At 36.0% G+C, this 122,926-nt stretch overlaps 5 protein-coding genes and 1 long non-coding RNA gene across 10 annotated transcripts in view; 3 read left to right on the top strand and 3 right to left on the bottom strand.

The window, feature by feature from the left end:
• Nucleotides 1–2,011: 2,011 nt before the first annotated feature.
• Nucleotides 2,012–25,819, bottom strand: LOC109098917 (LIM domain kinase 2-like). The gene is made up of 16 exons (XM_042723657.1): nt 25,563–25,819; nt 24,831–24,927; nt 16,376–16,511; nt 12,857–12,966; nt 11,488–11,679; nt 10,996–11,101; nt 9,760–9,974; nt 9,432–9,618; nt 8,967–9,053; nt 8,518–8,649; nt 7,910–7,966; nt 7,534–7,599; nt 6,751–6,928; nt 4,490–4,545; nt 4,176–4,333; nt 2,012–3,741 (listed from the first exon to the last, which is right to left on the bottom strand). The coding sequence occupies exons 1-16, from the start codon at nt 25,576–25,578 to the stop codon at nt 3,588–3,590; spliced, it is 1,947 nt and encodes a 648-aa protein (XP_042579591.1). The 5' UTR covers nt 25,579–25,819; the 3' UTR covers nt 2,012–3,587.
• Nucleotides 3,631–20,149, top strand: LOC109098918. The gene is made up of 3 exons (XR_002019380.2): nt 3,631–3,767; nt 19,691–19,774; nt 19,908–20,149. It is a non-coding gene; the product is annotated as an uncharacterized LOC109098918 (long non-coding RNA).
• si:ch211-225b11.1 (uncharacterized protein LOC561694 homolog) lies at nt 22,319–51,302 on the top strand. Of its 2 annotated transcripts, none has more exons than XM_042723659.1 (13): nt 22,319–22,554; nt 37,226–37,360; nt 42,374–42,584; nt 42,886–43,018; nt 43,306–43,440; nt 44,229–44,332; nt 44,563–44,687; nt 46,205–46,317; nt 47,279–47,419; nt 48,580–48,679; nt 48,786–48,886; nt 49,689–49,859; nt 49,953–51,302. In XM_042723659.1, the coding sequence occupies exons 1-13, from the start codon at nt 22,482–22,484 to the stop codon at nt 50,043–50,045; spliced, it is 1,635 nt and encodes a 544-aa protein (XP_042579593.1). In that variant the 5' UTR covers nt 22,319–22,481; the 3' UTR covers nt 50,046–51,302. The 2 variants fall into 2 exon arrangements, with proteins under 2 accessions (XP_042579593.1, XP_042579592.1); XM_042723658.1 differs by lacking the exon at nt 22,319–22,554 and adding an exon at nt 35,010–35,654.
• A 10,753-nt stretch (nt 51,303–62,055) lies between these two features.
• On the top strand, nt 62,056–118,056 carry wscd2 (WSC domain containing 2). 3 transcript variants are annotated; one of them, XM_042723656.1, is made up of 12 exons: nt 62,056–62,070; nt 62,422–62,946; nt 72,342–72,428; nt 83,448–83,562; nt 85,098–85,947; nt 92,585–92,699; nt 100,864–101,048; nt 108,417–108,538; nt 108,619–108,793; nt 113,107–113,271; nt 113,370–113,570; nt 116,800–118,056. In XM_042723656.1, exons 5-12 carry the CDS (start codon nt 85,521–85,523, stop codon nt 117,150–117,152), a joined length of 1,743 nt encoding a protein of 580 aa, XP_042579590.1. In that variant the 5' UTR covers nt 62,056–62,070; nt 62,422–62,946; nt 72,342–72,428; nt 83,448–83,562; nt 85,098–85,520; the 3' UTR covers nt 117,153–118,056. The 3 variants fall into 3 exon arrangements, with proteins under 3 accessions (XP_042579590.1, XP_042579588.1, XP_042579589.1); XM_042723654.1 differs by lacking the exon at nt 62,056–62,070 and having other exon boundaries at nt 62,118–62,946; XM_042723655.1 differs by lacking the exons at nt 62,056–62,070; nt 72,342–72,428 and having other exon boundaries at nt 62,118–62,946.
• Nucleotides 118,057–119,929: 1,873 nt separating this feature from the next.
• Nucleotides 119,930–121,582, bottom strand: LOC109085018 (chemokine-like receptor 1). The gene has a single exon (XM_019099660.2). The coding sequence runs from the start codon at nt 121,416–121,418 to the stop codon at nt 120,297–120,299; it is 1,122 nt and encodes a 373-aa protein (XP_018955205.2). The 5' UTR covers nt 121,419–121,582; the 3' UTR covers nt 119,930–120,296.
• A 701-nt stretch (nt 121,583–122,283) lies between these two features.
• Nucleotides 122,284–122,926, bottom strand: part of LOC109085017 (chemokine-like receptor 1) — a 1,772-nt gene continuing 1,129 nt past the window's right edge. For both annotated transcript variants that reach the window (XM_019099658.2, XM_019099659.2), the window contains exon 2: nt 122,284–122,926. This exon is cut by the window's right edge and continues 402 nt beyond it. In XM_019099658.2, coding sequence (XP_018955203.2) covers nt 122,284–122,926 — 643 coding nt within the window.

The following is a 122,926-nucleotide window of genomic DNA, read 5'->3' as shown; positions in this document are numbered from 1 at the left end:
TGTCTCTTCAGCAGCCATGACTCCAGTCTTGATCCTTAAATAATTGTAATATGCTTATCTAGTAGGCTACTTTATAAACCACATATTATATATATATATATATATATATATATATATATATATATATATATATATATATATATATAATGAGACTTGATATGCTTTGCAATGCTTTATTTAAAAAAAAAAGATTCGTTAAACTTTTAAACTTAAGTCCCAAAAGTAATTTTTGACAAATTTTTTGTATTAGTATTTATTTAGTTTTTATTAAATATCTAGTATTTATTATTATTTTTAGTATTTATTATTTATTAGTAATAAATAAATAAATATTCTAAGTTGTATTTAAACTGGTTCACTGAGCCTTCGCTGGGAGTTTGATTGACAGGCGAGCTGACCTATCATAACCAATCCGCCACTCTGGCCAATAAACAAACCAGACGGGAGAAGAGTAACGACGGTTTCTGTGTTTGAAACAAAATGTATTCATTCGTGTTTATTTCGTGCTATAACTAGTAAACATTAAGAGATGATCAGTTCACAGCCGCTTCAGCGATCTGTCCCGACACACTGAAGACCAACAAAACGGTAACATTGTTTACATTTCGTAAAAATTACAACATTTGAATTTTGAAAGACTTGTTTCATACCAAAAGTAACTAACCTGTCCGTCTTGTCTGTCAGTGTCCTTGCTTCGCGCCACTCAGGGTCACGTGATCATTAACGACAAAATTACGTCTGAAATCGTAGATGTTCCAGCCTTTATTAACAGCTTCGTAAAATGACCCTTCCAGAAGATATTCGGTTGCCCATTTTGGTTTGAAACGAGCTTTTAAGGTGTCTAAAATGCCATCTGAAGTACTATTTTGGAGTCTAGCATGCAGTGCTTTGGATACTCCAGCAGCAGGTTTGGAAAATATTACGCTATGAACTCGTTATTTGCATGTTTCGACTTAACAAGTGGGCTCTGTTATATTTAAGTTATTAATCTAGTGAAATGTCGCGCATAAAACATCCTGGCCATTGTCAAACTGGAAGTGCAGTGTTGCCAACTAATTTCCGGGGGAAGTTGCTAAAGGCAGATTGATTTGTTGCTAAAAGTTGCTAAATGACGTTGTACCATCATTGTGTGATGACGTCATTGCATAAGCATGACACAAAACAGTGTTTTTACATAAAATACACAACTAGATTACTCAAATCTCAGCAATTCTTTTTTAATGTTATTTGTTTGTAAAAACAAGTATTGAACAGTTACACATTTTATGCATTTTCTTATTAACAGTGTACTGGAAGTTAGTTAGTGTGCTACACAGAATTCTGTAAAAATAGGACACAGTGCACTTTTAATATGAAGGAACAATCCATGTTTATTTTTCACAGGTGTTTTAAATAAAATGCAATGTGGAGTGTTTTAAGGTTCAGGGTTATAACTTGACTAGTACCTTTTCAGTTTTTCCACATATTTTTTTTTGTTCTTACAGCATACCTAACTGAACAACAATTATATATACAAGCTAATAACATGCTGTATCATAAATGTGCATTTATAATTGACCAATTGGAACTAGCAGCTTAATGCACAGTTGATGTTTGTACGGTTAGGTATCTTTCTCCAGCTCTCTCCAGGTTGATGTGCTGCTTGGCTGGCTAGCTGTTCAGTGGCTGTTCCTCTTTTTGTGTAATTTAGATGAAAATATGTGCCTTTTTTATTATTTGAGTCACTTTACAAAAGTTGCCAAAAACTTTTTTAAAATAGCTAAATATGTTGCTAGGTGGTTTTTGAAAAAAAAGTTGCTAGGGTAGTCTGAAAAGTTGCTAAATCTAGCAAGAAGTGACAAGTCAAGCACACTGCATTGTGGGATACAGCTTTGGAATATTTCAGCAAATCTATTAGGTTTTAGACTTACTGTATTGTGCATCTTATTCTTTACACAACAGCGCCTCCGTGTGGCTGATTAAACACTTACAAAAAATGTGAGTGAAATCGAGATAAAATGAAGATAGTCAATACAATACGTACTACTCTTTATTCATGAAACATTAGTGTAAGAAGAATAGGTGTCCTGTGGCGTACAAGTAGTGGTTATAATTTTGTACACGTCAGTACCTTTAACAGAAAAAAAAAATTGCTCTTTTACAGCTTTTCACATTCTACAAACTTACAAAAACTACACATCAACATTATCCCAACATATGGCACCAAATCTATACAAACATGAACAATACATCCAGTTAATTTAAACATTAGTGATCAAAGTAAGTATGACATTCATTTTCAAACGTCTTCACAAAACGTCACTCGTGAAATTCTGCGTTGCAGACATTTTGATAACAGCCCGTTTCAGTACTGAGCTAAAAACTCTTAGAAACGGCCGGTCCAGATCCAGCATTATGATCTCACTTATCATTTCACTCGGAGAATACAACTCCAGAGCTGTTTAGATACAGAGAAAAATGATCCTTGCCCTGTCATGGTGTATTTACAAGGTGAGTCCATGACAGCGGAATAAACTACTCCAGTTTTCAAATAGCTGATGTACCAGGAATGAACTACAATTTAAAACGCATTTCCAAGAAACCACACATAGGAAACCAAATCTGAACTCAGAAACGTATTGTTTTCTCTCTGTGTGTCTTTGTATTATAGAGTTACAGAGGTCAGGACTCGAGTGCTAGTGCTACAGAAACAGTCAAGGGACTGAGTGCACTTAAGCACAACGGCCTGCAGGGGGCAGTGTGCTTCAACAATGTTTGTTTCGCATTCCTAGAGTTCAGGTTGTTTCAATTTCGTGACTCAATAGAACCTTCCATATTTTTATAATTTGAAATAAAGAGGTTATTCACCTGAAAACATGTCCTGGTCACATTAAACCCAAATTAAAAAAAATACATTTCACTTTTACATTTCTAGGACAATTAAGCACATTTTTTTCCCTTTTTTTTAATTTCGCAATTCCCAATATTCTCAATGATGTTTTTATTATTTAAGTTGGCATAAACAATACAACTTTAAATAATATCATTGCTCAGAATGTGGGAGGGGGATGTGCATAATTGTCTTAAAATCTAATCCTAATGGTCTCAAATGCATCACTACTTTTTTTTTTAGTGTGGGGTAAAATATGATCCAGACATGTTCTTGAAAGGTTTAATGACAAACGCACTTTTATAATTGTTGTGACTGAAAATTGATCAACTTAATGAATGCTTCACTATTTAAAAAATCTGACATTTGAAACTTCATTAGAGAGGTCTATAACTCAACTAGTGGTAAGCACTCTTAAAGGTTTGGTTAAATCATAACTAAACCATCCACATTAGACAGAAGGGGGAAAAATGTCAGAAAGAAGCTCAAGGTCACTGAAATGTACCTGTTCCTTTAACAGAACTCTGCCAAGAACCCTTTGCAGTTCTAGAATGCCCTCAAAGTTCTGAGCGTCATGACAGACCTCTCCGAAGAACACCAGCATCAGCATGTTCCCAGTATGCAAACCCAAGGTAAATGCTCCGATTCAGTTCTGTAAACTCATCAACATAAAAAAAAAAAAAATCCAGCCCATATCTCAGCCTGTGCTGCTGTTGGATTAGTCTATGTTGTTTTCAGAGGCAGTTTCACTGGGTCCATAAGTCCTTAAAAACTTCTGCTGAAGATCGTCCAGTTCAGCAGGCAGAGGGATATTCAACTCCTGATTCAGAGCCAATGCCTCAAAACAGTCCTCCAACTTCTGAAAAGCAGGCCTGAAGAAGACAGGAAGAGGAAAGAGGTAAGAACACAAAGTATTTCAGTCTATTATAGGGTAACGTTTATGCTCACAAAGGCAGCATTTAATTGATCAAAAATTAAAAGTTCTAATATTATGAAGTACCATTACAATTCAAAATAACTGTTCATTTTAAAATGTTATTTATTCCTGCAATACATTCACACTTTTAATTAATTGAATGCATCCTTGCTAAATAAAAGTATTCTTCGTGAAAAACTGAAAATCCCAGTTCAGGGTTTAAACCTGCAACTTTCACAAGCGCGGATCATTAATCATAACGCCACACCCCCCAAAGGAAATGATCATTTCACATCTGTCTTACTGGGGAATAACCTATTGTTTCTATTTTAACCTTCAATATTACTGCTGAAAATAGAAGGACATTCACGACTTAACAGTGGCACTTACCGGTTGTCAGGGGTGAGATCACAACAAGCCACAGCCAATGCAAAGAAAGCTGGAGGACAGTGTTCAGGAAGAAATTTCTCAATGAATTTTCTCACATTGAGCCCAAAGTCCAGCGTTCTCGGGAGACACTCGGGATCTGCATAAACCTGACCGATAATCTACACCAAAAGAAAAGTTCAAAATGAACATGGACAAATGAAAGTGAAATAAACATTAAGTGTCCTCTTACACAACTGAGACTAAAATGTAGCAGTTTTGACTCAAACCAGTCAAGCTCAAGCACCTGATGTCCTCATAAAGTCTGAGACTCTTACCTCACAAAGCACAATGCCAAAGGAGAAATTATCCACCTTCTCATCGTAGCGTTTACCTGTTTACACACAGATGAAAGAGATCCATAAACGAAAACAAGCCTACAGAACAGCTCAAAAACACCTGTTTCTAGCAGACTGTGCCAATTACCTGGAGGAACATACACACACAAAAACAACTTGAGCACAATATTCTCAGAAAGCAGTCAAGGTGATTTATTTAAATACAATTAAACTGTTAGATCAAATGAACACAGAGGAAGTACACCATTCTAATTAAGGCCTTTCGACATTTTTAAATAATTCAGACGCAGTATGTTAATGTTTCTGTGATTAGCAGATTGCCATTAATATTTAAAGAAGCAAGCATTAAGTTATTTGCTTTTAACCAACTTAATGCATGACATTTCATGACTGCATAGGTATTATTTATCTTTGGCACCACAAAAGTGGCACTTCTAACCCAATTTTAAAAGTAAGCATTTGTGTAACCCAGGGTTAAACCTAGGCCTGGGACGGTTACCGCATTACCGCAATACCGCGGTCACGTGACGCCTACCGCGGGTCTAAACCTGTAACCGTCATCACCGCACAAAAAAAAAAAAAAAAAACACTGGCCTGCACATCTGAATGCCTTCGGCAGAAGTCAAATGAGCCATTTTAATCTAGATTAATTCCAAGATTACAGTGAGATTAATCTAGATTAAAAAATGTATCTATGCACCTCTAATAGGCTAATAGCATTCCATTTGTATTGACTATTAGGCCTAGAGTACCAGTGTAATGTCTTGTAGCCTATATATTGAATTTCATTTCATTTTACTAAAGCATAAAAATACAGGCGGATGACTCATGAGAAAGCCAAAAAAGCAGGACCTCAGTTTTTAATCGCACGTGCTTATTCTGCTTAACACAATTCTCTCACGTGGTTGCGCAGCCGACAATTGCGCATTTAAACTGCTATTCCATCGAAACATGGCATTTATATGTATAATATATAAATATGTAGACATATAGGCTAAATTAATATAAATATTTAAAAATCTATAATATATATAAATATTATTTATATTATATATTTTTACGTATTTGTATTAACTTAGCCTATATCTCGTGTGCGCTTTGGTCTCAGTGTGGTTCAAGGCTATAATTTAACGAATGCTATTTAATTTAACAAAGTGTCGCTGCTCACAATACCGTCATTGTTTTTTTTTAACTTATAAATATTATTTATATTTATCTTATTTATAAATATTATTTATATTTATCTTATTTATAAGTAAAAAACAACCACAATATTGTGAGCAGCGAAACTTTGTTAAATTAAATAGCATTCGTTAAATTATAGCCTTGAACCACACGGAGACCAAAGCGCACACGAGATATAGGCTAAATAAATATAAATATGTAAAAATATATAATATAAATAATATTTATATATATTATAGATTTTTAAATATTTATATTAATTTAGCCTATATGTCTACATATTAATATTACTCTATATGCCTTCGTTAAATAGCCTTCATTAACCACTGAGACAAAAAAGCGCACACGTAATATCTATATAAATATTAATATAGCTAAACATGTACAAATATGTAATATAAAATATAAATCATATTAAATATAATTCATATATTATATAAGTAATAAAAAAAAAAACCGAATCTGGCTGACTTACTTGGGGGAAAAAAAAAGAAAAAACATCTACTCCGACCCCCAAGAGAATTCGTGTAGACACAGAGATCAGAAGGTATTTGCAGGAGGAAGCCCTGGATTTCCACGCAGACCCTCTTGTCTGGTGGCGGGACAATAGTGTCCGATTCCCTCTGCTTTACAAAGTAGCCCGAAAATATATGACCATTTGCGCTACAAGCATTCCCTCAGAACGTGTGTTCAGTGCTGCAGGTAACGTCGTTACGTCTTTCAGGGCCTCCCTTAAACCTGACAAAGTGAACATGCTAGTTTTTCTAGCAAAAAATATGAAGGCTGGGATGTTTACCGCAATACCGCGGGAATTTATTGCTTTTCAACCGCGGTAAGAAAAATTCAATACCGTCCCAGGCCTAGTTAAACCTGAGCTTGGAATCTGGATTTAACAAAAAGAACAAAAAAGATGTTGGACTCGAGTGTAACATGAAAATAATGTTTAACAGACCACCACTGGCATTATTCACAAACTTCATTACGTGAGCATGGTGGCAAAATCTGAACTTAAGTCTCAGTAAAGCACTATCTTCGGTGTAATGCGCTCTTCTCACCATTAAGCATTTCGGGGGCCATCCAGTATGGGTTCCCCACCACCGTGTAGCGTTTCTTGCGGTCAATCTGTCTAAACAGTCTTTTCTTATTGTTTGGTTTTTCGGGGGGTGGCTGCTTGACCTTATCCTCCATGACTAGACGAGATAGACCGAAATCTGCCACCACGACGGTGTTGTCCTGCAGGTGTAGAGTGAAAAAGAACAGATGTGCAGAAATGTTAAGCATGACAGTGCTAGTTCTATGATACAAATTTATGAGTACAAAGGAACCCTAAAAATACATAAAATAAAAAGAAAGAAATGCAAAGAAAAACATAAAAATTTAAGTAGGGTGTAAAATAAATATCTTAACATCAGAAGTCAATCCTAGCTTTGTCTAAATGTTTAACTAAGCCCCAAAAGCATGCCGTTTGTTCTCCTAAAAAGGTTCTATAAATAGCTTGTCATAAGTGATTCACTGAGGTCAGTCAGGGTCAGACAGCATTTCCTGTCTTATCTTCTTTCTACTAACTAAACAAGTGAGCAACCATTAACTAAACAATCCTCGAGTGTGAACAGATCTTCACCCTTTACTTAAGTTTCTCTCTCCTGCTCAAGTGTTCTTACATAACTTGTTTTTGGGTGTTTGTCTGCTTTAGCCGTTTTGTTTGTGCTGACACAAGTCTGTCAGCTATTCTTGAATATGAAAACCTGGTTCTAAGCCCTGGGCTCCCCAAGCAAGGCCAAATAAGTGTAGACTTTGATCGGAGTTAATATCTAGAATGGGTGAAACTCCTCCAGTACCAGTTTGACCAGGCAGTTGTGAGAGTTGAGATCTCGATGTATGATGCTCATTGAATGCAGATATGCCTGAAAGAATAAGAGAATAAAATCAATCAGATGAGACGGAAAAAGAGCTTGTGTCTGAGCAGAATGAGGAAAGACACAACAACCTCTTGATCACCACCACAACAAGAAGTACTAAGACAAAAAAATAAAGTGATGCATCAGCAGCACTAGGCAACAAGACACAACAAAACCTCCTGCTAAACAGGAAGTAGCATGTCTGTCTTCTCAACTACTCAGACAATTCTCATCCAAATGTGCCTCAGATGTTGTACAACAATAGCTTATGTTGTTTTGCAAAGCTATAAGTGTTCGGACCCAGAAGCCCACTCACCATTCCAGATGCGATGCTTTTTGCAAAGCTAACTCTCTGTTCCCATGGGAATGAGTCCTGTAGGGACAGAGAGAGAGTGAGAGAGAGATGAATTGCTGGCCTAGTTTATAACCACACTATAATACAGCCTAGTGTGACTGCACGCTATGCTGTCCGTGAATAAGAGGAGAATTCGTTACATAACGGCAGCCGCTTATTAGACAAATTACACACACAGACACACTTTTATAGAAAACATTATAGCGCATTAGAGAGACACAGTGACAGACTGAACAAGAGAGCTATATCATCTGTTATCCTTATTTTTGGTTTGAAGCAAACCCAGTGGGTGATCTGGAAACAAATTCTCACTAGAATCCCTCACCTGGAAACACTTCATACCTACTTTATCTCTCATCCACTGCAACCACACAACTGCATTTTCTTCCTCTCATTTCATCAACTGTTTATATTTTCCAGTCCCTATTCTCTGTCCCTCTCCCTTCCTCCTTACAAAGTTCATCTCAGGTGAACGGAGACAGTGACAGACTAAAACACTAACAGATGATATACAGCCCTTGCTAGAAGCGAGAGAAAAGGAAAAAAGGGATTTTGAAATCAGGACGCACCGTGTCTCGGATAAAATCCTTTAGAGTGCCTCCCTCAATGAACTCTGTTATCAGATTAAGCCGCTTGTCCTTGTACAAAACTCCAATGAACTTTAAAACGTGTGGGTGATCAAGACTTCTCATCACTTTTACCTGGAAAAGAGAGAGAGAGAGTGAGGGAAAAATACTAATTGCTAAGATTCTTCAAATGATTCATAATAAATACAGTCTGGATAAATCTAAGACTCTTTTCCTTTGAAGAAAATCACAAATGCGAGAGCAACACTGTATCCCGGCGCCACATGGATCTGTTTTATCTGCGGTTTAAATCAAACCCTGATACTGACCCTGAGCAGACAACAAAGGGATGGAAGGAATAAAAGTGGATATGGAGACGAGGGAAAAAAATTACGTGGTAATCAGATGGATGAATGGGAGGTACTTGTGGGGAAAGAAAGGGATCTTCATACCTCCTTTAGGAACGTTTTCTGTGTCTCTTCATCACAGCGAATCAGCTCCTTCATGACCATCACCTCACCTGTGGCTTTATGGGTCACCTACAAAAGAAAAGAAAAAAAAATATCACACAGTATTAGGGTTGGAACTGAAATTATTTCCAGTTCTTCAAAAATTTTGAAACCAAATAGTTTTAATAAACTTCATCCGCATTGTTCTGCCAACTGTGAATGGAACTACTATGACACTACTGAACGTATTCCAAGTAAAGAAAAATGCTTTAGCCAAGGTGCTCGATAATAGACTCATTAAGGAACCACAATTCATAACTGTGGAATAAGAAATTCCTTATGATTCCATTACCAAAGGAAATACAGACCTGTCTTCCAACTATGAACTAAGCTTCAATGCAGAGAAACAGCTCTTCTAGACACTACGATACACACAAAATGAGGATAGGTTGTTAATCATATGCACACCTTGATGGCCTGTCCAAAGAAGCCTTTTCCGAGGATTTCTCCATGGATGAGGTCACAGGGACGGAAAATACGGTGGGAGCGGCTGGAAGGAGAACGGAGGGATTCAGAGCGCCCGATATCTCGAGTTAGAATCGGAGGGTCCTTAGGAGATGGAGAAACTGGAGACTTGCAAGTGCTGTTGCTACGTCTACAACACACAAGACAAAAGTATTAATTCTGTACAAACCCAAATAGCAATTTGAAAAGGATAAACAAGTGTGTAATGTATTTATCCACTTGGAATCAAAAATGTAAATGAACTGTGCTCCAATTAGATGACATAAGTTACCTGAGGGACCTCCTTTTTAACGTTCCATTGTCCACTGAGTCACTTCGTTCGATCTCAGCATTTGCTGAGGAGGACATACGCATGCGGGAGGCCGCGGGGACACCCAGCTGATTGCGGGAAGAGCCCAGACGGAGTCGGTCCAGGCGCTGTCTGACTGGATCATATTCCATCAACAGCTGCAGTGTCTGACTGGTCCGATGGATCAGGTCCTCCACCTGGAACGACCAATCCAAATTCAGAAGGTCATATGCACTCTGGTTGTTTTGATAAGGGTCACAAAGAACAATTTAAAGCTAGAGGACAGCATTACGTCATAAAAGTTTAGTATTGTGCATTAGTGCTGTTCACATAGATAACATTGATTTTCCTCCCAGTCAAAGCTGGTGCCACACAAAAGGTCTTTCTAAAGGTGCAAAAGATAAGCCCTCAAAATCAACACTGAATTTAGGATTATGCAATACACAGGAACGGTGGAATACGCTGGATATTCAATATTTTCAGCAATGAAGATTGCTTTCTGTAATTGTTATTAGGAATTGTCCAGGAATTTTTAATTTTTAGGATTACTGAACTTCAGGCTGCTCAATAGACTGCCAAACAAAGTCAGTCCAAAAACCTCCTTGTACGTGATTAAATTAGGGCACAAATCCATGACAACAGAATTGAAGCAGTGGAATTCAGACATTAAGGAGAAATGGTGGGAAAATGAAATCACATTTACAAATGCACGATAAGAATGCAAAGCATTTACATAGGAGTTGACAAGTCACTGTAGTACAAGAGTCTACATACAGACCTCCCAACATAGGTATGCATTACAAAGTTAAACTCATGCATGACTACTTACATTTTATTCTTAAGAAAACTAAGTACTGCTTCTGCAACCTCAACAAACATATCCAGTGCTTAGACAAAATAGATGGATGTCAATTTAGAATGAGGCTCCAGGTGTCATATGGATTATGATTAAAAAAACACATCAAAGCCATATAACAAACAGCCTGTTTCTAGGGAGTAATGTGAATTCAGTTCATGAACAGGTTAAAGTAATTACCATGGTATGAAAGGAGTGTCACTGTATGTGCTGGGACAAGCTATAGTTTGAGTTTGTGTTCCAAATGCTTACCATGCCGTTCCTCTGTATTTTCACATTGCTTCAACAAGTTAACGTTGGCAGGATTTCACCTCACCTCAAAGCTAATAGCAGGCATGGTAGTGGTAAAAAATGGAAAGTACCTCCTCCTCCATCAGAGCTGACACTGGGAGTCCATTGATCTCCAGGATTCGGTCCCCAACATGGATGGCGTTCCGAACCTCTGGACTAATATGCATCCCTCTGACCCTGTATGGATGAGATTTTGGGAGATTTTCATCATGAAAAGACAGGTTAAGAATGACAAGAGAAATTTCACAGCTTTCTGTTATGGCATCACATCCAAAGAAAACAAAAAGAAAGTGGCAGTTTGTGCCCTTAGTCCAACATAAGCAGTCATATCACCACAGTTATGCAAAACATTCCATGTGTCTCTGGCATTGGGTGTGGTGGCATTGTGGTGAATCTTCGAGGTGATAAATAACTTAAGCAAGTCTCTATTATTTCAAATGTTTCTCAGCATATTCAGCTTTATCTGGCTGCTTGCTTAACCAGGACTCAAATGAAGATCTCAAGCAAAATAATTGGGGGGATGCATTAAATGTATTAGATGGTAATTCCACTTCTCTACTTACTCTTTGACCTGGACACTGGCCATTGCACTTGTGCAGTCTCTAATCACGCTGACAGAGAAACCTCTTTTACCATTGGTGGCAGAGGGCATGGACACCAGAGTCACTGTGTGAGGGAGCAGGTCCGTTGGAGAGTCGGCCAAACCACGCTTCTCCAACATCGGCGTCAAGACCACCTGCTTGTAGCATTTACCACTGCGTGAGAGAGAGAAGTTGAAGAGCCTCACTTTAGGACCTGAACTTTCAGGACAAGACCTGACAAGAGCAAGTCACCTCGAGACATATTATGAAACCCTTTGATCTGTGTCAACCTGCCTGTGCTTTACTGAAAACAACAAATGAAGATAAACAACAGACAAAATAGACAATCAAATCATATAAAAGAAAGTTAAGATGATTTTTTTTGTAAAGAATTAGGAAATTATGATATTGTATTAAATATAGCTGCTTACCTGTACTCAATGTAATACAAATTTAAGTTCCCAACATTTGAACTTAACATTTAAAGGCTACTCATGGTTTGCAATGCAAGTGTTTCCTCAGTAAACTTTGTAACTAATCGGCCTTATTCATGAAACAAGAATAGAATAAACTTTTTTTGTAAATTGGTACTTTAAAATAAATGAATTTATTAAAGAATGAAAAAAGTGAATAAAAAAAATCCAGATGTGCATATGATTTGCATTTCCTTGCAAAAAACAACCCTTTTTTTTTTTAAATGTGTTGCACAAGAAACTATTAGATTTTGTTCAGTTAAGCTTTCAAAAACAGCTTTGCAGTTCTGCAGTGGCATCTTATTGAACAACACAAATGATACTACAGATCATATCTACAAGGATACTGAAGATTGTTAAAGGAATACTCCACCCCAAAATGAACATTTTGTCATTAATCACTTACCCCCATGTCGTTCCAAACCCGTAAAAGCTTTGTTTGTCTTCAATCTCCTCAATTCAGACAAATTGTTGAATAAAGTAATTATTTTTGTTTTATTTGTGTACAAAAAGTATTGTCATCGCTTCATAACATTAAGGTTGAACCACTGATGGAAGATGGACTATTCTGACGATGCTTTTCATACGAAATGGGGGTAAGTGATTAATGACAAAATTTTAATTTTGGGATGGAGTATCCCTTCAATTAAAATAAAAAGTCTAAAACTGGGACATATATAATTATTTTTGTGAATTGTCGGGACACCAGACACCCCTCATAAAACTGGGACATCTGGTCACCCTAGCTAAGACATGTAAAGTCAACACAGAGGAATCATCACTACAGTTTAAAGCTAACGTGTGTAAAGTTTCTGCAGCAGTACAGTCTACAATAAATACATGTACAGTTTAGAGGTGAAATGTGTGAAGTTGCTCACCAGTAGAGTTTGGTTCGTTCCACTAAGGCATAGGTATCCCGATCCTCAATCACCACTCTGCAGCATAAACACACGAAGCATTCGGGGTGATATTTATAGTCTCCTGCCACCTGAAACACACCAATGCCCAGTGCACATCAGAAAACCACCATAATGACTCGCGATTTCACTCTAAAAGTCCACAATAGGTATCCCAAAAGGTAATCCTCAGTGCCAGCAAAACCAGCCCTGGCAGTGGTCCAGAAACACTAATTCTGGGATACTCCTGTGTGCTGCGTGGATGCAGATTGCTCTTTGCCAAGCCCAGGTGTGGTGAATCATGCCTTCATTGTGCTTCATCTGCTTTGTGTCGGTGTACAGTCTTCGCTCAGTCTGCGTTCTTTAACAGTGACGAGAGTGTGTGCGCGGTCTTTATCTGTAACACCTGCAAGTGTCTGGGCCTGTCTGTTATCAGAAGTGACATAAGACAGCCAGCCCCTTCCCCATAACTGTGATCCCATGCCCTTGACAACACATCATGTGTGTCAATCTCTGTTTAACACCTCCTACCTCTATCTAATGTAGGCTCTCACTTTGAGCTCCCTCCCATAAATCTTACAAGAAAAGTTTGGGGTAAAACTTTTTATTGTTTGGCACTTTTTACTTTTATTCTCTGATGTTTCACCCTGAAACATGTATAACCCCCCCGGAAAGACTATCAAATATGCAACCACACACATTAATCTGAGAATTTACTGGAAATACATAAACCATAAATATCCATTCACTAGTCATTTGCAAATACAGTTCCACAGAAATCAATTTCATAAATCAAACACCCACACATCTTTTAAACCAGTAAACAATTAAATACACTAGATCCCTTTCTTTTATAGGAGCACTAAATACCAAATTGCTTTCATCCTCACTCCTTAGAAATATATTACACACACAGTTTGCCCACTCTAACTTACTCATATCAATTAATAACTTTCAATCAACAAAGGTTATGGAATAGAAAAACTTTTGAATGGAAAATTATTTAACCAGCAACCCTCTGGCAATTCCTTTCATTCTGGCTGAATGGAGAAAGTGTGAGGTCACGCTGAGGTTTCATTTAATGTGAACCACAAAAGACAGATTAGCAGTTATGTTTACTGAGCTGTGAATCAATGGTCCCAGGGTTTGACTAACCAAATTCTTCAGTAATTTCTCGGCTGGGGAAGCCACGCCTCCTCAAGCAGACTAAACCATTTAGCAATCAGAGTTCAGAACATGTAGACAGGCAATTAGAGGATTTCATGCCTACATGGTTTTGGTCTTGGTAATTCTAGCATAAAATAATGCAAGTTAATACCATAACAATCAAAAATGATGAAAAAGTATATAATAATAATATTTTTATTTTTTTTTATAATGCATTGTACTGCATATAAGATAGCAACTGACCATATGGTAATCAGCAAAGCTGACAGGGCATGGGAATGATGTAGTATTTAATGTCTACATTTACAGTAAACCAAGTGTACATGTACAGTGCTTTGCTCTAGGGCAGTTAGTTGAACAGCTTGACCCTTGGTTCAACCTGTGAGTAAGCATGACGTTTCAAATATTTTTTGAGCATACAATTTAGAAACCTCATAACTGTCTGTATGTTACAGCAAAGTGTGAATGTGAGAAAGGCTGTTTCCCAGCAGTACTTTTTAAAAGAGCCACCCCTCCCTTAGGGATCATATCACCACAGTTAACTGAACACAGAACGGATAAAAAAAAATGTAAAAAAAAACCTACGTGAAAGTTTCTCCCTTAAGAATGTGACGTGCTAAAAAATGTCACAGCAGAACCATTACAGCAGCTTTAGACATAGAAATGTAACTCCAAGATGAAGAAAAAAAGGGGGAAAATAGGGTAGAAACTCAACTGGACTGAACAGCGAGTAACTTCAATCCAGCCGAAGAAAAGAGTTTATTACCATGGACGGTCTATGAACAAATTCTCAAACAAGCCCTTCAGCTGTGAGGATGTGATTTCTCCCTGCCTGTCTTTCAGAGGTTTTGACACCCTGATGCTTGTTCTCCTGAGCCCACAACTGGCAACGCATCCTGACCAGAAATACTTGGCATCAGTCAATTCGTGCCCAAACAGAAAAGGCCCATTATGAGTTTTGCTAGCTGGCAAATTCTCTGCCTTCTCCCACTTTTCTCTCTTAACCCATTTAAAAATGACCTGTTTTTTTGAGCAGTGATTTGTTTACATTAGAGATAGATTTGTAAGTCTTTCTCACACATCGATACGGCTTCCATTAGCGTCATAATTACAGAGCTCCTCATTGAAACCCATGCAAAAGCATTCCAGACGCATGATGAAACAGCACACAACACTGAGGCCATTCCAACCTTCAGATCAGTCACCCTGCTCACAGGAATGAGATCATTTATAATAGTCAGCAGTAACAGCTATAGTCTGAAATCAAGACAGCTATGATTCTTTAGTTTTATAAGTTTTACTTGACACATGAAAACTAATGAGTTTAATATCCTAGAAGGAAAAGTAAGAAACACAAAGAGAATATTTGAATACTACAGCTGTCCATATTAGTCAGACCCAATGTTTTTAAGCTCTGAAAGGACATAAGGCTAGAAATGAATCTATACAAATGAATTGAAATATTCATGGCACAATCATGTTGTATGAGGAACAGATCGAAATTGAAACCTTTATTCACTCACGAATCAAAACACTGATCAGCACACACAATAACTAAATCAAACATGGTGACACTCAAACATGTGAGAACCAATGATGTTTGAAGTTTAAGGTTTTTGTTGTAGTCTGGATATTTTTTTGTATGGACTTCTTTCAAACTACATTTATGTCCTTTTTGGAGCTTGTATTAGGTTCAATTGATTTTGATATGGATAAAATCAACAGAACCATCTTTCGTGTTTTGCAAAACAACATGATGGTCAAGCTGGGGTGAATCATCCCATCAAGTCTGCAAAACAATCAATCATACATCAATTCAGCATGAGCTCAGCTGAATCTGATGACAGTTTGGATAATCATAACTTACACCTTTGATACCATTCTGTGGTAGTGATGATGGAACAAATATAGCAGGGCTTTGGTCATTTGTGAGACAGCTGTAGGGAGATTTTTGACTCATAAGTTCGTAATGCTGATGTAAGGACTTCATAAGGAGAGATTTAAGCTTTGTGCATTTCATATGCTTTCCTCCCATAAGCATCACTCAAATGTGATTCATTTGCTCACATTAGGAGTGGAAAAGTGGAAAAGAAAGTTTAAACCACGCTTTACCTTATCAGTGACCTCTGCACATATTGACTTTTGTTTGCCTTCATTAGACCAGTGCATTTAGCCATGTAAATATTTACTGAATGAGACAATGGCATGTTATCTGAGCGGTTCTTGCGCAGGTTAGCATTTGTCTTGTGACTTCTTCTTTTTAAGACCTTTCTATTAATAGTCAGTTTCTTTGCAGTTTCTCTCAGTGAATTTTTTTCACATAGCTTTTCTTACCATAGCAGGTCCAGTCATAAGCAGCGAACAGCCATGGCACAACTCCCCAAACTTCTCGCAGTAGTGTTTGTGACAGTACAGCTTCCCCTCTTTCTCAAAGTACCAGTTTGTCAGGAGATCAAAGCACACGGAACACCTGGAGGAACAAGAGTGGAAAAGTCTGTAAGTGAAACATTCTGTTTGTAGACATTCCGTTCAGCAGCTCATCTGAAATCGGATCTCCATGAAAGAGGAGGAACTTGAGTGACTGAGATGTTTAGCAAGTGAGGATTATGGCTTTGTTGGGCCATAAACAGTCCCAAAGCATGTGACTGCTTTAGGTATTTGACATGTTCACCGCATCCCAGGAATTTCATGTTTGAAGTTTTAAAAAAATATTTTGCATAACAATCAGTTACTCTCTCAGTCATCTTTGGAACACAAAAAAAGGATGAAATATTGAAGAATATCTTAGCCACTATTCTGTTCCTCTTGGAGTAAAAACAACAACAGCAACTATCAGATGGCTTCTCAAGGCTTTGATTATAGTGCACGGATCATACAAACTGTACATTCTTTAATATCTCTCCTGTTGTGTTTCACAGCCGAAACAATGTCATACAGGTTTGGAATGACATAAGAATGAGTAAAAACTTTTCTCTTAACATTAACAAAACATTTGGGTTCAACAGATGGTCTACCAAAACAAAGTAAAAAAAGAAGTGATTAAATGTTTGCAACAGTGGCTAAAGTGTTTCAGTCATACATCTGAAAATAACAAAGTACTTTTTACTTTAAGACATATATTCTTGGAATCTGAGGTAATGTTATACAGCAGTGGTCACTGATGTCAAAGACAACACAAAAATATCTATTTACTTGTGACCGACACAAAGTCCAACTGGGCAACACACAAACACTATAGTTAAGGAATTTGGGACACAAGCCAAAACTAGTCATGAAACTCTCTCATACACACTCTCTCCTGTCAGCCACCCTACCTACAATTGGAACCTGATGCTGGGACACAAGCTATGCCACTTTAAACTATTATCTCTTCCCCATGTGGAAAAAATTAGCCTAATTAAATACTTCGAACTGCAAAGCACTTGCACCTTAAGGCTTTTTTAAAACAATAAAGGATTGTTTGTCCAGGGGAGACAGGGAAGGATGCATGAAAAGCAAAAAGTTCCTCTTTACATGCCACAGCTTGTTTTCCCAGACTAGTTAGAGGTGAGGAGGGGGCAACTGGGACCTGCATCAAATGTGAAACATCTAATGGGTACACAACTTTAGCAGAAAAAGTACAGCCTTCGAGGCAAATGGCAGTACCATGATGAATGCCCAAAATGCTTCCTCTAAATATACATCCGACATGCTCATATAGTCACTGTATGTGTGCTGCTTCATTGATGATCCCAAAACAACTCTGCATTAATATAAGGACATAAATAACTACATATAAATAATCATATTTATGTTATAACATAAGATTATTTTACTATATTTACCATATTGTAATATAATATAATTGTATTGTGCCAAAAAGCACATTTTAAATGAATCTTAAAGTTCTGCAAATGTTGGAAATTAGAAATAATAAATAATCAGTTTGTATTAGATTGTTCTGGGTTACTATGCTGCAGCACCTGTGCTACAGATATGAATGACAGGAAAAAACAGGAAAATTCATGCCCTGGCTCACAACACTGTAGCATCATGGAGGCAATCTCTACACAGGCAAACCCCACTCTAAAAATTTTGTTTGGGGCTTTTTTCATTAGTTTCTGAATAGTTGCACTGTTCTGTTTTAGGTAATTTATAAATCAGCTGCTAACATATACTGAATCATTATAGCTGTGTACTCTGTAGTTATTATTCAAGATATTTTTCAAGGGAGCATGCTGTTACTGGATCGTTATTCACCACAGTATAGGCTTAAGTCTATTTTTACAGAAATGAGGCAGCCACTCGTACCAGTCAGAAAACCTCCAAGCTTTAAAAAAAAATAAAAAAATTATAAATTCTGAGGAGCAAATCTGGTCAAACTTTCCACTGTAAGTGAAGCAACAATTCGGCACAGAATTTTAGATCTTAAAGGGTTAGTTCAGCCAAAAATGAAAATGATGTCATTAATGACTCACCCTCATGTCGTTCCAAACCAGTAAGACCTCCGTTCATCTTCAGAACACAGTTTAAGACATTTTAGATTAAGTCAGAGAGCTTTCTGACCCTCCATTGAAAATGTATGTGCGGTATACTGTCTATGTCCAGAAAGGTAATAAAAACATCATCAAAGTAGTCCATGTGACATCAGAGGGTTCGTTGGAATTTATTGAAGCATCGAAAATACATTTTGCTCCAAAAATAACACAAATTACGACTTTTTCTTCTCTTCCGGGTCTGTTGTGAGCGCGTTCACAACACAGCAGTGACGCCGCTGACGAATGACGCTGCTCACATGTTTTCTTTGTTATTGGGCGCACCAGAGAACACGTCAGCAGTGTTGTACGTCAACAGTCACAGCAGTCACGTTCACAACAGACCCGGAAGAGAAGACAATCCTGAATAAAGTCGTAATTTTTGTTATTTTTGGAGCAAAATGTATTTTCGATGCTTCAATAAATTCTAACGGACCCTCTGATGTCACATGGACTACTTTAATGATGTTTTTATTACCTTTCTGGACATGGACAGTATACCGTACATACATTTTCAATGGAGGGACAGAAAGCTCTCGGACTAAATCTAAAATATCTTAAACTGTGTTCCGAAGATGAACGGAGGTCTTACGGGTTTGGAACGACATGAGGGTGTCATTAATGACATAATTTTCATTTTTGGCTGAACTAACGCTTTAATTGCGGCAAAAGTAAAAATTTAAAGTAACACCTGGAGGGAAGAAAGGAAAACATTTTTGCCTGTTGCTGCTGGGGCAAAATAGCAAAATTAAAGTCCCTGTAAAGTCAAATTTAAGTATGTGTTCTGAGTTTGTCATACCACAGAAAAATGTGTTATTAGCCACCTAGCAAAATTTGAATGATAAAAAAGGCGGTAAGTATATAAAATAAGCTATCAAAATCTCGAAAAAATGAGCAGTAGTCTCAGCTCTCAAATGCTGGGTGCGTGTCCGCTGGCTGCGCTGAAACCACGCCCACTCGCGGGAAAGCTGCAGTCGCCACACTCAACTGTCACCGCTACAGCTGGAATGGATGGTCCTAACAGCTTCATTGGTTGTACAAAACCATATATGTTTGAGCCTCCAGAGTAATTAACAGTATGACAGTAACTCGCGGTTGAGCGGCGAACTGATGCGAATGTGCTCTGTATTGTTAGGGGCAGGCCAGGAGCTCAGGGGGACGCAGTGCGTCATCAATCCCCCGTTTTAGCCCCGCCCAAAAAATCCGGATCACAGCAATGGTGAGAAACTGTTTAACTATCTAACTCCACAATTCAGTGTTTTACAGTTCACAGTCTTTGTAATATGTTTTAGCAATACATTTCTAACATGTATAATGTGTTTAGACATTTTTTTTTAAAATTGCCTTTACAGGGACTTTAAACTCTCAGACAATGGTAAAATCACTCATGTTGTTTCAAGTCAGGAAAGGAGGTAGACAGCCACCAACTCTGAACCAAAGCTAAGTCCAAGCATCCCAGCAGGAAATCGTCTTCAGGCCATATTACAGAAGTACAATGATCTTTATTTCCACAATGAGGAAACACGAATACTCTCCAGTGCTGAAGGGATTAACAATTAATCTTTTTAAATACCCATATTAAAATTGATTTGGCACACAGCATGAATGGCTCAGTGTGCGGTATGAACGGAAATTTCTAAAGGTTTACTAACTTAAATAAAAGCAAGTTGTAGTAGTTTTTATTTCCACAATTTTAGAACTCTGCCGTTCACATTTATTGTAGAGTTTTTTTGGCATCTAATTCAAGGCCTGCAAACTGAAGGCCAACCATCACTTGAAAACCAACAAGACAAAGTGCCAAAGGGAAGCATCTGGCATGCAATGTTCTGCTAAAGGCTATGCTCTCTGGTACACCATGTATCAGAAAAAGGGAAATAAAGGGAAAGAAATGGGGAAAACTGAAAAAAAAAAATCCACTCAATGGAATGAACGTGGGGAGGATGTGGAAAAGCAACATAGTGCTGAGACGTTCTGATAATGATCACATTAGTGTGAGAAGGGAAGGCCACCAAACCCTCAAGCCTGTAGACAGAACGGCTAGATTTTGGTCATGTGCCCAGTTGTTGCCTTTGTTTGGAGGAATGTTGACAAGCTCTGTTTCTAGAGGGAGACACAATAACCCAGTCACCCACGTAGAGTGGGCAGAACCTCGTCATCCAATCTAGGGACACCATTTGTGTGCCTGTGGGGTAAAACCTGCTCACAAGTTGGGCAACCTGTGTTCCGACAGTGACATCATAGCAGATGAAAAGGTTTGTGAATCATTCTTTAGCTAACATCTGTATGGGCATTGCAAAGGCTGAGCAGGTGTGCACACATGACATAAACTTTCACCTGTGCACCAGATGCAACTGGAACATTTTGGTGGCTAATTTATTTAAAACAAGTCTGATGTGTTCTAAATGGAGAATACCTATGCATGGCACTTGGATAATTTAAACATTTTCATGTTGTAATCTAAATGCTGTAAGGGGATCGCAACATTGTAATATGTAAACTAGATGACAGCAAACACAATCTGATGTAAAAAAAAAAAGGAAAAAAAGAAAAGATATCAGCATATTTGAATGATTTCTAATGGATCATGTGACATTTCAAAATATATTAAAATATAAAATTATTAAAATTGTAATAATATTTCACAATATTGCTGTTTTTGTTGTTTGTTTTTTTCAGCTTTGGTGAGCATAAGAGACTTCAAAAACCTTTTACCAACTCTACCCCTGGTTTCGTAGACAAGGCTTAAGCCTAGTCCCAGACTAAAATACATGTCTGAGCTGTTTTAACGGAAAGAAACTTGCACTGACTGATCTTAAAATATGTTAGATATATTGTTTTGTCTCAAGATGCACACCAGTACAGTTTTTAATCTGAGCCATATTTGTAAAAGCTACTTACTGTATATGCCTTAATTGAACTGTAGCCTAAACCTAAGCCCTGTCTGTGAATCCGGGCCCTAAACTTTCAAATGGAAATATATATATTCAACAATACTAATTAAACAACTGATACCTATGGAAGCCTGTTTCTGCCACTGAATAAAAATTAAAAAGGTAATTGCAACTTTTTTCTTGGAATTGCGAGTTTACATTTCGCAATTCTGACTTTTTCTCAGAATTGTGGGATGTAAACTTGCAATCGCAAGTTATAAAGTCAGTATTGCATGATATAAACTCAAAACTGTGAGAAAAAAACTCAGAATTGTGAGATTTAAACTCGCAATTCTGAGAAAGAAAGAAAGAAAGATAAATTTTTTTTTAAATAAAGTCAGAATTGTGAGAAATACGCTTGCAACTGAGAACATATTTTTTTTCCCCCATCAGAATGGGACTTTATAACTGGCAATTGCTAGTTTATATCATGCAACAAAAGCAATACTGATCTCATACGTCATCCGCCCAGAACTGCTTCCGTTTTGAGCGCAAGCTAGATTAAAGTGAATATTACGTTTTGTATCTGGATATTTTTCTTACAAAAACGTATCGATTTGCTACAGGAGGCCTTTGTTCAACCCCAGAGCCGTGTGAGACACTTTTTTTATGGATGGCCGCTTTTTATTTAACTTCTTTTGGACTGATGCATGCTTCACCTGCTGAGTGCCATTAAACAGCTGGAAAAAGCAAAGAAAATTTTAAATCCAACTCTGACTGGATTCATCTGAAAGAAGAAAGTCATATACACCTAGGATGACTTGAGGGTGAGTAATTTGTGGGCTAATTTTCATTTTTGGGTGAACTAACCCTTTAAATTATTGCTGTAGAGAAAGAAACCTCTGAAAGACATATGACAGATGATAACAACTAATGTATACTGGGACATTTAAATAATTATCACAGTGACTAAGAGTACTGCCATTGTAAACAACTCTCGCGCTGAACCTCCGTAACGCCTATGACCAGGTATCTCAAGAACTCGGTCTTTCAATTATGCACGGAGGAGTCAACACCTGCTCTCTTTTCTGTTCCAGCTTACACCCAGAGGAAAAACAACAGACTTCAGGTAAAATAAAAGAAATTATTCAAACCTTGACATGCACTCCAAGACAAACAGTACAGATAGAGAACAAACATTCCTTTACTTCCTTCATTCCATTAGCATTCACATTAACAAAGAAACATTCTGGTGCTTACAACCCTGCAGTTACCCCATCTGTTAACTCACAGAACTAAATGATAAGGATCAAAAGAAATAAAGCGAGCAAACATACAAAGTCATATCCAAATAATCAACTTAAATTCCTCAAATCCTAAAAAAAAAATACCCCATGCTTGTAAAATAAGTTGAAAAAAATCCTTGTGTTTAAGGATGGCAGCTGTGATTATGGTCAAAACAGCTATGCTTGGACTCGTAAGGTTAACAAGCTCAATCAATACCATAATAATAAAAAAAAAAACATTACTATCTTAAAGTATTTTCATGTAAACACAATTAAACTAAGGAAGCTGATAAATAACAACAACAAAAGTGGTGTTCTAAAGATGTTTTTTTTTTTTTTTTTTTTTACTTTGGCTATAATGCTATAAATTTTCAAATTTCGCATTTTAATTGTAAATAAATGTAAGTTAATTTGAAAATTCAGATCTAGGATGCATTAAGACGACATTTCAGCCCCTCCTATAGTTATAGTTAGAACAGTCATTGAAGCATAAGAGTTCAGTCTGTCCTTCCAAATCACAAAAGCGGCATTAGTTGGACATTTGACAAAAACAGCTCAACAGAAAAGGGGGAAAAAATATAGTTTTGTATTTGTCTGGAGGAGCTATGAGCCAATGTCTGGGAATGTGACAGCTAACCAGAGAGGAGATCCTACCTTCACTGCAACCAAACACTTACAGGAAAACAGGGAATGCCTGCCATAACAAAAGAGGAATTCCACAGAGGAACAAAGAGTCAATCAATTAAACTAATAATAAAAAGCAGAAAGAAGATAATTACTAAATGTATTGCTTATGAGTAATCAAGCACCAGGCTATGGCAGTTAACCTTGTGATGGTTTCAAGCCAGAGACAACAAGCTTATATATGAAAAAGCTGTATTAATGTTCCAGATTGCATAAAATGTTGTGGGCTCTGGAGTCATTTCTGCTCTCATTAAGGAACACAGCATCTGAGGACCCTAAGTTTCCAGAACATGACTGATTTGATCAAGATGACCAAACTGTTCCATAAATTTGGGCTATGGACTTTTGGAATTGGGTTTTCATCCATGAATGTCATTTTAAAAAAACAGTCTTGCAAATGAGTTTCTATAAGTCCAAAGATCTGACCGAGTAAAAGTCAATCCTCCAAAAGCTATACTTCAATTCACTGAAAAGCTTAATAAGGCGGCGTTTAAAACGCTAAGAATAGTCCTTATACAAAAAGCTTTCTGGGGTCAGTTATGTTAACTGATGTCCTTTATTAAAAAATGGTCACCGATTTAAATAAATAAATAATTGCAATTTGTTGCTGCATTTAGAAACATTGACAGTAATGACTCTAGTAAGCAGTTTTTAAACTAGGGATGCAACTATTCTGATGACACATTAATCTAGCCAAGAACTGCCAACATAGACCTTCTAAGAGTTTTTAAATCATTAGCTTTTTCTTAAAATAGGACCTTTATACTGGCTGCCACTTGCCGTTTTTGATAGTTAACCACTGATAAGCAGCCTTAAGACAGCTGAAAAAAGGGCCTTTTCATGGTGCCATTACCACTTTTCATTCACAGTATGTTTTTCTTCTTACACAAACAAACATTTCTCTCATGTATTTACAAAAACTGAACACCCAAGCCCCTAGATGAAGCTTCTAGGAATTCCTAGTAGCTGACAAACACTGAACTAAGCAGTCCGTAATACCTACATGTAGGTGTGAGAGAAAACAATGCTTTTATTTGAATGCAACAGCCTGCATTTCTTCTCTCAAAAGGAAAGAAAAAGCATTCATCTTTGTCTCGGCTGCTGGTAAACTTCACCACCCTTCTTTCTCACTAATTCAATATAGTTGTGTACAAAGCTTGGTAAATAAAACAATTCTCTGTTTAAAGCTTAGCTAGTTTATGCTGGTGTTCAGCTGGACATCCATCCTTAAACCCCTCTAACCAGCCAATGGACAAGACTGGGAGACCAATTAAGATCAGCGAACCATGTTAAACAGGTTGAAGGTGCATTTTTAGCAAGGTGAAGGTTTAAAAAGAAGGCAATTCCAAGAAACCAATCAAACACGTTTTTGTTTATTTCGCCCCATTCCTGGCCAGTCTGGCTCAGTTTAAAGAGAAATCAAATTAGGACCCACTGAAAGCAAGAGTTGTGCCAGGCGTCTTGAAGAACCTTCACATGGAAAGCGTCCCGAATCCTCCCGCCACAGCCCGTGCACGCGCGCTCCGTCACATCTGTCAATCAAAAACCAGAGGAACGCTCAGAACTGTTTGTTTACATGGGAAGCCACAGACATTTAACTTTCAATTCGACTATTTTGTTTTTAAACTTGCGAGCACAAGCTGAAATGGCACGTTACGTAATCTCGCGCTGCTGTGCCTTTACATTTAGTCAATTGGGGCATTTAAACCATTAAAACCTCATCTAAATGCAATGGATTTTTATCTAACTAACTCTGCTTTAAAAATCTGTCTCCAGAACTTTCTGCACTGAAAAACAGGTTACATCTGCGGTCCATTTTAGCTGGTTATTAACTTATTGTGAGATTAAAAGCCTGTACAAAACACTTCTAAACGATTATTAAAGAAAACCTTCGATTAATTAGAAATAAACGAAACATATTCAAATTCAGATGAATTATATAACATTGTCGTTTATCGGGGAAACGTCAAATTCACATAGAAAAACAAAAAAACGAGCGATCCTACTTGTTCGTTTCTGTAGCATCTGATCTGAAAACATTTGAGTAACTTAAATAACTAGTGTCTATGAACTGTGACAGACTTAACATAAAGAACTGGTAAGTTTTAAAGGACCTCAAGTAAGAATTTACTGGACGAAGCGTAAAAATCGTTCGCGCAATCCTCACCTTCTCGTTCGTCCATGTCCTCAGCGATCTGATTTAATTACATGTGTTCAAGCTCACATGCTGGTCCAGAGAAGTCTGAAGTTCACACGCTGTAGTACATGTGTAGAGTAAATCCAGCTGAAAACTGAGGGGGAAACAATGTTTCATCCAGTTTCCTAGCAAGTTCAAAGTTTCTCGGTCTCCCGTCCGACCAGATGACGTCATAACACAGAAATGTACGGAGACCGGAAGGGACCAAAAAACAACATCACCTGAAACAGGAGCGTTTAGCGCAGACCGGCCGACAAGACGGGACCGCGGCACCGCAGCGACATCTGTCGCTGATGAAACGATTTTCTCTGTTCCACTGTTCTTTGCTATATGTCTAGTACTTAGTACAGAAATTCTATACTTAAACTTTATTATTTAATTTTATGAATGCTAGATTATAGTCCTACTCATGGTCTTTTTCAAAAGACATTTAGCCACTTTTTGGTGAATTAAAAGCAAGCAGTATGTTTAAAGAAAATAAAGTAAAATTAAATAAACAGTTAACTCAAGCAAAAACATTCCACGGTGTCAGTGTTGCCAGTTAAGATGTTCTAAAAAGGCTATTTCAAAATAATACATGGGCTTATACACAGTCGTTAGCTTGTGATTTTTATTGATATTTTTTCTGTTCCTCTTCTTTGCTTCGCTTTCTGCCTTGTGCCCCTGATAATTTTCTTTTTTTACTCATTTTTTAGAAATGGTACTTTAAGAGCACATAAATGTTAAATCTATTTTAACTGCGTGTGCCTTGCATAATTAATGCATTATGATGATGTATTATAATTACATCATGACGCAGAAAGTGTTTAAATTAGTCCAACATGAGATATTATCAAATCTTATGATTTTTCGTTGATGTCAATTTTATTTTATTCTAACATTATTTTAATCAGTTTGATGATTGATCAGTACTCTCAGTATGATCAGTATTATGTTAACTGTCAGAAATTATTTTGCTTAATATATGGGTGTAGGAGTGCACAATGGTCACAACTTCCGGAAAAAAAAGGAAAAAAAAAAAAAACCTTTCCTGCGGCACCCACATAGACTGTAAAAAAATTTCCAAACCTGAGTGACTTTTTTCTGTGGAACACACAATAAATACCACATCTGTTCCCATTGATTTTCACTGTATGGACAAAAAAATCAAAGGAAGTCAATGGTCAGAGGAAGTCAAGAGTCAAAGCCAAAAGTGTTTGCTATCAACATTCTTCAAAATATCATTTTAATATAGACTATATTATATATTGCTTAAAAGGACAATGTATATATATATATATATATATATATATATATATATATATATATATATATATATATATATATATATATATATATATATATATATATATATTAAATACATTGTCCTTTTAAGCAAAGTAACCAAAGTCCTTATAGAAAAGCTTTACTGGAACTGATGGTGTGGATTTGTGCAGGCCCTGTGCAATTTTTTCCACTCCATGTTATTGTATGGTGTATTATTAAGATTTATTTTCACAGGAATTACTGTAATACCCAAACCTGCTAGTTAGAAAGGGGTGTCAACATATGTTTTCCATATTGTGTATAAAAACTCCTATAGCACCATTTGTGGTTTCTCAGATTGCAACAATCAGGGAAACCTTTGGAGTATATTTTCTCGGTCAAAAAGAAAAGGCTGGATTTGAGGCACTTAAAGATACATATAATGGTCCATATTAAGTACACAATAGAATAGGAAAGGGTTCGGCCAGTGTGGCAGTCTGAGAATCATCCAATGATGCCTTTTCATTGTTAAAGTGTAGAGACTATTCAAATTCTCAAACCACTGGTTATAAATGTTCAAAGTTATGCAAATTCATATTTACATTTATCCTTTTGACTGTGCTCTACTTCCATCTTAAACATCCATTTCTTAAAACCACCCAACAGTCTTCAAACATGATGTTTTAATTTCTTCTCTGATGAAACTAAAAGTTCTTGCATTCCAACTTAGTCAGTCTGTAGTAATTTACATATAGTGACAGAATCAAAAAAATTTCATAAATGTAAGATCTGCTTACATTATATACAATATCTGAAACAGTCTTTTCTCATATAACTCATTTAAGTTGTATTTCTAGACAGTTGGGAAGTAGAGGGAGCTCATGTAATGATCAAGAACCGGAAAATTTCACTTTTTCTGTTCTCTTATTATCCTTAAAATAGCTTTAACTATTTTGAACAAAGACTGAAACCTTTTATAACGGGCACTTCTCGTGTTTATTGCCATCTTAATATCGCTTGCCTTGTTGTGTTCCTCAATTGTGAGTCCCTTTGGAGAAAAGGGTCTTCTAAATGAATAAATGTAAATTGATAGAGGTTGAATTATGACAAACTTTTTTCAGTTTTCTCAAGTCGTTGGGTGGGCCCTGACAATGTCCTCTACTGTACCCATCTAAGAATCTGTGCTTATTTTACTCATCTCTTGGAGCACACTGAACCCCTCCCAGTGTATTTGACTAAATGTAAAAACAGCAAACCCAAACAATGTGTCAGAAAGGTCAAAAGGCTTTCCTGGTTTGGCACCCTTGTTCTCAAATTGAATGTCAGAATGTGAAATTATGATGATGAGGATGTACATTTTCCATAGATTGTCCATTGCCCATAGATGAAAGAGTGTGTAAACAGGTAAACAGGATGCTTTCTCGGAGGATCAGGATAGGACAGATTGTTTTTGTTTAAGACCATCACAAAGGAACTGACAAATGTATCGTTCATGTCACAAGACAAAAATGTATGTACAAAAACAACCCCCAAGTTGTACATGCTGAGGCCTGCTGCGCATGTGTGTGGGCAGAGCGGGGCTGCATAGCAAAAGCACACCACAATGCATAGGTCCAATAGTGTTTCAGAACTGACCCCAATCTTTGCCATGATCTGAACCCTTAACATGGTTGACTTATAATGGCTGTTATTAAAGGAAACACTCAAAGCAATAACCTAGAAATTTCTAATTTGCAGTATAAAAAGCTTAAACATGCTTTAAATAGCCTGAATCCATCAATTTAGGAGGACTATTATTAATTAAAAAAAAAATAAAGCAATTTTAACAGTTGAAACATTGGTTAGCTTTATTTTGGAAGCAGTTAAGATTGCTTCAAAGCCTCGACTTGATTATATACTACTACTTTTTACTAGCTTACTCTTTTTACTAGTACTTATTTATGAAGAATCATGGAAATGTTGATGTTGACCCACAGAAAAATGTTGTGTGTACATTTTTGGTTGACACAATGTTTAGGGGGTGTAGTGTATGCAGTGTATAGGGGGCGCCATTTCACTGAAACCCTGAAATTCTGTGAAAATCTTTAAAGGGGTCATATGATGCAATTTCAATGTTTCTTTTCTCTTTGGAGTGTTACAAGCTCTTGGTGCATAAAGAAGATCTGTAAAGTTACTAAAGTCTCAAATCCAAAGAGATATTCTTTATAAAAGATAAGAGATAACCACGCCTACCTAAAACGGCTCATTCTTACACACCCCCACGTCTACATCACTGTGTGGGAATATTTGCATAATGCCGCCCAAATGTTCACGCAAAGAAAGAAGGCGTAACTTTTATTCTCGTTGTAGTATTGCTGTTGCCGCGCCGCCATATCGTATAGACGCTGTGTTTTTCACTGTGAAAGCAAAACTACTTTGTTTGGCCTTCCAAAAGAGGACACGACTAGAAATCAGTGGTTAAGTTGTATTTGAAACACTGTTCCAGAACAGTTCAAGCCAAATATTCAGATGTGTGCAGCTCATTTTATGGAGGGCTGTTTCCTGATCCTGCGATAGTAGTCTACAATGCCGGCTGTTCTGACTCACAGACTGTAAGTACGTTTTTTATATTTAAATAATTTGCCACTGATGATTCAAACAAGTTTTGAGCAGTGTAGAGTAGCACTTGTTGTTTGTCGTTTCTCCAATCACAAATTCAGACATGGTTTTATGTTTACACAGCGTGATGCAACGCAACTCGTAAAAAGACAGTATAAGTCATTATAATCAGTAATTACGTCCCCACTGGATGCAACAAATGCCTCGTTTTTAATGCGTTTTAATGTTTTTGTGAGGGGCGTGACATTTCCATCACACACTTGAGGCAGCAATCACACACTTCACCTGCAATCAACACGTCTCAGAAAGGCATGGCATAGAGGAGAAACAATAATGTACAGTATGTGGAATTTTTTTTTCTTTTTAGCAACATAATATGACCCCTTTAATAAGACGTTGCAAATAATCAAGCCTATTTGTTAAAAACAATTAAACATTTTATGTAACTTTTGTTTAGGATTTTAAATTAGTTAAAAAATGTATTTCGTTTTAAAGTGAGTATACCTTTGGTCACATGGCTAAAATGAGGTAGATGTTCTGGGATGCAGAACAGAAAAAGACAAAGGGAAAATGAAAAACAATGCATTAAAATGAGGACAGTAGTGTCCAAGTGAACAAAGTTGGTTTTTAAATAAAGTGAGCCATACACTTTTTTTTTCTAAAAATCTATAGTTTGAGTTTAAAAGTTTGAGATTTATTTCTTATTTTTGTAGGAACTTTTTGAGTTTTCTCAACTTTTTGTTGTAAAAACTGAATAAATCTGCTGAAGCTGGTTGCCTCAAACTTTTAAGTTTTCTCAACTTTTGATTTTTTACAGTGTAGCTAATATCGAAAATTGGGCCGGGGGTCATATCTTTGTCACTTTTTTTGCCCCTGATGAGTCTGAATCCCTTCAAGCAAAAAACAATGTGTGGAAACTGCCATGTAACATTGTACTTCTACTTCCCTAAATTGCACTGGTATCTGTCACAGCCAGCAGAGGCATATTTTGGGGTAGCATGGGTTTGTGTTTGAGTGGACAAGATAAGGAAATATGGAAATACATATTGCAAGATAATGCCCCTTGGGGTAAAATGCCCTGCTATACCGTTATATTCTGTTTAATTTTAAGATAAAACTGTCTGTACGCTGATTTTACTGTATTTTATAAAGCAAATAGCTTTTTAAGCCCTCTTGGTACAAATTTAAGTTTTGTCAAAAAATCCAATAGCCTAACATGAACATTCTTTAGCCTTCTTGGTTTATAATTTATATGTCAATGTCACTATGATAACTATTCTATGTAATTTTTTCACAGAAAAAAATACAGTCTTTAAGGGGATCACTATGACCTTATTTTAATGACAAATGTGTAGAGCGCATTATTGTAGCGCGAAAGTACATTTATATAATGCGCGAGCGCGGATTTCATCTGCTCTCGCGTAAAACCGGACGCGCGTGCTCTGAGAGTGCGCGCACTTAAAACCTGTCTCTCCTCTCGCTCAAACTGTGTCCTGTGCACTAATCTCACAAATCTCTCTATGTTCATGCACAAGATATTAATTCATTTCGCACCTGAATTAAACATTGTCAAAAGTTATTATGCACTTTTAAAAATTAGTCTCAAAACAGATTTGTTCAGGGCCTTTCCTTGATTTAATTATTTTTATTATTATTATTGTTGTTGTTGTATTTAATCTATATATAAACTGGTTATTGTACATTGTTTTACTAGGCCCACTTTATCTCTTTTATGTTTGTTTTTTGTTATTTTCTGTGAATGCACATATGCATCTCTCTGTAAAGTACTTTGTAAACAAGGCTTTGTTAAAAGGCTATATAAACAACGCTTTAACCAATCAGACCTCCACGACTGACAGATGAAAGTGTGTGAAATCTAATGGGAGGGAAGTGAACCTGGAATTCATTTGACAATCAAAGATGGATCTTTAATTTATTTCCAGTTTGATAATATTTAGCAATGGTAAGAGATCAAGAGGCATTTATTTATAATTTGCATTGTTAACACTGGGGAAAACTGGGCACTGAAATGCTTGTGACGAGGCTCAGACATACAGCGACAGTCACAGGACCATGCATAAAAAATCGAATAGAAAATTTAACATATACAGTTTTAGACGTACATGGATGGCACTGAGATATTGAGTGACTTAAGTGACCGTAGGCAGAACAATAAACGCAGACAGAGTAGTAAATACAAATAAGTGGCAGTAACAGATAAAATAAGGGTAGATGGTGAGTTTTAAGTAGTCCTGAGGTACTGATATAGAATATTGGGGTAGAGCAGTGTCCAAAATGTCTTTGTAGAATGTCACAGAGCTACAAGAAAGAAAAATAAAAGTGGCAGTGCAAATACAATAAATAATAAACTTAAGATCAGTACGTATTCTGATTTAGTATTCCGGGTAGAGCAGTGTCCAAAATGTCTTTGTAGAATGTCGCAGAGCTACATGAAAAAAAATATTAAAAGTGGCAGTGCAAGTACAATAAATAATAAACTTAAAGCAGCATCTACACCCTTTTTATATGAAATAAAACTGGCTGTTAAGCAGTCTGATGGCTTGAAGATAAAAGCTGTTCTTCAGTCTGGTTGTCCGTGATCAGATGGATCATCAGCATCTGCCAGATGGCAGTGTGGCAAACAGGTGATGAGCAGGTCCTTGATGATGCTGCGAACCTTTCTCAAGCAGCGAGTTTGATAGATGTCCTGTAAGGCTGGGAGTTTACGTCCAATGATGAGCTCTGCTGTTCTCACCACTCTCTGAAGAGCTTTGTGGTCGAAAGAACAGCAGTTGCCATACCATAAAGTGATGAAGTCGGTCAGAATGCTCTCTATAGTGCATGATGTTAGAGGAGATGCCAAACCTTGTAAGCCTCCACAGGAAGTAGAGGCTGTTCTCACTGTGGTCTCTGAGTGTAGGCTTCAGGGAAAATCCTCAGAGATGTGAAGAGCCAAGGAACTTGAAGCTCTTAACTATCTCTACTTTCTCTCCATTGATGTGAATGGGAACGTGACCCTCTCTCTGTGACTTCCTGTAGTCTACGATCATCTCCTTGGTCTTGCTGACATTTAAAGAGAGATTGTTATCAGCACACCATGCTGTCTCATCACCATAAGTGATGAGTCCTAGGATAGTTGTATCATCAGCAAATTTGAGGATGATGTTGGAGCTATGCTTAGCAAAGCAGTTGTAAGTGACAGGGAGTACAAGAGAGGACTGAGTACACATCCCTGTGGGGCACCGGTGCTGAGTGTGAGTGAGGAGGATGTGTGGTTGCCAATTCTAACCACCTGGGGTCTTCCGGTCAGGATGTCCAGGACCCAGTTACATAAGTGACTGTTAAGACCCAGATCTTTCAGTTTGTCTATGAGTTTGGTAGGGATGATGGTGTTAAATGCAGAGCTGTAATCAACACATAGGTGTCTCTTCCCTCCAAGTGTTCCAGGGCAGTGTATGGCCATTGCGATGGCGTCATCAGTGGATCTGTTTGACCGGCAAGCAAATTGGAATGGGTCCAGGGTGTCAGGAAGAGAGGAGCAGATGTGGGATTTGACTAGACTTTCGAAGCACTTCATGATGACTGATTTCAGTGCTACGGGGCGGCAGTCATTCAGACAGGAGACAGTCGTTTTTTTGGGAACAGGGATGATGGCAGTTTGCTTGAAGCATGTGGGGATCACTTTTAGTCTCAAGGAGAGGTTGAAGATGTTGGTGAAGACATCTGCTAACTGGACACCGCAGGCCCTCAGGACATGTCCGTGGATGCCATCTGGACCTAGAGCTTTCCGGCCGTTGACTCTCTTGAAGGCCTTACTCACTTTGAGTGTGGTTAGAACCAATGGGCAGGTGTCAAGGTCAGCATGTATTTTCCCAGCAGGGAATGTGTTGCCTGTCTCAAAGCGAGCGTAGAATGTATTGAGCTCATCCGGTAAGGAGGCAGACGAAGACACAATACTGCTTTTCCTTCCTTTGTAGTCAGTGATATAGCGCAAACTGCTCCACATGCAGTGGGGGTCAGAGCCATGATATTCTGACTCCACTCTGTCCCTAAAGTCTCTTTTTGCTGATCTGATAGCTTTCTGAAGGTCATACCTGGTCCTCTTGTAAGCAGTTAGATCCCCAGAGTTGAAGACAGCAGTTTGTGCTTTTAACCTGGCACGCACCTCACAGTTGACCCATGGTTTCTGGTTTGGAAATGATTTAACATTAATGGATGGGACAACATCCTCTGTGCATTTGTTGATGTAGCATATCACAGAGCCTGTGTATTCATGTATGTTGTCTCCTGTTGCATCTTGAAACATCTGCCAGCCTGTGGATTCAAAGCAGTCCTGCAGTCTGGAGATGGCATCTTCACTTCATTTATGAACTGTTCTAGAAACTGTTTTTTCCTGTTTGAGACATTGTCTGTAGGCTGGTAACAGCAGTATGCTAATGTGGTCACCTTTGCCAAATGCTGGTCAGGGGAGGGGTCCTTTAGTGTTGAATAGCAGTGATCTAATGTTTGATCACATTGTGTGGGGAAATTTATGTGCTGGTAGAATTAAGGAAGAACTTTCCTCATATTCACCCTCGTGGTAATGAAATGTAGCCTGTATTAGAAATGGTTAGGAATTGGGTGCTTGGATGATTTGTACATATAACCTCTGTCCTGGTTGGTCTCTGAGCAATTTATCTAAAAACAACACATTATCGTCTATGGCTCTTAAGATGTCATATAAAATATCAATGTTATGTCACAATATGTCAGATACCTCAACTGAGTTTAAAAGCATTGCAATAAATTCTCAGTTGGTATAATGGCAATAATAACAGTTCCTATGGAATCAACATCAACTGCAAAAATAGATGTGAATGATGCATGGTTTGTTCACAATAAATGTTCTGTTAGCGTCGCTGTTGTAAAGAAATTACAGATCCATCTTTGAAATCTGATTGGTTTGATAACTTTTGACAACGTTTAATTCAGGTGCGAAAATAATTAATATCTAGCGCATATGCATAGAGAGATTTATGAGTGCACAGGACACAGTTTGAGCGAGAGGAGAGACAAGTTTAAAGTGCGCATATCTGAGCGCGCGCGCAGAGCAAAGGAAATCCGCGCGCGAGCGGAGAGATTCGCGCTCATGCATTATATTAATATGCTTTTGCGGTACAATAATGCGCTCTCGACATTTGTCATTAAAATAACGCCATACCACTATACCTATATAGCCTAAAATGTTAAACGCATGGCCTATTTAGTGAAAGAATGAATGAACGGATGAAGTTGTGGGTGGGTTTACTTGTTTTAAATCCCGCCTTTCCCCCTTTTATTTGCCCAATGGCACCGGCCTTCCTTCCTTTCATTTCTGCAAACTCATGATGAATCGGCAATACAATCCTGTAAGTGCATTTACTCGATACATGAAAGAAGAGGATGTTAGGTGTAAACTTAAACCTCTAACTAGCTGAATTTGTATTAAATTACATAAACCCAGGCTACTGGTCTACAATATGGTCAATCTAAATCCTCAAATTGGGAGTCCAGTAGTCAAACATCCCGTTTAATATCACGATTAAAACCTTTATCATTATCAGTAATGTTTCAATTCGGTGATACAGACTACATAAATTCTGCATGAAACGCACCAGCCTCTACACGTGCACGCGCGCTATTTGACTCGATTTTAAATTCGCTCGTGAGCATTGCATAGCCTACAGACAGAACGGCGAGCTTTCACATTGGACTTGCGTCACTAAAAGCAGCTACGTAACAGAAAACTATAGTTAGGGGGCTGGTCTTAATTTTGTAACTGAGCTATATAAGATGCAACGACTTGTGCCTGTTATGTATTTGGAACATTTAAAGACAAAGCGGTATCCCGTTGTCTTTATATTCTAAAAAATTATTGCATGTGTTTTATTCGATTATAGAGCTCTTTTATTGTTGAGACATCCTTCGCTTTATTCAGCTGTAAACGTATGATGGGAGTCGGAAGTGATAATAAAACCGAGAGCACATCTAGTAAGTTGACATTGCAGCAGCTTGAGGAAAAAGAGGAGGTAGAGCTCGGCAACGCTGAAGCCATGAGGCTGGCAAAGGATGATCAGCAGTCAGCGGAGCCAAGAGAAACGTGGGGTCGGCGTCTGGAGTTCGTGCTCGCCTCCATCGGTTATGCTGTGGGTTTGGGAAACGTGTGGCGCTTCCCGTACCTGTGCTACAGGAGCGGAGGAGGTAAGCGACGAGACTCCTGCCGCTCCTCTCTTCTGATCACCGCAGAGCCGCTCTGGTGCCATGCTTATATTCTTATTAGGCCTGTGTGTCTTATTACTAGCCTTTACAAAAACTGACATGGTAGTTTTCATCAGTATATTAATCATAGCTAAGTGCATTTTGAGTCTCCGAAAATTATATTACAGAGATTAAAATACCTAAAAGAAAATGTTTATATAGTAGGCCTATCTATTTTTTTTCTGGCAAATAAGTCAGTGTGGCAAACTAACATCAACATGCAAAAAGCCATTTTGTTGTCATGTGACATACAAACCATAACAGAGAGGACCCCTTTGTTGTCATTAAAAAAAAGTGTCACATAGCACTCACTTTCTTGATGGGCATGAGCCACAAATGATGTATGAATATTTTTTTGAATATTTTTTGACAAAATGATTATGTACATGTGTGAAACGTTTTTCATTTTTTTTTGTACTTAAGGGTTTACCACCTTTTTAAAGTGTAAAAATGTAAATATTTGTACAAAATTGTACAAGTTGTTTTCATGAACTTCATTTTCAAAATGTGCAACCATTATTTTGTGTTTATTTCTGAGTTTGTGCCATTGGATATGTCTCTTGGTTTCACTTTCTTTTCACTTTCTTTCATCGTTTGGTTTTGCCTATTTATATGTTACTCTTTTGACCGTTTTTCCATGGTTAATAATTGACTTAAAAGATATGAGTTAGAGCATAAGGGGTTGTTGTTTCCATGGCATGAATAATTATCAACCGTAAAATTTCCTTACTGGGTTGGCAAATTCCATATACAGAATTTATTATGCAAAAAAATCTTGAAAAGATATACCAGATGTGTGGCAAAATGATTTAAATTGTTTACAATGTTTGAAGAGATGCGATATATATATATATATATATATATATATATATATATATATATATATATATATATATATATATATATATATATATATATATATATATATATATATATACTGTTCCGAGAGTAATAATCAATAAAACTGTAAGCAGTGATCTGTGATATTTAGGGTAAACTTGTTTTATAGGACAGTGGACACAAAGTTCACAGCAGATAAACCTGCCTCCCATTGCTTCATGTTTGTATCACTCCATATAGTTTTGGTTTGTTCAGTGCATATACATATTGTCCAAATGAATGTGTTTTTTTTTTTTTTTTTTTTTTTTTTTTTAAAGTTTAGAAATCATGAGGGAAGACATTTGTGGACTTTTTATTTATATAGAGCATGTGAATAAGTCATCTTGCTCTCCTGAAAGACACTTCCTCTTTTTATGGTAAATTTGCATTAATATGAGCTGCAAGAAAATAGTTTTAACCTCACAGAATGACTCTGCAAAAAAGACAAATTGCGTGGTAGAAAATGGAGTTTTAAGACTATTTGACAATCACTAATATTCTGTTGCTGTATCCCTGTCAATTGTATGAAGACAAAAATACATTTGTGACCGCTGAAGCAAAACAATATTTTTATTAAAAACAAAGTCGGTTTTATTTAAAGAATAAAATATTGTTATCGCTTTCACATGTTCCAGGTGCTTTCTTGATTCCCTACTTGATCATGTTGTTTCTCTGTGGTATCCCACTGCTGTTCATGGAGTTCACTGTTGGGCAGTACACCCGTCTGGGGCCGGTCCACTCTCTGGCTAAAATATGTCCCCTCTTCAAAGGTGAGTGGTCCTTGTGCCCTAATCCCTCACATCTCCTGTATTCAGTTCTTCCATCCAAACATAGTCCAAGCAAATGGCCGATCTTTTTATTTTATATGTTGTATGGGACATTCCAGTATTTCAATCACATGAATAGCCTCCTGCTCAACTCTTACCGCTGTTCAAATCTGTTCAATGACATCAAATGATATATTTTATATAAATTCTTGTGAAATCTCTGGATGGTGCACCTTGTTTTTTGTTTCCCAGTGATTGTTTACAACCTTTTTTCTGTTGGTTATTGTGTCAAGAAAGGTGAATGCTCATCATATATCACTGAAGCCATTCAGAGTGTTACAGTAACATACTTATTTTATGCAATTGCTAAAAGGTATTTATTTAAAGCATTGCAACTCTTATCATTTTGCTGGACTATGTTTAGTGGATGATCTTGATGTGGCAGTTCAAGCATGGATACTGACCGCAAAGCTTATCTTTTCCCCCTTTATGTTGGATTTTCCCTATTAAATGTGTGGACCTGCAATTATATGATGCTTGATCTCTGATGATCTAGTGATGGCTGATATCTGCTGTGTTTCCTTTATTTTTACTCAGTTTTCTGTATCTGAATCAACCTCTTCATATTTGAATTCCTATGTTTATGAAATTATGCATTGTTAATGTGCAAACAACAATATTTCTTCTAGAATCCTCATCACTTTTAAGTGAAAAATCTTTATTACTTATAATAAACTGGAAGAACTATTTTTAAATCATTGAGTCAGTTTAAACCTGAACCTCAAGACAATTTCATTTGGAATATGTTAAATAAAATATTAAAAGCAATAATACTATTATCTACATAATAATATGTTACCAAAAAAAATAAATGTTTTGAAATAATGCCATTTTATGTAAATTGAAGGCAACTTATTTGTGATCAAAGTGAGTGTCAACATTAAGATGTTCAGCCATCACTGTTTGTCATTTGGGTTTATTTCCCTTTTTTTTTAAATTTGACATTTTCACATGCTAACTAAGGACTTCTTTCCTCAAAGACAGAGATAGTCTACCCGGTCAAATCTTTTGGGTCGGTCCCTTGATATAGCGCTCATTTCAGCCGATTATGGCTCCTTGCTAGCAGAGGGACTGAAGCAGGTAGTTCTTTCTGTATATTCTTTTGACTGAAGTGTACCCTTATGTCACGTTCTTTGTGATGTTCTGAACTTCCACCAAAAAAAGTGAGCAAAGGGCTATTCATTGGCTCTCCTTTGTAATAAAGCTCCTCCTTCTTCCGCATTATCTATCTTGGTATGCTCAGTAACGTAAAAACACACCTAAGTAACCTTTCTGTCTCTAGGGTAATCATTTCCTCATGGGTTAGTCTTTCACCAGGTGTTGACATCAGGGTTGTGTGACTTAACAAGCTCAGTATAAGATGGAATAAGACATTAGAGTGACTTATTTGTGCACGTAACAGGAAAGCGAGAGAGAGTGTGCATGCAATTATGTTTAGTCATTCAACACTAATGTGATTCTCAGAATGTTGCATATGGTACATCAGAGAAGATGAATTCTGTGGGTTCTGAAAAAATATTTCATCTGTTCTCAGAAAAATACTTTTTTCTAACTGTACTGGGCTGCATTTCCCAAAAACATCGTAAGCCTAAGTACATCATAGACCCATTGCGATCAACTTAGGCTTATGATGCTTTTGGGAAACGCAGCCCCGATAGACTTGGGTGGCTGCTTGCCAAAATGCCTTTCTTTTTATAGTATTTGTCACGGAAACAAAATTTTTTAATTAATGCATCTAAATATCTCTCAATGCAGAATGGTTTATTTTTATTTATTTATTTTATTTTATTTTTTTTTCTGTTCACGCATACATACATTTGCTGATGGCTGATGTGAAGCCAACATCTGTAGACCCAATTAAATGTTTGGGGCCCAGGTTTCTCCATAAAAAAATAATTATAATACAGATTTTGGGGTTGATTTACTGATTTGAAATTTAATATTTACAAGCCAAATAATGTTTCCTCTTTTCATGATATGTGAGGCAATTTTCTTAATTAGAAATGCATACAAACATTTTAATTACAGATCTGTTTATGAAATAAAATTCAGAGCAACACAAAGTTTACAATAATGTTACGTGCAGTGGATAGAAGCCATGGTCATGCAAAAACAAAACAGTTTAGATTTACTGTTAATTCTGGATTTCCAGTAGAGCATCCAATGATCCCATAATGCCTCTGGTCTATAGTTTGCTGAAGCAGTGAACTCATTTAGGCTTAAGTTCAGGAGACCAAAGGCACTGAGGGAATCTGGGTGACTTTAGAGGGCAGCACGGAACGTGCCAACAACAACAACATTCCTGTTTTTGGAGCTTTCTACTATTCAGGCCTGAAACAACTAGTGAACATTCCATTTATATGGTGGGAAAAGAATACAAAATAATGCCAAGATCCACAGAGAGTGATAATAGCTAATCCATGGATTTAAAGCGAGTATCACAGAAAATCAAATCAGTTATCTTTGCATTGTCATCCTTCTACAATGCTGATCTGGGTTACAAGGTAACTTGGTTACACTGAATATCTAGGATTCAGAACTGTTTGATTTGGCAAGTAAATCATAAATAAATCACTAAGAATAGCTAATATAACACATATTTTTTTTTGGATTTCTTTCTCCAAATCTTATTTTAAGGACCCTGATGACTGGTTAGGTCATTTAGAAATGTTTTTTTTTCTTCTTCTTACTATGCGACTGTTAATTTTTAAACATCTTTCGGATGTTTGTATTTAGATTCTTCTGAGAGATTTCAACCCTGATTACTATATGGCAGTAATTAATCAAAAACCCTGGAAGCAAATGCTGTCGTGATTATATCAGGATGTCAATGATGTGCCAGCACAGAAGAAATGTATTAAGTTTAACCCTGACCATTGAATCCCTTTGTGATATCCTGTGGTTTGCGAAGAGTCCTGTTTCTTATTTTTCAAGATGTAATTAATACTTGAAATCACAGAGAAACAGAACTACTATTGTGTAAACAAGTGGTTCTCAGCATTTGTTGTTGACGTAAAAGCGCATACAGTGATATTTTGTTGTATCAGTCACTTTGTGAAAGCTAGCCAACAACAAATATCAATATGTTGCATGATATCCTCTCATACAACTTGGCAACAGATTTGTGCAATAATTCTGTTTGCCAACAGCATGAAACCATTAAAATTCATTTGACTTGTAGAAACCATGAAGCTAGACAGCAGTGTTGTTGGTTGTTTCCAAAGACTATAGAAATACAAAGATGGTTCACTCCAATAATTATGAATGGAAGAAACTGCAACACGAATATGGAGGAATAGTCCCACCTTCTAAATGAAAGAGCTGATTAAAGTCATTGCGCCACTGCAGCGGCCGTTTCAAGCTCAGGTTCCCAAAGAAACCTACTGCTAGACCAGCCAATGAGTAGTCACAAAAATAAGCTTTTTAAATGCTATTTGAGCATAAGAAACAGCATTCAAGGGGCAGTTCATTTCAGATTTTGTTGCTGGTTTAAAATATGTAATTTAATTGCGAGTTCAGTGAAATTTTTTTTGAGATTTCAGGATTCATTTAGATTGGAATTGGTCTTGGATGGGCTGCCCAGAGGCTTTGCAAATATGGCCACCAAGTGAACAGACTTTCCTTGAAAGGGACTTTGGTTGTTTCTCTTTGACCTAATTTTAATGTAGAGCCAAAAACTCATCAACAAACACCAATGACTTATACATACACTAAATGGACAAAAGTATTGGGACACCACCTTCTTTAGAACAGAAAAAGGCACTTCCAAAACTGTGGCAACAAAGATGGAAACATAATCCATGTATTTAAAAATTATATTTCCATCTCTGTTGCAACAGTTTTGGAAGTGTCTAAAATGACTGTACCTATATGTACTAGTCATTTGTGTTTGGTGATGAGTTTTTGGTTCAAGGTCTGCATTTAAAGTCACACCAGAGGTGTTCAGCTGGGATTAGGACTCTGCTTTATGCAGACCAGTCAAGTCCTTCCACACTGACTGAATCAATCCTGTCCCAACTGTTGCTTTAAAATTAAAAGCACACAATTGTCTAGAATATCGTTATATGCTTAAAAATTAAGGTTTGTCCTCATGGAAATTACTAAAGTATTCAGTCCTGTTCATTAGAAGAGGGTGTCCCAATACTTTTGTCCATATAGCAAATATATCTGTTTTTCCATTTTATACATTTTAGGATTTTTTTTTTTTTTGACCTGTTTGGTAAACTTTTAGGTCACCAATTATATCCACTGTAAATTTTGAAGCAACACCAGTTAAGATACAAATAAGTGGTACAAAGCAAGTTTTTAAAATGTCAAGATTATGAGATTACATGTTCCAACAACACGTTTAGTACTCCACATCAATCCAGTCATAATCACGAGTAAATAGGGTAAACCAATTTTTTAGCACTTTAACATTGTGTGTGCCTAAGATCTTTTGAAATTAAGTGTTGTGCAACTTTAAAATTTGAAATCTAAAATTTAGCGTAACATTGAACCGCCTTAATGGATTCATTCATGCAATCCTCAATAAAAAAAGGCTTTCTGATTCAAATCTGCTAGAACATCTTGCATTAGCCTCAGTTGTTTTGGCCAGCCACCAAAAATATTTAATAAAAAAGGATAACAAGAATCATGAGCAACTGCTGAAAAGTTTTTCTTTCTTAGCATATGTTTAGAAATGTTTTCAGATAAAGCCCTCTTCATATAACTTGACCTAAAACATCTGTCTTGAAGATTTGCTTTGTTCTTTTGGAACTTGTATATAAACCTAAAAATGTACTTCTGGAGGTCAACGCTTTTATTCTTTTTCTTCTAAAACGAAACATTTCAGAGCCTCTGAAGAGCCCTAGGCGCTGTTCCAATGTGAGTCTTTTCAGCAGTGAAAGGCTTGGACAAGGTGACAGGAAACGTGGCGTCTCCTTGGTGTCTCATGCTTTCTCTGTCTGTCTTCAGGTGTGGGGCTTGCCACGGTGGTGATTTCATACGTGCTCTGCACCTACTACAATGTGCTCATGACCTGGGCTCTCTACTACCTGCTTCACTCTTTCAGCCCCTCATTGCCATGGCAGTCCTGCAACAACACATGGAATGCAGTTGGCAACTGTTCCACTGGCTTTCCTGGCAATGCCACACATCTGAAATCAGCCAGTCAACAGTTCTTTGAGTGAGTAACACATTTTAATTTGTTTACTGTCTTTATTGTTTATGCCATATTTGGTGGGGATGCTTGACTTTTGTCATGGATTATAGTTCTGTATCACTCTGTATTGCTGAATTTCCTGTAATCAATGTGCTGTCTCATTGTGTGTAGTAATAAGGAATGTCCTATGAAATGACATTTAACAATATATTTTAAGGTTTATTCTATTTATCGAGTCAATGTTATGTCAGACTCTTGACACTGATATAGATTTGCTCTGTTGTGTGATTGTGCTTTGTAAATGTTTTTTTTTTTATTCCCCCAGTCATAAGGTTTTAGAAATGACCACAGGGATTGAGCATGCTGGAGGGATTCGTTGGGAACTCTTTGGCCTTCTAGTCCTGGCCTGGGCCATTGTTTATTTCTGTATCTTTAAAGGAGTCAAATCCACCGGAAAGGTCCGAGTTCAAAGCTCACATAATTTATAAATTAAACCTTGAATATGGGACACAATAGCATGTTTAAACTAGGATTGTTAAATATTTGTCTTTATAAAAAAAAATATAAACAATATGTTGGTATGTATAGTATACAAGGTTGGTGTGTATACATAGGCTTAGTATGTCAACAGTAAAAGTAACCATGTTTCACATATTTCATATTTTAGGTGAATAAAAGAAAATTACGGAAATAAAATAATTAATAGAAAATAATATAATCATGTAAAATAATTTTCTGTCTATAGGTTGTGTACTTTACTGCCACGTTCCCTTATTTCATACTGTTTGCATTGCTGATCAATAATGTCCAGTTGCCTGGAGCAAAAGATGGCATTCTCTTCTTTCTCATGCCAAACTGGAGTAAACTCTTGGAAGTCCAGGTGAGATCACATGTGAAAACCATTCAAGTCACATAGTGTTAAAAAACAAACTAGAAGCTGTTTACATGCTGCCGCATCATTACTTTAGTACCACTGATAAACAACAGCATTACTGTGGGAATTGCAGTGGTTTACCATATGACATGTAATTACTAATGAGCACTTGGTGAAGATAATCAACAGGTCTGGGGTAGGTTTAAAATAATAACTTTAACACTGGGAAATCTTTGAAAACACCCATGCTTTATGGAAAAACTGGGGCATTGATTGAATGTCAGGTTTTATTTTTCATGACACATATCAAGTCAAGTCTGCTTTGTCAATTCTTCCACATGTACAGTACATACATACAGATAATTGAAATTGCGTTACTCTAAGACCCATGGTGCATACAGATAACACTAACAGTAGAGCCTAAAAATACAGATAGATACAGCTCAAATCTGAGATATAAAATAAAATACACTATACAAATATTTTCCCTGTTTCTATTTGTGTTGCTTCTGTAAATGTTTATACAATTAGCCAAACCCAAAAATTGCACGTTACTTTGTTTTCATTTCATATAAAGTTTAACTGCCGTAAAAAAGTTGTGATTTAACTGCTAATAAATATTTAGATCAATTAAGAGTCCTAGTAATTCTGTATAGTAAAGCAAACGTGAAATATGATTCCTGTTAACGTTTTATTAAAACATAACATTTCATATACAGTATGTTAACAATACATGGACGAAGGACAAAAATAAAACCCTGTGCTTGTATGTGTTTGTTAAACTTATGTTTTAGGTGTGGGTCAATGCTGCTGCCCAGATCTTTAACTCCATCGGCATCTCCTTCGGTTCTATGATATCTATGGCCAGTTACAACAAGTTCAACAACAACATCCTCAGGTTTAGTAATAGCAAGTTAACATTTTACATTTTAAAAGCTTTTTTAATTAAATGTATCTTAAGTAAATATAAAACTGAATAAAAAAAATGTACTTGTGTAGCTTTCAAATTGTAACCTTCCTTTTTATTTGCCTGTAAGTTTATTACACTGATCAGAGATAAAAGGGCCTGTTATCTTCCAGGAAAACACGATTCATTGTCTTCGTCGATCTTCATCTTTTATTTTACAGGGACACCTATATCGTCTCTCTGGCTAATTCAGCCACTAGTATTGTGGCCGGGTTTGTTATTTTCTCTGCCATTGGGTACATGGCCCACATTCACAACCTACCTGTAGATGACATTGCCACTGATGGTAAGTTTGTTTTCCTTTTCTCTGTAATATCAGTCTCTGCAGCTGTGAATCTAGTCCTCCTCTGTCCTTGTGCATTTCAAGGTTTGTTCACAAGCAGCTGAATTGCTTTGTCTGGTTGAACCACTTTTACTGTCTGGTTTTATTGCTGTGTCTCTGTACGGCCAAGAATCACAATTTAGTTTGAAGGACCAGAGGATCATGAAGGATCTCTGTTATCTTTTTTATGTGCTCTTTGATGTTGTGCTTTATGGGAAATCTAATGAGTAGGGCAATCGCATTTACTTCCAAATCCTAATTAATCTACACAGCAGTTTTTACATTGCCAGTGTCTTGTTCTGTGACCTATGCATATGGGCACTGATATAAATAATCAATACTTACATGCACAAAACAGGCCTAAGGAAGTCAATGTCAATGCCATGCAAGCTAATGAAATTAGATAATTCCAGCTTTTTTTCAGAAAAGATGTTTGTTCCGTTCTGCCAGAGAGAGGATAAGTGTGAGAGGAGGTGAAGGGTGGATAGGATTAGGCCAGAGAAAAAGAATAAAGGGACTATTCATGGAAGAAATGTACCAATGTAGGCTGAGTAGAACAATGTGAAAACAAAAAACAATGATAAAAGCATGTCCTTCAGTTGAGCTGCCCTCAAGAGAACTTCACAGCAGTTTATCATATCATAATATTTTTTTTGTGTTTATATTACAGCACAGTTTAGTAAAACATGTTATCATTTGAGTCCATCAGTTTCCACCAGTTTAACCCATTAAGACCTCACGGAGAACACAGAGATGCTGGACTGCTGTTGGAAAATGTTATGCTTAAAAAAAATGATGAGTTCGCACACCGTTCAATATCATATTTTGTATGTTTTTTTTATGAAATTTTTTTTGGGGATGCATGCACTTCCTGCCTCAATTATTTTCTCCTTATACACCTTAGAATTCACCCAGTCATCCTTTATCTCTCAGAAAAGCAGACAGATGTTTTCTTCTGAAAAATGCAATTACAGTTGTGTTGTTCAGTGGCTTTGCTGAGTATTTCTCATCATAACAAATAATGTCTTTGTCCCTTTTGTTCCTTTACTCTATTTTCGCTCTCCTTAAGAGAGCTCATTGAAAATTAAAAATATTTTTTTTTTTACTAAAACAGTGCTGTAATATAAACACAAAAAAATAATTAAAAATAATTTTCTCCAGCTTCTTTTCCCAGCCTTTTTAGTCTCCTTCTCCTGTGTTATTTTTATTTTATTTTTTAGTTTCTTTTTTTTTCTGCACTGATTTTGGTGAGAAAGTGCAGAATTTTAATTGAATTAAACATGATAAAATTTGTCAAGCAGAGCTGAGAGTATTAATGTTTGACTGGAATCTGAAAACAATAATTCGATTCTCCAAAACAGTGAAAGATCTGGTTCTCCTTGTTGGCCACGATCTTAGTAATTAGTTCATGCTGGAATAACTACTGGTGTCATCTTTCTCTGTGTTAGTGAGAGTGATGTTGTGGGTGTGTTTTCTTGCAGGGCCGGGTCTGGTGTTTGTGGTGTATCCTGAAGTGTTTTCCACTATGCCAGTCTCTCAGCTCTGGGCTCCTCTGTTTTTCATCATGTTACTCTGCCTTGGATTGGACAGTCAGGTAGAATCAGCCTCAAAACACAATTTCAATCCCTAGTAAGCTTCCTTTCTGTCTAATACCCACGTAAAACAGGTAGCTACCATCTAAGAAGCCATTCACATAGGACACGCTCTTGTTTTCTCTCTCAAAACTAAACTCATGTCTTTAACCTTTATAATCAAAAGTTCTTTGCATTCTGTACACCTTATCGGATCAGTTTTGTCACAGTGCATTCTGCAATTGTCTTCTGTGCAAAGCATAAACATAATGCCACAGATGGCAGATTTGTTCATTTTATTTTCTTTCATCGGCCTCGTTCATTTCTGCGGGTCAACAAAATGAGAGATAAGAGTGCAGCTGGAAAATCCATGATGGAGCAGTATAATATGTGACCATGGACCACAAAACACCACAAAAAATAAGGGTAATTTTTTTTTTTTATTGAGATTTATATATCTTATATTATATATCTTTATATATCTTAAATAAGATTTCCATTGATGTATGGTTTGTTAGATAGGACAATATTTGGCTGAGATAAACCTATTTGAAAATCTGGAATCTGAGGGTGCAAAAAAATCTAAATATTGAGAAAATCACCTTTAAAGTTGTCCAAATGAAGTTCTTGGCAATGCATATTGCTAATCAAAAATTAAGTTTTAATATATTTACAGTAGGAAATGTACAAAATATCTTCATGGAACATGATCTTTAATTAATATCCTAATGTTTTTTGCATTAAAAAAAAAAAAAATCTATAATTTTGACCCATACAATGTATTTTTGGCTATTGCTACAAATATACCCCAGTGACTTAAAACTGATTTTGTGGTCCAGGGTCACATATGTGAAAATGCCTCGTTCTTGTGTGTGGAAAGGTGATCAGAATAAGGGAAATGCCCAACTCACCAGGTTTTTCAACAGAGTTACAAACGTGTTTGTGCAGTTTGACCTATTATATGTTTACATGTACACTGTGCAGTTTGCCATGGTGGAAGTGGCTGTAACTTTCATCGTGGACGGTTTTGGCAAGAAAGTTCTGGGGGTTTTTAAGAGGAAGGAGCTGATTGTTCTGGCGGTGTGCAGTGTTGGATTTCTGCTGGGGATCCCTCACATTACCAGTGTAAATATGATCTAGTTTCACTTCATAAACAAGTAATGTGTTCTTATAGCTGAGAATTTGTTATTCTTGGATCAGTTGGATTTTATAAGACTGTTCCTGGAACTGTTAACACTTGGAACATAATTTTAGTTTGAGAAAACAAATGAAGGATATTATATCCTAGTATTTCTCAGTTTTTCTTTTAACTATATTCAGCATATTTTTGAAATTAAACAATTTTAGAGCTTATAAATAAATTGATTCAACAAATAAAAACCCAAGAAAAACTAATATATTTAAAATACATTTATTTCATACTAAGTATAGTTCAAATCTATTAAATTATTTACTGACATATCGCTCGAGACTTACTGATATAAAAATTATAATTAAACTGTATTCAGAGTATTACTTGTGCACAATGCACATTTCTTAATACTAAGCCTAAAATGTGTTTTAATGTCACTGTTGATAAGGATTGTTTGATCTTTGAATAATATCAGTCTTTAAATGCAAGATAGTTAAAGTGTACCTGGAGTATAATTGAAATATTTCCACGTTAGCAGAATCAAATATACTTCAGTATATCTTTAGTTTGACTTCAGTTCTGCTACCACTTAATTAAAGTGCATTAAGTACAAAATTAGTTGTTCCTATTTAGCAGACCTTAAGTATAGCAGTGTAGTATACCAGAAATACAATTGCAAGGTATTTCTATTAAGTACACAAATATATAAATGCATTTGTAGTATACTTAGCATGAAATAAATGTATTTCAAATACTTTTTAGTGTATTATTTTTCTCTAGGGAATTGATTCAGTAGAGGCACAATATCTAAATATTTTAACTAATTTTAATGTGTGAAAAATTAACTTCAATGAGCATATAATGAAATGGATTCACTGAAATGGACAGTTTGAACTGATTCACTGAAATGAATCAAACTTACCAACTAAAGTTTTTGCTCCTGAAGTTTAGACACCATTAAAGACACCATAAAAAACATATTTCTTCCATAGATAAAAAAAAATATCTAGTATTATTTTTTTGGAAAACTTAAAGGCCAACTAAAAAAATTACATGTTTTTTTTCCATTGCATATATATCTGCTGTATTGTCATTGTTTTGATTATGACACAGAACTGATGGTAGTGAAATAATATTGTGTGCGTGTGTGCAGGGTGGGATATATGTGTTTCAGCTGATGGATCACTACACAGCTGTGGTGTCTCTTATGTTTCTGGCCTTCTTCGAGGTGCTCGCCGTCACACTCATATTTGGTGAATTTCACTTCCTTCAGTCTGCACTTCATGATCACAGCCATTGAAGAACGACTCCTATTGAGATATGAAGGTTTCATCTCACCTCGTTCTTGCTCTCTCGCAGGAGTGAGACGGCTCAGTGTAATGCTGGAGAAAATGCTGGGGAAGAAACCAAACCTCTTCTTCCGTGTCTGCTGGCAGTTCCTGTCACCCATGCTTGTGCTGGTGAGGAAAACAAAACCGGACATTTTGGGATCCTCTTTATTTCATAACGCTGACAACTATTGGTCTGTTCCAGAATAAATGGCTTCAAAGCTCAGATGGCTTTAAAACAGTCACTATTTTCCAACAAGACACGTTTTCTCTTTTTTCCATTAAGTAGCAGTGAACTGAAAACAAAATCAATGACAGAACTCACTTTTTGTCAGATTGTGTTGTGCACAAATCCTTATACATGGGATCCATGCATCCCACCTTAAAGGGATAGTTCACCCCAAAATGAAAATTCTGTCCTTGATTACTCACCCTCATGTTGTTCTACATGTGATGTGGAACTCTTGTGAACGTGCATCAAATTCTGAAATGTTTTTTTTTTTTTGCACACAAAAAGTATTCTCGTAGCATCATATAATTAAGGATGAACCACTGATATCGCATGGACTATTTTAACAATGTCCTTACTACCTTTCTGTGCATTGAATGTGTTAATTGCATTGCTGTCTATGTAGGGTTAGAAAGCTCTCGGAATTTGTGTTCCAAAGATAAACAAAGGTCTTACGGGTGGGTTTGGAATGACTCAAGGGTGAGTAATTAATGACCGAATTTTTATTTTTGGGTGAACTATCCCTTTAAATTCACTTTTCTCAATTTAAGGACATTAAAATCATTTGATTTAAAACACATTTACTGTTTAGTAATAGATGTTTATAAAGTAGAGTCTGGTGTGTGTGCTTGGGATGGGATATAATGGGATATAACACTTTGCTCTGAATGAATAATAATGACCTGTTCCTGTCTCTCTCTGCAGGTTATTCTGATCTCCAGTATTGTTCAGTATACTCCAGCTCGATACGGGAAGTCCTACACATACCCGCTGTGGGCAGAGGTGGTGGGCTGGTTCATCTCTCTCGTCTCCATCATCTGGATTCCACTGGGAGCTCTACATGAGCTTTGGACCACAGAAGGGTCTCTGCTGCAGGTATGTACGGTGCGCAAACACTCTCTATATCAATATTTGTTTTGATTCTCCCTGTCGAAATGAACCCAGTGCCTCTCTTTATCTCTGTCACAGAGGTTGAAAAAGTCCATAACCCCAACTGTTGATCTGGAGTTTGTTTCGGAGAAACCATCTGGCGAGTCCATTGCACTTTTTGCTGCTGCTTAGACACCTGCATGAGGGTTCTTGGTATGTTTACTCATTAGAAGTACAAAGTAGCTTTCCTTAAACTGTAAAAAAAGTATCATTTTATGTTTTTATTAGTATTTATATTCCGTTTTTTGTCATTTGAGATTAATGCCAAAAAGTGCAAACTTCAAAAATATCCAGATTATGGCAATAATGTTGATGAAAATCTTTTTTTTTTTTTTGAATTACTTTTTTTCCATGTATTTTTTGATTATGTGACCAAAAACCAAAACTTAATGTCAGAAATTAGAGATTTTATTTATATTTTCTCCGTTATTTCATTAATTAATAATTAAGCATTGAGCTCAAACTTTGATTGAATATATCTTTTGATACACTGTCCTGAAGGACTGATCAAACATTTAAATACTTAGAATTTTAGAAACCGCATTCTTGATTTTACAAAAATAAAATAATTCAGAATTCAGAAACTGATGGCGCTGCACTGATGCACAAATGCCTTTCCATGAAACTCTTCCACAAAGTTTTCAAATGTCAGCATCAATTTGTTATGGGTACAACACCATTCACTCTCACAGGCTTTAGCACAGTCAGATTCTACAGATCACAGAAAAAGAAAGAAACAGGTGCCTTTGTGTTCACAGAGGAGCAAGCTTACATGTATTGAAGTCTACAGATACAGCTGCTTATGACTCATGCATGTTTTGCCCTCTACTTTGTAAACTTGAACTGTGGCACATATTTTAAAACACTTTGCCCAAGTGTACGGGAAAGATGAGGAAAAGGCTAAAGGTTGTAAGTAAAAATGTGTCTTTATTAGTAAGCACTTGCTGACGTCACAGGTAAGGCCTATTCATTGACAGAGATTGTACAAAAACTCATGTTTACTATTTTTTTGTTATTCGTTTAAATTTTCAATTTAGAGTAAAAAGAAAAAAAAATGGCCTTCATATCAAAATGCATATTAAGAAATAAAATAAATTACTATGCACACTATTGCAACAAATAACAGCTAAATCATAAATAGTAGGATCCACTGAAGGACTGATTATATTGTGTAAATATTTTTTAAAATATGCATATCGTTGTCATATAGTATGCCATCTTTTTTTTTCAATACTACTGAAGGAAACTCATGCAAAAAGTTGTTTGTCATTATAGACTGTCTATGGAGATTAAACGTTTTTATATATTCAAAATGAAGTTTTTTGTCATGACTGACCGATTTAAGTGCAAGTGTCTTACCAAAATAAAAGACTTTGTCTTTGTCAGTTTCACATTAGTTTTTCTTGTGTATTGTGCATGTAGTTTTGCTGTTTCACCACTAGATGTCATCGCAGCACAATTAACTACTGATGTCAAAGCCATCCATTTGTCACAAACATGCAGTAACTTTGTATAAATTCTAGTTTTATAATATTTTAATTAATTAACATCAAATTATAATGTATCGGAACCAGTATTTACCAGTAGTATTCATGTATTTTACCAGCAGCCTTAGAAATAAAGATAAATGTAACAGATTTAAATGTGCATATATGTTGTCACATTGCAAAGCTTGATAGGTGTTGTGTCAGTTAAATATGACTTCTAGTGATTTCTTCCTCTAGATCAATTGCACTTCCTGTCTCTGTGCACTGTTTGACTGAAAAGAGGAAGCACTAATAGAAAGTCAGTTGAGACTGCAGTTTGGATGTCAGATCAATACCTTCGCTCAGTGCAAAAGGAGGCTGGATGCCACCGCAGCGGTTCATTTATAGCCAGCAGCAGATCAATACACGGCAGCCTGTGACAGAGCAGTGCCTCAGTGGGAGAGATGTGCTACACTGCTGTTAGCGCCACTGAAATAGCACGGTGTGCGCAAGCAGAGGACAGGGACGTTTGTGTGTGTGTGAGAGAGTCTACAACAGAGGATGTTAGAATTTAAGTGACTGGAAAGGAGTATGTGGTGCTTTGGATCTGTGTGGCGTTGGGTATTGATATCTTTGTGACCTGACAGGGCCGAATGCAATGAGAGAGGAGCTGTGGGAGAAGCACGGGTCTTTGGAGAAATACCCAAGGGCTTGGCCGACCTTTCGGTCACCTCTGGCTGACCCCAGCTGACCTGTGGGATACCTTTGCAAATGAAGCCCAGCCAGATCGGCGTTCTCTTTCTCTTGCCTAGTGTGTAGTAGATCACACTCACTGCTCGCTGCAGGGGAGGTTCACATCCAGTCAAAGAGGAAATCGGGCGTAAAGGGAAATGAAGACACACGTCCCTCTTTTTCCCCTCCACACACACACACACACATATGCTGTTCAGAAGGGGGGAAAAAAAGCTTTTGCATGTAATTGTAAATATCGGCTTCCAGTGAAATAGCAACTCTAACTACTTTCACAGTTGTCCAGTTTTAGCTCAAGAGCTGATCTTCTATGATACTGTTTCTCTTTTGCGGTCACATTAGAAGAATTTCAGATGGTCAATGCAGCAAATTCATCTGACCAACTGAACCTGGTGTGAAATCAGCATCTTTACTCGAACTTTAGTTTTCAACGCGGAAGTAAGCTGTTGTCTGTGAATGTGCGAGATTTCCTGTTCATTAGCCACTGTAGGGAAATAATGAGAAGAATAACAGTGCCATAAACAGTGAAACTGTGTGCACTACAAACCAGTGTGTTCATAATAGAGATTGTACATTAAATTAATATGGTAAGACAGCATTTTGTAATATCAAGCAGCAAAACGAGCTGTTTTGTACAGCTAAAATTAGCTGGAAGCGAATGACACTGGCTAGCTAGATCGTAGATATACATAATGTATCTATGGACTAGTCACATTAACTTTACAAAAATGGTCGCGGCCGCACTTACGGGAACAAATGAGGTGGACTGAGTTTTGCGAAGCCTGCAAAAATTCAATGAGCAACAGTAAATATGAACACACATTTAGACAGTAGTTGTCTGCCATGTAAAATAATGATTTTTCTTCTATTAGTTGGACAAATTTCACAAATTCACAGATTCATAAGGTGTTTTAACAACAGAAAACCTACAGTCTCTTCCTCTATATGTGCCACGATACTCATTTCAAGAAATAGTTTACACTTCTCATCAAATTCCTACTACACAGTGAAACTATCATGGTACAAAAAAAAAAAGATACAGAAAAAAGACATGATTAAATAACAGGTTGTGGATGCCAGAAATTCACAGTAAAAATTCAGTGACAGTATTTTTTATGTACAATGTAGGCCTTGTGGTGCCAGTACATTTCAACTGATAAACTAATATTTCATCAAGTGATAAGATATTAATATACCAATGATATCTACTTGTACTGTCATCTCATTTTTAAACTTTATATGCTGATAATCACCATAATAAAGATGGTAAAACGGAAAACCACATGATGAATTTATTTTAAGTTCATTTTGAGTAGCCTGTCTATTGATCAAAATTTGATCAAAAAAAGGTCATACAAAGATGAAACACCATCAAAATCACAAACAAGATGACATGAAAATAATGCAGTGAGCATGAACTAAATAGCATGAAATTTAACACAAAACATTCTATTGTTCATTACTGATGACAAAAATAAGCAGAAACAAAACAAATTCAAGAAAACAGTATGTAATGTGTCATGCAAGAACTTAAATTTTATGGATATTTATAGTTTTCATTCGCAAATAACATAAATCTGAAGGTATTTTACAGTAATATTGCATTTAGCAGCATTTTCCTGTATTCTATAGCTCAGCAATTCTCTCATTTGTAGAGTGTGTATTTGAATTTTTGGATTTCTAAAAATGAGAAAGCTCATATATTCAAATGAAACATTAGGTCTCTTGAGTTATGAAACAGAAGCCTCTGAGCAATAAATATTTCCTCTGTGATGCTAATCAAGAAAGACAGCAGAAGCTAAGACCAGTTATATAAAACTACAAGTAAAGGATAAAATGAATGAATGAGTGTTTAAACAAACGAGACTCTCGCTTTACTGTGTATTCCCATCAGGCAGCGAAGGGGCAGCTGTGTTAGCGTTGACAGCTGAGTATACGCAGTCTGCCAATCTGTCTGTTTGTGCCTGTCTTAGAGTTCGCTGAAGGGGGAGTCCTGGATATTTGTGTAGTGAAGCTGTCTGAAAATGATGAGAAGGAAGAAGGTCACAGACAGAGAAATAAAGCATGGCAGAAAATACACACTCACTCAGTCACCTTTAGTCTTACTTTACTGTCTGCACCAGAGCATTTGTGCATCTGTGTCCTTCTCAGATCCATCACTGGAGGAGATCTTCTCTTCTCTTTCTTCAATCTCTCTGACAGACTGCTGACGCAAGCTTTTCTCACTAGTTTCCTTAATGTGTCTGTTAATAATATGCAACAATCTATATAAATGCAACCTCATTGACTGGAGTGTCTGTCTGTCTGACTGTAGTGTGTATGAATTGTGTTTGGTGTCATTCTGCTGCAAAAATGATATTTTAACATCTTTGGAATATGATGGTTGACTCCTTTGCTAGGCCTAATTGTATAGCGGTTATATACACACAATCAATACTTAATATTAGTATAATTTGACAAAATTACAGGTTGATGTTATGTTCACGAATGAAATACCTTCTTTGTCTTCACGTCTTATATTTTATATCAATAATAATAAAAAAATGTTACTTAAATGTTAATTGAGTTGAGATAAAATATTTATTTACATATATATTATGAAAAAAAATATTTCAGTTAACATTTATTATGATTTTTTTAACTTAATATAATATGTACTATACTAAATCTAAAACTATAAAAACATTTTAGTTACTTACATGCTATTTAAGGTAAAATAAAATATTTTTAAAAACTTTTTTTTTTTTGGTTTACATTTATTATGAAAAAATATTTATTTCAGTTAACATTTATTATGATTTTTTTTTAGTTAAAATAATATTTCCTATACTAAAACTAAAACCATTTATTTATTTAAATTTAATAAAATACAAACACAAAACTCAATTATTAAAAAATGAAATGAAATTTAAAAAATTGATAGTATATCATAACATATATAATGATGGTATAGTGATGCATAATTGTATAATGATGGTAGAAGATTTCAAGTCATAATGTGACACTTATATATCAAAAATGAAAAAGTTTGAAAAAAAAAAAAAAACAGTCCCTTCATGATACTATATGTGATTGGATTACAGGTCAAGGGCTTAATTTGGTACCGAACCCATCGCTGTGTGGCTGGACTAAATAAGATCTCAGAACCATCATCCTACTATAAGTGAATTTAGTGTATTTATTTAGCTTAATGTTGCCTTTTTTTCCCCACATCTGCTGCATTGCACAACCCAGTGCACAAGTGCATTTGGGGGAAAAAAGATTTACATTCATTGGAAGTTGTGATGTTGGTGAGCGGCTGAGCAGTAAGCATGCAGATGTGACCTTTTGATGAAAAAGTGAATAGAAGTACTTGGTGTTTTGCATTTATTCAAAAGACTATAAAAGTCTTTTTCCTCTTGGCTGCTGCTTCTCTCCATGGGCATCCCAAATAGTGTGCTGAATGAGATTTAAGCCTTTATTTCCTGTCTGCAGTGCAGAGAGTGGACTGACCATTGTGAGCTTCTTCTAGATGCTACACATCTCGAAAATAATTGTTGCTCACCATAATGGAAAAAGACTCTAAAATTCACAAGTTTATATAAATAAAATCTCCAAAACTAAAAAAAGGTTTGGCAGGGGCCCATATATGACATGTATGTCTTCTGTTTGGAGGCATTAAATTAACATGCACCTATGAACTTTAAATATAAAAGATTACAGAATTAGATCTTTAATTTGACTTTTAAAGGGATACTCCACCCCCAAATTTTTGTCATTATTGTGTTTCTGTGGCTCAGTGAGAGCATTGCAAAGCGTTAGCAGTGCAAAGGTTGTGGGTTCGATTCCCAGGGGAACACATGTTAGGTAAAAAAAAACAAAATGTTAGCCTGAATGCACTGTAAGTTGTTTTGGAAAAAGCGTCTGCTAAATGCATAAATGTAAATGTAATGTAAATATTCACTTACCCCCATGTCGTTCAAAACCCATAAAAGCTTTGTTCATCTTCAGAACACAATTTAAGATATTTTGGATTAATACTTTTCTGGACCTTGACAGTGTATTTTACTTGGCAGTCTATGGGACAGTCACAGGCCTCCCGCTTTTCATCCAAAATATCTTAAATTGTGTTCCAAAGACGAACAAAGCTTTTACGGGTTTGGAACGACATGGGGGTAAGTGATTAATGACAAAAAAAATTTATTTTGGGGCGGAGTATCCCTTTAACATTTGAAAGTTAGATTTGAATTTCTCTAAAGAAATCTTTTACATACCTGACGGAAACCCATTTTGCAAGGCTGTTGGTGGGTGATTGCCGGGGCGGATGAATTTTAGAGTTGCTATTTGGTTGCTATGATGCTTTTTAAAGAAATTAACTGTGAATAATACATTTAAAGAAACAAGTGTTTATCTGGGTTTTCAAATTGGGTTCCCTGTTGATTGCAGAGGTGTATATCACAACCATGACCATACTAAATGTATGATTTGGAAGCTGCTTTGGAAAGAAGCATATTGTAAAGAAATGAATGTAAAGAGTGCATGGTTCATTTCTCCCATTTCCAAAACACATACACACACACAAATGTGTCTTGATGTCTGCCAAAAAGGTCCCTAGAAAGGCTTATGTCAACATAGTTTAGTCTGTTAAAATATGAGAGAGAATATATTAAGTGAATAAATTGGTTAACCATAGTCATGCATGATGCAACTATATTTTACAGCACTGTACTGTCTGCAAGTCTGAATATAATGATAAATCATTTCTATCACTATACTGGAGTATGTTTTAAATTTTAACAGAAGTATTTAACTTCATAACCATTTTCAGCTTTAATATTTGGACTATTTAAAGCTATTACAGTATGTTGCATAATGGTGCTTCATTTTCTCTTTTTTTTAACCTTGCTACATGTACTGCGTTTGGCTAACTCAGACTTGTTATAGCACTTGCATATCATTGCTCTTTCACTGATTTTGATTGCTTCCATTGTCCTCATTTGTAAGTCGCTTTGGATAAAAGCACCTGCTAAATGACTAAATGTAAATGTAAATGTAAATACTTGTGCGATATCTCTCATATTTCCATGTGTAATATAAAGCTCCAGGAGTTCCTCTGATTGGACTCAACTATTTATATACATTATATGTAAACTGTTATAAGAAAATGCTGCAGACTTTAATTTGTGGTCGAATTCTAAGCTACGTGGTTCATCGTATTCTCTTCAGCTGAAGGTCAGGTGATGTTTTGAAGAGACAGAGAAAGTTTGAGTCTTCACAGGGAATTTCTAATGCTATGCTCATGAAGGTTTTACTCAGAACAGTGTTAAACAACAAATGAGACGTTAGTGAGTCAAAGGCTGCGCTAACATGAAAATGTCAGACCCATTTCATGCATGACGGCATGTTTACAAATCAGTGCATCGATTAGCATTTGACAGCCTTGATTTAAATGTGAGATGTACTGTTGGGTCAATTCATCATGTTTTTATATTTCTGAGAATGAGCTGTGATATGGAGCGTATGTGCATTAAATATATGAGCTGTCACTGGACCACATCAATGTTCCCATGATTCCCTGCAGTAAATTCAGAAAGACTTCAGCTCTCGTACTGTAATTGAGCCTGAAACATTTACCTGAAACATCTCATTGTTAGACAATATAAAATCTAGAAGGAACAGTTCACAAAACCATCATATTCACTTGCACCGTCGTGTCATCCAAATATTGTAGTTTTTTTTCCATTAAGAAAATGAAAGGAGAATTTATATTTTATTTTGTAATAATTGTGAAATGTTAATAGAATTTAAAATACAACAAAATACCCTTCAGAAATCATTTTATTTATTTATTTAGTCATTTAGCAGATGCTTTTATTCAAAGCAAAGCGACTTACAAATAAGGACAACAGAAGCAATCAAAATCAACAAAAGAGCAATGACATGCAAGTGCTCAGTTAGCCTAACACAGTACATGTAGCAAGGTTGTTTTTAATTATATAATAAATAAAAAGAAAACAGACAGAATAGAAAAATAATAGAGCAAGCAAGTGTTAGAGGCCTTTTTTTGTTAACTGTAAAATAAATAAAAAGAAAATAGAATACAAAAAGAATAAAGAAGCTAGTGTTCTTTTTTTAAGTTAGTAAATGAATAGAGTGCAAGTCGAAAAGGGGCAAGTTTTTTTTTATATGCTGAATAATATAGTATATTATGTATTATAATATGCTGATATATATTTTAATATGCTGATTTGGAGCTAAAGTAATGTTTCTTATTTTTCAGGATTCTTTGATTAATAGAAAGTTCAAAAGAACAGAATTTATTTGAAATAATAATCTTTTATAACATTGAATTCATCTTTACTGTTACTTGATCAGTTGATCAATTTAATGTTTCATTACAAATGTTACCTGGGGCAAATTGATTGAAAACATTTACACATATGATCTCTCTCTCTCTCTCTCTCTGTGAATGCTATTGGTAATTCACAAATAAAGGGACTAATATCAGTTTAGTGGCGTAGGATGTCTTTTATAAATATAATCCTCTTTGGGTTCTTGAGCCAATCGAATGGCGTTTGTTCTTCTGTAATAGCCCTCATTTTAAATGACTGGTGCCCTTGAGGGTCATGGCCTGAAATTACTGCAGTTATTAAGTCACTCCTAATACCTCGTAGTCAGTCAATAATAATTGCAGGGACCATTTTTATAAATGATGTGCACAGCGGCAACTTGAACTTGAAGCATGACAAGTAAAGACACTCATGCTGAAAAGTGTGGCAGACTGTCAATGGACCTTATTCATGCAGAACAAATTCCTGAGCAAGATGTTTGCAAACCAAATATTATGGAAATTGTTGCACTAAACTGAATGTAGCGCATTGTTAGAATGGTTTTACGTATAATTTATACAGAAATTCATTCTGCTCATGTGCGTGAACAACGCTTAGTGTGTTTCTGAATCTAGAAGAAATAGAAATGTTGTCTGGCATGTGAACAAATTTAAGGTGTGGTTGTATCACCCTCACTTTTCTAAACCATTTAGGTCACTGCCATATTTACTGAGGTCTTTAATCCCAGTGGAGTTTTTGTGGTGTCTAAAAAGTGGAAATAGGAAAGTGCTGACGGGAAACTTGACACTCTGGGTTTCAGTCCTTCATGTAATAAATCCGTGGCCACTGAATCACTGAATGATTTGCCTAATAAAAGCTGATCCCATTTATGAGCTTACCAATAATTAGATCTACATTCCAGAACTCCTCAGTGCTCCTGCCTGATAGAAATCACCTACTGGATATTTCTCTTTCTGTTGAGGGCTTTGTGGATTAAAGGCGAAAGTTTAAAATAATCTCATTATTTATTCATCTGACTGCTAATTAATTCTGCATGTGCCTTCAATAATTCACAGACTATTTTTTTCCTTCGTTTTCTGCGAGTGCCAAGATGAATAATTTATCCCCACTGACTTTTCTGACTGTAATCAATGTTGGTTACTATGACTAAAATGTCCACAATGTTTTCCTTGTTTTCCCTTTAATTTGATAAGTATCTGTGGACCTGCTGAAACTCTATGATACTGAAACATAATTTTTAATCAGCATAATAGGGCTTTTATTCTATTTTAGGTCTGTTCATGTGATGTCTGCATGACTTCCATACTTTAATTAACTAGAGCCTGTACCTTTGGTTTATTAATGTTTTTAGAATACTTAATATTTGGCTAAGATGGAGTTTGTTTAATAAAAAAAAGTTGACCTTAAATCATTCAATGAATCAATGCAAAAAATATCAACTGTTTAATTTTTCATATTTGTGAGTTTGTTGTGCAGTTTATCCTCATCAAATGACTTTCACTAAAATGCCTGTTTAAAATTATATACTCATATTGAGACCTTTTATGAACAATGTTAAAAAATGTTTCCCAAGTAATTCAGAACATGTTTGATCAGCAAGTCAGTGACTCCACAGTAAGACTGTATGGTTTGAGGGAGCAAAATGTCTCTGTCTGTCCAGCAGTAGAGAGGACCCATCTCTGACCTCCAGGTTGAGTTCACTTTTTTTCTAACAAGTTAAAGTGGAAGAGACTGATTAGACTTGACAGTAACTTGGGGCCCAACAGCCACAAGAAACCAATACCCTTCCTCCCTCTCAAACAGTAGAATGTGCTTTGCTTTATCAGTGGAACAATTTATGCTCCAAAATAGCCCTGTATCCTATACTGCACTTTACTGGCCTGAAGCAGTGCAGAGGGTCAGCTGGCAGTAAGATGCTTTTAGCAAAAATGCCTGATCAGCATGAATCATCACATTAGAACAAGAAATAGCTGCTCAGCAGTCATTGGGTGATACATCGTAAAACAGAACTGGTACAGAAGAAAAGTGTTATTATTAGTTCAGTTCTTTGCTTTTCAGGACGTTTTACATGTAATTTCGTGGTTGTTGTCATATGAAATGCATTACTGTCAGAACTGGTTTCCAGAAGAAAAACAAGACATACAGTTCAACATGCAAATGGATCAACCAGACAGAAGCTTTATTCAATGCAGGGCATGAATATAGAGCTTAGATGAAGTGTTGCATGAACTCTCTGTATTCCCTCTTGAGTCGGGGCTCTGTGGGCGAGAAATGTCTTCAGAAGGATGAGATCAGCCTCGGATCAGAAAGGATAAAGTTTCATTCATTCCAATGAGCTGGCGGGGGACAGTTTTCATAGAGCTAAAGCGTCCTCAAGCAGGTGATGATATATAGTAGACTGAATGGTTAGATTAACGGAGGGTGAACAGACGAAATCTAAATAATTTTTATTATCTCACAACCTTTTGGTTTCATGCCAACCTAAACTCCTTAATATAAAACCGCTTGACAGAATATGAGAATCAAATAAACATACTACCAAAGTTTTTTTTGTTTTGTTTTTTTTGTAACATTTATTAAATCAATATGCTTTGAAATAGACTGTCTTATATTGAAATACAGTCTTATATATATAAATGGTTGTGGAAAGAGGTCTACAAAAAGTTAATTTATTAATTTCTGGATTCACTTCCTTCACTTAACATCATGTTAATAAGTTCAATGGTTCGGTGAGTTGTTAACCCCAGATCACTGTGAGTGGCCTCATTTTATAGATTACGTAGTAGATTATTCATCTGCTAAACAATCAAACACAAATGAGATGTGGTTTAGCGTGACCGAAGAACCGATCTCAGCTTTTTTTGCGAATAAAGTCATTATTTTAGTTTTCTTTGCATACAAAAAGTATTCTGGTAACTTCGTAAAATTATGGTGGAACCACAGATGTCACATGGATTACTTTACCAATGTCCTTGCTATGTTTCTGGATCTTGATTGTGGTAGTACCCTTGCTGTCTATGGAGGGTCAGAGAGCTCTCAAATTCCATCAAAAATATCTTAATTTGTGTTCCGAAGATGAACGGTGTTCTTACAGGTTTGGAAAAAAATGAGGATGAGTAATTAATGACAGAATTTTCATTTTGGGGTGAACTATCCCTTAAATAGGTAGCCAGTGCGAAGACTGTAAGATTGGGGTAATATGATCATATTTTCTTGACCTGGTAAGGACTCTAGCCGCTGCATTTTGGACTACCTGTGGCTTGTTTATTGTGAATGCAGGACAAGCACCAAGCAGTGCATTACAATAGTCCAGTCTAGAGGTCATGAACTAGCTTTTCTGCATCAGAAACAGGTAACATGTTCTGTAGCTTGGCAGTGTTTAGATGGAAGAATGCTGTTTTTGTAATATGGGAAAGATTATTTTTTAAAAGACAAGTTGCTGTCACACCCAAATTTTTTGACTGTTGAGGAAATAACAGTACATCCGTCTAGATCAGGGTTGTCAAACTCAATTCCTGGAGGGCCTGAGCTCTGCAGAGTTTAGATTCAACACTAATGAAACACACCTGATCCAACTAATCAAGTCCTTCAGGCCTGTTTGAAAACTACATGGTAGGCTATGTGTGTTGGAGCAGGGTTGAAACAAAGCAGGGCTCCGGCCCTCCAGGAACTGAATTTGACACCCCTGATCTAGATGTACTGAAATGCAGCACTGCGCCATCATTTTGTCTAAAAATATTATTAAATAAATTAATGTGATGGATTTTTTATATCAGACCAAAAACAGATTAACTTCCTGGCTCCTCATCCTAGGCCACTGAATTGTGGCAAAAAAAGTATTTTTAATTTCGTGCCACAGTGTTCTTACAAAAGAGAGCAGAATGTACTGTTCGAGCAGTCGCGTTTATTCATATCATCTCGGTTTATTTATTTAATAATTTGTGTCGTGCTGTGTCTGTGCAGAACTCTAGGCAGTGCTGTTGGGCTGTGCGGAGCGCGATCTGACGCGCGGCTGCTGCTGTTGCTGTGAACCGCAGGGATGTGAGACACGCGCCGGATACGCGAGGAGAGAAGAGACAGACAGCTCTCTTGACAACGTTATAAAAAAACAGGACGCCTCCTCTCTGACCTGATTCACGAGTAGCAGGTACTATGCGGCCGCGCTGTGCTTGCGCGCTTGCGGCTCTGAGCGCGCGACGATGTAAAAGGCAGCGCGTGCGGATTCTGCGGCAGCTGTGATCGGGAATAACTGGGATAGGGACACTCAGCGAGGCATGGAAAAGCACGTAGATCACTGAGCAAACAATCATCCAGACAATCATTCGCAGACGTGTTCATTGTGTGCGCCCCCAGGCGCTCCGCTCTTCGATCGATTACCACAGAAGAGACACACAGAGCATTTGAATGCGAACGGGTGCGTGCGGTGCAAGTGATTCCGTAGTTTCTGCCCTGCTCCGTTCAACGCTGCTGAGAAGACCTTACAGCCAGGTAAGCCGTCAATATACAAGTTTATCATGCCACCAGACGCTTAGGAGCAAAGTGAATTGGAGTCAGCCTCCGGAGGAGTTATTGTTGCACTGTTAACTTATGCGTCTGTTTTTTTTTTCTTTTTTTTTTTTTTTTTGATTTGCAGAGAAAATCGCAGTTCAGCATAAAACAAAACAAAAAATTGTCACAGTATTTATTCATCTTTGTTAATGTTAGTTATTAAAAATACAACTGTGCATTGTTTGTTCATGTCAGCTTGGGTCCGTTAAATAGTATTAACAGATACGTTTGGTTTTAATAATGTGTTAGTAAATGTTGAAATGAACAAACTAAGAATACAAAATCTGCTTTAGAAGTATTTTACTTGTTAGTTCATGTTAACTATACTGTAGTTAACTAATGTAAGCATATTGGCCCTTATTGCTAAATATTGAATCCATTTTTGTAGATCTAATTCCAAATAACTGGTATATAATGGCATTTTCAAAGAATTTGCATATACTGCAATCACTTAACAGCCCCAGTATTGCATGTGTTACAGTGTTTGCATCTGTAACATTTGACATCATCTTATTAAGGGGGATAATGGCGTCAGACAAACTCACAAGCTTGGTGAATCAACTGATTCTTTTTTTAAAAAAGTATTTTGAAGAGGTTTTTTTATGTTAAAATGTTGTTCCAAACAGGGTCCCCAATCTAGATCTAGCATATTGGATTATTTAATTTTAAAATATGGAATACAGGCTGGGTTAACTATGACTGTTCACCAACTATCAGCATATATCAGAGCTTAGAGAGATTTTACTGTTGTTTGTGTATATAAACTTATGTTTCAAAGGAAAACTACATATCCTTTGTTCTGTGACCTTTGAACTGCCTGAAACTCTACCCATAACTCAAATGCAAAAAAAATGTGGTTATATAAATGCGTTGATTCATAATAACATAATATAAGTCTTTGTTGCTGTAACAGGACCAGTGTGTTGACATCAGTTCTGCCTTGCATGATCTCCCCTGCTCATGTTGAAGAAATTCCTTTATCATCAGGGTCTCTAAAGGAGGAGTTTGACTCTTTGTGTCTCATGACCCTAATATTAGTATTAAATATTCTCAAGAGACAGTTTTGCACATCAAACAGAACTTCCAAATGGAGAGAGTTCTCAACTAGAAAAGCAAGTGGGTCCTTTCACATTTACGAGCGTCTGAATGTCTTGCGTGTGTTTCTAACTAATTTGAGAGCATTTGTGTGGAGCTTGACTTGTAACAAGGTTTAATAACTTGCTACTGTCTCTGCAAATTGGCAGCACAGTGAGCGTTTCATGATTCTCTTCATTCTGTCGCTGAGATGCAGTTGCTATAGTGAGTGGCCTTCTTCATAGCCTCCAACCATCCACATATTCCCAGATTCTGTGAGAACATTGATTTATCATTTATTTTTTCTGAAATGTAAGATGGTTCAACCTCTCTGGCTACTTCTTCTTCCACTTGTTCCTAGTGCCTTTTAAGTGCTAAAACACATCTGTAATTTAATCAAACTCCATCTGCTAATGTGTCATTTCTGGAATGCATTTTCTATTCAGACTATTTTTTTTAAAGAGATCTTTTCCATGCTTTGAAGGACAGCCAAACCAAACCAGCAAAGATGAAACGTAGAGAAGTAATGAAGCCGACATGAGCCTTCAAACAGCTGGGGGTGATTTTAGTTTGCATAAGAGGACAAACACGTCATTTCAATATTTTTCTGGAATATTAGAATTTCCATAATAGATTAGTAGATTACAATTTAGTATTTATTTTTTATTTTTTTTACATAACTGACCAGCTGCAAGGCTGTGTCGTGTTAATCTGTTGTGTTCGTCATAGATTCAGTGCTCCGGGCTGTTATTTTTGATTTGATCAGTGGGGTGTGAGATTAATTAGTTTGTGTATCTGGGAGGAATGAAACTCCTCAGATCAGAGGCTGTGTTCCACGTGACTTGTTATCGGACACAAAGCACCAGAGTCTTTAGGACATGTTTGATGTTTGCACATGTCATTTCAATGACTAGATCAGTGATGTACTCTAGGACTTTCTGTCATAAACATAGGTGCTCTATTTTCAAATGGGAACACTTCATTTTTATCTAAGATTGATTACATTTAAAACCTGCATATTAACAAGAATGTACACCATAGGAATACTACACATTTTATATGAATTTTATTAGTTTTTTTCTTTTTTCCATATTTTTTTTGTGTGTGTTTTTGACCATGATGGTACCAAGTGTTACTGTACTTTTTTTTTTTTTTTTTTAACTCTTTAACATGTACAGACCAGGTCCATGTTTTATGTATTTATTTATTTTTGCGTGTTCACATAGCTAATACACTGAAAAAAAATGATACAATGAAATTTATTTCAATGTAGCTAAAATAAATTGATTAAAATAAAAATATAAAATAAATATATTTATATATATAATATTATTTTTTTTTTCATTTTTTTTTTTTTTTTTTTTTTTTAGTCAGATGTGACCAAAGAGACCGAGAGTGTTAAATATGACACTGCAGCATTTTACTTTCATTTGTGATTAACTGCTGTTGCACTTTTTGGAGATTTTTGCCTGTTCAGCACTGAATCACTATTCAGAAAATGAATTATTCAGTTCTACTCAGAAATCAACTGGTAAATCTGGCCTGAAAGTGTCAAATCTCTGCTGTTGCACAGTTAAGTAAGGAACTAAACCAGAGTTCGACAATCCGGTAGAGGAAATCAATCTACTTTTTCCTGGGGGTTGTAACTGCTGAGTGCACATCAGATGTCATATTGAACTTTATCCATGTTTGTCTGTAGGTTTCTTTGCAAGATCTGGGACAAACAGAATTCAAGGCCCATTTTTCTCTTTTATTGTATTAAATTGGGTTGTTATTTACCCTAATTTCATATTGTTTACAATACCAGTTGGACAGATTATAAATAATGGTATTCTTTGTGTAGACATGTCACATCAGAGTTTTCAATGCGTTTTGTCTAAAACACTGAAATTTCAAGTTGCCATCCAAGAAATTGAAGTAATTAAGCTATAGGACTGACAAAACAAGTTTTGGAGTCTGTTTACACCTGTATTTAGCACTGGCCACTTGTAATTGTGTTGCCCGGTACTGTATAGTATAAACAGGGCTCCACTCCTATTCAGTTCCTAATAGAGTTTGCTTTCCAACAGAAAGTCTCTGGACAAAACTGGATAATAAAAGAGAATAAATCTGTTTTTTTTTTTTAACAATTGGTCCCCTGAGCTCTGTGGCGCTTCACATGTTTTTCCTTGATTTGTCTTTTATTGCACTGTGTTCATCACTTTACTCTTAATTTCCTGTTGTCAGTGTGCAGAGTGTACTGTATGAGTTGAAGACTTACTGTCTGTTCCTGAACTCTCTTCTTGACCTTGGCAGAATTGAAGTTGATTGCATTGCTTCAGATTTGTGTCTTGGCCTGCATACAAATGTGCATGTCCTGAAGATGTTTCATGAGATTTTCTTGCTTGTGATAGTGAAACATATGGTCTATTCCAAAACTTCCCTCTCAGCCTTTTTGCTATTGAATTATATAGTTTTGTTATTTATTAAATATATTTACTATTTCATTAAGCTTGTTACAATGCATTTTAAAATAGCCTTTATCCATGAAAGACACTGCTTTGGGATTTGGCCAAAAATTAGGTCTCTTAGGCATCATAAATAAGTAGTGCATATGATGCTTTTGGAACCAAGCTTGAATTGTTGGCTGCATGTTTGGCTACATAGATATTAACTTTAGGGAAGGGCAGTGCAAGCTTTTAAATCTTTTTTTTTCTTTTTTTCTGTTTTATGAAAGCTTTCTGCATAATATCTTCCTTTGATCATCCCCGTCCTCTGCTTGACCAGTCGCTGACTCTCAGCATCAGTGTGAGATGAAATCATTTTAAAGAAAATCACACTAAGCCCTTCGAGTTGCAGTAAGTAGTGTTTGCATTTAAGATGCCTGGTCTGTCGGAGGATGTGCAGTCATGCCAGCATAAGCATAAATCTGTTACTAATGCTTGGCTTAGAAAATGGGTTTTAGCTAAAAAATTCAGCAACTTTACCCTTCGCTCAATGAAAGGCTGGAACTTACTGACTGAGTTACCTGGGTATTCAGAACCTCCAGACAGTCTGTTATTTTTTCCAATGTAAAATACTATGTCCTAATATGCAGAGACAAATATAAGCAAGCTATTTGTAGGTTTAATGCCTCAAGAAGCATAAACATTGTGGTACAATCAAAACATTGTTTTATTTGTTTGCACATCCCGACCAGCCCTGCATAGCAACATCGGCTCAACCAATGGTGTGGAGCAGTTTGCTTGACCAATGGTAGGACGGGGAAGTGTTTGGGAAACCTGTTTGAAAATAATCACTGTTTCGCAATTGATCCTAGTAATTTAAAAACTACATTCTTCACCGTAATTATAGATGTTCACCGCACTAAACATGCTGCACTCAGTCATTCTATAGCCTTATATGTCAACAAACATAAGACTTTATGATCATATTTCCTCTGTATCTCTCTTCATCCGTGGAGAAAGGATAATCTGTTGAGCTTTTTTTTGATCTGTTACAAGGAAAGCCTGAAGAATGGGTTGACTGCAGAGCAGCCGTATACATCTCAGCTAGATTTTCAGCTTAGTCCCGGATTATCAGCAACACTGGGCTTTTTCAGTAAATAATACTCAAGTAATCGCTGTTTGGACAGGTGGTGGGATATGAGAGTACAAAGCAATATTTCTTTCTTTTTCTTTCTTTTTGTGTGTTGGTAGCCTCAAAAAAGATTGATTTTGGTTTCCTAAATGTATGCAGATTGTTTAACATTATAAAACTTCATTGAATTATTAGATAATTGACAGTTGTCCCTGCCTACCAATTTCTTTGATAACTGTGCTTGTTTCATGTCTCTCATAGTACACATTGGTCTCTTGTCACATATTAAAAATAATTTCAGTTGAAATTAACATTTAAAGTGCATTGGGTAAGTGCATAAGGTCCTGATCGAAAATAGGTTTATTTTTTGTTCTAACGATGGGCTTTGACTGTTATGATTTACGTAATTTAATTTTTTTTAATAAAATTTATGTTTTTATGAATCAATCACATGGCAATTTGGCCAGTTATTCTAATGATTTGCATCTTAATTAGCATCTGTTTCAAAATACAACATTAAAAAAGCCTGGCCAGATGTTTTCAAATCCCAAGTGACTGATACGCAAGGACTTCTGTGTGCCCACTGGAATTAACTACAGGGTGCAGTCTGTAGAGGTTTGTGTGTGTGTTCTTGTGAAGGTGTGAACAGGGAGTGTTTGGAAAAGCTGGCCTTCAGATGCTTCTTAGTCTAAAGGCTATACTTCAATATATACTTCAAACGAAATCGAAGAACGAACTGATATGACGTCAGGCCGAAACGAAGTTCGTTTTGAGTTTGTTTCAGCAGTTTGAAACAGCTGACCAAAGCGAACTTTCTGGGGGAGTTTGTTTCCTAAACACCTTTTGAGCTTCCATTGGTACGTGTCGAATAGCTGAGCTGGCACAAATATATCTGCACCTGTACGATCGCTCTCGGCCAGACTTTAAAGTTTCAGAGAAAGCATTAATTCCTAGAAAGAAATTGCAACGAAGCTTGGTGTCAACGATCCAGAGTTATGCAAAAAGTGATGCAGAGAAACATCCGAGACAAGTTTTCCAAAGCCATGAAAGGAAAGAGTAAAGATAGAAGGGAGCAAGTACCAAATACATGTTTCAAATAAATGTTACACCATACTGCTGCTGTTGTTCTTTCAATAAGCAAATTTAAAGGGTATACAATAAAAAAAACCAAAAAAAAACACAAAAAAAAAAACCTTTTTTTATAAAAAAAAAAAAATAAAACACCACAAAAAATAAAAAAATGTGAAAAAATTAACCAGTTTAAAAATAATAAATGAACACTAATGAAATAAAGTAACAAACTGTCTCCAATATTTTTTTTCACATCATGCTAAAGTTTTACAGACTGAGACATTTACACTTCCCATAAAGGACTGATTATGGTTCTTTTGTATTACAAACATGATACTTGACTTTAAACTGCTGCTAATTATTATTCTTTTGTCTATAATAATCTAAACATTGGTGCCCGTCTCACACCTAGATTGCCTACACTTCATCATTGTTGTGTTTAGGAGATATGCATGTTTACATTAATCTACACCCCGCCTCCAGCAGCGCGGGGGTGTCGGAATGTTTGAAAACAGTATACCGTCGCTCAGCCTTTTCTAACTTCTTTTTGCCCCCAAACGAAGAACGAAAACGAACTTCGTTTATAGTATACCAGGGCATTAAGTTTTGTCAACTTCTCACAGCTCTAAGCCATGACTAATTTTATTTTACAGCATGGATGATTAACTGTAGGTCAGATGATTAATGACCACTCTGTGGGGGTACTGAGGATCTGGCCTTTTAAGATCATAATGGAGGATGGATTGTCACAGTGGAGGTGAAGTAAAACTGAGTAAAAGGCCACATAACGATCTAGGAGTGGCCAGTATAACCAAATTTTTTTTGTAATTTTTTATGAAACTAATGGGTTAACCCACGGGTTAGGTTATCTCAAAAACTTGAGATATTCTCTATTCATTATCCTATTGGTGAAACCGATCTGGCAAACTATCCAGTACATATTTGTGTTTGCACTCTGGAGAGCATCAAAAGGTTTCTATTTACATTGTGTTTGTGTTTTGTCAAGCTTCTGTTTTTCTTCTACATATACACTACAAAGTTTTGGGAATGACACCCACATATTAATAGGGGAATCACACTCGAAAGAGCAATGGAATGGACAAAAGTACTGTATATGTGCATTGAGTCTAGAGAACACTATAAAGCACCCTCAGTATTTAATTCTGGAACCGGCATCTAATAAAAAAAAACTGTGTTTGAGCAATTTTCATTATCAGAAGCTCATATGTAGGAGATTGTATGGATTTTATGTGGCAGTAGAGTATGCTTCAAAGTCGAAAAAATATGAGCAGGATATTTGTTAATTTCCTCTGTGATGTTAGAGTAAACATTAATGCAGAGAGGCTTCATTGAATACTCCTTTCATCTGATGATTTCATATTATGTGTTGATGGCAAATCTCTGGTTTCATCAGCTCTGCTAAGTAATAAACAATGTGATATGCTGCCAGCCAATGTTAACTGTATTTTAATCAAAATACAAAACACTATTTACCCAGTTTGCATCTGTGAGGTGTCTGTTACACATTTTCATTGTGTGAAAAGGTCAGTTTTTTTGACTGTTGAATGTTGACTACTTGGTTATGTGTTTTGCAGTCAGTGTGTTTCTGTTCATGATCTTAATTCTTCATATAATCCAAAATAAAATAAATGAGGCCCTGTAAAGATCTAGGTGTGGGCAGTGTGATCAAAACATCGTTTTCAGTAATTTTATTTGTATGCAATGGTATATATTACTTTTTAGTTAATATAGTGAATTACAGAAGACAAAACAAGCTACACTGTACCCTATGTATCATGGTTCATAAAGTTTAAAGTGGAATTAATGGGACCTTGGCTAGGCTAATTATAGACTTTTTGACTTTATCGCACATAACCAAGATAAAGAGGCTGGCTGCTGACAGTTAGAGATTTATAATGGTGCACTAATGGTGCTGTGACCATTATTCAAGGTCTTTCTTTTGGTTTGCTCTTCATGATGGAGACCTGACTAATACAGACAGCTTCCACAGTCTTCTTACGTCTCAAGGGGCCTTGAACACTTCGTAATGATCTGCAATGGTCCATCTGGTTTAGCAAATGGAGGAGAAAGTGTCATTTTTCCAGCGAGGGTTTGGAGAACTGTTGAGGAAAGCAGTAGAGCTCTTGTCCAAGAAGACAGCCAGTATGGAGCAACATAAAAAGCTGTAGAAATTCTGGTTTGTGTGAGAAACTAAAGTAACTGATTTTTTTTTTTTCTCTTCGGTTTCAACAAATTTCACTGGATTTCTGCATGCATGACTCTAGAGTCTTTCCTTATCTACCATGAGAGACAGTCATGAGTCTTTGTGAATGAATGAATTAGATTAAATAACATCTGTTGAGTAAAGCAGCTGTCTCACCTTCTTTTTCAGTCTCTTTATTGAAGGGTGGACCATTTACTGAATCTGACCTGGGATAATGAAGAACTGATTGTGTGTGAGAGACTCGGAGGACCCTGAGAAAGATGCCCCTTAAAGGGAGAGAGAAAGCGAATAATAGCGACTTAAAAGTGATCTCTAGATAACATTCAGTACATGTCTGTAGGCTTGCAGCAAGCAATAATTACCCACTGGGAATGGCAGACCTGTGCTTGTTCGATGGTGAACTCTTCCATCAGCCTTAAAGGACGGCCTTTGTGGGTGTGTGTGAATCTGAGAGGGTGGCCGAATGCAGGGCCACCAGACTTTGGGGTCTTGCCAATGTTCACTCCCACCTTCAATCCAATCAGGATGTTGGATGCAGTTACCAGCCACAATGGCAGCAATGAGATATCAGCTTTCACTGATGGAATGGAATAGAACAGAATGAAAATGAATGGAAGTAAATGGCACTCTGTATAATGGAATGAAATAGAATACATTACGTGTAACAATAGAATGCTATGGAGGGAAATAAACGAGACCGGAAGGATGGTAAGATCTGCTTGTTCTGTAATGCACACACAGCTCTCACGATCAGTGGAATTAAACCGTATTATGCTTAATTCCTTCGAATTAATTCCTATTCTGGAGTAATTAATGCACTCTGAGGGAGATGATCGGTGGAACTGAGCAGGAAAGAGAAACAGACTGCTGCTTTTTTTCCGTATGCTGTGTCTGTTTTAGTAATGCACTCACCTGGTAATCACCTGCTAATGGAGCAGGATCAAATCCAAATCATAACAACCAGCAACATTAAAAATAATCAACCCTGTTAACTGAATGTAATTTAGACTGAGGGTAAGAGTGCTATTGGGGGGTCGCTCTTAATGTGGACGGCACAAAACACTTATGAGTGAGTTGGAAAACGTGAACCGTTCAGTGCATTTTTGCTCTGTACTGTAAATGTTACAGTAATTTGCATACATAAGCAAGAATGCAGACCTAACATGAATTCTGCTTCTGTACACTACAGATTGGCTTTTGTTTTGAAATACTGTCAACAATAGGTTGTAAGCTTGTCTTCTATCTCAGCTTCCCTGGAGATCTGTGATTTATGTGATCTCTTTTCATGTTTGCAGAAGGTGGTGGCTGTAGTAAGATATCTGAGATTACTTTGCTGTGAATCCTCACCTTACAAGTCATCCATAAACTTTGAAGTCTGTAACAATGTTCTTTCTTTCTTTCTCTTTAGTCAGTGGTGGAGCCTGAGCCACACATAGCTGTCCCAGACGAGTGCTGCGCATCTGTTGTAGTGAACTCCATAAAATCCATTCAGCAGGTTTGTGTGCCATTTAGAATAGAGAAGACCTTTAAAATTCCTACATTAAGCTACATTTAAGATTAAAAGTAAATACTAAACTCATCCTGCAGTCGGGAATTGTTTCATCCTAAGTCTCCATATACAAATACCAGTCAGTAGCTCTCTGTTTAACAGCATTAACAGTGTTATATAAACAGGGTTCTAGATTTACTCCATTGAGACTACAAAAATGTAAACCTCTGTTATGGCATTGTGTCTGTGGTCTAATGAGTCAGTCTTAGCTTACACTTGTATGAGGTATTTCTCATATCTCTGTAGAATGCATTTACTTTGGAGAAATCATCAAGCACTTTGCTCCTGCCAAAGAGGAGAGCTTAAACAATGCTGTCAGGCACATTAGGAAGGTCAGCAGCTATTCCTGCATGTCAGGTGGGGAATCTGGCTTTTAGCGACGTACCGAAATGGGTACAAACAGTTATTGTCAACAAAGGAATCTTAGCATTTCACCACTGTTTAATAAACCTGCTGAATAAACACAGCTCAGAATAGAGACCACGTAATCAGTCAAAATGGCATCCATTTGCATCATGCAGGTCTGATCTGAGAACTTCAGGTTCAAATTCATGGTTATGATCAAGTTAGATATACTGGTGTACACGATTAACCATCACCAAATGCATGCATTAAGCATTGTGGTTAAAAAACAAGTGATTTTAAGCTGTTGAAATTCAATCAGCGACAGAAGAGAACTAATTTTGATATATGCACACGCTGTCAGAGAGCCTGATTCTGAGCGCTGTCAGAGAGGCGCGCACACATGAAGACGGTGCTCACACGAGTATAGAACAGAATTATTTTTGCTGCTTTATAGGCTTTATATGCAAACTTGTATGTGTTAAAATGGCCTTAAAAGGAATCTTTGCAAGTATCATTGTAAACACAGTAATTTGGCAGCTCTTAAAGTGACAGCAGTCTAATATTTCTGCTGTCTGTCATTCATGTTAATCAAACAACAAAAGAGAAAATATCTCACAGTGCAGTGTTTTTATTCATTTGATTACTTTATACAATGTATGTAGCTTTTCTTATTTATTTGTTCTACTGTAGTTTTTTGTCCTGTTGCTTGTTATTGTAAATATTAGTTTCGTATTCTTATTTAATCGCTGACTGTTTACTTGTCTTCAGCGAGCTTGAGGTTTTTCTTTTTTTAGGCTAGTATTAGTTTGATATTGACACTGCTTTCAAAATGCTTTTTTAAAATGTCTATGGTTTTAAAAAAAATTATATCATAAGGGCCTTGTTTAAAGCAAAAATAACACCTAGTTTTCTGCTCCAGCTTTGTATTATTTTGAAACCCATTTCTGTGTTTCATTTTTAAGTCACTTTGGATAAAATTACCTGCTAAAGGATTCAATGTAAGTGTGAATATTTTCAAATTTTCTAAAAAAATAAAAAAAATTGATTTATTGAATGTTTGATGCTTTGAACACATATTCTAGTGAACAACTAGAGCTGCTGTGTGTCTTTTGAACCATCATGGGAGAAGCATGCTAATAATATTGAAGAAGGGGATGTGTGAACTTCATTAGACATCTGAGATTTGCCTCTCCCACGGCTAATATATTAATAAATTTCTACAGCAGAATTTTTTTTTGTATATGTAGCACCTTAGCAACAAGTCTTTCTGCCACATTTCTCAAAGGAACCCAGAGTCATTTCTTTCTCATGCAGGCACCTTTCTCCATGCTCACCCCCCTCCTGTACAGTGTGTATTCTTCCGTTCTTCTCATAGTTCACTCTACTTCTGCAATTTATCTTCCGCCCACTCTCTCAAGGCTCACCAGCTCTTTGTCTTGTTCTCACCCTCTTTTGCAGTCTCTCTTTCTCTTGTGCTCTCAGCTCATTTTTTATTTATGTTCAGAATGGTTTCTGAAAGGAAGAGCGGAAACTTCAGTGCTGCATGCAGGCGCTCGGCAGCAAGGATGTTTACATCTCATACCTCACTGACGCTGACAGACGCTGGCTTTTTGTGTGCATGTACGCAAACCAGCAAGCCACATGTAGCCTCTAAGCACTGTTTGGTTTTTCCCCCTTTGCCTCTTTCCTAGATGCATTAATGAGATGATTTGCTTAAAACTTAACTCACCCTCATGTCATTTTAAACCTGTGTGTTGGCCTTTCCTCTGTATAACACACACACACAAAGACTGTGCTAGTCACTCTTTTCATGTGGCTGAAATGAATCTACTGCTTTCAAGCTTCTAATTAGGTTTCGAAAGCAAGTTTCATACAAATGCTTCTGAAGTCATTATATAGCTTTGTTTGTAGTGTAAAACAAAATTTACATTGTAGTTGATTGATAATCTTCCCCTTCAGTGAGCTGTAAACTAGGTAATTTGAATGTATTTATTTATTTATTTAAGATTTGTTTTTGTCTTTATTCAGATATAGTGTTATGACAGGAAGCCAAGTGGGAAAGAAAAATGATGGGGGGTGATGAGTGGGGCAGCTGTGGCCTAATGGTTAGAGAGTTGGACTTGTAACCTGAAGGTCGCAGGTTTGAGTCTCGGTGCTGGCAGGAGTTGTAGGTGGGAGGGAGTTAATGAACAGCGCTCTCTTCCACCCTCAATACCGATGGCTGAAGTGCCCTTGAGCGAGGCACTGAGCCCCCAGTTGCTCACTGGGCGCTGGATATTGCTGCCCACTGCTCCGGGTGTGTGTTCACGGTGTGTTCACTGCTGTGTGTGTGTGCACTTGGATGGGTTAAATGCAGAGCACCAATTCCGAGTATGGGTTACCGTACTTGGCAAATGTCACGACTTTATTAAAAAAAAAAGAAAAGGGATTCGAGCTCGGGATGCCCACATATTACTGTGTACTGACATAATAGTTTTTCTGTTAATATTTTAACAATCATGTGTGTTTTCTGTTAGCTGTTTATAAATAATTGTGTCTTATCGTGAATGAATCATGCTTTTGATTTAATTGGGTTTGCAAAAAGTTCTAAAATTATTTTTGTGGGTTTTTTTTTTGTGTTCACTCATGCACTGAATCATTGGCAGCAGTTTCTCACACCATATAATGAGATATTTTATAAGAACAGAAAACAAAAAGAGCTCTGGAGGTGGATATTTACCTAAGGAAACAGATCTTGGAAATTAAATCTATTGTTTGTCAGCAATGAAGCAGCTATTTATTGCATGTTCAGCTGGTGAATGACTCCCTACTGTGTGAAAAGATATTATTCAGCCATATATCCACAACAGTATAAATATATTATCAAAACATGATGATACTCATTTTGATGAGAGGCCTGTGCCTCAGTGCTGATGAGAGGCTCTTTGTTCATTCCTGAACCAGATCAATTGGTTCACTGAAAAAATGACAACAAAAAGAATAAACTGTTCATGACTCTGAGAGCACTGCTTCTCTCAACTGTCAATGAGAGGTAGAGCATTGTCAGCTGATCTTTATTGAACGGTGATGCACAAAGCTCAATCATCATATAGCTTTCATATGGAACTTTTTAGTGATATTTTCATGGTGCTTTTGTGTCATTTTGAAGCTTCATAGCTTTAATTTCTCTTCATTCTAACTGCATGTAAAAGAGACAATTACATTCTTTTCAGAATGTCTCCTTTTTTTGTTGCGTTAAAGAAAAAGACATGCAGGCTTTGAACAACATGAAGATGAGTAAATGGTGATAAAAGTGAACTCTCCCTTTAACATTGAAAGACTTCTTTATTTGTTTCTTGGTTCTGTCTCTCGCTCCTCTCTCAGCTCAGGAAGGATTTGAGCGGCACAGTGCTCTCCTGACACACATCAAGAGCCAAATTTTGTTCTTCCTGCTGTCTCAGTGCTCTAATGAGACTAACCCAACTCCAACTACAACTTGAGCTGCGATAAAAGCGTATGGCACTTAAATACTCAGTCAGCAAGCAGAACAAGATGCTATTCACCCAGGACTCTCTTCTCTTCTCGTCTCGCCTCCTCTCGTCATACATTTAGTTGCATTCTTAAAATGATCACTTCAGCTCTACAGTTTCACAGTTTTGCAGAATTTGATAACAAATGTAAGAACTTGTATAATAACATGCTATCTTCATAAATTGCATGAGGAGGTGATTTTGCTGCTTATCAGGGTTGAGTCTGTTTTTCTCTCAACCTGTTAAAAGGAGTCAGTCTAGATTAAGAAGCTTTAGGAGCAAGAAACAGACAGACAGGATTATAGGGTCTTACGCTTATTTAGGATACAATACCATTCAGAGTTAAATCTATAGGATTTTTTTGACTAATAAACATTAATTTATTATAATTAATTATTATGCTTATTAGTTATTGGAGACTTGGAATATTTCTCTTTCATCAGAATATTTGTTGTTTGTAATAACATATTTTTTTAAAAAAAATGATTAATATGCATTATTATATGCATGTATAATATATACTTTTTAGAAGATTTTTTTTCTGTATTGATAAATTCCCTATGTAGCAGTTATGGGTGAGACATTAAATATATATATATATATATATATATATATATATATATATATATATATATATATATATATAAAATAATAATAATGACAAGACTAAAAACAAAATAAAAGTAAAATAATTTAGGACTTAGAATCGAACTGAATTAAACCTGAGATTTGTTTTTGTTGAGTTGAAGATGTGCAGGATTACACTGGCATTTCGTGTGGATTGATCTGTTTCAAGGCAGAAGGCTCTTGGCTGTGATCTGGGGGTCTGTGTGGGTGGGTGTTTGACTGACATCAGTCAGATAACAAAATCCTTCCTCTGGCCAGGCTCAAAAATAAAAATAATCACTGGCCTGTTGCCCCTCTCCCTCTCTGACTCAGATATGCAGAGGTCAGCGTCAGGCAGATTAAAGTAGATGGGCATGCTTGTGGCTTTGTGTGTGGTGCTTGGATTTTGGAATACTGCTGTGTTCAAAAGGTTTTTGATTTCAGTACAGATTTTGTAATTGCACCAAAGTAAGCGTTTAACAATGAAAAACCGAATACAGAAATTTGTGTTAGTTATAGAAAAAGGGAAGTCACCAGGGTTGGGAAACAGCATCCAGGAAAGGAAGGATCAGTGAAGCGTTTTTCCGGTTTGGCTATAATGTGGAAAAACAGACTGTTCCTCTTAAGTTAATTAATGACGCTGTTGACCAAAGGTGACGCAGGAAACGATGCCATAGCGAACTCTACTGTGAGTGTGTGCGTGACCACAACTGCTTGAGCTGATTTCAGCTTATCTCTTGATATGTTTAGTACATAGATTCAGCTCGCATCAATCTCCATAATAAAAACAATGTTTGTTCAAGGAGCTAAATGCATTTTATGACTGATATGAATAGCAGTAATAAGTCTGATAAAAATAACAGCCCTCAGGGCAGTTGTTATAAAATCTTTAAGGCCAATCCATGCTTACTTGAGGCTTCATTGGATACTGTATATGTGGTTTAATGGGAACAACAGCAAAACATCTAATCAGTTCAATGGCCTGAACCACTGCGCTGCTCATTATCCTGATTGGAGTAGCATGAGAGAGTTTCAGGTCAGTTATTTTTGAGATCCAGCTATTACTTGGGTGCATAGCAATCATGCTATGGGTCAGATATTTCTAGATTTATTCACTAACTTTTCTGTCCACAGTTGTCTAAGATGATGCCTACTTAGAAATATTTGAAAAGATCTTTCTGCTATCAAATATAGATTGCTAGGCCTTTTTGCCAGTTCACCTAGCATGACGCAAAATGTAAATAAGCTATCATTGGTGTAAATAAGGTTTTTAAAATGTTTTTTAAAAATTTACAAATTTTCATTCTCACCAAGGCTGCAGTTATTTGATCAAAATACAACAGAAATAATAAATTATTGCAAATGATAATAACTGTGTATTTTTAAGCCATTTTTCTAGTCACCTTTGTTTTTTATTTTTCAGTAGGTCAATTGTGTCTTGTTTGTAAACATGGCAAAACTCTTTCAGTTATCCTTTAGTGTTCAAGCTATAAATAGGAATGTGAATTCATGAGAAAAGCCAAAAATAAATAAATAAATAAATAATTATAATCACATCCATTTAGCCTCTGAAGAGTTCGGTGAACTTTATGCACATTCTAATGCAAGATGCAGAACTTCAGCACTGAGGGCTAATGAGGGGAATTGAGGACAAGCAAATGCACAGCTACTATGTAAATACAGAATATCATGCAGAAAATCAGGGCTATTGTACAACATGTATGTAAGGGGATTACTGTACTTTTAACCCATTTATTGTTCGCTTCCCCTCTCCCTGTCCCTACCTCCTCCTGTTTCCCCACATGAATAAAAGCATGAGGATTGAGGGTAATGGACTATGTAATATTATAAAGATTACAATGAGGCACTTCTCCCCAATCCCTCGGTTTAAGCTTCACTATAAAAACCCAATGCTCTTATTGTGTTGGCCATAGAAGCAGTGCAGTCACTATTAGCTGATGTTAGCCATTGACTGATTGAAATTAGTGCTCAGTGTCAGCAGCACAATGGAGAAAAGTAACAATTAGACATTCAGTTCAGGAGATATTCTCCTACCTTTGCGGTCTAATACATTTGAAATATATTTGTCACCTTCTGTGTTCCAAATGGTATGTCTCATTTCCTACAAGGTGGCTATTTTTATGAAGATTTTTATAATTAGCTATATCTAATTTCGTGCTGTGCATTTTAATGCCATGCTTTCAGAATGCAGTTTAATGCAACAATGAACAGCATAGAAAATTACAGGTATTTTTTTTAGAGTATTTTTACACTAGATTTTTAAGTCTGACAGCATGCATTTGGTTGTTATGAAACCAGTTTTGTGAACTCAGGTCCACACCAGAAGTCTGTATACTTTAATGGGGAAAAAATGCAATGTTTATCCATTTTATTTGCAGTCATACAAATTTGTCAAGATCTGAAAGAGGTTGTGCTCAGCGCTCTGATAACCCACTTCTCTCACCTTCTACATTCAGGAAAAAGGCCTTAAGTGGCGTGTAAACCCCAGTAGCAGGATCAAATGGAGGAGAGGAAATCCCTGCAGATTCTCACTGAGAAATTGTTATCTGGCTGCCAGACCGTTTGAGCAGGCACACCAGTAATTAATTGCAGTTGGGCAAAGAGCCAGTAAGCAGGCACATGCTAAGAGATCAGACATCCGTCTAATTAAAATAGCTGGCATGAAAACGACAGTGTAATGCAGGCTCTGTGTGTCCTAAACAGGCTATAGCCATAGAGAAGACATCCTGTCAGGAGATATGATATTAAGTACAGTGCATGGGTGTAGACTGGGAAATGGGCGGAAGGATGTGTTCCTAGTAAATAGTCCTTTCCAGTACATTCTGTGACATTGTTTGCAGATGGTGCTTGCACCAAGAAACGCTGAAAAGTGGTAATACTCACAGATAATTATGCATAATTCACTATTTTTACTATAGTAAGTGATATAAAGTCCATTTATTTTTATGCTGTATAAAATAAGCTGTTCAAGAATCTTGATTTATTTTTAAATGATATTTTATTGTTTTGATGTTTATATTCTGCGCACAAAATGTAATCAACAAATGCACAATTATCGTCCTGACAGTTTCACCTGTGGAGGCAAAGACATGGTGCATCTGTGCTACATTAGTGTACTATATACTAAAGTCAAATGACATTTGTAAGTGAAATATGGTCTGATGTGTCGAAATGTGACAGGAAAGCAGAGTTTAAATACACACAAGCCGATGCTAAGTAGATCACTTGGGTATTCATGGCAAATGTAAGTGGTAGTCAGAGTTTGACACATGCTGGTAAATGGCAAGGTGCCTGCGGGGCTGTAGATTCTAATGTAAACATCATTACAGTGTCTGTGGAATTCTGAAGCAAAAGCCATAACCGCTGAACAGAGTGTAGAAACAAAGAAAACATAAGGGCCCCTCTGCTTCTGGGGTCACGACACTTTAATGGGGAAATGCTGATGCTGTCATTTTTAACACACTACATGAGGTCCCATCTGAACTCTTGGCAGGGATTGAGGAATGTCTGCTTTTTACTCAGCTAAAGTCAATTTCATGTGCTGTGAATAATATGAACCTCTACTACAGCAAAAACCTAAAAGCCAAATTACCATTTTCGTCAGGAAGAAGTAGGGCTGGATGATATGGCCAAAAGAATCAACACGATAAAGTTCAAATCTTTATTTCTTTCAGGTTTAAAGGCAGATTTTTGATCCTGAGTGAAGGTTGTAGAAACCAGACCATTCATTTTGGTTTTAAACTACTCTTTATGGTCAGAACATGACAAAAACTTGACGTTTTTGAATTCTGTTTTTTTTTTCTGAATTGTACTGACTTTTGTCTTCATGCACTTGAATTGTTTTGAAACGGGCAAGGCTTAAAAACATATGCAAATGCTAAACTTGTCACAAAGCAGCGGTGGCCTGATCGGGCCAGTGACAATCCATCAACTGTCCCAAGTGTCTTTTGAATCTGGCCTCAGACCATCAGGCAGTTCTTGTTGTCGAGAGCATGTGTTGTCCATTCATGTCAGTGTAATAGCCTATTAAACTTAATATTAAAATAGCTAATTAAAAGAAAATAAAATGCAAACCAAAATAAGGGTACATTTATTAGCTCCGCCCATTTACTGTAACTAGTACAGACCCACATCTCTCGGCATCTTGTTGAAAAACATCGGAATGCTTTGCAGATTCATAATTGTGGCCAAACCAAAATCACATATGGAGAAAATCACTTACATCATTTATGATGGGAAACATTTGCTTTCCTGAAACAGACACATTGTTGTTGCTTTATTATCAAAATTTAGTTTCACTCTTGAAAATGTTTCTTTAATTTACTGTGAATGTTTGTCGTTTTTATTTTGGGGTGACTAATACACAAATTGGACTATAGGTTTGTTTTATTTTTTTTTATATATATATTTCAACAGTTCCGCATGTGAATACAAACCTCAACACAAGTCCTTATCGTGTGAACCGTATGGGTGGAGAGTGTGAAAAGTTGTCCCTAAACTTTCTCCACCTGACCTCAGAGCTTCTATTATTTCTGTTGCTCAATCAGCCAGATGGGGAAACAAGGGAATTCTGACGCTACAGTGCTTGAATCCAAAAAATGAACGAATTTAAACAACTTCCTGGTCTGAAATTGTTCCTTTATGTTTAAAATCAGTGTTTTATCAGAGTAGCTAAGGATAGTGATGACACTAACTTTTTTTCAGTAGTTCAGCGGTTTTCAAAACTATAGTTTGTTCCTGCTTCAGGCTACTAGTTCTGTCATTGCTGTCTTACATCACATTGCTTGCAAATGTATTTTTTTGTTGTTGTTGTTGCATGAAATGAATCGATAATCCAGCATTATACTCCACTTTGAAAATCTCCACTTTGTCTCTTATACCTTGGACATTCCAATTAATTATCATTAGTTAGTTCATTCAGAACTTCCAAACTTAATTCGGATTCTTCACTAAAGAGCTAGTCCACAAGTTTAAGGTCATATTTTTTTTTTGTTAAGTTGTTTAAGGCATACTCTTACCAAGGCTGCATTTATGTGATATGAAATATTATTAAAATTTTAAATAACAATTAAAATTTTTTAACTATTTGAATACATTTTAAAAAGGAATTTATATATGTGATGCCAACTCAGAATTTTCAGTGGCAATTACTCCAGTCTTCAGTGTCACATGATCACTAGAAATCATTCTAAAATGTTGATTTGCTGCTCAAGAAACATTTTTCTGTAAAAAAAAAAAATGATGCTGTGATGCATTTTTAAGGATTCTTTCGTTAATTAATTTCAGAAAAATATTGATTTCAAGTAGATATAAAGGATGAGATCTCCCCTAACACCATCCACATAGATTTACTCTCTCTCTCTCACTCTCTGTATTTACTCTCTCTCTCTCACTCTCTGTTATATATATATATATATATATATATATATATATATATAATAAAAATATATAATAAAAATATATTTTATATATATATATATATATATATATATATATGTTAAAGTTGAAGGTTTACAGTCTGTATGCGACAGTGACAGCATGGGTGGTCCCACAGGAGTGGTGGTATTTATTATTTACAATGGGACATGTGCAGGAAGGGTCTGTGATGAACTGTAGCTCTGTGTATGCTGATGCCTAGTGGCTTGGCTTGTCTCCTCTAGCGGTAATGAAGTGTGTATTTATGGAAAAGCCTGTGGACTGCAACCTGAGGTCATGGCCCTTAACTCAATCAACCAAGATTAATTCTGACATGGCTTGCTCAAGATTCTCTCAGAGTGAACATTTTTAGTCTTATTTGGTGTGAATGTGAAAAATATCCTAATTAAAGTAGAGGTCAAACCACTTTTTTCCATTCTAATGTCCTGCCCCCTTACTGAGAATGTCCTCTAAATTATTTAAGAAGTGTGCAGAGTTCAGTGTTAATATAAAAGATGTTTAATTATTGTTTGACAGGAAATCAAGTGTTTTTACAATATTTTTGCATTATATTTTACAGTAAAACCAAACTTTTTGTGAAGCGTGAAAGGTGTGCTTGACTTTCTTTTAAAATAAAATAAATGGAACTTGTTTTGATACAGTATTTTCTTACCTAATGCATTACATTTTAAATGCGCCTTTTTGGAGCCACAGTACTTTATATCACAGTAATGCTTTTGATTTTAGGTCTAATAGTTTTTCATTGGTGTCTTTATTTAAAATTATCTGCGGTCTTGAATGCTTCTTTACTATTTCACACCAACAGATGCCTATATGTGTCTCCAAGCAGTCTGTGAATTTAACCACAAAAATCACACTTGCACACACATACACATTTGTAAGCCCTTTTAAAGGCCTGGGTCTACAGAGTTAAAAAATATGCGCCTAAGGCAAATAAAAAATGAAGCATAAAGAGCCTACACTAAGTGAAATCCTTGACACTGTGGTGTGCAACATGAATTTAAATTAATTTTCCCTCTCTTTCCCTCCTCTTCTCCCCTCTCTATAGGAACTGAGGTATATCAGCTCTGAATGAAGTCTGTGTGCTGCTGGTTTAGAATGTTGTCACGATAACATCAGCCTGACTCCAATCTGACCGCGGCAGGTGGGAGCCCAGGGGTCAGGTAACGGTGACACTGGGTCGTTGTAAGCCCAAACACACATGCACACACACTCTCACATGCACGCTCACGCTAAGCCTGTAGCGGGATGTTTGCTACGGAAAATTCCGTTACCCTCGGAAGGAGGCTGATTATAACTGCTTGTTTAAACACCATGCCTGAATGTTTTTGCTGACTTCGGACACTGGGGTCTTTGAGAGAATGGGAATTGGCTCCTTCCATCATGCCATCCTTCACTGCAAAAATCTGTTGTAATGAGGATTTTTGTTTTCTGAAACATATGTGACCCTGGACCACAAAACCAGTCATAAGTAAGAATTGTTATTCTGAAAGCTGAATACATAAGCTTTCCATTGGTATATGGTTTATTAAGATTTTTGAATATTTGACTGAGATACAACTATTTAAAAATCTGGAATCAGAGGGTGCAAAAAAATCTAAATATTGAGAAAATCGCCTTTAAAGTTGTCCAAATGAAGTTCTTGGCAATGCATATAACTAATCAAAAATTAAGTTTTCATATATTTACGGTAGGAAATTTACAAAATATATTCATACATAATCATTACTTAATATACTAATGATTTTTGGCATAAAAGAAAAATCAATAATTTTGACCCATAATGTATTTTTGGCATATACCCATGTGACTTATGACTGGTTTTGTGGTCCGGGTATATGATAAAAGAAATCGAATACTATTATTATTATTTATATTTTAAAGCACAAACCTGATTATGTTTTGATTTAAAATAAATTTATGCAAAAAAGTTTTAACTGGATTTGATATGATCTCTTAATGCATGTCTTAATATCAGTTTGTTCCTGAAGTAAGTTTTCAATTTTTAAAACAAGATTCTTTTACTCAAAGATATTTATAAAATTCACAAATTTGCACATTAGGTCTTGTTTTTAAACCTTAATTTCTTGATTTTAGGATAAACCTTCTAAAACATTGTCATTTTCCTTCTCAAACAAATGCATATTGTTTTAAGGATGTTGGGATGATTTTAATTGCGTTTGAAAACATAGACGTCATGGTTTATTCTCTTAAAATGAGTCTAAATGTCTTTGAAGAATGCTTAGATATTTTTACTGGAAAGTTAGATAAAAAATACTAATTAGGAAAAAAACATTTTTGCATCGATCGCACTTTTAACATCTTAAAGATGTTCATTAAGGACATTTTAATTATAAATAGGAGCCTTGTCTTTTGGAGAGATCTGTGAAATGACAAAAGTCCTCAAGCTAAATGACTTTCAGACATGTGACCAGCCTCTGTCTTCTTCAGTGTAGCTGTTGCGTAATTTGTACAAGCCTATATTGGCATATTTCTGCTTTCTGCAGTACTAGTTACTCAAAAGTATCTTGCTTCTGTGTTTGATGGTTTAGGTGTTCATCAATAATCCTTCTGCAGTCTGTTATTGAATTTATAACTCTATACCCTTAATCGCTTTCAGATAATGTGTTTTTCTTTGCACAGAGACCTCATTAGTATTTACCTCTTGTTTCAGTATCTGTCATTTTGTGTTTTTCAGTCTGTGAGTGTGGGCTGAATCAGGAGTGAATCAGCGCTGCTTTTGATTGACGGACAGCTCGGTAGGAAACAAGGCCTCGGGAGAGCGACAGTCTGATAACAGGAGTGAAAGCGTTGCAACGGCAATATCATCTTTCAGTCTTTACTGCCACTCGTCTTTCACAACATGGCCTCTGCGGAAGCACCGTTCTCCTCTGTTGCTGCCTCTCTGGGGACGTAGAAAGACACGGGACACACGGACACATTCTTGCATGCTGCAGCAGAGTAAAGCTGGGGAAGTGTCTTCAGACTTTAAGGTCCTTAATAGATAAACTGTGTTAAACGTCAGTACCGTCACAACTACTGTTTCCTGGTCATAGTACCATGAGCATTTAGGAAGGTGCTTTCTCTGACTTTATATGTTCCTGTGTAACATCGAAGGCCAATGTGTGTGGCTCGAGAGCCCATCATGGCCAGACCGCTGCTTAAGATCCACCGCTATTTCCACCGTAAACCGATACGCTTTTTCTCTTTCATCCTCCTCTACCTCACCGCTGGAAGTCTTGTTTTCCTCCACTCTGGCTTCTCCAGCGATACTTCCACTACTGGAGCTTCTGGAAGCGGCCGTGACCCACTTATATCTGAAGGTGGGGGCGGCACAGGTGCTGGGAGCTCTACCTCTGATGCTCTTGGGCTCCTAGGAAGAGTGTTTAAGGAAACACGAAGAACCCCCCGGAGATTTGGACCACCGTGGATGAAAGAAAATGGGGCACAGGATGCACCGGAGTGGGCTGGAAGAGGAGTCGATCATACCAGCAGCTGGAGCCACGGAGCCAAAGGAAGAACCACCAAAGAGATGGACGATGGGAGAGGTAGGAACAGGTCCATTAATCATGTCACCAAGATTTAACACCTGTTTTAACTTCTGTCATAAACATCATCTTGGCTAGTTATAGTCATAAAAGATACTCTGATGTTAACCCAAAATTGAAGAATGTTTGGCAAGACTATTGGCCAAACCAGTCATGTTGAATGAATTTCCACTGTTCCTGATTAATACTACACTTGTAAAAAACATTTTTTTTCTTAATCATTATTTTTGTCTTGTTTTCAGTAAAAATATCTTAAACAAGATACATTAATTTGAGGAGGTAAATTACATTTCAAGAAATGTACTAAATTTATTAAGGTTTGTGCTGAAAGCAGTAAAACAAATTGACATGTTATTTTTCTAAACATTAACCTCACAAAAATTGTTCGATTTCAAAACATTCGCCACTCATTTTGCTGGAGAAGCTAGTTGATCAGAACAGTTTCTCTGATTAAGCTGATTGACCAATGAGAGAGAGAGAGAGAGAGATTGAGAGAGAGAGAGAGAGAGAGAAGAGGAAGAGAGTGAATCAGTGTGTCAGTGGTCAGTTGGCGCACACAGGCCTCATGTTATGAAGGTTGTGGTTGAAGCTCAGTGGAGTATTACGAAGCACCTGTGTCTTTAAATCTTTAAGGTGGGGGAATGAAGTGCCCTTTTGGTGACTGTTGAAGTAAATAATGAAGTGTGTGTGTGTTTCTAATGGTTGTAGAGTAGCACGTTTGCTGTTGTTAGTTCATAGCATTTGGTTGATGTTTCATGGCTCCAAATATCTCGTTGCTGAGCAGCAGGCACAAATCTTAAACTTAAAATCTTAAAATCAGGTAATGTATGATATTTTCTAATGTATATTTTAATTAACAAAAAAAGTAGTATTGAAAAAATACCTTTGATGCTTTTCACGAAACCTCATTTGAATGATCACAGTGAGAGCATTTATGGGTTAGTTATGGGTAAGTCTTGTGGAGTTGGAAAAATCTGACTTTCTCAAATCCCCAATATTCCTGTACATAAACGTAAAATCAGTTTATTAATCTTTGAAATGAAAGCTTCATCTTTGATGTGATGTCATTAAATATACATGATGTGACCTGCATCATATTTGGTCCTCTGTGAAAGTGTGTTTGAGGGTGTTTGCTGAAGGTCTTGGATGTTAAAAAGCTGAATAATGCAAATTTTTATCATCGCTATAGCTGTGGTTATGTTTTGATTATTATTTGATTACTATTAATCCCCCCCCACCTTTGTTGTTGTTGTTGCTGTTGTGTTTTGTTTGTTAATAAGGTTGTTCTGTATGTATTGGGTTGTTTGTATTCTTTGGTTAGTTTAAAAAATATATATATAAAAAAATCAACATTGTCATACCTAAAGGTCCGTTCACACCAAGTAATTAACAAAAACCACAACGATAACTAATGTTTTTGAAAGAAGTCTCACTGAGGCTGCATTTGTTTGATCAAAAATACTGTAAAAATTGTAATATTGTGATTCTTTTTTTTTTTTTTTTTTAACAGTTGTGCTGTTTAATATTTTGGGAAGACTTGATGCATTTTATTTCAGGATTCTTTGAGAATAGAAATTTCAAAAGAATAGCTTTTATTAAAAATATATATATGTGTGTGTGTGTGTGTGTGTGTGTGTGTGTAAAATATATATATATATATATATATATATAATATATATATATATTATTAGTCACTTTACTGTCAATTTATTGTCCTTACTGAATATAAATATTAATTTTAAAGTATTTAAAATTTTAACCAGTAGTGTATATTAGTGTCCACACCAATGTTCATTTTTTTAATGTGAGCTTAGTTATGTTCTGTGAACAATTACTCTGTGTGCTTTTGAGCAGGAAGGAGTTTGATTGACTATCAATGTTTTTATCATTCATTAACTAGAAGAATCACTCTGAAAGTGATTGCAACAATATTGTTCGTCTGCTGTGGTGTGGATGCAGCAGCTCTCTTTAAATCAGAGAGATTTTTCAATCTTTAGCTAAAGTAGTGTAATGCAGGGTATGCTGGTGCCGGGGCAGTTTGGGGGCCCACCGAGCCCAGGGGAGCTTTTAGTTGAAACGAGGGAATGAATAGAGCCCTGCACTTGTCTGACAGCTTATCAGAATTCTCGCCCCGAGTCCGACTGGATCCCCTGTCTTTTTTCTTTCTCTGTTCCCCATACACAGCTGCTGTTGCAGCCATTAAAATATTTCAGTTTTTAATGGACAAGTGGTCACATTTCTTTTCGTTTCTTTATTAAGTTAATTTAGAAATATGTTTGGAACATTCTATGTTTGTTAAATTCAAGTTTTAGTTTTTTAAAGGAACGACCAAGGCGCCACCGGCAGCATGAGCATATGTTTGATCAATTTTGCCGCCTTCTCAAATCAATGAATTGCCCGAAATAAAATCTATGGATAAAAAAATATATATAATTCATGGTTTTCACCATATTAATTAAAAAATTTAACCTAGATAAATGTGCGCTGTTAGGCGCATATCTGTTCGATTGTGCCGAGAGTGGAAGCTGAAGCGCGCTTTGCTGGACATGGAGGTGCCAGCGTGATCTCTCTCTCTCTTTTATTCTATATATTTTATCATAAAATTGAAAGTAGGCACTTTGTAGTAACAAAGCACAAAGCTGTGATTATTGGGTGGCTTGCGTGCAACAAATAACTTGAAAACGTTAAATATTATTTCCATTATATACCATAACTAAAACGTAACGTTAATTAAATTGAAAAATCAACAATAGGGCCTAGGTTAAGTTGAGGGGGAAAATTTTTTTTTGCATATGGGGCCGGGGCTGACTTGCTACGCCACTGGTTATAGTAATTGTTTTTGGTGTGTACTGGCCTTTATTCATAGACTTTGCATTTGTTCTTTGATTAAAGAACCTGAAACTTTAGTCACTTGGTTTACAGGGTGCATTTTGCAGCAGTGCAAGTTACTTCTATTACAGTGAACTTTAAACCACAAGAAACAGCTTGATAAAATTGCCCATGTGGGCCCCTGCAAAATTAAAGCATTTTTCTCTGTGAAAGATGGACTGCATCTGGAAAAGTCTCACCACAGTGCCCTATGCTAACTCTCTATAGTTCACACAGTAACCCACAAACAGGCAAAAGAAAGCCAATTAGTGGATTGTTCAAGTCTTGGGTCATTACCTTTATCCATAGTGAGGTTTAAACAGATGGTTCTCAAGCGTAACCCTCAGGGCCTATAGTTGAAAAAAACTGCACTCTTTCCTTTTGACAGTCATATGTGGTATGAGTTTAGCAATCAACCTCTGGTAAAGAGGAAGCCACAGAGTAATAATAGTGTAGATTGTATCTTCATGATTGCAAAGACACATTTAATTTTAAAGGAAGTCAAGGACATGAACATGATCTCAGAGCCCCAACATCCTTCTATGTAATCTACAGTATCTGCCATATCAACAGCAGCGGATGGGCTGACTGTGCAGAGGTGGAAATGCACAACTGTCAGAGCGACCGTCATGCATTTCCACCTCTGTACTGTCAGCTCTTATGTTTGTGGTCTTTGTGACACTATCTAAGATCTACATCAAAAACTCATTTTACACAGAAACTCATCGTTAAGCAATAAGAAAAGTGCATAGAAATACATAGACACTTTTCCTCGGCACGAGAAAAAGAAGGGAAACAAAGTATCAGTTTACAAAGTTGTGTCTTTAAAACACGTAAGACATGTGGAAGTACAATCCTTTTTAATTTCGTAATTTATTGTATTTTGGGGTGAAACCGGATATTGAATGAGTGGAAATAATGCAGAACTTGATTTAACAGAACTGATTATGTAATAACTGCAGAGAAATGTATTTGTTTTATATGGATTTGTAATTAGATTATATTCAGATTTTTAAAATATCCTGCACTGTTGAATCATGAAGACCACGGACATGTATTAAAGCACAGGGGGGTCAATTATGAGGTCATGCTGGCTTATACAGTGTTCTTTTTTTCTCTTCCATGTGCTTTCCCTGTCTCCACTCTGCCTCCTTCAGGACACTTTTATAACTTTTACCATGTTCATGTCTGTCATAGTAATACAAATAATAATAAGTTATTATTGTTCTTATTTTAGGGGAGGCTGGGGCTAGAGCTCATAACCATTTTATTCCAGAAAATATTTTGTGACAACTAGCCCTGGTGTTCCCTACACTATTTATCTGTATTATTACTATTATTATTAATATTAATTTTAAATGTATAGAACATTTGATAACACTTTACCTAAAACCTTTATGTATAATGCATTATATATATATATATAAAGTTATGCCTTGTAATGCACCTTATAATGCATTTTTCAATCTGATGAATAATTGTACATTATAACACTTATCAATTCATTGTTACACTATGCATATGTAATTAACTTACAATTATTTACAACAAGATATAATGTATTACAATGCACATTATGACTAATTCTAATGCCATTATACCCATTAATAACCCTTTATGCTGCATTATACATAAAGGCTTTAAGTAAAGTGTTACCAAACACTTTAATAATAGACACTCTAATAAAATGAATAACTATTATTATTACAATGGACAAATATCAGACACAAAAGCAAAGAAAAAAAGACCTATCCTTTTTACATTACAAGAAAATATTAAAGGTTAATATATGCAAAGCTTTAGCCTGCTTGTTAACAAAATAAAATATAAGCCTGATTCAGACGGCAATTGTAAGCGATTTTAAACATTCACAGGGGTTAGTCATGATTTTATAGTCCAGAATCCTGGTGTTTTTCTCTCTGGCCCAGCTTTTCTCATTTTAGCAGACACCAAGGTTGTGTGGTAATTCAATTGTCATCTGAATCCACATCTCTGAGTTTATAAAAAAAAAAAATTGATGCAAAATTCAATGTATAATTCTTTCGACTGCTGTATTATATAGGCCTATAATTACATGCATAAAAACAATTACCATCTGAATAGGCCTAGAAGCAAATTTTATAATGATTTTTTTCTTGATTTTTTTTTTTCAAAATTAATTTTGTGATGTTGAGATTTATTTAAATGTTATGCAAAGCTTTTATAATTCATTCCAGTTCTCGTCTTTATTATATTTCACATATCCAGAGCTAACGGTTCATGCAGAGACCTCATCATGTGAGTACAGCGGAGCATCATTATCTCTGTAGTCGGGCTGCTAGTGAGAGTTTGATCCGTGCATTTAGCTGCTTCACAGAATGGCAATCCAGTGAGTGAATGAGTGATAAAGCAGATTACCGAGCTTGCCCTCTGTGCCTGGAATACGATTAACTCGCAGCTTGTGATCCTGCTCGCTGCTTTTTAGACAATTGCAATTACTGTAATGTTGAACTGGTTAGTGTGTGTATGTGACAGAACCATCCCATCTCAGCTATTAGAAAAAACATGAAATCCTAATGGTGTACGATGAGATTACAGAGGAAGAACGGATGTCAAGCAATAGGGCATTTTGGGTCATTTGTGTATGTACTGTATGTCACAAACGTTGAGATTGATGAAGCAAAAGGTGCATCAGACAGTGAATATTTGTCCCAGAACAATGTGACCGTATCCAACCTGTAGATGTTTTATAATGACTTATGTCACAGGCTGTTTACATATGAAATGGCTTTCTCTGTATGGTAGCTACCAATCACAATATGTGTTGCCAGACTGTTAGCACTTGTTATAATTCAACAGTAAGTTCTGGGTTCTAAACAAATCAAGCTCTTTACAGAAGAAAGTTGATTGATTATCACATTTTATTGCCTCAGTTTTTGAAACCAAGCTAAATATTGTTTGCATAATGCAGTTACAATGGAAATCGATGGTGAAAAGCATTGCACCTGTTTAAATTAAATTTATTTATTGAATAAAAAATTCATTTTATTGATTTATTATATTTGTTTTATAATAATTATATATACGTATATATGTGTGTGTGTACAGTATGTATGTTTATAAATATATATATATATATATATATATATATATATATATATATATATATATATATATATGTGTGTGCTGTCAAACGATTGATCGGAATTAATCACATCCAAAATAAGTTTTTGTTTGCATAATATATGTGTGTGTTTTGTGCATATTTATTATGAATATATAAATACACACACACGCATGTATTTATTTCAGAAAAATATGTTATGTTTATATATTAAATATTTTTATTTATAATATAAATTATATTAATATAAATATAGACATGTAAATACATGTAAATATTTTCAAAATATATACTGTGTGCGTGTGTATTTATATATTGCAGACTTAAGTATTATAATTCTACTTATTCACAATATTTATAATATTTAAGTCTGTATTATGAATGTATCCAGTGTTATTATTATTATATATATTATTATATATATTATTATTGTTATATGTTAATTCTCTCATCCAGTGCCAAGTCCTATAGCTTTGGTTGTAATTTTACAGTTTGGCCACTAGATGGTGCTGTGTTTCAACATTTAAAAATGTGCTTTACAACCTTGCATGTTACTCACCAGGATATAATTGTTACTAGATATCAAATCAGTACTTTCATTTCTTTTTCTCAAATTGTTGTTACTGGAATTAGTAGTGATTTTTTTTAACATCTTTTTCTTTTTAGCAAAGTACATCGGCTGTTATGTTGATGACACACAGAAGCGGGCTCTTAGAGGGGTTTCCTTTTTGGACTACAAAAAAATGACTGTCTTCCGCTGCCAGGACAACTGCGCTGAAAGGTACATCAGTCGAAACTTTTGATCCATGTACAAGACCACACACGTTTTTATCAAGATAAGGACTTTCTTTTGACTTGTATTGTTTATTATGCTCTGCTAATGATGTTTTCTGTGCCTAACCACAAAACACAAGTTCAATTAAAACTTCCTTTAAGGCGATTTACAGATAACTCCCCCCCACAAATCAAAGGTTTTACTATCATTTTAAGATGACATTTTATACCCAAAATGTTTGTATAAACCTGACTTTCACTTCCAAACAAACGCTCATGTCATTATGTTATTGCTCTCTCCCTGGAGATAATAACCCTTAACTGACAAACATGAGTAATTTAACACTCTTTAAACTAATCTAATTCCCTTGACCCTTAACTAACTGAGAGGGGAGGGTTACCAAGATACGCTGTTTGCTCTGATAGTCATCTGATGTTTCATGTCACAAAGATGTGTGCTTTAACATGAACTCTTGTTTTCAGGATGTGTGTTCACAAATGTAAAAAAAAAAAAAAAAAGTTCACATTTTTAAAACTAAAAGGAATAGTTTATCCAAAAATTAAAAACATTAACTCACCCATGTCTTTCCAAATCTGATTTAGTTTCTTTTTCCTTGAAAAACACAAGAGGAGAAACTGAAGACACTGAATGTTCGAACCAGACAGCAAGCACTTTCGGCCCAGATCTGGCCCGCATCTGGCCCGTATGAAATCCATGCGGGCCAGATGTGGGCCGAAAGTGCTTGCTGTTTCTGTGGTGTAACAGTGAATCAGAACTGAGGCTTTCAAAGTTAAAAAAAAAGTATAAACTACATCATCATAAAACTTTCTTAAGGCATTTGAAAGCTGTGTTAGAGAATCATTATAAAAAAATATGCATTTTATAAATCTGAACAAATAAGCCAGTAAAATATGTTTGTTATATAATATATTAATAGATTGATAATAATTGTTTAAATTAATATAATAGTTCATACTTTTGACTCATCCTTTTTCTTAAAAAATGGTTTGAAATGTGAAGTTTCTTTTTGTTTTTGTGAAAACTTGTACCTGAACTGTAAATCAAGCTTTTAAAAGTTATTTTACAGTTTAATATGTGACATTGCCCTACCCTGCTCATATCATATGCTATTAATTTTATTTGTGCATGTCTTAAAGAAGTTCTCAAATTTGAGCTTAAAAACCCTGCAGAAACTCTGGTTTACTTTAATGATCATTTTATTCTGCTTTTACATCCTTGTTGCATCACCACCACTCGGTATTTTTATGAAAGTAACAACCAACTAGTTTTTCCACAGTTAAAAAAAGGCATGCAGGTTTAGGACAACATTAGGGTGGGAAAATTAATTCTTTTATCTGTGAGTGAACTATTGATGTTGCTTTTCACTTTCATTCCTGTTAGCATTCTTGTTTACATCCTCTTTATTCAGTTCCTCATTCCTTCGTGCTTTCTGTCGATTCTTAACATCAATCTGTGTTTTGGAAAAGCTACAGAAAGAGAGAGGGAGGAAAAGAGGTTGTGGGATCAGGACTGCTTTAAATGGAGTAGTTTGTGTTACAGATACAGCGATTTGAGAGAGAGAGAGAGTCAAAATAAACACAGCACATCTGTTTGTTCTCAGTGCTGTACTCCCACTCTCAACGTTCAAGAATCCTGCCGCTCTTATTGAGGAAATTAGGAGCAGATACATCCTGCATGAGCCAGAAACTAAAGAAGGGCTTCCTATTACTGTCCTCCTTTGATTAAAAAATCGTGCATATAAAATTGACCTCATGCATCAAGTTTCAAAGGACAGCTTTATATTAGAAACAGTAGTCCTCTGAAGCATTGAAACCACAGTGTCAGCTTGAGTTCTCACTTTTTTTTTCAAGAGGGGGGTTGAGGACTGGAAACAAAGGCACAATGCAATTCAAATTTGTGCATAACAAAATGCACTGATAGATTTTACAATTATTTGTGAAACCGTGATATGTTAAAAAGGCCAAACCATGGCAAAACCTTTCTTCCAAGAGTGCGTAGAAACTAAATTTTTCACCTAATGCATCAGCTGAATCGAAACAGATTTCTAAGCAAAACAGTAAAGCTTGCATCCAGCTCTGAATTTGAGGGAAGGTACATTGTTGTTCAAGTGTCAGAACATTAACCACATGCTTTCTGTTCTTTATAAGATTGTTATCTACATGCACACCCATGTGCACCACATAAGCCCTTTGTATAAAAAAACCTGTAGTACACTTGGTACACTCGCTATCGAACAGCGGGTTATTAATTTGAAATTGTAATAGCGATTATTAATTACGATTAAATTGATGTTTACACCTTTGTTTGAAGCAACTGCAAGCCATATTTTTATATATAAAAATAAACAAGCTGAAAATGTTATCTGAATTTTTTTTTATTGCTTTTCTATAGTATTAAGCCTCAAATGTCAACTATACATTGGATAAGTTTATTCTTTAAATAAAAAGGTAAAAATATGCATGGTATTATAATGTTATACTAAAACTAAAATTAAAACAGTGGGAAAACCCTTAAGATAACATGTAGAAAGAAAAAAGCATCTTAACCCTCTGAAGTCGATTAACGCGGATACGCGTTTTGAGGCATTTTCTCCTGATAACCCCGAAAAGAACTTAAATTACACTTTCAGTTTTGATCGTACAGATAAGAGCAATACATCAATCCAATATCTATAAAGGGTCTATTTTTATTTGTATCCACACATAATAACAACAAAACTTTGTGCATTTATAAAATAAAGAAAACAAACAAGGTGCGCTGTCTGCAGCCTTGGTCTGCGGTGATCTTCATCCGGAAACGCGTCATTAACCCTCTGAGGTCTAGGGGGTTTTGTGTTTTCTTTAGTTGCTGACTTTTGTCTTTTTTTTTAGTTGCTTATAAATGGATACATGGCTAAAGTCTAATAACACTGTAATCAGTACAAACTGGGCAACAATAATATGTAAATAGCATGTATGTACATGATTGAAAAAACTAAAATTTTGAAGTCACTGAAATAAGGTCATAAAACACCTAGAGAACATTTGTTCACAAACCTGGAGCTTGTAGCCTAGAATTTCTGCTTCAAAATGATGTGAAAATCATCTTGTTTACTCACTCACAGAAAACTATAGATTGATTTAAATTTTCCAAGATACTTTTTGTTTCATAATGGCATATGTGAGTAGGCGTCAACTATCATGAATATTTGTGTGATTCACACCTGAGATAAGACCCGCATAATGAGCTGCATAATGAGCCTTTCAGTCAAGTATGTGACCGAGAGGGAAGAGTTACAAGAAAGAATGTGAGGACAAAAAAAATGGTTCAAAATAGGTTTGTAGTTTATTTAGAATATATTTAATTATCCCACAAAATAACTTGAGATTAACTTGCAGTTAAACAGTTTATTAGGAACAATCAAAACTGACTTTCAAAGCTGAATTTTTAGCATCATTACTCCAGTCACATGATCCTTCAGAAATCATTCTAATATTCTGATTTGTTACTCAAAAAAACATTTATTATTATTATTATTATTAATAATAATAATTTGGAAAAGATGATTTTTTTATTAATCCAAAGAACAGCATAGTTTCTAACATGATTACTGTATTTATCATCACTTGTGTGCTAAATAAGTTTATATATATATATATATATATATATATATATATATATATATATATATATATATATATCTATATATCTATCCGACTCCCAGCTTTTAAATGGTATAGTGTATATTGATACACTTGGAGTAAGACTGGAGTAATGATGCTGAAAATTTTGCTTTGATCACAGGAATAAATTAAATTTTAAAATATATTCAAATAGAAGGCAGTTATTTTAAAAAGTTCAAATATTTCACAATATTACTGCTTTAGCAAATGCAACTTTATGTATTTTGGATCAAATAAATGCAGGCTCATGTCATGTTGAAATATATAAATGAACGTCACATACCTGGCATTTCCAAAATGTATATTGTTTATGTGCTCTGAAGGACATACTTTTTTGAAGAGACATTGAAGAGATGGGAGTGTGTGCCTCGCTTGGTCTTAGCTGTGTTCCAGGTTCCTGAGTGGGCTGCTTATTTGCATTGGCTCGCTTTGCAACAGGTTATTATTTATCTGAAATAAAAAAGTAAGCATGCTGTTTATGCATATAAACTGCATTATTAACATTATTGTGATGGTCACTGATACTACTAGTAATTTATAGGAAAAAAAGAACACCGTTACCACATAGCACATTTATTATCAGTGTTAATTACAGCTTACTTGATAGATTTTTTATTTATTTTTTTTACCTCAGACGCTTGCAAACACCAATGACGGGGTATAACACGTCAAAAATATTTACACCAGAGCAGATATTGATGAACAGAAGCTTTGTTACATTCTTGAAATCACAAGCATGCTTTATATGAAGGCCTATACAATATATATATAGTTCTAACCATATATGGCTATATTCGTGAACAGAGAATAGCCTATCTCAGTAAAGTTTTGTCTAATCATTCTTACTGACATTAAGCTAGCAACATTATAACTCTTATTACTTTTATATCGTATTGCTGTCTATGTTATAGAACATAGAAAAAAATAAAAATAAATAAAAACATCCTGGCATCGTGGAACATTGAGATGATGTAAATGAAACTTCATAATGCTTCACCTGATTATACATTTAGTCAGGAATTATAGTTTGAAAAAGTCTAACTAGTAAAATGTGTACAAGTTATATGAAAACTAGTACAAGCAGATTAATAATAAAAAAGACTTACTCATGTTTATCTCTGCTGGGTCAGCCGCTTCGTTCTTCTTTCTGAGCTAATCCAAATCTTATTCCTCTCAGCGGTCTTTTTGAGTTGAATTATGTCTTATTCCTCTCAGCACGAAGCGAACAGTAACATTTAAAAAACGTGAAGTACAGTCTCGCTGCTTTGTTTGCTCTGATGAGGGCGGTTACCCGCGCAAGCTTCAAGTGGACGCTTATAATAACAATAGTGTGCTCGGCGCGTGGGCGTGGTCACATTAGATATAATGAAGGGAGACGTGAAAGACGGACATCACGTTGTTTTCATATGGATTACTTTATCACAGAATATTTGTTTTTGGTAGACATGTCAGGCTTTCTATAGATATATCGCTCATGTCTCTGTGTTGAGTATTCACTGAGTTACAGTTCATTTTAAGCATGCAGAATAACATAAGTGGACTTTGAACGATTAATTGCTGCTTTGGACGATTATGTAATTGTGGAATCCGTAATTGTAATCACGATTAGAAATTCGATTAATTGTGCAGCCCTAGGTTCTGTCATATAATTACATTTAGGCACTTTCGCACACATACTTCTAGGAATTCAGTTCTAGAAACTAGCCAGAATGGTGGTTCCTAGAGAACCAAGTTCTCCCTCGGGCCATTTTCCTGGTTGCATTCGCACCAGCAGCAGGAACTCTCAAGCGGCCGACAGCGACGTCTTTATGCGAGGCATTTACAAACATCAACAACCGGTGAATGGAGAACGCCTTGATCAGAGCTGTTTTTGTTGAGTGTTGTGGGTTTTGTGATTACAGATAACGGAATGTAACATGCACAAGTTACACAATTAAAAGAGCATGAAAATCTGACTAAATCTCCTATTACAACATGCAGTGTTAAATGCCGTTGTCACAGTTTTCTATGTTCGTGCATTAAATATTTTTTCATGACTTTTTAAAAAAGCAGAGTACCCAGTGTTTTGTATTAATTTGGCCAGTCAACGTACGCTTACCTCACTGGTAGCTTCTGTAGAACTGATTTAGACCCTACTCTGAAGTAAATTAGTTCCACCAAAATGGAGTTCCTAGAACTAAATACGTTTCTAGTTCCTGCAGTCAGAACACACCAAAAAGGGGTACTTCCACATATTTCTCGGAACTATGAAAAAGTTTGGCAAATTGTCAAAACTTAAAGTCCCCGATATACTTCAAACGAAATCGAAGAACGAACTTATATGACATAATTTCAAAAAACACATAGGAGCTTCATCACGGTGTCTGTCACGCGACTCTGTTCCACTTTCCGGCTTGAACTGATGGCAAAACTAAGGACATTATTACCTGTCTTTACATTTATTTTGAAAGATGAAGCTCGTGATTACAGAAAGGGGCGTTACATTTCCGACGAGTGCTTGCGGTGTTCGGCCAATCACAGTGCACTGGGTCAGTTGGCCAGTCAGAGCAGACTGCGCTTGTCTGTATTTGAAAAATAATGTGTTTTTTGAACATTAAAGCATGTCAACATATTCTGTTGCACCAAATACACAAAATAATGATCTTTAAAAAAGCATCATATGACCCCTTTAAAACATCTTTAAAACTTGTGTTTTATCTCTGAATTTCAAATCAATTATCATAGCACAAGTGAAAGGCAACAAGACTCTTCTTTTTCCGTGTACCCCGCACATCCCACACGTAAGTAGTTGTTGACTGTAATGCCAGTAGAAATTGGCATTTTTTCTGACTTCTGGTTGTTGTATGGATCACATCTTTCAAACTGACATACGATAATGCCCCCAAATGCCTGAATTTCACAACAAATGCCCTCACCCTCATTGCTTCTATCCTTCTTTATCCTCAACAACTCAATTTAAAAGGTCTGTTGTAATAGCATGCAGCACCCAATGTTTTTGCGTGGATATTGGATCACGAGTAAAGTACAAAGCCTAGTGTACATAACGAATAACATGATATATATATATATCACCCAGTGCAATGCATGCTTTCAGTTTACATGCTGTTATGAATATATATTTTTTTCTGATTAGGTAATATTAACATAATGAATTTGTTTGTGATCACAATACAAATGACATTCAAAACAGTTAAATAACCACAATTTCAACAGTAAACATTTTATTGTGCAAAAAATGCCGAACTAACTATAGGCTACTGTATATTTTTTACACGAACTAAATGAAGCGTGCAAAAACATCATCAAAATTCAAAATAATTTAAATTTTAATTAGATTAAGTAGGCTAGAACATGTGGGTCTGTTTGTGGTGTTGGATAATAAATACATTACAATAAATTTAAAACAGCCTAATGATTCAATTTCCTGTTTTAATCTTCTGAAATCTGCTTCTCATCGCTCCTTATGTTCCGTTCCATCTTGTGCACAGCCCCCACAGCTTTCAAAGTATACTTGGATATGCGTAGATGGATGAACTCGACACACGCGCCTACACTTCTATCTCAACAGTCACTTATTGTACCCGGACTGTTCATGCAGTCACAAAAATGGGACAGTTCTAATGATCTAGCCCCACCCCGATGTCATCGTCCATCGTGATGTTTCACTGCAGACACAGTCCGATGCCAATTTGCTAGACATCGCCCAACCCTAATAGTTTAGCTCAAAATGTTACAAGGCACAGTGAAAACATTTGGATTCTTGTTGAAAGAGAGAGGCTTGTGAGCCCAATGCCCTTTCAGTTTCACTTTAAATAAAAAAAATTTAGCTTGCCACTTGTATGTTGTTTATAGTGAATGCTGCTATAGCCTAATTTGTCTTTTATAGTTTAATATCCAAGTTATTTTTCATTCGTTCACTCTTTCTCTATGTTGTAAACTCTAGGCTTCTAAACGAGGTGTGTTTTTAGCACATTTATTAACGTACGATCATTCATACGATGGAATACGAAAAGTTTCATAAATCACATGTGAAGTCGTAAGTTGATTTGTACACTCAGATCTGTGCTAGTTTCTATGTTAAATTGTTCAATGAGGTGTAACAACTTCCCATAATTTTTGTACATATTGTACCTTTTTCCAATCAAAAAATACCAGCCTACAAAGCAATAGCTAATAAATTTATGCTATATTATTAACACATATTTCATTTTGCAACTGATTAATTGTAGTTATGCACCTCAGTTTTGAGTGAATATTGCAAGAATTATCCACCTGTTCTGGTTTGTAATGTCCAGAAACACTATTTTGTATTTACTTTTGTAATTTTGTGCATACTCTTCTAGAGAAGAATCAGATAACGAGCAGGGCTTCATATCGCATTTCTTAATAGCTTAGCATGTTGAAACGCTAACTGGCAGTCCACTGCCCTGACATTGCAAATAACTGAATGATTAATGATGTTTTCTCTCTTTGTCCTGTGTTATTAGGGGTTATCTCTATGCGGGTCTGGAGTTTGGAGCTGAGTGCTACTGTGGCCATAAAATCCAGGCACCCAACGTGTCCGAGAGTGAATGTAATATGGAGTGTAAAGGGGAGAAGAGTAACATCTGTGGAGGACCTAATCGACTGTCCATATACAGACTGGAGTTGAGCCAGGAGTCGGCCCGCAGATGTGAGCACCCTGACACACACAAACACTTACACATACATGCTCGCATATATCTGGACGGGTGCACAAATGTGACTCATCACTGATATCAATCTCAAAAGCGGAAAGGAACCCGTGACTTTCATAGATAAGACCAACTAATTTCTTACAGGAAATTGGGTAAGTGTTTACGTAAGTTTTGGTTTGTTAATATTAACTACTTAAACAGCATTTATTAATCTTAATGTTAATTTCAACACTTATCCATTTTAAATTTTAAAAGGTTACATTTGGTTGATGTACTGAGAACTAACATGAACAAAAAATGATCAGTTGTGTTTTCAATATAATTAACAAAGATAAGAAATGCTGTAAAATAAATCAATAAGCCCCAAGAAGCCGTGGTTTACAGTGAATTTCTAACAGCTTAGGGGCTTTGTTAGGCATGACGCAAAGCGGAAAACCCCTAAAACCCCTTTAGCTGTTATAAATTCACTGTAAACCACGGCCTCACAGGGCTTATTGCTTTTATAAAACGGTTATTCCATATATATGTAGCAAGGTTTCACAAAATAAAACAATGCAAATAAAATGTAATATTAATAAAAACATTATTCTTCCACCAAACAATGTAGTTTCCCAGAAACTGTTGTGGTTGCAACAAAGTGGTTGCCGAGCAAACACAGACATAAACAAAGGTGTATGTTTGTAGAGAAATTTACAACAGCTTTGAATGCAGCTCAACCAATCAGAATCAAGGACCGTAACTATCCGTTTTATAAATATATTTTCCTAATGTTAACAAATGAGACCTTAATGTTTATTGTTAACAGAAATTGGCTGTCTTGTTTATTTTTAAGCAAATAATCAAAGCATGATTCCAAGAGTGTAGCACAGGGCCAATGGCTTGCCACCATCGAGTTTTTGGGGGAGTGATTATTATGAATGATTTTGTTTTCTGTTTGTTTTCTAGTGATTGCGGAAAAATTCAGTGGCATTGTTTCAGGGTTCCCACGTGTCCTGGAAAATTTTTATTAAAAAAAATGTGATTGTGTTTTCCTGTAGCCAAGAACAAACAGTTCACCACTGGCCCGAAACGATTAATGTTAGTAGTAGAAAATGTACCATAAACGTGGCATAAATCACAACTGGCCAGTTTTTTCTCCAAACATGTAATCGACAGTCACCTCTTTTGTTTTATTTCAGGCAATCTCTGTTCCAGACTTTTCAAACAAACTGTATTACAACCATTTTCCTAAATGTCATTTGTGAAGAAATATTACAAAGTCTATAAATGGGCCGTTAACAAAGGCAAGAGATGCTGAAGAAACAATGAACAAAATCATTTGTTGTAATTTATAATTTTAAAGAAGTGATTTTATAGGTAAGTCATGGCCATGAAGAGTGTGTTTTAAAGGAATATATTACTCTAGGGCCAGTGTTGCCAACTAATTTTCAGTGGAAGTTGCTAAAGGATGGTCATTTTTTTGCTAAAAGTTGCTAGATGATGTTGTAATGTCATTGCATGATGACATCATTACATAATTATGACGCAAAATTGTCACTACTTCAAATCTCAGCAAAAAATATTTTTATGTATGTTAATTTAGATTTGTTCAAAGGCGAAACACTGCAGGTGAATAGGGTAAAAAAATTAATTAATAGTTATCACCTTACTTACCAAGTTGATTGATTACATTGATAATTGCAAACATTTTTTGTATTACAAGTTTTCTAAAATGTTATATTTAAATATGCAAATGAGGCGTTATTTAATGAAATATGCACTAATTTGCATACATTTCTAGTACAAAAATCTGAACACAGGATGAAGTCAGTTTTAAAATTCTTGTTTAATTTTTTTGACATATTAGAGTCAAATGTTTTTACAGAAGGAATTCTGGGTATCTCTTTTTGTCACTCCATAATTCAGAAAATACTTTGAACAGCTAGAAAACAATATATTTTCACCATTTTTTGGGGAATAAAATGTTGTATATAATAAAGAAAATTATATATGAACAAATCCCTCTGTAAAAACCTTCAGAATATAGACAGGAATAAACATTTAAGGTTTGGGTGTGTGTAAGTGCCACTGAAGTGGAGATTTATGGCTCAGAGTTGGAGAAAAAACTCATTTTGAGAAAACGGCCTTTAAAAATATGTATTGTAATTTAAATCTATTGACACAAATAGATAAAGTGCTATAAAAGAAACACTTAACAGTGTCTTTTGTATGTTTTCTTTCCATAAGTCTGAAAAAACACTTTATGACAAGCCAAAAATACACAAAATACAAAAATAAACATACTGTACAGTAGGCCTATAATTAGGCTTTTCATTATTTTCTTAAAATAATATAAGGTAATATAATATTAAAATATAAACTGTATTTTAAATACAATAATGAATTATTGAACACACATTTTGAACAAGGGCCTACAATTTAAGTTTTTTTTTTTGTTTTTTTGTTTTTTGAGCTAGTAAACTAGTAAAACAACACATTCTGCGCTGCATTTTCCAAAAGCTTTGTAAGCCTAAGCCTAAAAACAATCGTATGACTGATCTTAATATTACGGTCTGTTTCCCAAAAGCATCGTAACTTAAGTAGCACTTGAAAATCATCGTAGATCTACGAGTGCTCTGGAGTAAGAAGACAGATTTATGCAGTCACCTGCAGGACAATCCGCAGATTACACCTTTAACGTTATTCAAATGCAATGTGGTTATATTATAAAGTTTTGATTGTACTTTATTGTACACTTTTACTCGTTTTTGTTTTATTTTTGTTCTTTATATGAATTTATAAATGAAATAATTAAAAAGGGCAAAAAAATAGAAATACACATCTCAATTGAATGACTGAAGAAGAAAAAAATTAATAAAAGTAGTAATGTAGGAAAAATCTGTCAATGACTTACTGACATGCATAAAAACCATTGCATGGACCCGGAAATAACGTCTCTATATAGATATTATATACTATAATATATATTTTTGTATAAAATATATTGTATATTATTATGTAAAGTATAATATTATACATATAAATGAAATATAATATAGTATAATATAATTGTTATTACAGTATATCCAAGTTGTCTGGAATGCAGCCATCGGATGGACTGGGAGTAAAAAACGGCCCTGGATTTTCTCCCAAATAGGCCCACCAAAACTACAAACAGCCTCTACTATCTCCCAATATTAAAGCAATTCTGTCACATTTATGGCAAATAACATCACAAAACCCATGGTGACCCTGCTGACAAAAACAATAGAAACCAACACAGAAATTCTAATGATTTCCACTACAAATACCACTACAAACCATCAGCTTTTAACCATTAAAACTATTGGTATCATGTCGTGTGTTTTTTGGGGCATATTACATTAGGATTTAATGGCTTTAACAAAAACCACCAACAGAAGGCGACCAATTACCACCAGAGACCAATAGGCACCATTACAGTTTCCATTAAAAACAATTCAATTTCATTATAACCAGTAAAACCATTACAAATTATGTGACGGTTTCTATTTTTTATTTTTATTTTAATTTTTTCAGTAGGGGGTGGAAATAAATGTATGATTGTATGAACTAAAATACTTGAAATCTATAGAAAAAGAGCAGAATGCAAAATGTATACTATGACAATAATAAGCATAATCCTACAATCTAGAAACCTGAAAAAACAGATTTCTTCAATTTGAGTATTCACATGTCTCTCTCTCTCTGTGTGTGTGTGTGTGTCATGTTAATCAGATTATTACCGTATAGGTGATTTCATTTACTCTATTTTCTAACTCAATAGGCCTGTAACTCTTTATGAATGAATGGAATATTCATGTCAGACAATGCAAAGTAATAAATAGCAGTGAACATTCAGAATAGGGGTGTCCTGGGATTTTAATATAGTGCTCATAGGCTATATGCTTTATAGCAGGGATGGGCAACTTTGATAGTGACAAGGGCCAGCATTTTTTCTTCTCTATACCAAGGGGCCAGATTACTAATCTACATTCACACACCTTTTACATCGTTTTACTCAATTTCCTTTTTATTGAAGGAAATTAAAGTATAATTAATGTCATTTGTTTTTAAAGATATTAACTATAAAACTTGTGCAGTTAAGCTAATTCAGAAGGAAAACTTTTTTTTGTCAGTTGACAGCAATATCACCCCAACAAATAAACATCTCAATTTCATTGTCTGTTCATTTAAAAGTCCTATTTTTTTTTATTACAGAACATTCTCAAAACAACATAAGAGGACAGTTACAAATATAAAATAACCGGGTAACTGCAGGATTTTTAAGTAAGGAATGATTGACGACGGGCCTTTAAACTATTTTTAAGAAAAGGGAAGAGTCAAATCAATCATCAATTATTATATTAATTTAAACAACTGCTATTATTAGTCAATTATTTTATTAAATTACATAAATATATCTTAGTGTCTTAATTGTTTAGATTATTATAATGCATTAGCTTTTTGTCGATCCACTGGTTCACATTTAAAAATATGTAGCAAAAATAGCAGACAGGCTTATTGCAAAAGCACATTCGTTCTCTGCCAGCAGCAGGTTTCACTTTCAGAGCTAAGAGTTTCCCCAGTAACCGCAGCACAAAGCATCGCGCCTGACACATGAAACATGCAGCGCTCAAGTTTATTCAGTGAAATCATAGCCTTTTAAAGTTTAATCTACATACTAATCTATATTGCAATTCTTGTCTTTCTGTCCCCAAATTTAAGACTTTCAGTATCATATTAGAGTTTACATGGCCTTAAATTTAAACAACTTTTAACTGAAGACTTTTTAAGGACCCATGGAAACCCTAAGAACATAGTTCAGTGCAAACATTTCTGTCATGCATTTGGCAAAAAGCTTTGTTGGCAATGCATTTTACCGTTGAAATTTGAGGCAAGTGCAACTCTGGCGTCCTCGTTGTTTTTGCGTAGTGGTGTGATGACGAGTTAAATAACAGATTTCCAAACACTCCAAACATATAACTATCCCCTTGAACTTGGTAAAAAGATAATGTGTTTACCATCTTGACTGGAAAATGCTGTTTCATGGTCAGTTTTTCATTTATTATTTGCTAATGTTAGTGAATGTTTACAGTATAAGAGTGCACATCCTACTACACTGAAATTAATATGGGGAGCGGCTGGAAACTAGCGACCTCTCCTGGTTGGAGATAGTATTAAACTGAAAGCAATCTTTACGTAGTCTCGCATAGCTAGACCTTCAGACTGTGGCTGAAGGTCTGGAATTCATGGCAGCTTTCTTTGGCCAAGGCCCGCCCATGAGGCTGTTTGACTGACATGTCAAACTACCAATCACAGTTCGTTTCGTTCAGCGTCACGTTTAGGGGCATGGAAATGTCGCCACAATAACAGATCAGTGTGTAAAACTCTCTGACGTATTTGAAAGATTCTGTACCGCGAACTTTAAATATTTCACATACTTTTGAAAATCCAGCGTTTAGTTGATCCCGATAAGCACTCATCATCACAGTTGTAAACGCTACGGCTTTCTTCTTTCGTGAGGGGGTTTTGCACCACGGTATCTTTGTTTCCGGACAAAACGTTAAAGAACGCGACACACATGTCTCCCGGAAATCCTGTAGAATTCAACCAACCCAATAATTACAACAACAATCCTAAATTTTATCCAATTTTTATAATCTTTTAAAGATGTATTAAACAAAATATCATTCGGCGTGACGTCAGAGGCTGAGACAAATCTTTACGTGACTTACATTTCAAATATTTTAAAATTGATCATCCTAGTCTAAAATTATCCAGCGGGCCATACTAAAAGATATTACGGCCCGTATACGGCAGTTTCGGTTTCTTATAAGCAAAAATAGATTGCATTAGCGCCCTCTTTTGTCGGCTGTCAACGTCACTTTATCTAACACTTTTTCTTTGATGATGAACCAGCAGAACTTCTCCAGAATGTCCAGATGGCCAGTCCGCCCCTAAATGCAGCATTAGGTTAACATTTCAATAAACGAGCTTGTACTACAATTACAAGCCATTCTATTAGGTGACATTTCAGCACTTGACAAATGGATAGCGACTCCTAAGTAGCACTTAAAGCACGGCTACGTGCGATTGCGTCAAGTGCATTCTGGGAAATGAACGTGAAACAATAACGAACGATCGTAAAATGACTCATAGAAAACGCTCGTAAGTGCTAAGATCAATCGTTATCGAGAAACACAGCCCTGAACAATTATAGTTTTAAGCAGTGTATCAGCATTTAGTTAGTATGCTACACTCTAAGAAAATATCTGTAAAGATAGGGCACAATCTACTTTGTTAATATGAAGAAATTTCCTGTATTGATTTTTCACGGGGTTTTTTTACCTGGATTTTAAATTACACATTGTATTTTGTGTTTTGGGTTACAGGGTTACAATGGATAATGGATAATGAATGATGGATAATGGATTATGTCCTGTAAAATTGCTAGTACCTTTTCCATTTTTCTAAATATTTTTCTTACAGCGTGCTAACTGATGAACTATCGCAGGTACAAGCTACTCACAAGGTGTATCATAAATTTACAATTATTAAATTATTATAATTAAATTGAGCAATTGCTAATAGCTTAATTCACGTGATATGTGTACTGCTAGGCATCTTTGGTTTCCTCATTTTGTGTAATTTAGATTAAAAGTTGCTAAAAGTTGCCAAATTAATTAAAAAAATTGCTAAATTTGAGCTAAATTAAGAAAAAGTTCCTAGGGTAGTGTGAAAAGTTGCTAAATTTAGCAACAAAATTGCTAAGTTGGCAACACTGTTTAGGGCATCATCCTTGTCTTTTATTCACACCATAATTACATTAAAAATGTCCTTGAAGAGTCCTTGAAGTCTTGGAAAATGTTAATAAAATAAAATTAATAACCATTTCCAGATCTTTATGGCACACCCTTCACCCTTTTCCTTATGCCTCATGTTTCCTTTATTGATCAAAAAATAGCACAGGCAGAAACTTGTGACATTCCACCCTGTGTGTCCTGATTAAGCACTTTTCTCATGTGACAGGATGTCTGTTTGCATATGAGAGATTATGTGATAAACACAGCAAGTGAATACAATAGATGTGCAGGATCAACTTAGCCTTTGATGAAACCATTCTAAGATGAATCGATAAAAGACTATTTCCACTTGTACAAATAGTGATAGATTTACACTTCGTGCAAATAGTGTCAGATACTTTTGAACATCAGTGATTTCCTTTTTTAAATCATTTACAAGACAGTAGCTGGTGAGGTTTTGAAACACAATCAATACTCACATTTTCTTTAAAAAATGGTATATATGTAGTTGTTTTTCTTGGGTTTTACATTGTAAAAATTCATATTTATTTTGCTTTTCAGATGGGAGTGCCATCTTCAAGGGCTGTTTCAAGAGGCCAGACAACGTGACACTGGCGCTTCCTGCTAGTGCCGTCATTAAAAACATGTCAGTGGACAAGTGTGTTGATATGTGCACAGAGAAAGTGAGTACATGTTTTCTCTCATACTACAGTACTGTGTTTATAGTCTGTCCTATATAATCTTTTTTCTTTGTCTGCCATAGGAATTCTCTTTGGCAGCCTTGGCTGGTGAAAAATGTCACTGTGGATTTCCTACTTCACTCTTCACCCTGCATGAGCATGAGGATGAGGAACTGTGTCTTCAGCGCTGTGCAGGAGAAGACTTTGAGAGCTGTGGAAACAATGACTTCTTTGTAGTGTACCAGACCCAAGTGCAAGGTAGCATTCATTTGTTAGGACCAAAACGATATGCTCAGCTGAGCGCACAGGCAGCCCACATGCACAATATTTTCCCAGTTTTAGGACAAGAACATACATGTCAGGCCACTATAGAAGCACAAAATATAGCCCTGTCTGTGCTGCTTCAGCACATTCAGTCTTCACAGTGTTTCAAATGTGTGATGAGCTCTAACTGAGCTTTTGTGGCTGCATATCACTTACCGAGGTCGACCCTCACGTTTGCTAAGTTCACACTTCATCTACGCTTCCTCCGAGTTTGCCGTCAAAGTAAGAAAACCGTGTGACTTCTTTAGTGGTAAGTGGTCAAAGGCGATGGCTTCATCTGTAAATTTGGCACTAAATCAATAGCATATGTCAGCATTTCAGATATCCAAAGATGATTTCAATAAATGCATGCGTGTGACACTTAAATGGTCGCAACTGTCCTGTCGTGCAAGCAGATCCTTTTTCCGAAACGTGCACAAACATGCACTCGGCCACAAAACCACATAGAGTCAATTTGTTAACTTTGAGGGTGGGGGAATTGCCGTTTTTAGGTACTGGTTAGTTCTCACCACAGTTTTTAAATATGCTGCACAAGTGTGTGTAGTGTGCTGAGGAGTAAAGGGGTGGGGATGACACATCAAAGAGTTAAAAGCATCAAAGTTTCCTCTATTCTACACTAGATATTAAATAAAACAATAAAATAATCAAGAATCTTTTACAAAAATACAAAGAAAAGGTTTCCAATGTTTTCACTGGCCAAATTAAATGTATTTTGTAAATATAGAGAGATTTTATATCATTTTTTTTATTTATTTTATTTTGATGGCTGCAACATGCTCCAAAAAAGTTGGGACAGAGGCCCTCTTTAACATTCTGTCACATCATCTGTCCTTTTAATTACGGTGTTAAATTGTATGAGAATTGAAGATACTAATTGTTAAAATTTTGCATGCAAAATCTTTGTCCAGTCTTGCTTGATACAAGACTTCAGCTGCTCATCAGTCTGAAGTATTTATTGTCTGATTCTCCTCCACACATTTTCAATAGGAGACAGATCCACCGGCCACTCAGTCACATCCACATGTGTCTATGAAACCACGCTGTTGTAACAGATGTAGAATGAGACCTGGCATTGTCTTGATCTAATAACCATGGACTTCCCATGACAGACTGCATCTTGATGACAGTGTATGTCTCACTACAGCTCTGTATTAGGGGCTTTTGCACCACATGTTCCAGGAACTAGCTAGAAGGGTGGTTCCTAGATAACAAATTTCCCCCTTTGGCCATTTACGTGGCTGCATTTGCACTGGCAGCAGGAACTCTGAAGCGGCTGACGGCGTCGTCTTTGTTTGTGAATATGTTTACATGGCTTTTTAAAAATGCTGTGTAGACGGTTCTTCAATTGGCCAATAAGCGTACATTTACGTCACTGGTAGCTTCTATAGAACTGTTTTAGACCCTACTCTGAAGTAGGAACTAATTTTGTTTGTCCAAATGGAGTTCCTAGAACTAAATATGTTCTTAATTCCTGCGTTGTGAACACGCCAAAAAGCAGGTACTTCCGCCAGTAGTTCTAGGAACTATGAAAAGGTACCTCCAGTGCGAATATCTTATATCTATACCTTCGCACAGATTCCAGTCACCCATGCTGTTTGCTCTGCTTCACCCCCATAGCATGACAGACATTTGCTTTTGCATCTGTCACTGGTGAAAGTCTGGATGATCCTTTTGGTCTTTGGGACTGAGAACTTGATGTCCGTTTTTACCAAGAACAAGCTGAAACGTGGACTCATCTGACCACAGCACACATTTCCACTGTCTTTCTGACTTTCTGACTTTCTAACCTGGCAGCATCACTGCATAGTATTGATGTACGGTTCTTCTTTGCGTAACCGATTCAATTTTGCATTTCTTTATGCAGCAGAAGACTGTGGTAAATGACAGTGGTTTTCTGTAGTACTCCTGAGAGTGTGGCTGTATTTGACACCACAGCATGATGGTTTGTTATGCAATGCCATCTGAGGGTTCAAAAGTCTGCTCCAAAACTTTGTTTTGCCTCTGTTCCAGCTTTTTTGTAGTGTGTACAAATATTTTCTTTGTACCTTTGTCAATTAAAGAAAAGTTAAGGGGAATTAAATAAATTCACAGATTCTTGATTTGACTTCATTTTACAAAATGTCCCAACTTTTTTGGAATTGGGGTTGTATATTACACGTGGTTTTGTCAGCTCACATTACATTACATAAATTCACACATCCTGTGAAAGCTCTGATTTAATGCACAGATAAATACACATCCATTTGCACATGCACTCTGCATGGAAAATATATAAGAATATTTTGTGCACTGCTGCATCTTAAATAACTTTTGTAGTTTATTTTGTGACATTTATATAAGCTGTTTGATTGCTTACATCAAGAATCTGTAAAGACCGGTTACACTCATGGTGTGGATGAATTGCCTGTCGGAGACAGAAGATAAATTGTAGTTTACGGTTTCAGGACCTATTAAATAAATGTTTTCGGGTTAAGCATTTGGAGCCTAATGATCATTTAAAAAAAATTATTAGTCATTTATTTTGACTAACGTAATCTGTGTAAAGGTATGACCGCTAAGGCATAAGGACAACAAAGATAAGGTTAATTTCAGCTTTAAGGTTAGCAAATTTATCGCACTGTAACTATGTTGACCCACAAGCATCCTTTGGGACAAATGTGGGCAAAATCATTTAGTTTTTTTTTTTTAACAAATAGTTTACTTAATCTGAGCGTACAAGTCTTGACTACTTTTTACTACTTTTCCAAAAAATGGACACGATTCAGCAAAGTTAAGTGGTTGAAAAAAAAAATTCTTAATTTGTCCTTTGTGGACAAAAGTGGGCACCCATAAGAAATTTATGGGAAATACTATAATTATGCATTTATTATTTGCCCCCCCCCCCCCCCAAAAAAATCAATAAATCCAACAAAATTCAGATATACATACATATAAATGAAGGGGTGAGCCTATACAACATTCTCAATATGCAAACACTCACACTTGTTTTTTTCTTTTGTTTTGTTGTTTTGTCGAATAAAAACAGTCACTCACAGCAAAAACAAAGAGTTGAATAAGCAAGTAACTGAGCAAATGTGTCAATCAGCCACTGCGCGCGCGCGCACACACTCGCTCACTCACTTCAAAGTCAGATCAAAGTCCTAATTCAAAACTAGTTGATTTTTCCAAACAAAACATGTGTGAAACATGCTACTTGTTAGGTTTATTGTTTATTCTTACTAGTTTAGTAGCATTTTATGTTTTTGAGTTATTGAAATTTGATGGGTTTTATTTTTTGTTTTGTGTTTTTTTAAATAAATGATTTCTCTGTCTCCTTTGTCTTTTCCTAATAGCATGGTCAGATATGTCTGTAAGCATATCTTGCCATCTTTGTATAGTCTCACCCAAAATTCGACAATTTTAACGTGATAAAATCTAAAACTTAAGAGGTTAAGATTATTACAACAATGGTTTATAAATGTAAGCCTATATGCAGCCATTGAGTAATACAGCCAAATAGTGGCTATTGATATTTTTAAAAAATTGAGATTTTTATGCCATCATATGTCACCAAAGTCACTACATTTTTAGCTTTTGGCTGTCTGAACTTGGATTTTTTTTTTTTTTTTTTTTTTTGGTACTGTAGTAAAATAAATATTAAATATAATAAAAAAAGCATATTTTACATAAAATATAGTACTTTAAGATGTAAATGACTTTTAAAAAAAATGCATAAATTGATCATTTTTATTTTAAGATAGTGATATGACATTTATTTTTAAAAAATTGGGATCACACCTTTTTTTTTGAGGGTTAACATGCTTCGTCTCATTTCCTCTTCATTCTGATAGTCATCCACTCTGTGGTGCAAATTCGGAATGGTCGTCATGTACAACCAAATTTGCAAGCAAGCTATCATTTGAAAAGAATAAAACAGATTGTTCTCACGAGAGTTTCTAAGATCAACTTGTCTCATTTCATCAAAATAGCAGCATATTTTCACGGTGGTTCGCATTCCTCTTGTTTATCACACCGCTCAAACCTGATTGAGACATTTTACCTATTTTTACAGAATGCTAATGTTCTGTGATTTCAAGACTGTTATTTTTGCATTTTTTTAGTCCACGTATGTTACCTTCGAGGTCATAAATATATGTGCTAAATATACTTGCTTGTAATTTTTTCATGGAGACTGAGACTTTTTAAGGATTTTTTTCACTTCAATATCTTACATTTGCCCTGATATGTGTTCTCCTTTATCTCTACAGATAATCGTTGTATGGACCGGCGCTTTTTACCCACTCGTTCCAAACATCTAGTGGCACTAGCTAGTTTCCCAGGCGCAGGGAATACGTGGGCCCGTCACCTTATTGAGCTGGCCACGGGATACTACACCGGGAGCTACTACTTTGATGGCTCACTGTACAATAAAGGTTAACTTAACTTTTTTGTTCTCTTTTTGAGAAGGCCATTCTTTTGACTCTTGCTTGCTGATGGTCTTCCTCTCTCTTTGATCTCTCTGTGTGTGCAGGTTTCAAAGGGGAGAGAGATCACTGGCGCAGTGGTAGAACCATATGTATCAAGACCCATGAGAGCGGCAAGAAGGAGATTGAGGACTTTGATGCCAGTATTCTTATGATCCGGAACCCTTATAAAGCCCTCATGGCAGAATTTAACCGCAAGTATGGTGGGCATATTGGATTTGCCTCTCAAGCTCATTGGAGGGGGAAAGGTGAGAGATGAAAGCTTGTTTTAAAGCCTAGTGATACACAATAAAAAAAAACAGCAGCACTCGCATAAAGTAAATAAAAACCTGTGCAACCCTTACGAAAAAGAAGTTTATTCAAGTGTGCTATTAGTATACTTCTTTTAAACTAAAAATAGGAAAGTATGCTTTTAGTTTACTTTTTATGTACTACTCAGAAATGGGCTTTATGTACTTCTACTTTTTGGTAAGGGTCATTAGCCTGTCCAGAAAAAAATAAATAAAAAAAAAAATATAAATATACTTGAACTATACTTAAGTATACTAAATAAAATAAACTTGAAGTATACTACTTTTGAAAGTGAAAGTGAAAGTGAAAGTGAAAGTGACGTGACATTCAGCCAAGTATGGTGACCCATACTCAGAATTCGTGCTCTGCATTTAACCCATCCGAAGTGCACACACACAGAGCAGTGAACACACACACACACACTGTGAACACACACACGCGGAGCAGTGGGCAGCCATTTATGCTGCGGCGCCCGGGGAGCAGTTGGGGGTTCGGTGCCTTGCTCAAGGGCACCTAAGTCACGGTATTGAAGGTGGAGAGAGAACTGTACATGCACTCCCCCCACCTACAATTCCTTCCGGCTCGAGACTCGAACTCACAACCCTTCGATTGGGAGTCCGACTCTCTAACCATTAGGCCACGACTTCCCCATGGTAAGGGACTTTTGGTAAGGGATGTTAAATGTCTATGTTAGAGAAATAGTTCACCTAAAAATTAAAGTTTGCTGGAAATGTACCCACCCTCAGGCCATCCAAGATGTAGGTGGGTTTGTTTCTTCATTGGAACAGATGTGGAGAAATGTAGTGTTATATCACTTGATCACCAGTGAATCCTAAGCAGTGAATGGGTGCCGTCAGAATGAGAGTCCAAACAGCTGATAAAAGCATCACAGTAATCCACAGGACTCCAGTCCATCAGTTAATGTCTTGTGAACTGAAAAGCTGTGTGTTTGTAAGAAGCAAATCTATAATTAAAGGGATACTCCACCCCAAAATGAAAATTTTGTCATTAATCACTTACCCCCATGTTGTTCCAAACCCGTAAAAGCTTTTTTCGTCTTCGGAACACAATTTAAGATATTTTGGATGAAAACAGGGAGGCTTGTGACTGTCCCATAAACTGCCAAGTAAAATACACTGTCAAGGTCCAGAAAAGTATGAAAGACATCATCAGAATAGTCCATCTGCCATCAGTGATTCAACTGTAATGCTATGAAGCAACGACAATACTTTTTGTACACGAAAAAAACAAAAATAACGACATTATTCAACAATTTGTCTCCGCTGTGTCACTCCACATCAGCGTAGTGCCATTTTGACAAATCTGAGCTGTATGCAAATTGTTGAATTTTAAGAGTTTGGAATGACATGGGGGTAAGTGATTAATGACAAAATTTTCATTTTGGGGTGGAGTATCCCTTTAAGATGTTTTAGATTTAAATCATCGCTTCCGGCCAATATACCAGTCAATCTATGATAATGCATAATAATGATCAGTGCTGGATAGTTACTGATTAACTGGTAATCTGGATTTGTATTCTTATATCCATAATGTACAAGATAATCGTATTTAAATAAATGTGATAAACAAGTTAGGTCAAAAGTATTCAAAAAGATTACTCTGATTACATTACCTTATATGTGTAACATAATGGATTACATTACTAACTACTATTTTTGTCATGTAATTTGGAATCAGTAAACGACTACCATTTGTGTGGATTACTTGTGGATTATTGGGATGAGACAGTGATCTAATGCTAAATTTCTCCAAATCTGTTCTGACGAAGAAACAAACTTATCTACATCTTAAATGGCCTGAGGGGTGAGCACATTTTCAGCAATTTTTTTATTTTTGGGTGAACAGTTCTTATAACTATTCAACTGTTGCTAGAATTGACAAAATTTTGCCCATTACAATTTGTTCATCTTCTCTTGCATATACAGATGTTATATGATACATTTTTTGTCTTCACTGAGCTCATCACAATATCTGCTGGCTTTATCTGTATCTTAGGTCAGTTTATAATCGGGCTAAATTTTTTAAAAGAACTTCTTTTTTGTTCTTGATGTTGTCATTAATCTGAGGGTTAAACTAAGCTGCTATACTGCAGTCGAGAGTGTGCACTTAGCAGACACAAAATGCCATGACTTTCTTTAACATGGTTTTTGTTGAGACTCTTTTTCCCTTTTAACTAAAGTTAAGAAACTTACTCAAGACTTATGCTTATGTTTAGGTATAGAAATCTATTATTGGGCACCAAATACAAGTTTCTGGTATTTAAATTTGAAGTTATAACCATTAAACCAAAACACATTTACTTGCATTACTTGCACATTTATTAATGTAATTTTACTAAAATATTGTTGCATTTAAAAGAAAAAAAAAAAGGGAAAGGAAAGGGATGTGACCTATGTTAGAGGTCAGTTTATTGTGCAAAGTTGTCCTTACCCCAATGAAGTCCATTTTTAAGCAATTTTTCTCTCTTGTTCTGCTTCTTAATATATTTTTCCCACGGAGAAGCAGATATTTGTGACATTTCAGTGAAATGAGCATCTTTCTGTTTTAGTTTAATTTTTTTAACAGTTTTATGAAGTTGCCTGTGTGTGTTTTTAACACATTTTAACATTTAACACTGTGCAGTATGTTCCTCTGTTATTGTTTTACTGCTCTTGTTACCATGCCTGCAAGCTTATTAATTCTTTCTGATGCGTCACACTGACCAAAACGCAGAAGCCTTTTAAAAAAATCAGCATTTTTTGCTTCTTCCTTTTGTATTCCATTCTTTTTACATCCTCTATCATCATGATTATGATAATTTTATTCGGTCTGTGAAAAAGACATCAGCTCTTCATTAGCGATTATATTGTTTTCTTTCTCTCCACTGATGAGACTCTGCAGAAAATTGTATTCTATTACTTAAATACAAACAAGTTCATCAATTCAGAGTATGATTGACTTCTGCTTAATTTATTTTATTTTTCAGAAAAGTGATCTGAACGTTGATTAAAAATATACTTAAGCAGTTCCGCTATTGAATCAAGTTGTGTTTGGTGATGTCCGGTACATTTATGCAGTGCTGTCACACGTCTACAAAGGTTTTCTAATGCACTAAATCTTAGGTGCCATGTTACTGCAAGATGTTATAGTTCAAGAAGATCAAGTCTCTCATTCTCTCTCAATCAGAGTGGCCAGAGTTTGTGAAGAACTACGCTCCATGGTGGGCATCCCACACACTAGACTGGCTGAAATATGGGAAGAAAGTTCAAGTGGTACACTTTGAGGATTTAAAACGGGAGCTTTTCTCTGAGTTAAAAGGCATGGTCATCTTTCTGGACCTAGAAGTCTCAGAGGACCGCCTGCTGTGTGTGGAAGGACAGAAGGATGGGAACTTCAAACGCTCTGGGCTGAGGAAGCTGGAATATGACCCTTATACGCCAGAGATGCGTGCCACTATTGACAGGCTTATTAAGACCGTGGACACGGCACTCAGAAAGAGAAACCTGTCTGGTGTACCCGAGGAGTACAGACCCAGATGATACTCATCTCTTCATTTATGCTTTTTTTCACAACACACTTTTTTCCCAGCTATACCCATTTTTCCCCTAGAATATAAAATTGTTTATCATCATTCTTCTTGATTGCTTTCAGTTTTAAGAATGGTACAGTATGTATTGCACAAATGAACTGCTGAAGAACTGTTTGCCCTTTCATTAAAAGTCTACGACTAAGACATGGGCTTGTGCAACAATTTGAGTTTAATCACTATGGATCCATCTTCCTTAGGCCAATACAAGTGTGTGCTCACTTCAAATTTGAGTCATTACGGGAAATGACTGTTCACACTTCTTATAAAAGAAGTGTCTGTTGCCATAAAGACATCCGGGACAGCTATTTAGATAAACCCATGATATGTATCTTTCATAAAATTGGCTTTTCCTTCAACTACTGGTCTACACTATGATCCCTTAAGCACTTCAGTCTCATTGGGAATATCTGGACAGCGATTTCATTTTTAACATCTGAACCCCAGCTTCCTGTTACCACAAATATCTGGAAATTGCTCTCAGATGTTATGATGCTTCTTAAAACTGATATGGACAACAAAAATCCTCAAGTCCTGCAGGCAAATTGCAGCCCTTATTGAGATGAAAGCAACCGAGTTCTTTTGTTTTGTGTTTAGAGCACTTCTACATAGAGATTGTTCCACTGAGTTAATTGATTTACCTTTTTTTTTCCTTCTAACTGAGGTTTTAAGATGTATTTGCAGTGGGTGATCAAAAAAAATGGGGGCTTCTTTTAAATTGCTTAAAATGACATTGACTGACCCTTTACCCCTTTTATTATTTTAATCTCTTAAAGGGATACTGTAGTTTTCCCCAAAATGAAAATTCATTCAGTTATGTTTTTGACAGACATAGTCACAATAAATACTTGAGAAGAGTTGTGTATCAATACTTGGATTTACATGAAGATGTGTAAATGATGACAGAATTTTCATTTTTGGATAAGCTATCCCTTTATGCAAAAAAAAACTTTCTACACCACTTTATGCCCCAGGTTAGACTGTGAGAGTAGTTGCACAACACACTGTGTGAGGTGCACTGAATAACTTCCCCACAAAATCAAATAATTCCTCCCAAAATATCATTAGATGTCAGGCTTTGGATGCAATTATAAACTTGTTCCAGAAATGTTCAGAATTATTTTTGTTTTTTGTCAGTGTTTTAATTGCAGGTGTTTTTTTGTTTTTTTCAAAACAGCGAATCAGCTTTATTTAATAATCTTGAAGAGGTGAAAGCAAGTATGAAGCAATGTTGTAAAGAGACTAAAAGCACCTCGTAGGTAAATTTCTGCTTCTCAGCTTGAGACCTAACAAATAACATTTAATATATGTAAATATACATATATATTTTTGTAATGCTCACAAGGAGAATGACTTTAAAAGACAAAGCACCACCTATATTTTTGAAAAGGCTTTTAAATTTGAGCATTACATGCTTTTCATTTCAAAAAGGAACTGAAGTGTCTTTCTGAATGTATTTTGTATGGAGTGAATGTAAGGAATTTCTACCAAATAATTATTGAAATCAGAGAGTAATTGCCAGCCATGCAAAGGGAATTAAATGATTGCAACAAGATTTTTATTATAATTGTAAGCTGAGAGAACTGTGTGAATATATGGAAAGGTTTTGCATTTGTTTGGATGGTGCATCAGATCAGATCAATAAATTGTAACACCCCCAAATTCTCAGAGGCCCAACATTTATTTATGTATGTAGTTGCTTGCTTGCTTATTTATTTATTTATTTAAAGATTTGAATATGATTGTAAGTTTTTTTTTTTTGTTTGTTTGTTTGTTTTTAACATTTATTATTTATTTATTTATGTGTGCATTCGGTGAAGATGCTGAAGAAACTAAAAAAAACAACAACATTCATGCAGTTTCGTTCTCTCTTTAAAGCTGTATTGGCACTGCATTTTAAATGCTTGTTGTGTTGCAACTTTCTAGAATAATTTTTATTGTTGTTTTAATGAAATGGCACAAACAAGTTTCCAGGCTATAGCAGTTTTCTAAAGAACATACTTTCTGAAACACTCCATCAAATCATAAATATTCAAAAGTCTTAGGTGAGCCCTGGTTTTACGAATCTCTCATCTACTTGTCTGTTGTTTTGTGCTGGTTTCACAGGGAAGGTGTGAAACGAGCAGCACTTGAGCAGCCAGTGCTCAGAGCTAAATTAAGCATCTTTGTTAATAAGGATACTGCGCTCATAATGACTGAGACTAAGGCTCCCCGCCATACATTTAATATGTGATAGGATTTATTTCCAAACACTAGTCAGTCTGGTTATAAAATGACTCACTGCTGCTGTACACTAAATGGTCAGAGGTGAAGAGCAACTAAATGAATTAAACTGCTTACTCAAAAGCAAATCTAAGGCACCTTTTTGTCTGGTCATTTGTCAAAATGATACAGGAACCACATATGGATGCCAAGGCAACATGGTTTTAAACTATTGACTATTTGTTACATTGCGACCATTTGAGTTAGTCTTCAGCCCTGCATCTTTTTTATGAAAACTGCAAATCAGGTCTATAAATCTTAGAAAATAAAGCATAAACTACGAAATACATGCAAATATATTTCTGCAATGCTTATAAGCAGGAAGTATTGAAAGATAGGAAGTATCACAATGTTTATCATATCAAAAATGAACAATGCTGAAGTGTCTTTCTGTATGTATTGTGTATGGATTTAATTTATAGGCATTTTAAATATTTAAGAGAATTCCCAGCACTTAAGGAAACAGAATGGTTAGAACAAGATTTTTATTATATATTTTTATGTATATGTTAGCACAACAGAGAGAGATGTGGAGCATGACAACATTTATCGATCTTGCCCAAATGATGTTTAATACATACATTCAAAAATCCCAAATTCTTTTAACCCCCCACCCCAGTAACTTAAATGGTAAGATAAAAACTAAATATTTAATAGCTGTCATGGACAAAATACAATGACTTGTAAAGTAGCTTATATTGAACATCTATTTACAGTTTTTTTTAACTTCTACTTTTAAATTTACAAGCTCAAACATGCAACAGCTGCATGACTTGTTAATGCCAAGTCGTTTCTATGGGCCAGCATTCTCTTTAGTCCATGACTTGTTAAAATTTCAGACAGCAGTGGAATGTCTGTTATCCACAGAATTGGTAATTGAAGTTGCTCTGAAAGCACTTCGGGTCTCCTCATCGATGGCGCTCTCAATCTTGGAAAGAAAGAAATAGCATTTCTTCTTTAAGTCCTTGGCCATGAATGCATAGAGGAACGGGTTTAGAAAGCTGTTTGCACAGGCGAGACTGCCGGATACTTGTTGGGCTGTGTGAAAGGCAAAGCTCCGCTCGGTTCGGTCCAACTCTAAAATGGAAACTACTTGAAATGGCAACCAACAGATGAAAAAAGTTGTGATCAGTAACGTCATGATCTTGTAGGGCTTGGTGGATTTGGACATTTGGTTTGCTCTAAGTTTACGGATCAGGATGGAGTAACATGTGAAGATGATCAGGAATGGAATCAAAAACCCAAAAGTAAAGCGCATGAACACAACAGTTTTGTGGTGATTCTCATAATTGCTATAGCATGTGTCTTTTGATCCCATATTTATGATCTCTCTGAATTTGGCAGGTGGAATGCTAAGCAAAGAAGACATGAACCAAACTAACATAACAACTACAGAAGCTTTCTGTACGGTGCGCTGATTCTGGGCCCAGACAGGAAACTTGACGGTGATGCAGCGATCCACACTAATGATGACCAGGATGAAAATGCTGCTGTACATATTGAGGGTCATAACAAAAGCGTTGAACTTGCACATGAAGAGCCCAAAGATCCAGTTGTTCTTCAAGATGTAGTCAATGGTGAAAGGGAGAGTAGCGCAGAAAATGAAGTCAGACAGAGCCAGACTCAGGTACCAGGTGGTGTTCACTGACTTCTTCATCTTAAAACCAGTAATCCAGATCACCGCACCATTTCCAATGATGCCAAGAAGGAATATGATCACATTAAAGATCACTGTAATTATACATGCTGCTTCCCTGCAGTATCCAAGATGTTCCTCTACTTTCACATTGCTGTCTTCAGATAAATCATCTAAATCATATTCATAATCTGTAACTGGAGTTGAATTCATTGCGTCTTCTATTAGAACTGAATAGGAAGGAGAGTTCTGTAACAAAAACAATATGCAATTTATCCTAATGCATTTAAACTGTAACCGGGCTGTAACCACCATAGACATTGGGGGGACTTAGAATAATTAGAAATGGCCAATCTGCTCCCCTCCCCTCATATTTGAAATTCTTGCACTGATCTGCTGCACTACATTAAGCAGTGCTCTGTTTTTTAGGATGACAAAACGGTTTAAAAGTTATGTTTTCATGGTTTATTTTGTTCTAAAGGGACCATGTACAATTTTAAACTTAAATATTTATATTTGATGCTATGTACCAGAGTTAACCAAAAGTTAGCTTTTCACTATTAAAAAACATTCCTCTCAGTAGTAAAAAAACAAATTCTGCATGATGCATACAATATATAATTTCCAATCTGTCTTTCTCTGACAAGCAGAGCTGTCAAAAAGGCAAATAAAAAGCACAAAAAAGCACAGTGCTAGCAGAATAGCTTCCCTTATTTTTTTCCATAAACTGGTTGTAGTTTTCTGATAATCCTTTTGAGCTTAAATTCTCTTTGATGGGTTACACGCATCTTGTTTGTATGAAGGGAATTGCCTAATTTGCTACTTAAAAAGCTATTTTAGTGTTTAAACCACACAGAACACATGTGGCATGCTATTCGCATTTGAATTTTAAGTACAACTTTAAGCGAAACCTGTAACATTAATGAGTGCAAAGTATGTTTAAGTGAGGAGGGTGTAATGTTGTGTTATATCTGATATCTACCACCTTTTAAAGGTTAGTAAAATCCTAAATTTGGAAAATATTCTATTGCAATATGGAATTGTTTATCGTATGCATCCTAATTATTTTGCTGCTCTGTCTTTAAAATTTAACCGAAAACAAGTGTTCACTGTATGATCATATACATATATTATCTTTAATTGGTTCTGATGTCATCTAAAGATAACTTACCTCACAAAGTAAGCTTCACAATGCCGTTTGCAGTGCTTCAGAAATCAACTTCTGCTGCTGGGTTGTTTGCTGATAAGTGGCATTCTCAATCTTTGATAAGATGGAGCTCCTGAACTTCTTCCTGAAGTCACTGCCCATGAAAACATACAAAATGGGGTTCAGGAAGCTGTTTGCGGTTGCAAAAGCGGTGCCAATTTTCATTCCAAGAGTAATGACCTCTTTGTGGAAGGTGTGGTTTAGTTCAATTAGCACAAACGTGTGGTACGGCAGCCAGCACAGGAAGAAGGTCAGAATGAGAGCCGTCATGATCTTAAATGGTTTGTTTGACTTTGCCATCTGGGTGGCTCTCAGTCTGAGGATGATGACGGTATAACAAATAATGATGAGGATGAAAGGGATGACAAATCCAAAAACTAAGCGGCTCATAGCAATGAATTTGTGACTGTACTGGCTGGATGAGTAGTTGTTCATACAATGGTTTATACCTAGGTGATTCTGGACGTCACGGTATACGATAGACGGGATACTTAATACTGCAGAGGCAATCCACGCGAGTAAGATCAATACAGATGCTTTTCCGATAGTGCGGTGATTCTGTGCCCAAACAGGAAACATGACGGCAATGCAGCGATCCACGCTGATGATGACGAGGAGGAAG

The sequence above is a fragment of the Cyprinus carpio genome, chromosome B5, assembly GCF_018340385.1.
Source record: "Cyprinus carpio isolate SPL01 chromosome B5, ASM1834038v1, whole genome shotgun sequence".
Classification (NCBI taxonomy): Eukaryota; Metazoa; Chordata; class Actinopteri; order Cypriniformes; family Cyprinidae; genus Cyprinus; species Cyprinus carpio.
The sequence above is the reverse complement of the archived record's forward strand: the minus strand, read 5'-3'. Positions and strand labels throughout refer to the sequence as shown.

Bases quoted from the DNA above. Each gene is read 5' to 3' on its own strand.
- LOC109098917 (XM_042723657.1), bottom strand. The intron at 16,512-24,830 runs GTGGGTCCTAAT...TTGTTCCTCCAG, and splicing joins TGGCACAACTCTTGCTTTCA to GTGTTCCGTGTGCTTTGATC. The intron at 4,546-6,750 runs GTGAGAAGAGCG...GTGTGTAAACAG, and splicing joins GGCCCCCGAAATGCTTAATG to GTAAACGCTACGATGAGAAG.
- si:ch211-225b11.1 (XM_042723658.1), top strand. From the start codon at position 35,402: ATGATGGGAGTCGGAAGTGATAATAAAACCGAGAGCACATCTAGTAAG. The intron at 46,318-47,278 runs GTAGAATCAGCC...TACACTGTGCAG, and splicing joins GCCTTGGATTGGACAGTCAG to TTTGCCATGGTGGAAGTGGC. The intron at 49,860-49,952 runs GTATGTACGGTG...TCTCTGTCACAG, and splicing joins CAGAAGGGTCTCTGCTGCAG to AGGTTGAAAAAGTCCATAAC.
- wscd2 (XM_042723656.1), top strand. From the start codon at position 85,521: ATGTGTGTGGCTCGAGAGCCCATCATGGCCAGACCGCTGCTTAAGATC. The intron at 108,539-108,618 runs GTGAGTACATGT...TGTCTGCCATAG, and splicing joins TTGATATGTGCACAGAGAAA to GAATTCTCTTTGGCAGCCTT. The intron at 108,794-113,106 runs GTAGCATTCATT...TTATCTCTACAG, and splicing joins GTACCAGACCCAAGTGCAAG to ATAATCGTTGTATGGACCGG.
- LOC109085018 (XM_019099660.2), bottom strand. From the start codon at position 121,418: ATGTCTATGGTGGTTACAGCCCGGTTACAGTTTAAATGCATTAGGATA.